The sequence below is a fragment of the Cucumis sativus genome, chromosome 3 (assembly GCF_000004075.3).
Source record: "Cucumis sativus cultivar 9930 chromosome 3, Cucumber_9930_V3, whole genome shotgun sequence".
Taxonomy (NCBI): domain Eukaryota; kingdom Viridiplantae; phylum Streptophyta; class Magnoliopsida; order Cucurbitales; family Cucurbitaceae; genus Cucumis; species Cucumis sativus.
In genome coordinates, this window is record NC_026657.2 from 6,590,015 (window position 1) to 6,726,152 (window position 136,138).

General features: G+C 35.2%; 20 protein-coding genes and 1 long non-coding RNA gene across 33 annotated transcripts in view; 12 read left to right on the forward strand and 9 right to left on the reverse strand.

Moving 5' to 3' along the window:
- The first annotated feature begins 479 nt into the window (after window positions 1–479).
- Window positions 480–1,996, forward strand: LOC101220008 (protein transport protein Sec61 subunit beta). The gene is made up of 2 exons (XM_011652333.2): window positions 480–572; window positions 1,595–1,996. Exon 2 carries the CDS (start codon window positions 1,596–1,598, stop codon window positions 1,842–1,844), a length of 249 nt encoding a protein of 82 aa, XP_011650635.1. The 5' UTR covers window positions 480–572; window position 1,595; the 3' UTR covers window positions 1,845–1,996.
- A 688-nt stretch (window positions 1,997–2,684) lies between these two features.
- On the reverse strand, window positions 2,685–29,199 carry LOC101222446 (CCR4-NOT transcription complex subunit 1). The gene is made up of 51 exons (XM_011652334.2): window positions 28,909–29,199; window positions 27,843–28,140; window positions 26,588–26,816; window positions 26,105–26,444; window positions 25,907–26,020; window positions 25,699–25,827; window positions 25,342–25,533; window positions 24,991–25,185; window positions 24,690–24,827; window positions 24,409–24,531; window positions 24,035–24,288; window positions 23,156–23,259; window positions 22,967–23,061; window positions 22,692–22,886; window positions 21,170–21,358; window positions 20,955–21,030; window positions 20,804–20,871; window positions 16,466–16,611; window positions 16,139–16,247; window positions 15,910–16,056; window positions 15,638–15,685; window positions 15,427–15,555; window positions 15,012–15,251; window positions 13,166–13,306; window positions 13,013–13,098; window positions 12,802–12,907; window positions 12,128–12,223; window positions 11,839–11,991; window positions 11,090–11,272; window positions 10,785–10,999; window positions 10,566–10,698; window positions 10,358–10,483; window positions 9,835–9,879; window positions 9,633–9,710; window positions 9,406–9,522; window positions 7,980–8,106; window positions 7,800–7,900; window positions 7,586–7,723; window positions 7,415–7,492; window positions 6,506–6,652; window positions 6,283–6,414; window positions 6,072–6,101; window positions 5,839–5,985; window positions 5,698–5,759; window positions 5,238–5,391; window positions 4,952–5,143; window positions 4,767–4,871; window positions 3,839–3,973; window positions 3,319–3,555; window positions 3,126–3,227; window positions 2,685–3,036 (listed from the first exon to the last, which is right to left on the reverse strand). Exons 1-51 carry the CDS (start codon window positions 29,005–29,007, stop codon window positions 2,887–2,889), a joined length of 7,173 nt encoding a protein of 2,390 aa, XP_011650636.1. The 5' UTR covers window positions 29,008–29,199; the 3' UTR covers window positions 2,685–2,886.
- Window positions 29,200–30,738: 1,539 nt separating this feature from the next.
- On the forward strand, window positions 30,739–31,602 carry LOC101222685 (hypothetical protein). Its single transcript, XM_004134239.3, has 2 exons — window positions 30,739–31,048; window positions 31,157–31,602. The coding sequence occupies exons 1-2, from the start codon at window positions 30,951–30,953 to the stop codon at window positions 31,371–31,373; spliced, it is 315 nt and encodes a 104-aa protein (XP_004134287.1). The 5' UTR covers window positions 30,739–30,950; the 3' UTR covers window positions 31,374–31,602.
- On the reverse strand, window positions 31,565–32,709 carry LOC101222921 (metalloendoproteinase 4-MMP). The gene has a single exon (XM_011652336.2). It carries the CDS (start codon window positions 32,541–32,543, stop codon window positions 31,737–31,739), a length of 807 nt encoding a protein of 268 aa, XP_011650638.1. The 5' UTR covers window positions 32,544–32,709; the 3' UTR covers window positions 31,565–31,736.
- Window positions 32,710–34,751: 2,042 nt separating this feature from the next.
- Window positions 34,752–40,428, reverse strand: LOC105434806. Of its 2 annotated transcripts, none has more exons than XR_004215648.1 (3): window positions 40,066–40,428; window positions 39,002–39,067; window positions 34,752–34,970 (listed from the first exon to the last, which is right to left on the reverse strand). It is a non-coding gene; the product is annotated as an uncharacterized LOC105434806 (long non-coding RNA). The 2 variants fall into 2 exon arrangements; XR_004215649.1 differs by lacking the exon at window positions 34,752–34,970 and adding an exon at window positions 36,621–37,209.
- Window positions 39,176–41,885, forward strand: LOC105434392 (squamosa promoter-binding-like protein 7). 2 transcript variants are annotated; one of them, XM_011652337.2, is made up of 3 exons: window positions 39,176–39,985; window positions 40,077–40,192; window positions 41,265–41,885. In XM_011652337.2, exons 1-3 carry the CDS (start codon window positions 39,537–39,539, stop codon window positions 41,717–41,719), a joined length of 1,020 nt encoding a protein of 339 aa, XP_011650639.1. In that variant the 5' UTR covers window positions 39,176–39,536; the 3' UTR covers window positions 41,720–41,885. The 2 variants fall into 2 exon arrangements, with proteins under 2 accessions (XP_011650639.1, XP_004133774.1); XM_004133726.3 differs by having other exon boundaries at window positions 39,182–39,985; window positions 41,262–41,885.
- Window positions 41,886–42,223: 338 nt separating this feature from the next.
- LOC101220956 lies at window positions 42,224–44,923 on the reverse strand. 2 transcript variants are annotated; one of them, XM_011652338.2, is made up of 4 exons: window positions 44,689–44,923; window positions 43,839–43,933; window positions 43,374–43,641; window positions 42,224–42,754 (listed from the first exon to the last, which is right to left on the reverse strand). In XM_011652338.2, the coding sequence occupies exons 2-4, from the start codon at window positions 43,920–43,922 to the stop codon at window positions 42,606–42,608; spliced, it is 501 nt and encodes a 166-aa protein (XP_011650640.1). In that variant the 5' UTR covers window positions 43,923–43,933; window positions 44,689–44,923; the 3' UTR covers window positions 42,224–42,605. The 2 variants fall into 2 exon arrangements, with proteins under 2 accessions (XP_011650640.1, XP_004133775.1); XM_004133727.3 differs by having other exon boundaries at window positions 44,739–44,873.
- A 746-nt stretch (window positions 44,924–45,669) lies between these two features.
- LOC101221189 (malate dehydrogenase, cytoplasmic) lies at window positions 45,670–49,280 on the reverse strand. Of its 2 annotated transcripts, none has more exons than XM_011652339.2 (7): window positions 49,021–49,280; window positions 47,814–47,972; window positions 47,557–47,732; window positions 46,953–47,230; window positions 46,619–46,754; window positions 46,407–46,518; window positions 45,670–46,036 (listed from the first exon to the last, which is right to left on the reverse strand). In XM_011652339.2, the coding sequence occupies exons 1-7, from the start codon at window positions 49,061–49,063 to the stop codon at window positions 45,942–45,944; spliced, it is 999 nt and encodes a 332-aa protein (XP_011650641.1). In that variant the 5' UTR covers window positions 49,064–49,280; the 3' UTR covers window positions 45,670–45,941. The 2 variants fall into 2 exon arrangements, with proteins under 2 accessions (XP_011650641.1, XP_004133776.1); XM_004133728.3 differs by lacking the exon at window positions 49,021–49,280 and adding an exon at window positions 48,469–48,747.
- A 1,346-nt stretch (window positions 49,281–50,626) lies between these two features.
- On the forward strand, window positions 50,627–55,416 carry LOC101223156. 2 transcript variants are annotated; one of them, XM_011652340.2, is made up of 8 exons: window positions 50,627–50,977; window positions 52,234–52,354; window positions 52,824–53,103; window positions 53,240–53,368; window positions 53,452–53,501; window positions 53,937–54,034; window positions 54,116–54,403; window positions 54,670–55,416. In XM_011652340.2, the coding sequence occupies exons 1-8, from the start codon at window positions 50,924–50,926 to the stop codon at window positions 55,150–55,152; spliced, it is 1,503 nt and encodes a 500-aa protein (XP_011650642.1). In that variant the 5' UTR covers window positions 50,627–50,923; the 3' UTR covers window positions 55,153–55,416. The 2 variants fall into 2 exon arrangements, with proteins under 2 accessions (XP_011650642.1, XP_011650645.1); XM_011652343.2 differs by lacking the exon at window positions 52,234–52,354 and having other exon boundaries at window positions 50,649–50,977; window positions 52,802–53,103.
- Window positions 55,417–55,870: 454 nt separating this feature from the next.
- On the forward strand, window positions 55,871–67,546 carry LOC101221425 (E3 ubiquitin-protein ligase BRE1-like 1). 2 transcript variants are annotated; one of them, XM_011652344.2, is made up of 19 exons: window positions 55,874–56,537; window positions 58,117–58,278; window positions 58,371–58,455; window positions 59,311–59,538; window positions 59,646–59,807; window positions 60,899–61,092; window positions 61,226–61,309; window positions 61,458–61,577; window positions 61,671–61,857; window positions 61,956–62,116; window positions 62,190–62,261; window positions 62,575–62,651; window positions 64,022–64,216; window positions 64,588–64,660; window positions 64,739–64,825; window positions 65,618–65,755; window positions 65,871–66,073; window positions 66,149–66,314; window positions 66,677–67,546. In XM_011652344.2, the coding sequence occupies exons 1-19, from the start codon at window positions 56,427–56,429 to the stop codon at window positions 66,806–66,808; spliced, it is 2,637 nt and encodes an 878-aa protein (XP_011650646.1). In that variant the 5' UTR covers window positions 55,874–56,426; the 3' UTR covers window positions 66,809–67,546. The 2 variants fall into 2 exon arrangements, with proteins under 2 accessions (XP_011650648.1, XP_011650646.1); XM_011652346.2 differs by lacking the exons at window positions 66,149–66,314; window positions 66,677–67,546 and having other exon boundaries at window positions 55,871–56,537; window positions 65,854–65,946.
- A 1,957-nt stretch (window positions 67,547–69,503) lies between these two features.
- Window positions 69,504–70,507, reverse strand: LOC101202887 (ethylene-responsive transcription factor ERF039). Its single transcript, XM_004134242.3, has one exon. It carries the CDS (start codon window positions 70,327–70,329, stop codon window positions 69,637–69,639), a length of 693 nt encoding a protein of 230 aa, XP_004134290.1. The 5' UTR covers window positions 70,330–70,507; the 3' UTR covers window positions 69,504–69,636.
- Window positions 70,508–79,431: 8,924 nt separating this feature from the next.
- Window positions 79,432–81,955, forward strand: LOC101221665 (hypothetical protein). Of its 2 annotated transcripts, none has more exons than XM_004133730.3 (4): window positions 79,432–79,807; window positions 80,974–81,132; window positions 81,236–81,344; window positions 81,433–81,955. In XM_004133730.3, exons 1-4 carry the CDS (start codon window positions 79,508–79,510, stop codon window positions 81,624–81,626), a joined length of 762 nt encoding a protein of 253 aa, XP_004133778.1. In that variant the 5' UTR covers window positions 79,432–79,507; the 3' UTR covers window positions 81,627–81,955. The 2 variants fall into 2 exon arrangements, with proteins under 2 accessions (XP_004133778.1, XP_031737730.1); XM_031881870.1 differs by lacking the exon at window positions 79,432–79,807 and adding an exon at window positions 80,344–80,365.
- A 1,653-nt stretch (window positions 81,956–83,608) lies between these two features.
- LOC101203122 (putative uncharacterized protein DDB_G0270496) lies at window positions 83,609–89,729 on the forward strand. 3 transcript variants are annotated; one of them, XM_011652347.2, is made up of 15 exons: window positions 83,609–83,946; window positions 84,054–84,114; window positions 85,658–85,829; window positions 85,907–86,097; window positions 86,564–86,636; window positions 86,771–86,845; window positions 86,939–87,049; window positions 87,140–87,182; window positions 87,765–87,855; window positions 88,477–88,579; window positions 88,662–88,757; window positions 88,843–88,872; window positions 88,959–89,061; window positions 89,206–89,290; window positions 89,384–89,729. In XM_011652347.2, exons 3-15 carry the CDS (start codon window positions 85,740–85,742, stop codon window positions 89,514–89,516), a joined length of 1,224 nt encoding a protein of 407 aa, XP_011650649.1. In that variant the 5' UTR covers window positions 83,609–83,946; window positions 84,054–84,114; window positions 85,658–85,739; the 3' UTR covers window positions 89,517–89,729. The 3 variants fall into 3 exon arrangements, with proteins under 3 accessions (XP_011650649.1, XP_011650650.1, XP_031739219.1); XM_011652348.2 differs by having other exon boundaries at window positions 83,611–83,946; window positions 85,686–85,829; XM_031883359.1 differs by lacking the exons at window positions 83,609–83,946; window positions 84,054–84,114 and adding an exon at window positions 84,214–84,290.
- A 332-nt stretch (window positions 89,730–90,061) lies between these two features.
- Window positions 90,062–92,284, reverse strand: LOC101221895 (hypothetical protein). The gene is made up of 2 exons (XM_004133731.3): window positions 92,014–92,284; window positions 90,062–90,510 (listed from the first exon to the last, which is right to left on the reverse strand). Exons 1-2 carry the CDS (start codon window positions 92,230–92,232, stop codon window positions 90,436–90,438), a joined length of 294 nt encoding a protein of 97 aa, XP_004133779.1. The 5' UTR covers window positions 92,233–92,284; the 3' UTR covers window positions 90,062–90,435.
- A 5,002-nt stretch (window positions 92,285–97,286) lies between these two features.
- Window positions 97,287–99,700, forward strand: LOC101222132 (homeobox-leucine zipper protein HAT3). Its single transcript, XM_004133732.3, has 4 exons — window positions 97,287–97,692; window positions 97,919–98,271; window positions 98,564–98,643; window positions 99,131–99,700. The coding sequence occupies exons 1-4, from the start codon at window positions 97,548–97,550 to the stop codon at window positions 99,435–99,437; spliced, it is 885 nt and encodes a 294-aa protein (XP_004133780.2). The 5' UTR covers window positions 97,287–97,547; the 3' UTR covers window positions 99,438–99,700.
- A 1,253-nt stretch (window positions 99,701–100,953) lies between these two features.
- Window positions 100,954–106,419, forward strand: LOC101222368 (peptidyl-prolyl cis-trans isomerase FKBP20-2, chloroplastic). The gene is made up of 7 exons (XM_004133733.3): window positions 100,954–101,213; window positions 102,170–102,266; window positions 102,382–102,596; window positions 102,747–102,856; window positions 103,605–103,713; window positions 103,853–103,929; window positions 105,987–106,419. The coding sequence occupies exons 1-7, from the start codon at window positions 101,159–101,161 to the stop codon at window positions 106,104–106,106; spliced, it is 783 nt and encodes a 260-aa protein (XP_004133781.1). The 5' UTR covers window positions 100,954–101,158; the 3' UTR covers window positions 106,107–106,419.
- Window positions 106,420–107,265: 846 nt separating this feature from the next.
- Window positions 107,266–121,033, forward strand: LOC101222605 (protein ARABIDILLO 1). The gene is made up of 12 exons (XM_004133734.3): window positions 107,266–109,475; window positions 109,684–109,842; window positions 109,940–110,020; window positions 110,196–110,327; window positions 114,726–114,853; window positions 115,658–115,745; window positions 118,259–118,353; window positions 118,930–118,993; window positions 119,135–119,310; window positions 119,408–119,629; window positions 120,032–120,116; window positions 120,221–121,033. Exons 1-12 carry the CDS (start codon window positions 108,126–108,128, stop codon window positions 120,395–120,397), a joined length of 2,757 nt encoding a protein of 918 aa, XP_004133782.1. The 5' UTR covers window positions 107,266–108,125; the 3' UTR covers window positions 120,398–121,033.
- A 588-nt stretch (window positions 121,034–121,621) lies between these two features.
- On the forward strand, window positions 121,622–129,365 carry LOC101222847. Of its 3 annotated transcripts, none has more exons than XM_004133735.3 (6): window positions 121,622–121,842; window positions 122,717–123,158; window positions 124,797–125,107; window positions 125,209–125,265; window positions 128,048–128,457; window positions 128,859–129,365. In XM_004133735.3, exons 2-6 carry the CDS (start codon window positions 122,770–122,772, stop codon window positions 129,138–129,140), a joined length of 1,449 nt encoding a protein of 482 aa, XP_004133783.1. In that variant the 5' UTR covers window positions 121,622–121,842; window positions 122,717–122,769; the 3' UTR covers window positions 129,141–129,365. The 3 variants fall into 3 exon arrangements, with proteins under 3 accessions (XP_004133783.1, XP_031737513.1, XP_011650651.1); XM_011652349.2 differs by lacking the exon at window positions 121,622–121,842 and adding an exon at window positions 121,940–121,962; XM_031881653.1 differs by lacking the exon at window positions 125,209–125,265.
- A 436-nt stretch (window positions 129,366–129,801) lies between these two features.
- Window positions 129,802–131,838, reverse strand: LOC101223084 (UPF0565 protein C2orf69 homolog). Its single transcript, XM_011652351.2, has 3 exons — window positions 131,580–131,838; window positions 131,207–131,497; window positions 129,802–130,675 (listed from the first exon to the last, which is right to left on the reverse strand). Exons 1-3 carry the CDS (start codon window positions 131,685–131,687, stop codon window positions 130,088–130,090), a joined length of 987 nt encoding a protein of 328 aa, XP_011650653.1. The 5' UTR covers window positions 131,688–131,838; the 3' UTR covers window positions 129,802–130,087.
- A 324-nt stretch (window positions 131,839–132,162) lies between these two features.
- LOC101202814 (40S ribosomal protein S6) lies at window positions 132,163–135,131 on the forward strand. Its single transcript, XM_004133737.3, has 6 exons — window positions 132,163–132,313; window positions 132,396–132,460; window positions 133,272–133,329; window positions 133,428–133,536; window positions 133,882–134,154; window positions 134,623–135,131. Exons 1-6 carry the CDS (start codon window positions 132,308–132,310, stop codon window positions 134,862–134,864), a joined length of 753 nt encoding a protein of 250 aa, XP_004133785.1. The 5' UTR covers window positions 132,163–132,307; the 3' UTR covers window positions 134,865–135,131.
- A 333-nt stretch (window positions 135,132–135,464) lies between these two features.
- The window catches only part of LOC101203367 (pentatricopeptide repeat-containing protein At5g15010, mitochondrial), a 3,225-nt gene continuing 2,551 nt past the window's right edge, over window positions 135,465–136,138 (reverse strand). For both annotated transcript variants that reach the window (XM_031881652.1, XM_011652352.2), the window contains exon 2: window positions 135,465–136,138. This exon is cut by the window's right edge. In XM_031881652.1, coding sequence (XP_031737512.1) covers window positions 135,800–136,138 — 339 coding nt within the window. In that variant the 3' untranslated portion in view covers window positions 135,465–135,799.

The window sequence follows — 136,138 nt, forward strand, 5'->3', positions numbered from 1 at the left end:
TAAAAGAGTTTTTAAAAAAATATAAAAGTAAGTTGAACTAAAATTTCCAAGTTTTAAATAATAAAGATGTTTCAAACAAAATAAATGTGAAGGAGACTTGGATTATAAATTTAATTTAGATATTAAAAAATATAACACAAATAGGTTTGATGTATCAAAATTACAATTTTTCCAAAACAAATATTGAATTTATATGAATAATACACATTTTGACCTAATGATAACAAAGTGCAATATTAAATGGATAATTATAATTTTTAAGCCCATTAGATATAATAATATCCAATAGACTAAACCGTGGTTTAATCTGGTTTGGTCTGGTTTGGCTGGGGTTCGGTTTATAAAGGATTTAAAAAAACTGAAAACCAAATATCGGAGAAGGAAAAGTAAGGGGGGCACGTGGTAAGCAGATATTGGTTAGGAATACGTCAAATACAAATAGGCCTAAACTTCAATAGAAATAGAAATAAAGAAAAAGAAAAGTTAGAATAAGCATTTCCCTTCTGAATTCCTTCCATCGTTTGGACTTTGGAGGCTCCCCATTCCAACCAAACAACTCTCTTCCTCCTCAGGCAAGTATCCCTCTTCTGCTTCCATGAATCCATGATGAGCAAACCTGATCTATATTTTTTTTTCTTACGATTTGGTAAATTAGGGTTTCCTAACCATTCTAGTTTTTCTACGATTTCGGTTGCCTCTGGACTTTGGATCCTCGTCAGATCTGGATTTATTTTATTATATTTTTTCCTAATTGATGTTCGAGTTAATTATATTTTTTGCGAATTTTGAGAATGTTCGTTTCTTTGCAGAGATTTATAGAACCAAATTTTCTCTTGTTTTCCATCTCGATTTTGTTTTGTGAAACAGATCTCCCCCTTTCCTCCTCCTTTTTCTTCAGTTTGGCGCTAATCTGTGGTGGCTGTTATAAAAAATTAGGGCTCGAAATTGTTTCTTCCCATGTCCATATGTTTGGCTTCTGTTGTTAACTTATAGGTTAATTATATGTTTTAATTTACAAACTCTAACTTTGAGGGAGGGTTTGAGGCCTTGCGCATTGCCTGGTTCGAGGCCTTGGGGAAGTCAAGGATCTAATAGGTTTTTTTCTTCAATAACAAAATCGTTAAATTAGCTTCTGATTCCATTCATAGTTTGGTACCTTGCCTTCTAATTATTCTTCTAAATTATTGATCTGAATCAGTTCCGAATCTGTCAGTATTAAATCTCAACTCATGCATTATGGCCTACTAATTGGTTTAATTACACAGTACCTAGTTTTAGGGGTTCAAAGTTCATTGTTTCGTATGTTAAATAATCCATATTCATGTTAGTAAACATTTGCACGGACTTTCGGAGTTCTAGCTAGACTAATTATATCCTTCGAGAACAATTGTTTGATGGAGATGGAGGTTGTCTTGTTAGATAATGAAATTTTGATAACCTGATTTGAGAAAGGTCAGGGAAGGTTGGAGATTAACATTCCTTCCTGCATGTTCATATTTGATTCAGAAGTGTTCAACAAGGGATGTCTCCCGTTTACGATGACTCAATTGTCAGCTTGAAAGTTTCTAACTTCTCGTTCTATTTGTCAATACAGAATGGCTTTAGGTGGAGGAGGTCCCCAGAGAGGAAGTGCGGCAGCTACTGCCAGCATGCGCAGGAGAAGAACAACAAGTTCTGGTACATCTGGAGGGGCAGCTGGAACGATGCTGCAGTTTTACACGGATGATGCTCCTGGACTCAAGATATCCCCGAATGTTGTTCTCGTCATGAGCATTGGTTTCATTGCTTTTGTTGCTGTTCTCCATGTTATGGGTAAGCTGTACTTCGTGCGAAGAGAAGCCTAGAGGGTTTGCCCCTGATAAAAGTGTGATGCATATTTAAATTCATGGTGGAAAAATTTTAATTTTGAACTGAACTTTCGTTTGTCATGACAGTTAAAACTAATTTGGATTTTGTTACTAGTTAGAATGAAAGAGTTGTTCTGTCCTTGTCTAAATTTTGCCTTTTGCGTTACTCGAGTGTTGGTTATTCTTATGCACATTAAAGCCTACTACAATTTACAACATGACAACCACCAGAGTGTAGAATCAGATTTGTTGTGGGAACGACGTTGAATTTCAATGTTATGCTTGGGTAACGCAAAAGGCTAGTTACTAGGGGCTCTTATATCGTAAGCAATAGGGGCTCTTATCGTTTTTTTTCTATTCCCATTGTTTATGTTAAGTTCCTTGGAAATAGTGACTGCAAAGTTGCTTAGGCTAGTTACTAGTAAGGCCAAATGTGTGCCAAATTGATTCAATTTTTTAGCTCTAATTCGGATATTCAGTTCTCGTAAATCAATGAATTCTTTGTTTCTGGTGAAAGAACGTAAATAAATTCCAACCAAGACAAGATTTGGAACAAAAGTAATAAAAATGGTATTATATCATCTTGGCTTGAGAGATAATTGAATCTCCATTTATAGGACGTGCAATTATTTTACATGAGTTTTGGAAGATTATATTACAAGGAGTTTATTTGAACCGACTGACGTGCTATAACTTCATAATTGTATTGGCTAAAACATTCTGGCTTCTATTGTCCACATCCATCGTAAATTTGATAAACTAAACATAAAAAATTAGTGTTTAGAAATTAGCAGGGTACAAACATGAAGCGTGGTGGAAGCTTTTTCACAATAAACAAAGAAGAATTGGAACCGTAGATTAATGCACAAAAGACTCGGATATCAATGAAATATGAAGCGTGGTGGAAGCTTTTACACAATCAAGAAATTCGAAATCATATTAACTTTAAATTGAGCAAGAAATAATATATACAGAAGCGTTAAAATGGGGAATTAAACGGTGTGGTACACATGAATGAAAAAGGCAAATATATTACAAATTAGTGGGCGGTGTCGGGAACCCAATTTTGAACCATATTTTCATCTGCAGATTTAGGTCCGCCGCAGGATCTAGACACTGACTCGAATAGTCTTTCGATATCTGGTGCACATCTTATGAAGGAGCGGTTCCAAAAGTTATATCTTGGGTTCTGAAAATATTACACATCCTCTCCCCTTAGTATATTAATGTAACAATGTGAGAAGTTTAAAATGGATACAAGTTGGGATTTTCATTTACCTTAATAAGCTCAATGAAAGTAATCAGCAGACCCCATGGATGAGGTCGATTAACAATGAGGCGTTCCAACAACACCCTTGTTATCTGCTCCTGGATAATTTCCTGCCATTGTTCCAATAACACATTATTTATTATTTACTTTTTTATATAAAAGAATACTAAGGGAAGAAAAAGTGCAAACAGAATAACTGACCTGAGTTGATTCTGCAAATAAGTATAGGAGAACAAAAGAAAAGTAATGAGTGTGGGTATTCGGATATCGAAGTTGGTTAGCAACAGCATTGAGGAAGAGGTAACGCCCTTCAGTATCCAACTCCACAATCAGAGTCTGAAAAATATCGAGAGCAGCTCCCACCAAGAATACTGCTAATGTAACAGTATTAGCACTTGACTGCGCATGAGGACTTCTTGCCTGAAGTTGTTGGATGGCCTGAACAGTTGTATAAACAACATTACCATCTTTTAAGTTCGAAACAGGATAATGGATCGAAAATTGAAGAGAAGTCCTAAAACTGTTACACGCTGACATTAGCATGCAGAATGTATAACTGAAGCAAACCGATTGAGAAAAATATAGCCAACAATTCCCAACTTCCAATCACTAAATGCTCATTTTCCAGACTACAGAAACTAGTGCTAAGCATTATAGCACAGCATCAGCCAGAGATAATCACGAAGTATAAAAACGGTTTGAAAGGTAGAGAACCAAGTACCTGCATCCCAACGTAAAGTACAAGGGAGTTAATCAAAGGCACATTGTAACGGGTCCCAGCAGAAGCAGCTTCACTGGGAGGAAGTAGCAATTTCTGCTTCAGATCAGCCAGAAACGAGGATCCTTGTTGCCTGGTCTGCAGAGGGAGGAAAAAAGGGAAAGAAGAGTAATGCAGATGTAGGTGAGAAAAATATAGTACACGAAAACAAAGGCGATAAAGGATGGACAGCCAAGAGAAAAAAAAATGCCTAAAATAAAGATTCAAAATTTTACTTAAAAATAACAGTAAAATATCAATAGTAGTAGAAAAGAAACTATCAGCAGTTTGTTAGATACCTAGATTAGTATAGGGTAGGGGTAAAAGGGTAATTAGATTTGTTGGTAGTTAGTTGGTTATAAATAGGAAGTTGGGGAGGGAAGAAGGGTATGAAGAATTTGGTGAAGAATTAGGGCTGCAACATTCCTTGAAAAAGTGGAAGCGCAGAGGATTAGGGTAATTTTCTGTTTGAGATATCAGTGTTCTATCACAGTTCTTGCCCTTAACAATCTTGCTTAAACTACAAACAAAAACGATGAAGCTTGTTACTTGTTCACAAATGAGAACCTTTTTTTCAATTGTTGGGGTTTGTTACAAGTTATGCGGTTTTCTTTAATTCTATCTGTAAAATGCATTTATGTTAAGAGTTGGCTGTTTTTAGTAAGGCTTCATAGCCGTTACCTACAGGTTGTCAAGGAATTAGTTATTCACTTCCACACCTTTAAATAGCCGTAGCTAGGCTGAATTAACTCATTCGTTCATTCAATAAGGAAATCTTGGACTTCTCAATTGTTCAACAACAAGAATCTGAGTATTGTGTTGCCGTTTTATTATTTTTTTTTTTATAAGAAACATGCATATTCATATAAATAGTGAATGCCAAAAGAAGTACCTTGAGGTACTCATCCACATCAGCCTTCATCTGTTTCAATTTAAGAGCTCCATCCACCTCAGACAGAATACGTGGAGATTGATTGATTTCCGCAAGCAAGTCAATCTGCATGTGATGGGAACTTGTTTAGTACCTCATAATTTATTTCCATAATCAAAATGCTCGCTAGAATATGAAGACTAGACCTTCAAGTTGGGAGTGGATGGATCTGGAAGTCTCATGTTTCGAGGAAACGCACTAAGGATGATATTTCGCATCTGAATGCAGCTAGGAGGAATCACATCGCAGAAGGTAAAATGATAATCACATAGAAACTCGGGGAAATCGTGAAGCAAGACTAGCAACACCCTAAGTGTGCCTTTATAAAGAAAATGAACCTGCAAAAAGTAGACGATAGACAATAAGTGCCACTACAAAAGAAACACTCAGCCACTAATGAGGTGGATGACAGAACAAAAAAGAAGGGCAAACCGGTGGTCCAAGCTCAGCATTCCGCAAAAAAGGTTCCATGAATTGAAACATGTCTACAAGCAAACGTTGGATGTAAGGCCAACCCTTCTGACTATTCCCAGTAAGCATCTTTGGCATAAAACTTCTATGACTAACCAACTCAAGCCAGGCATAGCTGGGGAAAGTATCAACCGCAGGGAGTAAGTCATTGCAATAATAGAAAATTCAAGAAAAGAACAAAACGTCTATGCAATCTTGAATACACATCCACAGATATAGGCCAAGATCCTTGTTGAATATTTTTTTCCCTCTAAATAAAACTATTGATTCAGAAATGAGAATAATATAAAAAATTTACAAAAAAAATGATAGCCCATTAGAATTGGTACCACTAGAGATCTAATTACAAAATCTAATTCCCTATATACCAATTAGTTCCTCGATCAAAGATCAAATTAGGAGACAAAGAACAGACGCTAACCTGAATGCTGGAATCTTAAGAGGGTGCAAAGCATGAAATGCATTAGCAAAGGCTGTCAATATCTGCAACGTGGTGACGGAAAATTTAGATTATTCATGAAGGAAAGAAAGAAGCAATTATTAAGAACGAGTGATTTCATACCTGAAAGTTAGCACCATCAACAATAGGTTCTAGAGACCCCAGGTCAGGAAGCCAGTTAATAAACAATCTAAAATATGGCCTTGGATTGAATGATCCTTTCTTCTCCTCGGCATCTTTCTGAATAAATCTTACGGTCACTGCCAGAATCTGTAGCAATACAGAATAGAATTACTAAGTCATGAGCAAACATGCATAATATAAGTAAGGCACAAAGTAGATCTATAGCCCATTACCCTAGATAAAAGAGCCGTTTTACCAGATCCCTGGAAATAAAAGAACAGAACATGTCAGAAGCAAATAGCTTGTATTCAAGATGGTGATATAGATACAGTACACACACACACACACACACGGGTATATGAAGAAAAAAAAAATTAATTGAAAAAGGACCAAAAAAGGAGCAGGGCAATATTTTACAACAGCAAGATGCATGTGTGTTCTCACCTTCAAGATTGAAAATACAAGCTTGGCATAAATGTCAATTGCAAGGAAGGAAAGATTCTGTATTTGTTGGGGTGATTGTAATGCACCCGAGTTAATTACTTCAGATGATAAGCAATGTGCCACAGAAATCTCCTACATTGCCAACGATACAGTAAGTTGGAAAAATAAGAATATGATTCAATGCTAAATAGAAATTAGAAAAACAAAACAAATTAAAGCATACCGTGAGTAAACGGAAAAACCGATCAGTCATATCATCCCCTTTCAGAAGTCCATTCTGATGTAATTGCAATATGAAATGATTGAAGGCAGCTTCATTAGCACCAGGAAGCTCACATATTCGGTACCATTCAGCAAATAGAATTGACACCTACAAGATGTAAATTGAAATCTTGAAATCCATCTGTTGGTTATTGTTGGAAGAACAAAACAATTGGGGACATTCTAAGTTCTAATGTTCATTCACATATTTACAAAAAGATCAATAGCTTTTCTGCATTTACTTGGGAGGGTAAGATTGCAAGAGCCAAAGCCCAAACGTGGATCCAAAACAGAGAAGATATGACATGGATACAATTAGTCATCTAAGACAAAGTCATGGCAACGGAACAGTAGTAAATAAATAATTTTTTAAACATATATCACCTAACATTTCAGTGATGTTGGCGTAAGATGTTTACATACTCTCGTAAGAAATTCGTAAAAAAATAATGAACTATGTAACAATGCAAGGGCCTTTTTTCTTTTTCCTTTCCCTTTATTTTTGAAACAACATATCGAGAGGTTCAAATATTAATAATTTATTTCTAATAATAAGATGTTTTCTATCAAAAGATTCAACAAACACCAAAAACTTTATTTTTTTTAAATGGTTCAATATCATGTAATAAATAAGGAAATTTGAAACAGAAATATTTCTGAATTTATATGTTCAATAATGTAAGTTCGATATTACACCTTAAGAGAACTACCTCTAATGGCGTTTAAATCCCTACAGAGTAACTCCGACATTCACACTCCAAAAACTAATTTCTACAATTTCAAACAGTTCTTGTCTCTTATAAAAGCTCTCAGAGCATTAAATGATGATATAAAAATAACATCATAAGATATCAGAGGATAATCAAATTACCTGATCGCGAAAACCGGCTGGATCTTCAGATTCAAGAATACTAGAATCTTCTCTGTTCGTTATGGAAGGTACAGGAGCCTGTTACAGAAAAAGGCAACAAAACTAAGGAATCGAGAAAACACAGACACATCTCTCGTTGTTATAGTAATTATAGCAGTCTTCTTAAGAAACCTTCTTGTCTCTGGCAAGTCTAGCCTTATCGTCCTTCCCAACATTAACCCCAGATATAGCAGCTACACTTGTAGCAGGATTCTTGATTATCTCAACCAGATGCTGCAAAGGCTCAGAAGATCCAGGTTTTGCAGCAACCTACCAATTAAACGACAAAGAGACTTTAGAAAAGTACCAAGGAAGAGTCCTCCAGTAACTCACATACAACACAAACCTTAGCTAATGCATCAACAAGATTGTGAAGTTCTGAAATTACACTCGATTCATCCACAACCAAGGTTTGGAGGAGTGATATAGCAAACTCTGTTGCAGCCTCTGACAAATTGCTTAAATGGTCAGTTCATATTGACACCATAAAAAAAGAAAATATTAAGAAATCAATATGTTCACTTACTATTCCTGCCTCCATCAATTAGTTTCGCCATATGAACATTATACTCTGCAAGATTCAATAATTCACTGCGAATAAGGCCAAGAGTGATGTCCTTGTTGTACTTCCGTTCTTCCTCAGAGTAAATCACCTGTAAAACAATAAAGTTGTAGATGATATGATTTCAAAGGCTGACTTAGAAACTAATCATTTTTTTTAGAGGCAAAGAAACTAAGAGTTAGAGACAAGATAGATTTAGTAAATAAATTTTAGTGCATGAAGAATTTGTTATACAAGTATATATATATATACACACACACACAAGCGTACACACATACATATACGTGTCTGCAAACATATCTATACACATCTGCATCATGTAGAACATCAGTAGGTTGTTCCACATTAATAAGAAAACCCTTGGGCCAGGAAAATTATAAAGTAAGGTAACGAATAAAATAATATAAAACCTATTATATACACATAGTTCATGTCAAAAGATAAAGTTTGATTGCTAGAGGGTTCCTTTTTGAATTTTGAAGTGGTGTGCCATTCTCAAGCTTTGCATTGCCCCAGTTGCTATCATAATTTTCTATGCGTGTTTGTTATCTTAGTCTTTATTTCTGCTCCTTTTTGAGACATACTTATGTATTTTTCTATTTTGTGTTCTTTATTTCACATATTTTGGAGCTGACTCTTTTCATTTTTATCATTTATTCAATAAGAAGTTATGTTTCTTGTTTAAAAAAAAAAGTGAACCCATTTATTTAATTGTCATCTCATTATTTTTCCTATGGGGAGCAATCGCAGATCTTCTCGTCCCGCTAAGGGCAAGCCCATCAAGACCACGCCAACGACCAAGTGCAAGCTTTATCTAAGCAAACTCATACTTCTACCTTTACTCGACATCCCATTCTCCCTCCCTGTCCGACGTAGGGGCAAGGCACTCCGACCTTGTCACTACCCCAAGCATATGTGCCCATGATCGGCACATTGTGCTTTGAATATAGGCATAGCCACATAGAGGTACCCCATGCCCCACCCATGCAGGCAGATCGCTCCCCTATCTCTATTATCTTTCTATAAAACCTCGCATCGATATTACTTAGCACAATTATGAAATGCGTTAGTAATTATAATTACAATATATATTGTATAGCTATCAATATATAACATCTAAAATTAATATAACAATAAATAACAGGAACAACCTTAAAGTTCAGGTACCCATTCTACAACTAATTTTTTCATATACCCTTGTATACTGACATCCCTCTCTACTTCTGTGCCTTAGTGGGAATATATTTATGTCCAAATGAAGAAATTATGTAGGTAAGAAAATTTAAGAGCAAGAAAGAAAATGAAGAAAAAGTAATGAATGTAAAAGGAACAAATGATTCCAGATTGGATCCCCATTTGAAACAATGAACTTTAAATTACTAGACCATACCCAGCTAGTAAGTTCCTTCACAACTAGCTTGCAAACATCGCGAATGGCAATCAGAATAGCGAGATGGGCACCCACATGGAAAGTGTTTGATGCATTGTCATATAAAACTTTAAACACCTACATCACAAATGTAAATCCAAAATGAGGGAGATAAAGCAGCATAGACAAACAAATGGGGTAAGAAAACGAAAATGACAACCATCTCTCAGTTCAACAAAAAATTAAACCTTTTGAGCCACAGCAAGAGCAGCTTCATCCCGACTTATACATCTTAGTATGATCTCAGGAACCTCCGCAATAACACCCTGAACAAAAATAGTTTAATGGAAGCTTTAACTTTCGAATGGCAGACCCATAGTCACTCGTTGAATACATAAAACTAGATTTCAAATGCCCAGGGTGATAGAAGTGAGGAAAAAGACAATATACCTGGAATTCAGCTTCACGAGCCTCACTACTAACCAAAGCCTCCAACTGACACAAAACATTAGGGTAACTTCATAAGCTAAGGTAATACCCAAAAAAGCAAAGCAGCAGTGTTGCAAAAATTAAAGGCCGATTGCTTAATTCTCATGTCATAGGGCTCCAGCCACTCAGTTTCTATTGCATGCAAGCCCCTTTCTTTACACTATTACAGGCTACATATATGATCTAACACTCAACAAAATGCTAAGAGAATTGAGAGGGCAAACAACTCAAATCACCCTTCTCCATATATCTATTATCCCCTAAACAATCCCTTGCATGCCAAAGGTCTACGTTCTAAGAAAAGGGTCCCAATCAAAATGAAAGGTCACAAGCATTTAGCAAAAATAAATGCAAGCCCTTGTATCTCCTGTATTCAAATGAAAATACAATGAGGTATAGACAAGCATTATTCATAGATGATGGAACTATGTTAACTGGAACTGGACGTTTAAGCAGCATAGTTAGGCTTAAGAGTAGTGCCAACCTTTTGTGAAATAACTTGGAATTTATCCAATGCATCTCTGGTTGTAAGTGAGGGTTCAGATATAGTAGTTGCAAGCCGATCAGTAGTGATTGGTGAGGGCAAGGGCTGGGTAGAGGATCCAGGTTCCTAAAACATGAGCACATAAAAAATTAGAAGTATGTCACTGGGGTGCAAACTTATTATTGAAAAATAAAAGTAATTGTCCAACCTTTAGACTGTCAGATGCATCGACTGCATGTAGCTCAGGGGCTGAAGCAGCCGAGGGGAAAGAAGGAACAACCAAATCATTTTCTGGACCTCGTATACCAACACCATCAGCAGCAATATGTCCTGAAGGTGCACTGAGATATTGCACAGAGGGAATGATTAGGGCAACTAAATGCGCTTATAACTGAAACAATAATAGACATGGGCCGATCTAGAAAACCTTAGTTGGGGCACAGAGCTAGGTTCTACAGCATCATCTACCGACCGAGATACTCCTTCAAGCCCAGTAACAAGTCCAGACGTGTATCCCGAGTTAAGTTGTCCCGATGACAAACCAAATTGATTGCTCAAACCAGTACCACTAGCAGTAACTGAAGAACCAGTAGACTGTGCAGCTTGGCTGTTTTGATTTTGCAACGGAAGCCTAACAAAGTCCTGAAGGAACAAAGAATTTTCACTCTTTTACTATCTTATCTGTTTGTTTTTGTAAATATCAAAATTACAAGCAATGAGAAGGGAGCAAACCTCATAGACTCGTTGTTGTGAAACAGACAGATGTCCCGGTTTAGGGCGGAGAGCCTCAGGCACAACACCAAGAGGACCTTGTGCATACATGCCAGTGTCAAAAAAGGTTGTATTAACACCTTCCCGATGCTTCCTTCTTAATGATAGTTGTTGAGCTATTTCTCCATCAATGGTTTGTATTGCCTTAGAAACACACCATTACCAAAAACAAATTGTAAATCACATGGTAGATTACTATATAATACCAGGAACAAAAGTTTAAAAGAGATGATTTCTTCAAAGATAAATTTTTGATGGTCCCCACAGTCAAATTAATAGAAAGTTGGGAATGATTGCAAGCACTTATTTAAAGTGAGGTAAGAACTTGACAAAAAATAATTAAATAACAAAAAAAATCAAGGCTGCAAGTATTACTCAAATGCAAGTCAATTTAGAAACCTTTAAGTAATGCCTAGAGAACAAAATTAAATAAGATTATAATAAATACCAAGGCAAATCGATTTAAAAACTTTAAGCATCATGTAGAGTAATTTATAATAATACGACTGCCGAACATAGAGATGCTAAAGATTCTTTTTCCAGTAACTTTGTAATGCTTGCCTGTTCGGATTGTTAACAACGCCTAACATGCTATACTCACAAGTCACATTCTCGATCAAAACACAACTTTATAACCTTCAGCTACTTTTGAACCGAAAACTAATCCCAAAATATCAAGACCTCGATACACAACTTCAGGATTTACTGACCTTATCTGTAGCAGCCTGTTCTATTATGGCACAACCAAGATCAAGGTTATCATTTGTAACAAGCTGGACAGCTTGCTCAAGCAGATCACTGGCAACGCCCAAATTCTGAAGAGAACTTCTGAGTTGACTTGATATTGAACCTCGTAAGGGTTCCTACAACAAAAAAAATGTACTCCGTTGATTAAAAATGAAATAAAAACGATATGAAATAATCAACCATCAGGTATTATAATAAGCTTGACAAAATAAAAATTGTGTAACATTAAAAATTTATTATAAGATGAAAAACCTTGCAAGTCACATGTGCTAGACATCCAGCCAGACTAGCAACCATCAAATGTGCAGCATTAAATATCCGGGTCTCATCCGATTCCATGGCATAATCCTACAATCGCAGATGATTCAAATAAATGGAAGGAACAAAACTAATGAAAAATGTGGAATAAAACAAAAAAAGTTCAAAAATTCAATGTGGTATCCGTCTAATAAGTAAAAAAACATTTTAGAGATGACATACATACAAGATATAGTTGAGCACTTTAATTAAAAATTAGCAAGTGTGTGGTATGGTTTTTGAACGAGAAATAGAAAAAAATAAAATGAGACAAGTGCTTAAAAGATACGCATACTCCTAAAAAAGTACTTAAAAAAATACAGAATTAGGAAGGAAGAGCAAAGGCATTTCAGTTTTAACAGATATCTTGCAAGACAGCCAGTACTTTCTCATCCAATCAACAATAACTTCATAAGCCAGGCAGTTAAATACCCAAAAGCAAGGAAACAAACCTGATGGATGGAAACAGTATAAAAACTATTCATTCGTGAAAAGAATTTCCTCAGTTCTAAACAAAAACTAGACATAATCCAAAAGGGTGCATAAGCTAAGTAGAAATGTGAAATTGCATAATGAGGTGGGATCATCTCAAAAAAAGCATGTCAATCAAATTAACTTATGGAGAAGACCTTCAAAACCAGCTCCTTTGTTGTTTGGGTAGCTATAGAGACACTACGCTGCACAATACCAGAAACAATCTCTTTCACAGCTCTATCCATTGCAATTGGAACTGCTCTGTAGCATGTGCAAGAAGATATAAGCAAAACTCATTTTACCAAAAATAGCTGTACCATGGATAATTACTTAATCTAAAGGGTTATGGTAGTATAAGCTCCAAACCTCTGAAAATGAATGTGCAAGCCCAAACTATTAAGTTTCTGGTTGATCACAACAAGACTTCCTATATTAGGGATACCTGCAGGAAGCTGCAATAACAAGAAATAGCCAATAAGCAAATTATGTTATCCAAATTAGAATGCAATGCAATTATACCTGATTTGTTGAGAATGGTGAAGGCGATGGTGTAGCTTGTAAAAGTCCCTGGGCAGTAGGAAGCTGATCAGACAAGCCCAGTGCAGAAAGCTTTTCATCTTCCATTAATGTGCCAGAAGAAAGATGAAGTGGGGTAGCATACTACAACCACAAATAAGTTAAAGTATAAAAAAACATCATTAGCAATTCCAACAAAATAAAACAGAAAGTTTGTCCAAACTGGAATAGCATGGGGATTTAATCCGCCTATTTTGGCTCTCTTTCCAACCCAGCACCAAACTAGCAGACCAGGTCTGTGACCAAAAAATGTAACAAAGATACGTGGAGGAAAATACTGAAGAAAATTGAAATTTTCATGTGAAGTAATTTATGGATGACAATATTTGTGAAAGTAAGCAAGGTTCCAAAGGACTTCAGTTTGATTATGAGAAGAAAACAATCTTATGGAGAGAGTAATAGTTAGGCATTAATGAGAAATTGAAGATTATGTTTCCGTATATTAAATAACCTGTTTTTCATTATTGAGAAGAAGAAAAAGAACTTCAGTTGGAATTCAAAAGGTAAGCAGTACAACATGGCACCCTAATAAAACAAAACCTATTGAAGACCCCCCCCCCCCCCCCAAATTTCTTTTTTTTAACATTTATTATATGAAACTTTACAAGACTTCATTCATTAAAAAAAAAAAAAAAAAAACCAAAGGAATGACAAAAAGACCCTCTAGTTTAGGTTGGTCGTGTGAGTGGTGCAATCACAAAAATTGGAAGGCTGCTCTAATCAGAGACCATAAAATGTAAAAGAATCAAACAATTACCCTTATTTCAAAAAATTCTAGCGTTCCATTCCTTATCCAATTACCACAATTATTTTCGAGGCTTTTTAGAATTCTGACTGCTAGGACTCAATGGTCAGCTATTGCTGATCTGACTCTCTCGGTGTTGGGGATTTAAAGTTCAGAAGAAATGTTATTGATGTTGAATATCAGATCAGGCCAAACTTATGACCAAGCTCCAAAGTGTTTAGGCCTAATAATAGACATGATGTTATCCTCTGGATGTTGGAAACTGATGGTTTCTTTTCAGTTTAAGTCCTTTCCTAAAGCTTGTTGAGAAGGAACCTACCTTAAACAGATCAAGTCCTATTCTTATATGGAAAGCCAAATGTCTGGAGAAGGTGAAGGTCAAAGTCTTTGTATGGATTTTCTCTTCTTAAAGGCTGAATACTTGTTGTAGAATCCAAAGAACTCTGCGACATTATCTTCCCCCTGATTTTTTTTTCTTTTTGCCCTTTGCTATGGGTTGTTGGGGAAGGTTGTTTAATTTGTTCAAATTGTGATCGTGTTGGCCCAACGAAGCCTCTGATGCCCTTTTTCACCTTATTGAGGGCCTCGAGTTTCATGCTCAAACGAAAATCATTTGGTCCAATGGGGTCATGGACCTTCTTTGGAGACTTTGGTTTAGTTTTGTAGTCCTGAACTATTGAGTAAATAGGGACGTTTTCTGGGATCTTGTCACTATTTTTCCTTCTACTTGGTCTTCTATCTTTAAATTCTTTTGTAATTATAGCCTAACTCATATTCATTGTTGGGCTTCTTTTTTGTAACATGTGGGAATTTCATCACTCCGTTCTTTTGTAGTCTCCCTTTGATAATGAAGGTTATCTAATCTCCCCCTCCTTTTGTTTTAGTGACACTTACAGGGAAAATTATCTTTTTTATACTCTCATTAAACAATCATGATTAATGATACTCTGTCACTCCAATTTATAAAATGTTTTAATTAAATTTTTCACTTGATCCTTGTCTCTTAGATAAGAAAAACCTCAAGAAAGAAAGGACCTAACGAACCTGAGATAACAGGTGAGTATGATTTCCAGAATTTGATGGTGTTGCAACCTCTAGCGGGAGCTCCACTTGATTTAAAGAAGACATTATACCGGATTTCACTTCAGCTACCATCTGTGTCTGAGATGCTCCAACGTCCTTATTTGAAAAATCAGGATTGCCATCAATTTCTCTCTTCCGGTCTTTGAGAAGAGAAGTTGGTGTTATTTCTTTCATATCCACACTGAGATTCTTGAATAAAACCTGTACAAAATCAACGTCAAATAAATGAATTAAATTAAGTGATAAGAACTATATTTTCCCAAATATTGACTGGCCATTTTTCTTTTAATCAATGAAATTTTCTTATCCCATATCAGCAGTACTTATAGCTAACTGTATCCATAGTCATTTACCATCTTGAAATGTGCATACATACCTCAATGTCAAACTTGAGGTTCATTTTCAAGTTAGGCATTGAATAAATCTCAGCCAGTAGTCCAAGAATGCCCATGGTCCAAGGGTTTGGAGGTTGATATGCTAAACTACTTTGACATGGTTCAAGGATCTACAGCCATAATAATATAAAGGTAAGATCAGGATACTCAAACAAAACTACAAAAAACATTCCTCACACAGTGTGACCCTACCTTGGAAGTAAATGGTATTACTGCAATCATTAGCCCCTTTTCATATGCCTGTCAAAACAAAAAATTAGTACGAAGAAAGAAAAAAAATTATAAGAAACAAGTGTATTCATATAACAAAAAACGAAGATTTTGGAAGAAGTATGGTTTTGTAAAACAGAAACTAAAATTAAGAAGTATGGTTTTCAAGAAAACAAAATTGATGTAAAGTGGAAGAAGTCTCGAACTCCCTCCATGGAATGAATCTAAACCAACATAAGTAGATGCTTTATTACCTCAATTATCAAAGATTTTGGATCTATTTCACGGGCTCGCAGCACTTGGTTCCTGCCAATTGTTAGTTTCCCAAGCCAACTTCCCAAATTCTTAAGTAATGAACGTTCTTCTGAACTTGACTTTATAAGGTCAGATCCTAACAGAACCTGAAGAGAAAAGAAAAAACAGAAGTTTACTACAATGCCAGGCACTGGTTGCACGTCACATTATCCAAGAAGAAACGAACACCTTGCAGTTCTCATAAGTAGCCTGAACGATCTCTTTACTTAAAGCTTTTGAATTAACTCTGTCCAGGAACTTCAAGTACAAATCATGGAAATTCGGCTCGATGCTAGCCCTGTAATACGATGTAGGATGTTAATTTATAACTTGTGTATTAACCAATATTTTCTCTAGGCAAATTTTTCTAGAATATCCTGACAGTTCCCTCCCCATAATAAACTATAGCCCATGGTTTTCAGTTTTCAGCTCAATGGTACCCTCCAATAAATTACCATACACACTGCAATTAGTTCTGTACAAAAATGCATACAAGAATTCAGAGTAACTTCAAACCTCTTCATGACCATATACTGAGCAAACCAGGGATAAAACTGCTCCTTCAAAATTTCAGTAAATTCTTTTGCTTTGGCTTCAAGATTAGCGAGTGAAATATTATTAATCATAAATGAAATCTTATCCTGTACATCCGATCCGGGAGCCTGTACACATAAATGAGATCTATCAAAAGGCTAGATGGGCAAACATAAATTCGAAGTCCCATAACAAAGAAATAAGACTTGCTAAACAGCAATTAAATAAAAATACAATAGAGAGGAATATAACTCTTCAACTCAACACTACTAAGATAAGTCATAAATTAGAAAATGCAGAAGAAGAGGGCATAGTATAGAGTAGGCAACGTGAAACTAGTCTAGAGAAAATTATTCTAAGAATTCCCAGGTTCCTAAGGAAAACTATCAATAACCATCACTAGAAAGGTATACTATAGAGTAGAAATATTTTCATTTGACAGTTTGGCTACAGCCTTCTTGATAAACTGCTGATGAATGAATGAACAAAAGAGAGAGACAGCATCTTCCATTTCGTTTCTACTTCCTTGACTATTTTTCCCTTCAATTCTTCTTCCTTTCTTTTATTTTTCTTTACTTCTACCTTTACAAACTTTGCTACTTCCTCTTAATCAAAATGTTTAGTGTTTCGGGTTTAGGGTGGGGGCCATTATCGCATTGAACGGATGTTCAACACGACCAAAAGGCGCAAAAGGCAAGCGCCTTACTGAAGAGCTAAGAAGCACATACAGTTTACTTTGGCTAGCGTGTCTGTGTCCAACACGTGCTGAACGCTTGGACACTCTGACACTTGGTGAACACCTATCAGACACTTGTAAATGCAATAAATGCATCGGACATCCATAGAACACTCGTTAAATAGACTAAAAAGACACATATATGACAATAATAATAACTTTTAAGTGTAGATTACATCAAGCTAAGTCTTTTAGGGGTTGTTTGGTGCTTAGGTTTGGAATCAAATGTCTGGGAATTAAATGCACGTTGGCTCATCTGATAGGGTTTTGATGCCCCTAGGAATTAGAAATGCATGTGTTTTTTTAAAAAAAAAAAAGGAACCGAGCCTCAATATTATTAATAATGAAAATAGAGAGACAAAGCTCAAAGTACATGAGGGACATATAAAGAGCAAAGGGGGAGGGGGAGGATCAGCAGGCGCACCCAAGCATCTCAACTAGGTTGACTCTCCCTTAGCGCCCTCATCACATCCATATGCGAAAATAAAAACCCACATAGTAGGTTAAATAAAAGCAATACAACAGAACAATAACAAAGTAAAGGCCACAATACAAGGCCAAAAGATGATAAAGCAAGGCAGCAAGCCGAAAACAAAGCAAAATAATAGTCATTCTTGATTGAGCAAAAGCTGATTAGAGCAGAAGGCTTGATCTAGGAGACAAGAAAAACTAGAGCTTCCAGGTGGGGAGGTTATAAAGGCTGGCCAATTTAAAACAATCTCCTGCGAAGAGTAGTTCTGAAAAAATTTGGATAATGAGCACCATGAAGATGCGTTCAGTCAAGCAGAATCATAACGTTCCATCCAAGTCGATGATTTTTCGTGGAAAACTCTTTGGCTTCTTTCAAACCAGATTTCAGCTAAAAGAGCTTTAACGTTCCATCCAAGTCGATGATTTTTCGTGGAAAACTCTTTGGCTTCTTTCAAACCAGATTTCAGCTAAAAGAGCTTTTACTGCATTTGCCCACAAACAATCAGCAGTCCTCTTCTTCAAGTTTGGACCAGCAAGGATTTGAGACACATTATTCTTAAAAACATGATCAAAAACCCAACAAAAATTGAATGCTTGGAGAAGGCGGAACCAACATTTAGAAGCAAAGACACAATCAAATAAAAGGTGGTTGATGCTTTCCATGTTGTGTTATCCATGTTATTAACACAAAGGGGGCAGACATGAGGTGAGAGGCCATGGGAGGGAAGCTTTCTTTGAAGTACCAAGGCACAATTTAAATTTCCGAAGAGCATAATCCATATGGAAATATTTATCCTTCTTGGGCTGTTAGATTTCTAAAGCCTTTTGTACAAAGAGTTTGCCAAAGGAGAAGATGTCGAAATATGCTTAACCAATGATTTTACCGAGAAGGATCCTGAGGTTTCAAGGGACCAAAACCTTTGATCTGGAAAGGAGGCTGGCTGTGAAGAAGAAATCTGACTTAACAATGTCTGGAAATCTAGATTTCTTCATCATTTAGAAATCTTCTGAAAAAGATGGACCAAGAATTGGTTGCAGATTCCCAATGATCTGAAACAAATGCATGTGTTTAGGGTGCAGGATTTAAAAATCTAGGTTTCAGCCTGTGTTTGAGATGTTGGTTTTGCATTCTTGAGTTTAGCTAGTTTGTTCGGTTTTTTTTTATTTTGTGAATTGTACCTCCTAAATTTTATCATTTATCAATTATTGAAGTGAAATGTTTTTTCAAATTTTGTGCCTCTTATTCAATTCTTTACTCTATTGATTTTTCATGACAATAATGTAAGAATGAGAAATTTCAACATTCAATAGCAATAATATCGGTAGCGCCAAAAGAGAGTACCTCTAACCCTTACTTCTTTGAAGGAGAAAAAGAAAGATACGTGGAATAAGTCAAAAAAGAGTTCGACTGTCACCCCGATTTTTGCTTGTTATCCTTCACCCCGACGAAATACCACATGCAAGCAACAAGGGGGAAGGGATGAAGGAGATGAGAAAGATGTGTAAGGGAGGAGAGGAAAAGATTAGGGTTTGCATGGGAAAGTAGATGAATGGATGAAGAGAGATGTGAAAGAATTGATGGAAGAGAGAGAGGATGCACAACCCAAGAAAGAGAAAGTTTTTCCATTCTTTTTTCATGTGTAAAAAGAGAATGGAAAAACGTGAAAACCTTCCATTTACCCCATTTTTAAGCCAATGATTTTACACCATGAGCCAGATATAGGTTTGTCATAACCTAATGTCAAACCAAGGGGCCAAACAACCCCTTAAGCATATAAATGCATCAATTCATTTACTATGACTTTTTTTTGCTATAAAGATGGTATATATTTTTTAATAAATGTGTCCTTGCCATGTCATGTCCAAGATTTTTAAAAAATGGTGTGTCACCATCTCTGACATCCATTTCGTGCTTCTTAGCTAAAGAAGCGGTATGGCATCACCTCTCGCCTCAAGTGAGCATCGGACTGTGCCTCAGCAACGCTAATAGGAACCAAAACATAAAATCAAACTAAGTTGAAATGTAAAGAATGAAAATTCACAAATAAAACAAGTGTCTCAAGGTACTTGGACCCTCCCCTCTTGAGATCTCACCCATGCCCTACTCTAATCGCCAAAATAATGCCTAAGTTCATCTCTTTCTACCCTATTTATAACCACACTCCCTAACTACTTTCCTAGCTAATTACTAACATACCTCTATTACGCTAGTAAAACAACACCCTAATAACATTCCTATCCGTAAGTCTCAAAGAAGTACCACAACTCCAAAGCAGACAGCAGTATATCAGACAGCATCACCTTCTCGCTGAGACACTGTCACAACTTTAATTCTTAGATATAGAAGAAAAATACAATATTTTACTACTTGTACTTGGAATATCCAAGTGAAGGAATTTTCACAAACGTGGCAAAAATAATTATTATAATAGAAGAACTATATTACAATGTAAATAACAAAATACACAACGAAAGCATTAAAATCAAAGAAACTTGATAATTTTATATAATATATTGAATATTCATAATAATTGAGAGCACATAATGACCTTTTACATAGGGAAATAAATAGACCTCAAAGAAACCACAAAAGGATAATGCATAAATGAAAAATACCAAAAAGGAAAATGATAATAGAAAATAATAGGACATAAACCCTAATTTCCTTTTAACAAAGCTTAACAACAATATCGGTTCAAATTGTTCCGTTTTAAAACCTTAAACTGTTTAAAAAAGAATAAAAAGACTGAACTTCTAAACAAGAGGAGGCTGAAGCATTGATGAGCCCAGGCAACCTTATCACATTAACACTGGTTTATATTCAGAAGGTGTCAAGGTTACCTATCCTCATAATCCGCTAGAAGGAAAGGAAGCAAGATAACTCTACATTTTTTATTTAACAGACAAAATTTATTCACATTGAAGTAGACCTTGAGTGAAATAATGTGGAATTGGGAAGGCAATCACAAAAACAACATTCCAATTTTGAACGATCAATAAAAGACTGTAAACTCTGAGAATCTCGGAGAGAAAGAAGAATCTCTATTGCATCCACATGGTCAATCCTCGAAAAATTGTTAAAAATGTTTAGAGATAGAACAATGAATGAGTACCTCAATAGGAGTTTCTCTTTTCTCAGCAGCAGCAACAAGCGTTTCAATATTCAAAGCTGAACCAAACCCTGTCAAAGGATAAAAACATAACCATTGTATTCATTCCACACAAGTAACAAAATTTTCAATGTCTAATCAGTGAAGAACTAACTGGTAGAAGCAGCCCCCCGTGAAGGACGAACAAAACCAGGGGAAGGAGCCAACGCTGCTGGAGTATTGGTTGTATTCTGCACCCACAATTGTAGCAGTTTACAGAGAGAAAGAAGGAGATGTTTTATTGTAAACAATTATGACGATTGAAGGTACAAATAGAATAGAGTCTAATACAAATGGACGAAAAAACTAGGAGAATGGAGAATGAGTTACCTTTTGATTAGCAGAAGCATCGCCGGTTGGTTGAATTGAAGTTTGCCCCATAGGAGGTACATTTGGTTTTACGTCAACAGATGGTGTGGTAAATTTAAGTCGATCATCAATGGCACTTTCATATTTTTGTTGTAACTCCATTGCTGACGAAAGCTGCTGGCCAGGTTGAATGTTGCCAGAACCATTTAACTGCAATCAACCAAAATAAAATAAGGCATCTTATTAATACTTGCCATCAAGAAATTATCCCTCTCAATGGCTAAACAGCATATGAAAAACCCAATTCCACTTTTCCATCTTCAAATAACCCTTGTTTTAAGAAACCAACCCTAAATTTGGATGAAATAATGTACAAGGGCATAAAAAAAACAAGCATGCAAATAGGAACCCACAACTAACCGGGCATAGATACCAGTTCAAATGAAGAAACCTGAGTTGGTATTTACAAAAAGCCCGACAGACCTTCACCCATAAACCCGATAGCTAAATTCAATAAAGAAGGAAATATGCTTAGAGTTCAAATGAGACTGAGACTATGACTATCACTGCAAAAAAGACCGAAAACGTGAATAGCGTAGGGGAAGATAGGAAGGTCCTTGTTCATTTGGCTAGGTACCGCTGCCGGTACCCTATTGGTAGGGAATCGAGTGGAAGCAAGGAAAGCTACTAAGAAAAAAGAAAGAACTACACTTTTTTCCAAGAAAATGGTTAGGAAAAGGTTCTAGATATCAAGCACAGACCTTCTCCCTTTACTCACTTCAGGTAGATCTGTCAATCTTTGGTTCACTGAGAGTCTCGGATGGTTCCCACTGCCTCTGCCTCTTGACTCACTCACACGGGTGAAAGATCTCATTACCTTTTCTCAGAGGCTACTTGAGAAGGCTACTGTTCCTGATCCAAGAGCTCTCCACGAGGAAGCATCAAAACATCCTACCAATATCTCTCTGCCCTTCGAAATTATCTCTCCAACTTCTCTATCTACTCCTAAAGCCTCTTTTAGCCAAAACATCGTCTAGGAAACACTCAACCTTTTCATAGGTTTTTTAATCTTTGAGCTTCAGAAAAACCAAAAACGCTTCCTTTTATTTGCTTTCATTCACCCATCACCCTTGAAGCTACCAAAATAGTGACCAGAATTTGCCTACAAGGTTGCCCTCTTAGAATTGAAGAGTTTCCTAGAGCTAGCTTTATGGATCACAACTTCATCAAACGAACAGATCTTTTGGAAAAAACAAATTTCCATTAGTTGAAAGAAATCATGGACTGAAAAAAATAGCAACCTTTTTTTAAGAAACAGGATTTTCATAAATCACTATCATAAAGATTTTGACAGAACTATAGCTAGTTAACTGCCAATTTGAGCACCCCCTCGTAACTTCACTTCTTTCTGCACCAATTACAATAAACATTTCTGGCATACGTAACAAATGATTTCTTGTGCATATTATGGAATAATTCCAAATTAAGTCAAAGATATAATCTGAACAAGGCAACAAAAAACATATTTGAAAGCAGTTGCAACCTCCACATTTCCTGCACTGACATCCGAATCAGAATGGCCAGCAGATATCCTCAGGAGAGCCTGCTCAATGAAAGCAACAAGTTCTACATGAGTGCTTCGCAAATGTGATATTTGCAGAATATGGTTGCAGTACTGCGGCCACTCAATCAAGCGATCCACAAACTGCTCTAGAGCCTTCGTACCAAACACAAACATCTGCCCAAAGAAAAGGTGTTAACCACAAATAATATAGTAGTAAGCACAATCGAAACCACTCTCTAAAATGCAATACAAACTTTTGAATCTGCAGGCTTGCGAAGTGCATCAAGGACACCACGAAGTGCAATCCCCAGTGTAAGGTGAGTTACAAGCTGATGTTTAATAACAGAGCCTGAAAAAGAATGAAATGAGCAAACTTTTTGAGATACAAAAGGATTAGATGAAATAAACTTATTAAAGAAACTCAATTTCAACAAGAAACTAACCAAAGAGAACTGCAGCAATTTTTAGCTGTCTTTCAGGATATTTAGGGAAGAATCTGTACTCCTCAAAAAGATTTGCAATCATGCATTCGAAAATTAATTGTTCCCTGTAAGAATAACACAGTTCGTCAGCTGCCCATTCGAACCAAGCTAAACCTTCTTTCTTTTTTTTGTTAACAAAGTGATTAATAATAACTGTGATCCTACAATCTGACAATGGCATCAAAGATGGAACAAAGAAAGCTGCAGTTGCCGGAAAGGGAAGAGAAATTAAAAACTCAGATACCAAAGAGAACTGGAAGAGAATACTGACATCCCATAGAAGGAAGCCGGAACATATGACCTTTACAAGCAGATGTGAAGCTACTACACATACAAGATCCAACTAAACGAAAGACAAACATGGATGATGAATCAGGGAGTTCTAAGAACTTAGGCAACAATACTGTTAATGCCCACGGGTTGTCTCGTGGGCCCGTGGGATTAGTCGAAATGTGCATAAGCTGGCCCGGACACTAATGGATAGAAAAAATATACTATTAATGCCCAGAGCAGTGTAGCCACTAAGAAATTAGAAACCTTGGTAAAAGTAATCAAATTAGATGCACTAAAACACCTACAGTTAAGAAAAAAAATTGTAAATGGGAAAAGGTTCAAGTGCACTTGCTTGCTGATGGTTGGAAAAACATGTAAATTACTTATACATGAGTGAAACAGAAAAAGAGTTCCTAAATAAACTATAGCTGACTCTACCCAAGTTGAATCATCTAACATCAAAAGATACGAGAAATTAAGAAAATCGGTCATCAACACTTTCACGCAGTGGTACAATTTTCTAAAAGACCAGATACTCATGTCCAAAAAGTAATAAAGATACATCACCTTTTCACTGAAGATTCCTTGAACCGAGCAAGCATTTGAACCATCGCTTCAATGGTCAACTGACCGGAAAACATTTGTTGGAAGTAGGAATTAGCTTCCGCCTCAATGTCATCTGTATATCCTTCTGTTGCAGGCACATCTGAAGCTTCGCCATTTTGCAGCTTTGGGTTCGACTCCAGAACTGCATCTTGCAACTTCTCCATTTCCTCGGATAGTTTAGCAGATGCAGTAATACCCACATTAGATCTAAGAACCTGATATTCACAACTAGGTTAACCATACTATTCCATTTGGCAAATGTACAACATAACATTTAGACCCCTACATAGAAACAGGAATTTGGTCGTGAAAGTACTGGAGTTGTGCCATAGTACCTTCAAAAAAGTAGAAGCAGTGTCCAAATAAATATTTGAAAACGCATTAGAAGGATAGAAAGGTTTGGTTGAAAAATCTTGAGATCCCCCATAATGAATCCCTTTTAAGAACTTGAGACATTCCTGCAAATAAATATCATAAATGAGCACATTACAATCAATGTTGAAAACCTGAAATCTAACGGTAAATAGACATCAAGAAATATATATTCCTTAAATTATAAACGTGTTGATCTCAAGAACACAGTTCTAAAGATCGGGCAACCAATGAAAAATGATACCTCAAAAAATACATCTTTGTATGTGCTCAAATTGTTACTCAACCACTTCTCAAGGTCTAAACATTCCTGTCGTGAAGCAATAGCTGCCAGTCTGATACTGCAGGAATAAGGAATCATATCCAGTACTGAAAAAAGTATCTGCAAAAAGATATTGGTGGATAAAAATGAAATTTCAGGTTTAAAAACAAAAGAAATGGTTAGAAAATTTAATCAGTACAGCAAGAATCTGGTTCATATCATCTCTGCCACAGAAAGAGAGAGGTAGAGGGGGAGAGAGAATTTAGTATTACTTTATGTTTACCTTTAATTCTTGGCAGATGTCAACTATCCTAAGCATGGAGTCTGGATCACTGTTTTGAGCATCCACAAAGCCCCGTAACACTAAATTAGGGTTAAGATGCCATAGCTGGAAGATTAATTCACTACCAAGAGGATTTCTCAACATCAATGGGAAGACTAAAAAAGAAACTTCGTACTGAAGCAGATTATATGCAGTCTGCAAAAAAATATGTAGAATTTACAACCAGATCAGGATGTGAATGTGTGAGATAGCAGAGAGGACAAGCTTAGCGAATAAATTTATTTATATACAATACATAAAATAAAATAAAAAATGAACCCCTTAGTGTAGAGGTGACAAGAAAAAATGTACATTGGTGTGTGCCATCCCAAGTAGCAATAGCTCAGGCCAGTGTTTAAGAGGAACCTCCAGAATTGATTGCACAGATCTAGCATGACCTCGCTCAGCAAGTTCACATAATATAGCCAAAAGATCAAGACACGTCCATGCTTGATTTGTATGTTCAAGTTGAAGCTTATCCCCGTGCAATCCATCAATATAAGCCTATAAAAATATCTCATCAAATGTAAAATATTAGGAATATGTATTGCCAAATCAGGCTGGACAACGATTAGTTCCTGCAACAAAACTTTCACAGCAGTTGAAGTAGGCTAGATGCAAGCAACCAAAACAGGGAAGAATTAGAAGTGTCATAAATATCGACCATACCAGCTGTCTTCCAGAGTGAGCAAATGTAAATATTTCAGGTGGTGCCAATACCGCATGTTTAAGGAAAGAAATCTGACCCTCCATATTCTTCCAAACGGACCCACAAATAGTATGAAGAGGAAACGCATCCTATAACCTCAAACAAAGACTGGGTTAACGAGGAATAGGTCATTTCATCTCAGGACATCACATGTAAAGCAAATTATACCTGGCATGCACGTCTATATACAGACATGAAAAATGAGAATGCTTCCTCATTGGGAATGTAAAAACCTTCATGATCCAAATTTTCCATTACCCTTATCCAGTCAACTTTAGGTGCCTGTATCAGGAAAGCACAGTGAGGAAAAGAAAAAAAGAAAGAAATTAGTATTCAGAACATGCAGATGAAGAAAACAAGGCTTACAAGTTGCTTCACTGTGTCTAGGAGAACATCCACATCCCACGAGTTCAAGGATGGTAGATCAGACAAACCGCTGAAACCCAAAGCTAGACTAAAAGTTGAATATATATTTCGACTGTCCTCAAGACCAGTGTGATTGCGAGCTATCATGCCAAGTATCTTAGAGATAGTAATCTCCGTCAGCGGTAAAAAGAGGGACAAAATCTCCTTGCATTGTGTAGCATTGACTGTACATCCATAACCCAGTTCCTTCATTATATCTCCCATGCTCATTTCCTTCTCCATTTCAGCTAAGATGGAATCAAAATCATTATCAAGGGACTCATGTGACAGATTTACATCCCTACAGTGGAAAGAAAATTTTCCTAAGTTAATAACAATATTACAAAAAGCTCAGATACCCACCCAAATTCATTGATAACTGACAACCCAAGGTATCATACTTAAATATTGAAGACTAAATTTAAAATAAATATTCTCTGCCACCTTAAAAATTTCTCCTCTCGCAATTCATCTGAAAGAAGTGGTGACAAAACAAACTCGGTAACATCTTTTAACTGCACCAAAGATAGCATTTGCATGAAGGAATCTAAATGCTTCGAGAGCCCTTCTGACCGTTGGAGGAACATGATAATATCCTGAATTTGCTGAGTAGAATCCACAGATACAGCATTAGCACAAAGTTCCTCAATCTGACTAATGCAGAAGTTCTTTCCTGAAAAAGAAAAGCACAACCTGTGAAATCCCCGCAAGGAAAAAAAAACAAAATACAAATACTTTTTAAGTAGCTCGCTAAATGAGTCTAGTTCCGTTTGTGATGTAAAATAAAGTTGATAAGTTGCCGGTCGTAAAAGCAAAATCAACCAGGGTTTTATGCTTATTTTTATCAAAAAAAATAACTACTATGTCCACATTATCTTGTCTAAAAAAAATAGATATTCACTTTTTTTTTTGTTTTTGAAAAGGAAACTATATCTTTTTAGATAAGAAACGTGTATATTCATATAACAAAAAAGAACAACCTAAGGGTAAGGGACAAGAGGGCCCTCCCAAAAAGAAACTAAAATATGATGGTCTTCCAATTGTTGAAAATCATAGAAAGGCTATAATTACAAAATTGTTTGGTGTAATTCGTACTCCATCAATGGAAGCTGTGTGTTGCAACACAGTCCAAAAAGAATTATAGCTATCTTAAAAAAGTCCAAAAAGAATTATAGCTATCTTAAAAAATTCTACTATTCCTTTCTTTCCAAATGCACCACAAAAGGAACCGGGTAGCACATCTCCATAAGATGTTTCCTTTCGGGCTATAACCTCTAATGTTGCGCCCTTCAATCAACCAACTATCAACCTTACCAGGAAGACAAAGCTCCAAAGCAAAAGTTCTAAAACAAAGTGTTCCAAGCTTTCCTAGTAAAGAGATGATGCAAAAATAAGTGGTCCAGGGTCTCCTCTTCTTTGAAACAAAGGCAGCACATCGAGGGACTGAGCGTTGTGTGCTGGAATTTCTTTTGGAGTTTCTCGTGAGTGTTAAGACTTCTATAGGCGAGCAACCATAAGAAGTTGAAAAGGAAACTACATATTCACATTAATAAAAAGAACCATAGGAAAGATGCTAGGCTTAAAGATTAGAGGTGTTCCCTGGGTATAAGAGCAACTATAGCAATGTCGTACAATGGTAGTTGAAAGCAAATTGACTGCCAGAAAACATCAATAATCAATGATAACGTCTAGAACTTACCACACAACCTTGCATCAAGATTTTCAGAATCTGAAACAGCGAGACCAACTCCAATTCGTTCACACATTGACAAGTTTAACAGATTTGAGATGTTCTCGAGAGTAACTTGGTTGATATCTCTACTTTTAAGGGACTCGCACAATATTGTACTAAAATTAGGCCTGTCCAAGAGATGCTTGAAAACCGAAGAAATAACAAGTAGCAACAGCGGGTTTTCCAAATCTGTCCCATGACTGGTGAAATGATCCAAACAAGTTCTGAGCAGTATGAAGCTTCCTTCAATTCCACAGTCAATAAACTGAAGCACATTGAAGATATTGATTCAGTCAAACGCTTAAAATATGTGTGTGTGTGTGAGTGTGTGTCAATGTAAAAGATCAAAGCACTAGTTAAATGAAACCTCGGTTACTATTTGAAAAGAATATCTAGTCAACCTCTATTTCCTAATTCATCTATTTCAGGATTGTAGATGTTAATAGCTTCTATGAAGAAAAATAAAAGAGGGGACGGTACCAAATCAACAGCAGTCGAAAACAGAAAAAGTTTAATAAGTACAGTAAATAAATAACACAAATTGTAGAAGCCCTCAAGGCAGCTATATATAAGCTTTTCAAGCAAACACCCCTCAAGGCAGATATATATATAAACATCCCTAATGCCGATATTCAATTAAAAAGAAAGAACGGTCGCTCTGAAACTCGCGTCAGTAATCGTATTGCCAAAAGGATAACTCGGCAGGGTATACCCCCACTCCCACTTTTCACTGACCAAATCATAAAAGGATACCAAATCCTACAACAACAACAAAAAAACGAACCCCGAAACTGTATTACAAGAATGCCTGGAGATCAAAATGAAAAAAGGTAGCGGGGCATGGAGAGCTGAGCCAAAAAAAGAAGAAGAAAAAAACGTAAAGCAAGTGGGGAAATATAAATCTAAATCTAAACCAGGAGGCAGAAAGCAAGAAAGAAAAGAATTGAACGAGCAGAAGGGAGCTGAAATGAAAGTAAGAGTAAGAAGGAAAGTGAGGAGGGGGAAAGCGATGTAAGAAATGAGATGATAATACCTCAGAAAGCTCTTTGAGAACGGATTCAGCATTAGATTCAGTCAAACTGTGTAGGAGGAAGCGAATCTGAGAGGAGGTAGCAGTCGAAAACATCAGCATGTCGACCGAAGATCGAGATGCTAGGGTTTTGAAGCAGAAAGAGTGAAGGTCAGGTGAGTGAGTGCAAGGGAAGAAGAAGAAGAAGAAGAAGAAGAAGAAGAATGAAAGTTGAAGAAGCGGTTCGAGAGAGATGGATTGCGGGAACAGAGAGAGTCTTTTAGGAAAGGGAGATAGAAAAAGAAAGAAATGAGAGAGAGTATATAATAATGGCGCAAAATTGTATTTATTTAGTTTTCTGGACTTCTTAAGTGTAGTGGGCCTTCGACTTCTTCGTCCAAATCCAACCTATGTATGCTATGGCCTTCTCTTGTAAATTGAGACTCGATTTATCCACCTATATCTTCTTTCTTTTTTCTTATGCATTTTATTACCATTTTAACCCTATTTCTCTTACCTCAAATCTTTTTCTACTTAACATTTTGCTTCTTTTTAGGCTAATTATTTCCCAAAAGAAAATACTGTTTTTTTTTAGTTTGGAAACAAATAGTTTTTGGGATTAAAAGATATCTCTCTTTTTTTTTAAGGGTAGGTTTGATTATAAAAACAAATTATCTTGAATCTTGTATTTTAAGTCGAAATTATCATTAAACTTTTGGAAATTTTTAAAATAGCTTCAATTAGAAAACAAAATAAAAATACATTTAAATTTGGTTGATTTATAGCCAAAAATTAACTAGTAAGGTGTAAAAATTGTTGAGAATTTGTCCCAAAAATAAAAGGAGAATTGATATACATTCTATTGAAAAACCAAGTAAAATAAATTTTGTATTTTTTGTGGTTTTTACGTGAAGGATAAATTGTTTGTTTTCTTTATATTTTTTGTTATAAAATCCCAACATTTTTTTAAAGGAAAGTGGAAAATAAAAAATGTATATCATGCTAAATGAAATTGGGAGTGAAGACACCTACAATAACCACTAGATCAAGATGTCTACTTTCGTAACTTATTTCGATTATGTTTTTATGAAATGTACGTGCATACTTTTAAAAAAACGAGAACACGTTTTCAAAAACGTTATTTTTATTTTATTTATTCGCTATAACGTATTAGACCATATTTGATATATATATATATATAGAACTACTTCGTCTTTTGTTTGATTCTTTAAAATGAAGACACGGGTTTTAAATAACTAACCTATATAAAAAAAGGAAACAATAAATCAATATAAGAATTTATTATTGCATACAACCCATTTAAGAAAACATGAAGATGAACATGGTTGATTGTAAAAAATCAACAATAAAAACCGAAACGATCATCGAGCAAGACTATATTTTTACTTTGTTTTTTATCGTAGTATAAAACTAATTTACAATATTAAATTTGGATGGTTTATATAGTAGGCTATCAATGTTACATTCTATGCACATTCCTTCGGTTGTCCAAAATTTCAACTTGTCCGTTTGGTTGATATTTGTATGTTTTAAAAATAAAATATAGGAAATATAAAAAGTTTTAAAAAAATGTGTTAGGAAATAGAGAGTAATTAATTTTGATGACATTTTCAACAAATATATAAATTCGTAGGAACTCATCATATAATAATAATGATAATATATAAAGAAATAAAAATGTAAAGGAGTACGCGGAAATTGGTATATGGTGTACATCACAAATAAGGCATCCCGCGTGTACCTTACAGTGGTACTCTTTAAATAAAACTATATGTATATAATACAAAGCAAGTCGGCAGAGGAAGACAAGAGGGAAAGCGAAGGAGTTGAGGCTGGCAATACAAAGAAATGAGAGGTCCACCACACTCACACTCCATTCCCTTTCTATTTCCTCTCCGCCCATTCCGCCTCTATGCTCTTCTACGAAAGCGATTGCTCTACTCCAACCATGCACCCACCCCCAACACACTTCTCCCTCTCTCTCTCTCTATATATATAATCTCAATATCAATTCCTCTACTTATATTATCACAAGTCCTAAGTCCATGGATTTGAATCCCCCTCTCTGTTGTCTATGCGGCGACGTCGGTTTTCCAGCCAAGCTCTTCCGCTGCACCAATTGCTCCAACCGATTTCAGCACTCGTAAGACTCTCTCTCTCACACACACATATGCACACACCCTCTTCTTTATATATATTCTTTCGCTTTTGATTTCATCAACAACTCTCTAATAGCCTGTCAATTTTTCAGTTACTGTAGTAACTACTACTGCGGGGAATCGGGTGATGCAACAATTCGAGTATGTGATTGGTGCCGAAGTGAACAAAGAACCTGCCGTCCTGCCTTTGCAAGTACAACATCCCAAAAGAGTAACAAAATTACAGAAAGAAGAAGCTCTGCGGTGGGACTGCCTTCCCCTCGCCCTGCTCCACGCCGATACAAGCTTCTCAAAGATGTCATGTGTTAGATAACTTTACATTAAACCAACCAAAAATACCCTTTTTCATTTTTCATTCTCTTACTTACTTTACACACACACACATATATATCTTAATCTAATCTTGTATGTATGTGTGTGTGGCTCGATAAGATTGATGTGGCTCTCTGTAATTTATAATCTGAACTTTTAAATAACCTCGATCTCAAAAGTCTTGTGTGTATCTGGAAACTATATATATGATTTTATATGTTATTAAGAAGTAGAGTAATTTTACATGAAATCGATGTTTGATGCTTTGAAAACTAAACATGATTCCAAATGGTATAATGGCAATCATGTCCATAAATAAATAGAATGTTGTTTGCAATATATATAGATAAGGTAAATTTGTTAAAAGAAATGGTGAGGGAAAAATAGGAAGAAGAAGGGAAGTGAAAAAGGACATGCTAATGTACACGTGGAAACAGGTGGCTGACTGGCAGAAGTATCAGACTCCAATTCCAAAGACTCAAACTTGAAATTCGGATTCGATCCGTACAGAGCTTGCACGCCTTCCACGTCATCCACTTCCAAGTTCGCCTTCTTTTCCCTCGGCTTCAAACTTGGGTACATCACCGATTCCCTCACCGAGCTGTGACCCAACCCCAACAAATGACCAATCTCATGCGTCGCCACCGATTCTAAATCAACTGCCACCGCCGATTTCTCCTTCTCGAAATCCACCGCCCACGTCTCCGCCGCATCCAAGTGCAGCCTTCCAATCTCAGGGGAAAAAGAATGCGCTAAAACCCCCAACACGCCGTCGAACGCCTGTCCGTCACTATGATCGCCTCTGTAAAACCCAATTTTAATATCGGCGTATCCATAGTCGTCGGTCTCCTCAAAACTCACCGGAATCACATGGGCCCATTTCGAAAACGCCTTACGAAATACGGCTCTTACGTCTTCTAAACTCAAGTTGCTCATCCAATTATCCTTGAAGAATGCGTACGTCAGCACCATCGGCATTCGCCGCGTCCACCGTGGCTTTCCGGGAAAAAACACATAACGCTCCGTTGCATGGGGGTTATGCAGTGAAGAGGAATCTGACCGGAAAATCACCGCGGAAGTTGGGTTTTGAGGGAGTGTTGTTGGGTATGGAAGGCAGGACGGCGTACAGAGGAAGAAGAAGAGGAGCAATAGAAGGGGGAGAAACATGGCGGTGAGAGTGAGACCATCGGCATGCAAACAGTTGGAGAGAAATGGAAATTTATAGTTTGTTATATATATATATATATGAGAGAAAAGTAGAATTTTACAAATGGGTTGGTTTGTTTTATGGGATATTTGAAGTTAATATTAATCTCCTATTGTTGGCGTTGGATGTTCATGTTTCTCCTCTTTACTTAGAATTGAAAATAATTTTGACAAACACTGGTCGTTTGGTGTATCAACCATCACTTTTTCTATTATTTTATAAGTAAATATGTTCATTTTTCACCATCTTTATGCACATTTTTCATCATCCACATCAATAAAATAAAAATATACACATTCAAACTAAACAATTGTTAAGTGACAAATTATGATTAGAAAATAAATGCATAAAGATGAATGATACGATATTAAAAATTTTCATTTAAAGAGTCGGATCGATAAATATTTGGACACCTAATCTTAATTTGAACCCAATTTGTTAGATAACAAGTGCTATTCATTCACGTGAATGAGTATATTAACATTAGGATGTGTGTTTATGAGATGGGTTTTGTAAATATATATATAAAGCAAATGTACATGGGCCATGCTAGAAAGGGAAAAGAGGTGAGGTGTGGTTTGGTGATGGAAGAAATGTCAAAAGAGAAAATGATAAGGATGTGCGTTTGTGTTAGTTCAAGTTGAAGTGTTGGAAGCAAAAGGGACTGGCGGTGGTTGTTAGGATTTATGATGGTTGCTTTGCTTCCTCTTCTTACTGTGTCTTCTTCTTCTTCTTTAACTTCACTACTGCATGCGTGAAGATGACTCCAAGTTTTAAAGTTCAATCTTATTTCTTAGGAAAAATTATATTACTGGAAAGATGCAACCACTTGTCTTTATATATCTCCGTAATGGACGTGTTCATGGTACTCATTTGCAGTATTTTCAAGTGCTTGATATGAAAAATGGGTATGAGCTTTTTATGTATTGTTCATAGTTTGTGAGAGCTTATTATGTTGGAAACTATGTAGACTGTTATCTTTATAACGCATTTTCTTAAGGTGCTGGTTGTGTATATTTTCATTTTGGTTTTGTATGTGTCATGACCTTAGGCTACGAGGTATATCCTTTTAGCAATGTGACATCATTGTAAAAAAAAAAAAAAAAGTATATCAACTACTACTTAGGCCCATCTTCATTTTCATAAACCATGATAATTGTTACAATTCAAAGCACACAATTAGATTGATGACTTTAAATACAATTTGTAATCCCATTTGCACCATTATCCCACCGTCGTTTTTCATGATATAGTTTTGGTAAGTTCCAGTATCTCAAACAAAGTCGAAAATAAATAGAGTTGTGATTCATGCAAATTTTATGTGACAAAATTTGCTTCAAATGACAATCAAAACCTACGGAGTTGATTTATATATTCCTATTAATCAATTGATTTTCTTCTTAACTTCGGTTAAACTTTTTTTTAAAAAATTTAAAATACAACATTTAAAGAACATGTTTAATTATTCGTTTATGCATAAGAGATTTGTGGGTCTTAAGTCTATAACCAACATTTATTTTTATCACAAATACAAAGTGTTTATGGTGTGTTTATCGTTTTGAAAATTGGTTGCCCAATTTCTGTGAAAACGTATTTGATGATACTCATTTTTGTGGTATGACATTGTATTTGTGTAGAAACCGTAATTTTAGGATGGTTATTTTAAACGGTGTGGTTTATAGATTTTTTTAAACCTAATTTAAGTATTATTTTGAAAATATCATGTTTTTCCATAGTTAATATACTTTTAGATAATAAGGGTTTGTAGTATAAGAATTGTTAGTTAGAATTTGAAATTTAGATTATTTTTAATTTGCCACTATTTTAGTAGATTCCCATTTTTAATTACAACGAAATCTAATTAGGATCAGAAGTAGGAATATTTTGGTAAATTACTAATAACTCTAAAAATCACTTTGCTATTTTTTAACTAAATTTTGTTATAGATGTTTTTCAAAATCAAACGTAATTTAGCAATCGAATTCAAATTAATTAAGTATATAACATAATTTTAAAAAATTTATAAATATAACAAAATTTATCAAATTCTATTAATGATATAAGTCTATCGTTGATAAATCATGTTGTAAATATTGGTCTATCACTAATATACCATATGAAGTCTATTAGTGATACAAGTCTATTGGATAGTTTTGCTATATTTACAATTTTTTTAAAATGTTGCTATATCCATAATTATTATTGCTAAAATAGACATCAATTATAATTTGGTTGTTTAGTATTTATGTAGTCCATACAAAAAGTGAAAGTTATACCGAGCCGCTCTATTTGGCCCATTACACTAATTTGGAATTGTGTGCACGTGCATTCTCTCCTGGGCTGAGCCCACTTGGATAGCCTTCAAAACGATGAATGGCTGCAAAGTCCTTTAGGGAAAAAAAAAAAAGAAAAGAAAGATTTAGAGAGGTAGCCTAGTTTTTATTAAAAAAAGATAACGATTTATCATTAATCGATGGAAATCGATATTAATGATATCAAACAAGAGAGACATTTTGAGTGTTTGCATTAATTGTACATTTTCATTCTTAACATATAATCCATAATGTAAATGGACCTATGAATTTAGGCTTTTTAGGCAGAAAGCCCTTCGAAAAAACTAACAAAATCTGAAACCCCAACCAAGGAGGGGAAGAACACATTTGGAAAAACATATCTTCAGTAGCTAAGTTGGGCAACATAATTCACATTGTTTTTCCAACCAAAAGACTATCCTCATAACAACAAAAGTACTCATACCCATGGACCACTCCAAAACTTAATTACTTCAGGAGCATCTGATTCTCAATCCACTTCCCATTGGAGGATTGGAACCTGATCAGGACTCCCCACTTCGATTAGATCACTCGCACAAATTAAAGACCCTTCTTCAGTTGTTTTGAACTAATAGAAACAATGTGACAATACATTGTTATATATATACTAAAACACCCAGTAACTAGATATCATATAAAACACAACACAACCAAAACTCCAGCCTTTTTCACAATATAACAAGATAAGATTGGAATACTTTAAAGTGTAAATTTTGTTTTCATCAGTTCAATGATACGTCTAAGATAAAGAGATGCAGGCCTGTCACATCTTTTAGTTAAAGTTATATATTCCAATCAATTGAAGTAGGTTTAAGATTGACAATAGATGTAACTAACTGCACCATACTTTTAACCCCCGTCTTATTTTTGCTGATTAGAGCATATCTCCTAGTCTTATTCTTCTTCCATTTTACGATAGCAAATTACCTTGTCATCAAGAAAATAAAATACCTTAGTTTGTTTGTAATTTTATGCGCCCTTATACATGTATTCATCCATTCCTTACTCTTCATTTTAACTTACAGCCTCAGCTATAACTTGGAGGCTAAAGTTGTTTTTGGATTGGAAGGGAATGTGAATGGTTATTGGTTGAAAGGTGGAGAAATAAATGGTGGGGAATGAGTAATGATAGAGGAGGGAGAGAGAGAGAGAGAGAGAGAGGGCAATGGCAAATAATTGAGAAGAGAGAGAAGATGGGGGTTGAGGAAGGAAGAAAATGGAAAGCAAAGGGTAAGGCTGAGGCTGAGAGATAAAGAGTAAATAATAGTTTGGCAGAGAATCATGTCCCACCACCTCCTCCTCCTTCTCTACCCTTTTATGACTTTCATTCATCACAAATCAAATACGAAGGGCCCCATATTGACTCAGCTTGATGGAACAACTTCTTTTTCTTTCTCTCTCTCATATTTTCTGCATTTATTCCATTTTTTTTTTATATAAATCACTATATTCATTCTATCCTCATTTTTTTAAAAAAAATCGAGTTCCATACTACCAGCTTAATTAGAGTTGAATTAGGCTCGTTTTTAGCATTTAACACCCACTTTTCTTTCAATGACTAAAAAAACTTAATAATTTATAAGGTTTGTGTGTTTTTTGATTTATCACGAAGCAGTAAGAGACAAAAAAGGGTTGGGAGAGACGATGAAGGGTCCTCTGATTTAATGACTGAGGGGGAAGATATAAAGAATAGTAACAACAATAAAAACAAAAAGAAGGGGTGTGTTTGAGTTGTAGATTTATGATATGAGAGTTTGGCAAATCCAAATGTATGTCATTTGTTTCATTAAAAGAAACAATGCAAATCTCTCATCATACACCAATCTGGGTTTTGGAGTACAAATTGTTTGCAGTTATTTTTATTTTGATTTAAAACTTAAAAGTGTGCCTTTTTTGATAAAGGATAAAGGGAAAAAGGAGTACACGTGTCGAACACCCAGAGAAGAGGATTATCAGAAAAAGAGGAAATTACGAATTTTGGGACTTTACAGAAACAAACATTGACATTTTTTGTTATGGAAAATCAGATTGGAGAGATCTTTATAAGAGATGTACTCCTTAAGATATACTTGTCTTTGCTGCCTTTCCCTCCCGCCGTACACGTGGCAGAATCTTACCAGACTGCTTTGTCTCTTCTTTGGATCCCACCTCATCTCTTCTTCCTCTTCTTCCTCTTCTTCCTCTTCTTCCTAAACAAATCCCCCCATCCATTTTCATTTTGCTTTATTTATCATCTCACTTTTTACTGTTCTTCCTCTTCATTAAAATCAACAGCACTTCTTATTTGGTTGTCCTAGAAATGATTTAACATGAGATGTATTAAAGAGAGAAGTAAGAAGTTAGTAAATAAAAGAGGAAATTTGGGAAAGGAAGGAAGGAAGGGGGGAGGAGGCTTCAAAAAGAATGGAGAGGAGTGGTCACAATCAGGCACAGTGGGTCAATCTTTGCTGTTTTTGGGAAGATCTTAACATGGGCCCCGACTTTTAACACGTGTATGGCCTACTCCTAACTCTCTTCATTTCATCAAACCTCTTCCTATCTAACCACACACTATTACTCTCCTTTTCTTTCCTTTCCTTTCTTCCCCTCTTATTCAACTTTTACAATTGTTTCTTTTTTCTTTTTTTCCTTTGGTGGGTCCGAGAGAGTTTTGAATTATATCGAAACTTTCCTTTCGTGTCATTTCTATGTTACAACAAATCGCTAATGTCAATAGAAATATAATCAAATAACAACTTTTAGTCATACAAAATCAAAGATACACACATTCAATTCACTTCGTCACTGATCAGAATGTGCAATTGTCATATTTTGTGCTTCTAATAAAGAACAAGCACAAGTTCGACTTTTCAAAACTTAACTTAATGCAGTTTAAAATTAGTTAAATATGTACAGTAATAGCAGGTGAGTTTGTATTTAATAGCTTTTTTAGATGTCAATAACAAACTCATAACTCAACTAGACTCATTTGGATCTAATTAATAAGTTAGAATTAAAATTAGGATTACAACCCAATGAAAGCAAATAAACAAAACAAGTTATTGCAAAAGACGACTGGTTTTGTCCATTAGAATTGGACATGCCCTAAGCCACTAGTTACCGAAGTCAAGCTAGGAAATAATGTGAGGATATGAGGTTTATTTTCGTTAAGTGTGTGGTAAAAGAATTTCTTAATAACTTTGAATTTATTTAATGATAATGATGAAATTGGTCAATTTATTAAACCAAGTCATCAAAATGCAAATGTTTCAAAATAATCGATGCACATACTTAATGAATAAAAAAAATATAAATTTTGGAAGTGAATATCAGTTGCTTACTTTGAGTTTCATTGATACTAAAATCCACTGAAATTTTTTCACAAACTTAAGATGGTCGTGGCACCTGATGAATTGTTGGTTTGGTTAAGTTGATCGATTTTTGGTTGTTTGTTTGTGTTTTGAAAGTATGTGTACGTGCAACATTTTCTAGTGGTTGACTAAGGAACATGCAGGATGGCACCATCAATGTGTTAAAACATTAGTTATAGATTTTGATTAATTCAGAGGAAGATATTTGGAATGCCTTTTCTCTCACACACACACTAAAGTCTAAAACTAAGACTAAGACTGAGCAACTTATCAAATTGTGTCAATCTTCCTCTTTCTCCTCTCACTAGCTGCCCTGGGGCTGTTCCAATCCTAACACAAAACCATAGTCCACTATCCCACGTGCGTACCCACACCCTCCACACTCCCCTCACGTGCCACTCTTTGCAACCATGTATCATTTTTTTTTGTTTTCCATTCAATTTCAAAATTTTGTTTTTGAACTAAATTTTTGTCCTTGTTCTTTAAACTTAGTTTCTTTACCCAAAAAAAAATCTATCTTTTAAAAGAAATAACTACCATGAAACGTTTGCTGCAGAGAGTTCCGTGGTCTTAATAAATTGAATTGAATCAAACAAACTTTCACACCTATTTTTACCTGATAGCTTTGAGAGTACTATTTTTGCAAACATTTTTAAAGGACCATGGTTTTAATCCCAATTTCACTACTGGCATGCATTAATCTTATTATAGACTAATAATAAGTTCTTTTGATACCTTTAATTTTTTTCCTGCAAGCAATAGCAATTCCACTGTTGAATGGGTACAGAGCAGCGTGTAAATCTGTATGGAAAAAAAAAAAAAACAAACAGAGTGAGATAATCTTGAACCTTTAAATCATGGAAATAAAGAAGAAGAAGAAGAAGAAGATACTAAAAATGAGGTAGTCGAATTTTATATTATTTGGATTTTTCATAATATTTTAATCCCAGTTTTCCCACTCTACTGGTCTGGCATCTCATCCACTGTTGACTGTGGAATGATGCAGCTTTAACCCCTCCCCTCTCCCCATTGAATTTTTACAATTACAAATTATATCAGAGAGAGAAGACTCTTCACTGCTTTTATTTTCTCTCTCTCCGACTCTGTTTTTCCCGACATCAACCTCTTCTTTCCTTCTTTCGGTATAAATTCCCCAACCCCATCTCCCATCTTTCTTCTGTCACCATTCCCCAACCCCAATTCAACAAACAAAAGACCTTCAACCATTTTCGGCTCCATTCTCTTCTTCTTTTCTTTCTTTTTCTTCCAAATGGAGATGGAGATTTGCGGCAACTTGATGGGACATTCCAATCCCAACGCAGCCACTAATATCTCTTGGCCCAATAATACCATTACCAATAACAACAACAACAACAACATTATTTGGGAGCTTAATTCCCAACACCCCCATTTTCTCTACGCCTCTGGTGAACATAACCCCACCACCCATTTCCACCCTGACCCTCATCTCATGTGCTTGAACCTTGGCAAAAGGCACTACTTCGAGGACTCCAACGCCCCCTCCCTCATCCTTGGCAAGAGAGCCAAGCCCCCCTTCTATGCCACCACCGTTCCCCGCTGCCAAGTCGAGGGCTGCCATGTCGCCCTCGTCAACGCTAAGGACTACCACCGTAGGCACAGGGTTTGTGAGATGCACTCCAAGGCTCCCAAAGTTGTGGTTCTTGGCTTAGACCAGAGGTTCTGCCAGCAGTGTAGCAGGTCCCTCCCTCACCCTCCCCCTTCATTTTTTTTTGTTAGTTTAACTTTATTAATACTAAATAACAACAATTGGCTCGTACTTCATTTCTAGGTTTCATGTGATTTCCGAGTTTGATGATTCCAAGAGGAGCTGTAGGAGGAGACTGGCAGGACACAATGAGAGGAGAAGAAAGAGCTCTCATGAATCAGCAAGGAACTGCACCCAAGGTACCAATCTCCTTTATTTTTCACTTCAATTCAACCATAATTGACACATATACTCTCCATATCATAAAGAAAAACAACAAAGAAATGTCTTCAGAGCCATTCGTTTCTAAGATCTGATTGTTAATCATTTTGTTTTTAGTTTTTAAAAATTGTTCTGGTCTTCCCAATTTTCTTACTCATACTCATAGTTGAATTCTCTATATTCTTGAAAACAAAAACAAATTTTTAAAAACTATTTCTTTTTTAGTTTTCAAGATATCACTTTGATTTTGAAATCTACCCTAAAATAAAGACAAAAAAACAGCAATGTTTGAAGACTCAGTTTTCAAAAACTAAAAAATAATAAAAGGGTCCTAAAAGTTAATGACTTCATTTTGTCTATAATAAGAAAGTTGAGCTCTAAAGTAGTTGGTAATGGAAGTACAAAATGGATTCTGAAAAAGGGAAGTACTGAATATGGAATTTGAACTTGATTTGATCTTAATAATAAAGCACGGTGATGAATAATGATTGAAGAAGAAACGTAATTAATCATGGCTTTAAAGAACAAGGTTTATATCATGGAGTAGCTAGGTGTTTCCCAATTCCCAATTATTATCTTTTGTTGTTTTGTACAACAAGGAATATAAAAGGGAAAGAAAGAAGAAAGATGATTTTTAGTTTCCTTGTTATTCAACATCAAACTTTAAAAGTGAGAAAGGGATAGAAAAGGACTGCCACCCCTTCATATTTTTCATAATCCCTCTCTCCCCTTTTAAACTTATGTTTAAAGTTTCAAAAACTCTTTATCATTAAACTTCTTTTACAAAATAATTCTCTTTGTTTATTTACATGGCTTCTTCTTGTGTCAAAAACAATTTTCAACACAGTCTTAAATTCAGAGTTGAGTTTGTTTTAGACTCCGTATGTAATTTTTTGAAAGCAGTACTTATTTTCTTAGCATTTATTACTCGTAAATCTTGTTTTCTATATGAATATTTGACTTCTTGGATATGAAATTGGAAAGAAAAAAGGAGTTATAGTTGGAAACGAAATTGATTTTGCCCTAAAAATTGGGGTGAAAATGCAGCAGAAAACAAGTCGATGACAAATGGAATTGCATACGTACCATCCCCGACGGGACGTGCTCTCTCTCTTCTGTCATCGAAGAACGAATCATGGGCCAACTCATCGGAGCTCTCACAGAGGTCAAGCGCAGCGCTCCGGGAACTCATTGCGGAGAACCGCGCCGCCATCCTCGCTCGCCAATTGATTCTTGACAGAGACTGGCACCCAAACCATGGAGGGACGGATGATTTCGGAGGAGGCGGCGGCGTTGGATTCCAGCAGCAGGGATTGTACTGCGAGCAGCAACACAGCTGGGAGAGGATGAATGAAAATGGGGGTTCGCATGTGACGTTGGATCTGATGCAGGCGCCGAGCTCGGCGTTTGGGTTACTCTCGGTGAGAGGGAAATCGAAGGAAGAAGATGAGGAATGTTGTGAGTTATGGAACTCCTTCAATGATCACGACCCTCATGTTGTTTAAAACTAATATCATTACAATGTGTATATTGTTTGTGGAATCCATTTACATTTCGAAGCTCTCTATAATTCTTTCTTCACCACTCCCATCAATTCTTTTCTTCTAAACTTCTCATGTTTCTTCTTTAAACTTCAGTTGCTAAGGATTTAATCTCGTGGCTTTATAACCATTTATTAGTACTAAATATAACTAAATTAAGATTTGATGACATTTCTTATCTAATAAACTAAAAATTCTAACACTACCTATCCTTTATAACTTTCGAAATTTTTCTATAATTTTCATTATATTTTCAACCATTTTATCCTTTCTAACAATTTCTCTAAAATAATTAGAAAGACAATAATAGCAATAACGTTTAGGACTAAAAGTAAGTTTTATAACTCTTATGGACAATTTTTAATCAAGAATTGAATTTACAAATTCAGCATGATGAAATGATTTATATCAGGAACTGATCTTTCTTTTCTTAAACGTTGTAATCAATCAAATACAAGATGGAACTGATTTTCTTTTCTTAAACAAGCTTCTCAAAAGCATTTAAAATTAAACAAATATAATCCAAATGTGTTCATAAGACAATCAGAGAAGTCCACAATCCCATCGGCTCGACTAAATTCTTACATGCTGGTAGTACCAAAAAAAGAGGTGGATGTAAAATTACAATACTTGGAGGTATGTATTATTATCTATTCTAAGGCTACCCACCAGCATGGACAACTAAATGAATAGTCGAATACAGTAAGAAGTGTAAAAGAATGTACTTGGGTCAGTTTTCAACACTTGAATGAGAACCTGAACCGGTGCTCCATCCCAAGTCACAGCAACAAAAGGTCCTGGATGAACTCAATTCCCACCTCCTCATTCATATTGGAAAAGATGGGCAAAATCATTTGGGTTTGTCTGTCAATGTCACCATTGCCTTGAGCACCCCTGGACTGATCTTGTCAGCCAGGGCACCTTTTTCTGAAATCAGAAGGGACTGATCTTTTACGTAACTCTGTAATTTCTTTGCCTCAAAATCAAGTTTCGTCTGATCTGCCATGTGAAAGAGATACAAACCACAAACAATAATTCAACTGTCAAAATAAAGTGAAAGCTCTACAAAGTTCGAGTGAATGAAATCACTGTTCCCAGCTAGAAAATGCTTCCGACTATGGTATTCTTTAAGGAAAAAAAAATCAAACAAACCATATGTATGGCACTTAAAAATGGGAAAGGAGCTTCATTATTTCAAAACAAGGCATGCATATATACTTCTCATAACTATTGGGTCCTTCGTTTAAAAAAAAAAATAATACTTTGTTTCCTTTTTATTATTCATATAGAGTCGGGAACAATCCATCTTGTTTTCAAACCCAAGGGAAATCTCCACAAAACCCACAAATAGCATACACACACCGCTCTTGCCCCATCCTCATCCAACTTAAGCGAAGCCGTTTGGCCACTGCAGATTACAATGACAAAGAACTGCCATGAAATTACTCAACCCGAAGCTCTGAGGATTTTACTTTAGCCATTAATAGGTTATGTGAACGAACATGAAACTGCATATGTTTTAACAAATCTTAGCGGATTGTTTCTTAAAGAGCCATGCACGAATAAATGCATAAAATTAACAGCACTAGAAGAAAAAATAATGTGTCCCAACAGTAACCTGTCTCCAGGATTGTATGAGCAGCATGAAATGGTACCCTGGCGAACACATCAGTTCCTGGGAACATCATCCAAGTGCGCTCATTAGAATCATGATTTCCACAGGTAGTGCAAATCTCCTTCACTAGTGGCCTTGATTCAGCACCCTCCACCTCCTTCATTATTGACTCAAAAGGCGATGGAACACTAGACTTTGTCGTCCTCGCTCGCCTTCTCAAAGCAGTCAATGCTTCTCTATTCCCATTCCTCACTCTATCGTTTTCAACCAACTGACATTTTGATGCCAAACAACAACGGTCACTTTACCTTTTTACTTCTCAAACTTACGGAACAATTTCATTTCAATGACAAACAAATTGTGAAACCGCAATCCCAATTTTTTGCCATACAAAACGTATATTGAAAGTAGGAAACAAAAGTAATCTTGTAAGCCAAGTTGCCAAACTTCTAATATTTTAAAGCTTACTTCATCGCGGGCTAGGAGGAGACGCTCAGCTTCAGCCTCTAGCTCTATTAAGCTTTGTTGAAATTGTCTCATAGTCTCGTTCATTTTATTCCAACCTAAAATTCACGTTGAGCCATCATCCATAACATCCAAACATGTAATACAAAGAGATCGTCATCTTTCAGCCTCCCAAAATAAATATGAAAAACATAAACGTTATTACTAAGAGAAAGTGAGATTGTCAAGTTCCAGCAAACAATATTATTTACTATTGAAGGAAGTGCTGAGAAACCTAGAAAGGGTTCAAACAATAATTTTCTGTGATAAAGTTAACCAATTACTGAATGTAAATCAGTTCGGTTTTCTCTTCAATTGTGTATTGAGAAGATCGTTCTTTCTCTATGACTATATTTGTAATCTACATCCATATCTACAACATCTATACTATCAATAAAAATGGCTATAAACGATGAAATTTTAGGCCGTCCCTTTCACCCCTGCCCTTCTAGATATTTTCTAAACTTTCTATATGAAGTCCATGAAGTACAAAGAATAGAATGTTCTTTAACTCCAATAAATTCAAAGTATCAATGGTATTTGAATAATTGTATTGGAGAAGATTTTTACACAAAAAAAAATACTAATTGTCTTCGTTCAACTAAAACCCAAAAATACAAACAAGGTTAAGGTTGTTGGGACAATCAAAAGAATTAGTATAAACTATGCATCAAAGAGAGTTGAGAATAAGGCATAGATTACTGATTGTAAAGAAATAAAGAAGAAGGGAAGAAGGAAAAATTAGAAATTCAGAATCCCTTTCAGGAAGACGAAATAGATATATATGGATAGAGGCTGAGGGAATACAACTAACAATAAAATAAATAGAAAACCAAAATCAGGACAGAGCCGGCAGCACCGAACCGGAGAGATGCAGCAGCGAGGGGACACTGAGCTGCTGAGAGAGGAGGAGACGGCGGAGCTGCTGAGAGACAGGAGGAGGAGACGGCGTGAAGAAGAGAGTTTAAGTCTTTTTCTTTTTCTTTTTCTTTTTCTAAGTGTGTTTGGGGAGAGAGGATTATGGGATAAATGGTTATATAACCATTTACTTGTTTGAGCATAATCCTTCCTCAACCCTTTGTTATTTATATATAATTAACTGATTTAAGTTTAAATATTATTTAATATTTAATTTATTTTTTCTTCTCATTTATAAATTCTACTATTTTGTTAATTTTAATCTGTGAATTTAATAAGAAATTTAAAAAAAGTTATTTTCTTAATTTATTGTAATTATACCCTATTTGATAAATTAAATATATGAATATTTGAGTATTAAATTTATAAAATAAATTTTATAATCCTTCTTCTAAATAAATATTATCATAACATTACTAAAAATATTAATTTTAAATTAATTAAAACAAAATGCGAACTGAATTTTTTAATTATAATTTTTAAGGAAAATTAGAGCAAGTGAGTCCAAAATACAAATACATGAAAATGGCAAATCTCCTTGTTTTCAGTGGTGTAATACTCAGCCCGGGTCCAGGTGCACGGGCCTGAGTATTATATATATATATTTTTTGTATGTAATATTAAAAAAAAAAAAAGAAGGAGAAAGAATAATGGCATCAACTTACCGTCTCAAGAAAGGGGTTTGCGTCCCTCAACGTGTGTGGAATTGAGAGAAACAGAGAAGTAGAGTGATGTGAGCACTGGTCTGGACACAATGGACGGCAAGGACATGGGTGGGTTGAATAATGAAACCCCTAATTTCTAATTGCATTGTTTTGGATAACTGTTTCATGCTTTTTAATTCTAACAAAAGGCAATTAAATTTGATAAATTTTAGTCGTCCCTAATGTTAATTAATTACTTCCATTCAATGTGGTGAGAATGTATGTCACAAACAATTCAACCATAAAAGTAAACTGTAGGAGTAGAAGCATGGGAGAGTTGTACCATTCCAAATACCTACATGGGAATAACATACTACCATAATATAATGGTAGCGATTATTTGTATGCAGGTAAAATAATGAAACTACCCATGATTTCTGTACGATTTCCAGAAATTATTATCGAAGAAAATAACACAAATCACGACTAAAATAGCAACTCCTTATCAACCAAGGCATGAATAAGCCAAAGCTTTCTCCTCAATCAGCTCTTTTGCTGTTGCATCCATCTTGGCTCTTGAAAATTCATCGATCTTCAGCCCTGCAATTGCAATAGAAACCCTTCAATATGCAAGGTTTAAGTAACCAATTTAATCCATAACCAAAATTCCTAATATTATAAAGATTTACATCATACTTTCATTCCTTCTAAATCTTATCCTTCATACTCCATGTTAAATGACTAAACAAATATCGTGTCCGTTTCTAAAGTTCAGAAATGAGCATACACTTATCTATGTAATGTAAAATGTACTGCAAAGTTTAGGCAGCCGAATGAAAAAACCTCTGAAACTATGATGACCAAGAAAAGAGTAGGATGGAAGTTTAGAAACCAAAATATAACACCAATTTATTTAAAAAAATCTCATTTGTGACCCTTGACCTGGTGACCTGGGAGAAAAAAGGCTTACCCTGAACGATTGACCATTCTCCTTTCTCGCATGTGACTGGAAAGGAGTAGATAAGACCGCGTTCTATACCATAAGAACCATCGGAATACACTCCCATGGAAACCCAAGTTCCCTGAATGAAGGATGCAACAAAGCAAATAAATGTCAGCCAAATGATAAATAATAAAAATGCCATTCACGATCAAATGTCATTTGAAGATTTAAGGATGAACCTTGGGGGTCCCCAAAACCCAGTTTCGTATATGATCACAAGCAGCACTGGCAGCAGACAGAGCACTAGATAGCTTTCGAGCCTTTATAATGGCAGCACCACGTTGCTGTACGGTGGCAATAAACTCGGTATTCAACCTTCAAAATTATTTAGAAATCAAATGTTAAAACAGAATACATCTCATCTTTGTGATGTTTTTCTTCCTGGTTTGAATAAACTACTGAGAAAGTATTTTTTTTTTAAGGAAAGAAGAAAAGCATCTTGTATAAGACATATAGAAGCACCAAAGACAGTATCAAACATTTCAAGGATGTGGTCTGAAGTTGTTGTGTTACCATTGATCATCTGCAACCAATTCTCGAACTGGTTTCTCTCCGCTGCTAGTGGTGACTTTTGCATGATTGACGTCTGGATACTGTGTAGAAGAGTGATTGCCCCAGATAATGACATTATTCACATCACTAACATGCACTTTTAGCCTCTCTGAGATTTGGCCTAACGCTCGGTTATGATCCAATCGTGTAAGACATGTGATGTTCTTCTCGGGGATTGAAGGTGCAAACTCTTTCAAGATGAGAGCATTTGTGTTGGCAGGGTTGGCCACCACTAATACCTGTAGTTAATGCACTTCCTTCCATAAAATTGAGTAAATGGAAATAAATATAGCTCTCAAAGCAATGTTCTAGTTCTCAAGGCAATGGGAGAGGGAACGTTGTCAGGTGGTGGATGAGGTGGGCAAATGCTAGGAACTGTATTAGAATGTGGCTTTTTTCACTTTCTTTCCTTTCCTTTCTTTTTTTTTTTTTTTTTTGGGGGGGGGGGGGGGGGGTGTTTCAGGAAATATACTGAAAATTTGTATTAATCAAGTTTAACAAAACATAAAACAGCCACAAGATAACTACCACACGTTCCAAAAAGCTGGAGGGTACTCATGATTACCTTACAATCTGGAGCAGCATGCTGTTCCAAGGCTGAAGCTTGTTTTTTGTAAATGGAGACATTTTTCGTCATCACGTCCTTCCTTTCCATGCCCTCCTTCCGAGGGAAACCACCAACCATAACTGCAATATTGACTTCCTTACAAGCTTCAACAACATCAGTTGTTGCAATCACACCTGTTTGGGCATGGTACACGAAGTTCAAAAGCCACGAAAGATTACTACCCAAAGAAAGACAGTGTATTGCTAAAAGCATACCCTTTAGCAGAGGAAAGGCAGCATCTATTAATTCCATCTTTACACCATTCAAAGCCTCCGCTGCAGGCTCGATATCGAGCATGTGCAGAATTACTGGCTGATCAGGGCCTAGCATGACCCCCCTTGCAATCATTGGAACAATTGCATAACCAATTTGCCCTGTACCATAAAGGGATAGCAGAATTACTGGCCGAATACAATAAGAACTACTTGTTGCTGGCAGATACATCATCTTGTAGTTACATTGTAGCAAATAAAAAATGAAGGAATGTAAACCAATGTTCTACTTTTCTAGCAATAAGATACTTAAATTTCCTTTCATTATTCTAATTCTGTGATACTTAGGGTATGTGTTAAATGAAGAAATAAGACAACGGGTGAAAAAACCGACATCAACATCCACAATTTACTCGCGTAAAAATTTCAGATTGGATGCAGCATTCAGGGAAATCAAATATTTCAAAATAAGTTTGCAAATGAAAATATATTTCATTAAAAATTAAATACTTATCAGAATCAAACGTTTCCCAAAAATTAGAAAAGAAGAAACAAGAAAAGCAAACTTCAATTATAGCAAACATTCCCTAAAAATAACAAACGCAATTGTTATACACAGAAGAAAATAATGAAAAATCCGAAGAAGAACTGATCATGCCTGCGGCTCCAGTGACTAAAACTCTAATTGGTTCCTTCTCCATGCTCACAAAACTCCACATATACCTAATGAGCTTCCAGAAGAACGCGATGGTAAACGAAACAACGAGAAATTTCTGAAAAAGTTCGGTTTGCTCCATTTTTTCTCTCAATCAAAAGAAACGAAAAACAATTTTGGCTGAAAATCAATACAAAACTCAACTACCGCCTCCAGAATTTGAAGGAGAGACGATCATCATTGCAGAGAAAGCAAAGAATCGGCAGACACAACACACCCACGCCATACCAAAACCAGTCAATATGCAAGGCAAGATCATGACGGTGTCCAGATTCCTAATACAAGAATCCGAATCTTCCATTCTTTTGAACAATTAACGAAATCGACAACGAAGAGTGAACAATATTCGATTCAGCGATGTGAAGCAGACAGATAGATACCAACAAAAAAAAAAAAAATCCTACAATATCACGCAACCCAAGCATATACAAAGACTTAACTAGTATGAAAGAAGAATAAGACTGAAAGCAAATGTAATGGAGATTATAATTATACCAGCAGCACCAGTGACGAGGACTCTGAGAGGGTTTTGCGCCATTGTTGTGAAAGTGGATGAGTGAGATCGGGGAAGGAGGTGGATATATATAACAACGGAATGGAAGAAAATGGTGGAGATGGAAGAGGGGGATAAAGAGAAGCATTGCGGCAATCGAGGACGTGGATAACTGTCAAGAGATCATCATGTGTCACCATGCAATGCAATATGTGAAGATGGCCATTTTTATCAACAACAAACAAGACGCTCCCAAGTCCATAATTCCCTAAATACATTCTTTGCTCTTTGCAATATATATACCTTTCTTTTATCCAAAATTTAAATAGTATACATCATTAGTTGTGGAGAATATGTATCACACGTTTTACCACTAGATCAATTCATGATGGTCTATATCACATATCTATTGAGTTTACACGATCTTTTGTTTGTTTTTTAGCTACTGTTTGAAACGAGATCATTTAAACACCTACCTAATTTTTTGCCCTCTTGACATATATTAAGTCATTGCCTCAATTGTTGCCCTATCTAATAAGTTATTGCAAATCACTTTCAAGAATGTTGTATCTTGAAAGACTTGGAAAATGACGGCTTAGTAAATGGAATAGTGAATCCTAACAAGTAAATATAACATCCGGTGAATGTTCTCGGTTATTTTCTTATGCACGCATGTTTGGTTGAATTCTCTCGTATGCTACTATTGTCTAAATAATATTTGCATCCCTTCCTTTGCCAGTTACTTGTTCTAGGATTGATTTGTTAGGTGCAATCATTCGTTTAAATAAGTATTATGATCCACTGTTATGAACAACTTGAAGGTGACATAGTACATAATCGAATCATTTATACTTTGTAGGATAACTATATTTGTTTTTTTTTTCGTGTGAAAAACGTGAAATATTAATGTTTAAGTTGTTTTTTTTACTTGTTTTTAGACATGATAGAATATCGATTTGGTTTGGTTTAACATGCACCAACCCTATAAAACTAACTCAATTTCATACAACATTGATTCGATTGAATCCAACATAACCTAGCTCATATGAGTTTATAATCCAACCGAAATTAGAGAAATTAAGTTGTGTTGTTCAAATTTTATTTGTCGTCAAGTTGTTTAGGAGACACACAAAACTTGATATCACAAATAATATAAGAGTCGTTTCTAAAACATTCAAACATTGTAGCGTGATTGTTTTTTAGGCGAAAACGTAATATAATACCAACATATTAGATTAACATGTACACTGATACAACTTCACCACCCGTTAATATAACAATAAAATGAACTATTTATCGTTATAGTTATTGCTATCGACCCACTCTCAATGGCCAAGAAAAAAAAACAATCAAATGATTTCTATTGAAAGATCCACCAACTCAATCAATTGAAATCGTAAACGAGCGTTTTGTAAATTCCATATAATTATCGAACTTTGAATTTGATCATCATTGATTTGGTTGGTTGATTACAAAACTGGATGGAAACACATGTAAACAACACAAAATGATGAAATGATTATGGTAGGAAATGATGAAATGGTACGAATGTGCCAACAAACATGGACAGATGTCGAGAGTTACATTAACGACTTAATTTACTTTACTTTTAATATAGTTTCTTTAGAGGATGGTACGATTTCCGATATTTCTCCAAACTCCACAACCTTTGGCCTTTCTAATTCCAATCCATGACTTTCTTCCCACGTAAATCATTAACCTCACGGCAGTCTTGAATCTTGTTCCTTCGCCTGTTTGCGGGTTCCATTGCGTCACAGACTCACAATTCCTGTATACTCCAACGGATTTCCATTTCCTTCTTCCCAATTAATTTTGGATTTCTTCATTTCTCCCACTTCTTCGGCCGAAATCAACGGTTAATTGACGAAGCCGCGCTTTTCAAGGATGAGGGAAAGCGGGATTACGAAGCGAGGTGAATCAGGCAATAATCCAGCTCTGGTACGTTATGCATTATTTGAATCTTCCTACTTCTTCTTCCTCCTGCCATTTGCCTCATCTTTATTCCTTTAATTCCCACAACATGTTTTTGATTTTGTGAATTGGTAAGTACTGTCATCTGCACCAGATCGTTTAGTTTACAGGAGTTTATTGTTTTCATGTTCGCCGGTTGGAAAATAATCAGTTGATATGGCGGTTTAGTGTCGGTAGATTTAGGAATGCTTTCAGTGCTTATTTTTTGAACTGATTTAGAACTTTTCAAGGGTTTTGGAACTTCGAATTGAAGAACCCAACAATTGTTTGAAATGGTACTTATTGGAACTGCATTTTAAGTATATCTATTTGTTGGTTGATTTCCATAAGTTTGTGACAATGCATAAACAATGTTTTACATTCCATATAAATACCATTATCAATAGTCTTTCAAAAGTTCCTTAGATAGCAGCAATCCTCATTGGAAACTACAACTCAAAGTTTCCTGTATGTCATGTCATACTATATTCTTCAAAGCTTTAACTATTTTGAAAACTCATACAACAAGAGACTCTTATTTTATCAGTTTCCCCTCTTGAAAGGTATAAAACAAGAGACTCTTGAAGGAAAGAAAGGAAAATTGGTGCTGATGCTACTTCACAGTTCTTCAGGGAAGTTGGTTTCCCGTAAAAATTGATATAACGTAGTGGCAGAGCAAAAAATGAAGATAACTATTCAGGGTAAAGAAATGAGGAATTTCTATTGATCGATGAGTTAGTAACTTGGAATCAAGTTGTCGAGCATTGGCATCATAATATCTTCTCAAAATGAATGCCACGAGAAATTAATAATTGAACAATTAACTTCTTATCTCATTTACGAAATGTCACCATTGGTTTGCACAACATATGATTCATCCCCAAGAAGTGTAATAGCAATGGGATAATTGTTGGCATCTTCTTTTATGCCTCTGTCACGCCTGAAATATCTTGCTTCTACTCGATTTTTTTTTTCTCCTTGTGAAATAATGCTCCACAAATACGATTGTAGAACAGGGAATGCTTATTTTGTGGGTATGATTTTTGTTCGTTCAAAACATGATAAAAAGCTCATCCTCATGATGACATCTTTGGCTGACAGTAGGTATGGTCCTTTTTTGTGTCACTTGATGCCGACTTTTAATGGTTGATGTATTATCCTCCATTGGAACTTACTATCTTCAAGTAACCATCAACTATGTGTTCTTTTATATATATAGCCTCTGAACGATTCCTCTTTCTCAGGAAGAGCATGATGGTTTGATTGAGGGCCTTATTCCTCAGCTATTTACATCTGTACCCGTTCTCAACGGGGCTGCTTCTTATGTAGCACAAACAACTTCATACTTTACTAGCTGTTTTTCTGGTACCTATCTTTCGATTCTTTCGTGTTTATTTAACTGTCTTCATCTCTTCATAACCGTTATATTACCTGCTCATACTTGTGTCTTCTATGACAAATCATTTTATTGATTCAAAACTTTTACAACCTTTTCAAATTTTGTTCAATTGATTCATGATTTGATGACTTGAGAACTGTTTACAACCTGCTTTCACATGCATGCCTTTTTTAAAATTTTATTTTTTATTTAAAATAATTCTCCATCTCCTGTTTCATTCTTTTCTTCATGTTATTACTTGTATGGTTATTTTTATAGTTTCTTCTTTTCATTTACTTTTTTTTTTAATTAATGGTTATTACGATGCTTGCAATTTAACCAAGCCTGGCTCTAGAAGTGCTAATGTTTTTGTCTTTCTTTCTTTTATTAACCACTGTTATACATTCCATGCATTCTAACTAATTTGGTGACAGTTTTATGGTGATTTGGTCTCAGTTGACCCTGACCTTAGAGAACCCAGGAATTCTTCTTTACATGAAGAGGAATTAGTGACGTTTCCTTCCAGAGAACCTGCAGAAACGCCATTCATAATCAGTGCAGATCAAAGCTCTAGTTCTACACAATCAATAATTTCCGAACCAGCTGAAGCTGCGATCAAAGTTCCACCTGTGCATACTGAAGTTTCAAGGACTGCCGTTGAAGAGTCATCCGGCCTTAGTGGCAGTCTTCAATTGTCAAATAATACTGGTCGGAACGGCATGTCAATGTTTCAAGGGTATTGTTTCATATTAAACTGAAATAAATGTACCAGATGGGATTTTTAGGTGTAGGCTACTTTTTATCTAGTTTGGTACATGCATCTTATTTCCTTTGTTTTGTTTGTTTCATTTGTAACGCTCAATCTCATTCAGCCTTATCGATCGCGCTCTGAGGACAGTACGTGGATCTGCTGATGATATAGGATGGCTTCAAAGTGCATCTGGAATGCCCTCGGTTGAAGATGGAACTGAGAGGTTTGTGGAAATCTTGGAAGACATCAGGTAATATAAGTGATAGCTACTATTGCTTTTCTACTAGTTAACTGGATTGATTTACATCGTGGCCGCACTTCTCTTTCTGTCAGGCATGGTATTCACAGATTACCTAATTCAGTGGTTTACTTGCTTGTTCCAGGTACAATTTTCTGTCTACATAATTTTGTTAGTTGATATTTCACAGTGCATGTGAATTGGGCATCTGCTAATCATTTGGAAAATCTAAGTTGCAACTGCAACCTTGTCTTAAGCTGTTATGAACTTTGATTCTTTGTAATAGCCCAAGGACAGTATTGCAGACTTAATTGTTCATGATGTTGAATTAAAAGCTAGAAGATTGGATCTTAAATAAAGTTGAGGTTCTGGAACGAAGTTTGGTTATAGAAGTGTTAAAATGGAATTGTGATTGGACATGCCAGATGTAGTTTTAAATCCTAGGTTTCCTTGTTGTAATTGGATTTTAATATGCATAAGGGAACGCTTTTTTAGATATTTAATTTTCTTTAGATCCTTTTGTGGTTTGTTTGAGAACATACTTACCTGGTTTGGCCGCTGTAATTCATGTAAATGGTAGGACTTTTCAGCAATCATGGACCATTGTATTTTGTTGATACAAAAACAAAATTCTCTAAGATGGGTCTGGCTTGTCATATTGCAAAGATTCATAGCGAGGTATTCTTATTTGCTTTAAAGTTCTTACAGCTCTGTTATCTCTCTTCCTATCATGTTAAACAATGAAAAATCTATAATCAGGCTTCAGTGGAGAAAAATGCAAGGGAGATCAAAGACTATGTGGAAGAAATATATTGGGGTTCCGGAAAACGTGTATTAATTCTTGGGCACAGCAAAGGGGGAGTAGATGCAGCAGCTGCCTTATCATTGTATTGGTCTGATTTGAGAGAAAAGGTTGCGGGCTTGGCATTAACTCAAAGTCCATATGGCGGCAGTCCAATAGCATCTGATATCTTGCGGGAAGGACAGCTTGGTGATTATGTAAACGTACGAAAGCTTATGGAGATTTTGATTTGTAAAGTGATCAAGGTATGTGTAGGCCAATTATTTAAGTTTTTTTTGTTTACAGAAAATATACAATTGTTGACTGGCTGCTTCTCTATTGTCAAAATTCCTAAATTTATGGCAAATTGAAGTTACGGATTTCTTTACAAGTATTGATGTTTTTTTATGAAAAATTTCCTCCCTGTCAAGTTGCATATTCTAGCTATCTTGCTTGTATGTCATGGACTATATATATTATCACATTTGTTTGAACCAAAAAAATCTAGAGAATTTGTTTGCTTTCTATCTAGGGAGACATGCAAGCTCTAGAAGATTTGACGTACGAGAGGAGGAAGAAATTTTTAATGCAGCACCACTTGCCAGCCGAACTCCCCGTGGTATCATTCCACACCGAAGCCAGCATTTCACCTGCTGTTTTGGCCACCTTGTCTCGTGTTGCCCATGCGGAACTACCAGCCCCACTCTCCACTGCTCAACCTGCAAAACTCCCTGTAGTGATTCCCCTAGGAGCTGCAATGGCAGCCTGCGCCCAGCTACTGCAGATCCGTTACCGTGAGAAGAGTGATGGACTTGTAACATGCCGTGATGCTGAAGTCCCCGGGTCCACCGTGGTGCGTCCGAAACGTAAGCTAGACCATGCCTGGATGGTTTATTCGTCTCTCAATGATGACACGTCTGAAGCAGATGCATCTCAGGTGTGTGAGGCACTTTTGACATTGCTTGTTGAAGTTGGGCAAAAGAAAAGACACCAGTTGACGAATAAAGATGAATAATTGCATTGGCATCATATCTGTACTTTCAATTTTCATTGCAATGGAATTTGATGTGTATATAATTTTGGCTTGTGAGATCACTACTTTTGATGGGTCGTGGTAAATTATATAATTCATAGTATCAAAAACGGCACCAGTACATAGATAGCAAATTATATAGGCGATGTTTAAAAAGCGATAAACAGTGGGTGAAGCAGGTTGTTCATTTACGCCATTCATTAAGGGCAGGCCGACTGCGTTTTAAATTTATTTATTTTTGGCCTATTTTGCTATTATTAACTTTCTACTATCATGTTCAATTTATAAAGTTTAGATGCTAAATAAACAATTAGTAAGATAATTTAACCACAATTAGAGGTTAATGAGTGTTCATTAACTATTTTATTTTTAGTCTCTCGAGAAATACAACTTTGATCACGAATATAAAAATATTTTATACAACAATTTCCGATTAAAAAGTCTAATTTGATTCAAACGAAACAGCAAAATATTGTAATTAGAAGAATGAGGGAATCTTGATTTATTTCAAGTTTGCATAAATGGTTGAACAAATCAAATCGTAACGAACGACGTACTCATATTTGTAGAAGAGAGAGTGAAGGGCAACATAATTAAATTAACTCTTCCAATAAGAAAACATATATATATATATTAATCGAAAGCGCGGATTTGTATAAAATAATGAGAAGTATAAATATAACGGCGATGACAAATTGGAAGGGATGATTTGCACTTGCAGTTGCTGATAGAATTTCCACTTTCCGGAAGTGCCCCCATATTTTTCAAAGAATTTCGACGCCATCGGAATTTTGGCACTGCCTCAGCAGTAGACCCACACGACTCCCCATTTTCTCCCTCCATTTGAGAAAAACCATAACAAAGTGGGAACCAGGCCGCATCATACTCATGTTACGCCCCACAAATCCAGCCCTTCCTCCCAGCTGAGGTTTTCTTTTTTGGATTTTTCATTCTTTTTACACTTTTCCTCCTTAATTAGGGTTTCAGCGCCTGAATCGACCATATTTCTTTATTGGTTTCTGTTGCTTCAAGTCTGAATATATTAGCTAAGATTCGTGTGAATGCCTTTTTAGCTCTAGGATTTTCTTGAGGAATATACTGTCTTGTAGAGGGTTTGGGATTGGAGTAGTGAACGGCAATCAATCTTCCAGAAGGGTGATCCTCTGAACTAGGGTTTTCAGGTGCGTATTCAATCTTTGGAGAGGTGTTATGTGAGTATACCTGGTTGCTGGCTCTTGTGGCCTGTGTCAGGGGAAATGGGGAGTACCGTCGAATCAGATAGAAAGCGGCGTCACTTTAGCACCATATCCCCAACGGCTGCTACTGCTAAGAAAGCGCCCTTCTTGCCCGTTTCTGAGGACAAAAAGGTAAGGTCATTTAGTTATTTAGTTTCTAGCTTTTTCGAACTTATTGTGCTTCCATACTTGGTTTTGTAGGTTTATCCTGCCCAGCGTTTGCGTTTAGATTATTTCGTTTTTTGAACGACTTTGCATGTGCTATTATTCTTCGTAAACTCATATTGACTAGAGGGATTAAATTGTTCTTTTTTTTTTTTAAAATTTGAGGCCATCTTTTTTTTTTACGAATCCCAGGGTAAAGACTTTATATGCCTAGTCTAATGCAATCAATGTAAATTTCTGTGGGTTTTTGTTATAAGTTGGATGAAAGTCATCTTCTGAGAGAAAAGATCACGAATTTCTGATTCATGACTTATCAATTGTGCTTATCTTGAGTGGCGTGCGAAGTTCAAGAAAGTCGAAATTGAGTTTGATTATATTCTCTCTGATGTGGCTTGAGATTTGGAAAAGAGACCTAGTATTTGTATTGAATTATGGAAGAATTAAAAATTTTGGTTTCTTTCTCCCAACTGAATCACGTGCTGCAACATATAAAATGATTTTGAAGGATGTTAATTCTTGGAACTGACAGATTGAATTTTGAAAATATGAAATTTTCACTGTCATTGAATTTGGTTTGAAGACTACCAGAAGTCCGTTGTACTAAAAAAAAAACGAAAGAAATGTAAAGAAGAAAACCAGTATGCCATAGTGTCTGTATACCCATATATGTAGAAATATGCATTTCTGAATGCCCCTGACATGTGCATGAGATAAATGCTCTTGGACAATCAATTATTAACATATTCTTTATTGGGCATCCGTGTGCAATTTAGGAAAAAGGGAGGAAGAGGTTTGTGAGTTCTGTTTATTTGTGGAACTTTGTCGAAGTTTTATTTTTCCAACTTTGTCGGATTTAGGATTCTTAACATTGGATATATCTTTTGAGTATTTAATGGAGGCTTGAGTTTTTATTCATTCTAACAAAAAATGTGCTAACCTTTTTACAAGTTCATCTTGTTACGTGTTTGGAGTTTTGAACTGTGAGAGTTGTTTTTCAGTAATTTCATGTTTTCTTTATTCATATTGTATTAACTCTTTTAAGCTGGGTTTCATCGGTGGTGGTGGTTTGTGGCATTCTTTGGTTTTCATTTGAAGTATTTACGGTTATTACTTATTAGTGGTGTTATTTGGATTCTCATCTCATATGCAAAGTCTTATTTTCTCTACAAAACGTTCTCCTGCAAAACTTTGTTATGTTTTAATTATCCATGGCATTTGTTCTCTCAATGATTTCATTTTTCGTTAAAGTACTATGTCTTCATCAAATTTCATTAGTAGATGGGAAAAGGTGTAACAAAGATACCATTAGTTTTTGTTAGTTCGACCAGCTTATTTTGTCTTCAGTAGAGAGGAGCAAAAAAGCAATAGCAACACAACATGCTATTGTTTTATGAATTAAGGAAAGACCCTTTCGACATAATGTGCATCATCTAATTAGTGAACTGATAACGCCAAATGCTATGGTCGTTTTTTTCATGTTCTGGGTGCTATTGCTATTTAAGAAATTGAGAACTAGGTCCTAATATTTCCTCTATTTCCTTTGCAGCTGGATGTTGCTGTTCTTCAATACCAAAATCAGAAGCTCATACAGAAGTTAGAGGTTCAGAAGGTAGAATACAAATCTCTTCAGAATAAATATGCTCAGTTAAAAGAGAAACAAGAGCCATATGATACGACAGTGGCCGTGGTTAAAAACTGTTGGGAAGAGGTATTTGTATAGCTTTCACTGGTCATCTTCTAGACATACTATGTAATCTTTCTTACATTGCTTGAAAATGTAGTTTATCCATTTTGCAACAGCTTGTTAATGGATTGGAAACATCTTCTGTCCGTATGAGGAGATGGAGGAGCAAGCGGGATGGTGAGCATACAATAGCCGGTGTAGGTGAGAATTTTTATCCTTTATTTGGACTGGTTGTGTTATCTTTTTCCCTCTAGTGGGATAAAGTGCTTCCATTTATTGTTAATTTTTTTGTTTGGTTATTATATTGAAGTCTTGAAACGTAATATTAAACAATTGGAGCTTCACTATATGATGTGTTCCTGTTCCTTTTGGGTGTATTTTTCCGTTTGTGGTATCTTTAGAACGCGAAATTAGCAGTGTTATGGATCGTTGATAAAATTATTTTGGTTGTCATGAGATGTACATATTCTGAGCGAGTTCGCCTAGATTCTTGACCAAATGCCTCTTAAGACAACTAGTGAACTGGACAACATTTCTTTAAGGAAACATGAGGGTATATTAAAAGACAAAAGAAATACAGTCTACATGCAGATGAGAAGGCCCCCCCTGTCAACAAAACTAACAAATAACAGCCTGCCAGTCTTGAAGCATGAAGACGAGCTGTAAATGTAAAAAAAATGTTGCGATAGAATGAAACAAGAAATAATAGGCTCTTTCTTAGGCCAATTGGAGACTTTTTATAACCCTCTTTGGTAGTTGTACATCGTCGTGTGTAGAGTGTCCTACTTTTTCCTGATACTTTAAATCATCATTGATATATTGTATCGTTACACACACACACACAAAATCCAAGAGGCTCTCTTGTAATTATACTTCTGTTGTTCAACTTGTAGCTCTTAAAATTGTTATAATATGTTCGAGTAGTAAAGAAAGTCTGCATGATCTGTTGGTTTCTTCTCTCTAACTGAAAGGATCTCTGCTTGTTTTCATATGTTGGTCCCATTCTTTTGCTAGTTATAATTTATGAACATTGAACCTTTTTTAATTGCATTGTAGATGGATCTTCGTCTAGCTTTGAAGATGCTGTTCTTAGCCGGCTTGCAGAAACAGGTGCTACTCAAAGTTCCTCAACATATAGTTCCTCTAAGCACATGGAAGAAGAAACAGAATCACCATGTGAGAAGACCAAAACCATTGAGCGAAGTATAGAAACATCTATTGAAAATCTCTGGTATCTGAAGGATGGTTTACATGCCACATTGTTGAATGAGCTCCCAAAAGATGGTATGTACAAAACATCGTGGATGCTTATGTTATATCTGATCTGCTGTCATTCTTTGTTACATTTGGTTTCTTGCTTAGTTCTCTATACATATTGGTTGTTTTGTTAGATTCATTCAGGAAGAGGACATCTGGCGACCTGGTTAAAGAAGTACGGAATATGAGGTTGAGGGTAAAGGATTTTTTGTTTAAGCAGAAGGTATTGGCTCAAGAATTGGAAAAGCACCGGGACTTGGATGCAAAAACTAAAGCTGAGCTAAAAGTTCTAAAAGGTAACTTCTGGACATTTTCTATGTTTTATCATTTGCTGTTGTAAATGAAAACCACAGAGTAGACACGTGTAATTAAATCTACATCTTTTGTGTTAAAAAGACATCACATGGATTTTTTTGGTACAGGTGCCCCTAGCATTTTAAGCCATTTAGTTGGATCACTTTTGGTGCTTATGCATTATCAAACTATTTTGGTATAATTATTGAACATGTAATGAGAAGTGAATCCGAAGTTATTTCAGTATTTATCCATTCATAAGACAACTTTACTGAAAATCATGGAATATAAATACCAGAGGTTAGAATAACATGCTCTGAAACCAAGCAAACCAAGCAAACTGAGATTAGATAACAGCTTTTCAGTTGCTATTACAGAAATGAACCTCCCTATTTGGTCTTAATATAAAATGAAGTAAGATAGGGAAGGGAAGTTAAGAGACGGCTGTGAAAAGAATCAACTACCATTTCTTGTCAAAATTTCTTGAAAGATTATTTTATTTCTTTCCTTCAATAGTCTAAAACATATTTATCTTGTAGACCTTTATAACCTCAATTGACTTTCAAGCATGAGTCTACTAATCAATTGCTAAAATAGGATTTACCTCATGGTGGTTTAGTTTTATGAGATCTATCTTGAAAACTTATTTTTCTTTTTGTGAGAATATTCCCCCACAAACAAGGGAAGGGTGACTCGTGAATATATAGGTACTTGTAGCCTGTAGGAGTGTTTTATGTAAGAATACAATGGCATGCAAAAAATCAATTCCACAAGAACCCCACTAGAGAAAGGAGGACCGTCTAAGTAAGGGGTGCTTGTAGGAGCGTTAGAGGTACGATAGTCATCTTGGAAGTACAAATACTTCAATTGGGGTTATATTTCCGTGTTTGTCACTTTTTGTCTGTTGAACATATGTATCTCACTTGTTAGCTCAACAGACATATGTCAAATGCTAGTTGTATACAGTTAATACTAGTCAAACAGTGATATGAAGGAAACAATTAACTTTAAGTGCAAAATTCGTGGAACTCAGTCTTTTTAAGCTTCTAGACTGAATGTTCTGTGTTTTCATTTTTCTCTCTCTGTTATGAAGTGGAATTGGGGAGTGCTGTGGCTGAACTGGAAGAGAGCAATTCCAAGCTAACAAAGCTTAGAGCTGAACATGATGCGGCAAAAAAGGCTGGATTTCCTGTTTTGAATCTCACAGGTAAACATTCCGCCAGTGGTAAGGTTAGAGATAAACAAAAAGATCTGCGAGATATGGAGTCTTCTCTCAAAGAGTTGAAGGTAATTTCCCTTCCCCTCCCCCCGCTCTTCCATGTTTTCATTTCATATTTAAACTTTAGGTTTTCCCCTCCTGTTCTTTGTTTGAGAAATAATAAGGCATTAGTTACTAATGTGATTTAATGCTGCTCTACAGGACCAAGCAGTTGATAGACTGGCAGAATTAAACAGTCTACATGAAGGACGGCTAAAAATGCTTCGACGGTTATCTGATATCCAGGTTGGAACTTATTTAAATGCAGTCTTTTTTCAGTCACCTTTTTCCTAATTGTAGTTATAAATGTTTATCGATATAGTCTTGAAACTCTTATCGCAAGGGTATACACCCCACATGTAGGATCTGATTTACCTATTTGCCTCTTTGACAGAATACTATGAAGAGTGTGAAGACCATTTCATCTTCAAAACCATATCTTTTATTGAGAGATCGAATAGAAAAATTAAAATTGGAAGTAAACGAGCAGCAGGCTTTATTTGAGAAACTACAGGTTGTAAACTGGTCGGTAGTTGCATTAATGCCTGAATCTGTCCTTTATTATGTGCTTCGTTTCTTTGATGCTAACATGTGCTGCCAACATCAGGTTGAGAAGGATAACATTATGTGGAAGGAGAAGGAGCTGAATATTAAAAATAACATACTTGATGTCTTGAGAAGATCATCTACTGTCTCCGATACTAGGATTAATGATCTGGAAATACTGATTCAGAAACAGAAGGATGGAAAACAGTCAATTGAGAACAAGCTGGTTGAAGTATTGAAAGAACCAGGTTGGATGGGGTTCAATGCTTTTCTCAGATTAGTATGGATTGCTCTCCACATTGGCTTTTAGTGCCTTTTCCATTCTGATGGATTGCTTTTTCTTCAGGAAGGAAAAAAATTGTCTCGGAATTTAGAGCATTGGTTTCTTCGTTTCCGGAAGCAATGGGCTCTATGCAAAGTCAGTTACACAAATACAAAGAAGCTGCTTCAGATGTTCATTCTGTGCGGGCTGACCTGCAATCTCTTTCTAGTATTATCGATAGAATGGTAGGCAGAGTTTGATTATGCTTGACTGGAAAAGGGGCTGAATGCTGACATCTTTTCTTTTGGACTGATGCAGGAGAAAGAGTGTGAAAATTTGTCATCTCGATCCAAGGATCAACAGGCAGAGATACAGAAGTTGCAAGCCACGGTATAACTAACTTTTCTGATAGAAATCTTATTAACAAGTGATAGAGCGATGTTTTTTTTGATAGTGGGCTTGAGGGGTTTTTTTTAATCCGTCCCTCTCCAACCCAATATTTGACAGTAGCAGATATTTAATTTGCCAATGAAAATGACTTCCGTCCCAAAACAACCTCCTCACTGCCTGTGAACTAAACTTAGAACCTTGGAAGAATGTTCAGTGATCCCTCCTCTCCCCCCACCCAATGCACACACCACACTGCTTGTAATTTAGAATAAGATTTGGTATTTGTAACATCTATTTCTAAATGTTAATGCAGGTTCAAGATTTAACAGAAGTTAATCGGGAGTTGAAACTCATAATTGATATGTATAGTCGTGAATCAACTGAATCGAGGTAGGGTGGCCTAAATTCACTCTATTTGGTTTATGATATTTTGTTACATCTACAAAAATGAATTATTGTCATAAGAAATGGTTCCTTGATTGTCTAAATGGCTTGACAATTGATCACCTATCTTGTAGTCTAAAGTGAAGAATTACTGCCAAATCCAGTTTGTTAGCCAAAACTTCACTGATGAAAGTTCTTCTAGTAGTGCAGACAAAATTTTGTTAAAATTAGATTTTCTTTTTATTTCAATTATGCAATAGAGCGCCAAAGATCTATGTTTTGTGGTACCAATCAATCAATCCTAAAAGTTCGAAGCAACTTACTCCAAAAAACAGGAACAAAGGATTGATTTCCAATTGACAAAAAAAAACAATATTGCATCATCAGAGGCTAACAGAAGAATGATTTCAAGAAGGGTGCAGGGGATGGCTTCTATAAAGCACAGGACATAGATTTATTTATTTTATTTTATTAAAAAATAATTTACAATTAAAATAAGAAACAAACTTCAATTTCAATTAGTGCAAAAAAGTACGAAAAGAACGGGAAGAGAATACCCTTGCTCTTCCAAGCATTGGAGCTGTTCTTAAAAAATAGTTTTATATTAAGTAAAATTTGTATAGCTTTTGTTTTCAGTTTGCTCTTTATTTGGTGGTGGTCCTTTTTTGGTTTTCTTTAGTAGTTTAGTTTTGCTGTAGCTAAAGGAGGTTTGTTGGTCGAAGTTGTTTGAAACTTTTTCTTCTTGGTTTTTTTTGTTGTTCATACCTTTTCCTTCCCTCCTTTTCTTAGTTTGTATCTAAAAAAGAAAACTAGTGTAACCTACAACTTTAAAAAGTAGTTTTAGGATCTCTGTGAGTAAAACTATGGAGAAGCGGAGATTAAATGAATTACAAAAGTTTACTTATAGGGAATTTACGTGCTTGTAACAAAGCGGTTTTGGCTACCAGTCTTTGACATTTCCATCACAAGTGCTTGATTGGATTTTTGGTGTTAAAGGCACTTCTAAATACCCTTGGGAAGGTATTTGAAGGAGTATTGTCTTTTTAGCCGATAAGTGGATTGAGGGATACACCTCTATGATTTTTCTTTTTCTTTTTTCTTTTAAGTTAAAATTTTTATGTTTGCATTCCTTTCTTTTGACACGGATGACTTCTTTTTGGAACTGTTCATATTCCTTTATCATGGTAGAAAGTTCCTTTTTGCCCATTTATTTGATTTTTTGAAGGGGGCACGCATGGAGGACAACAATATTTGAGGGGTGGAGTGTAAACTTTTTCTTCCTAAAATTTTTTGTTTCTCTCATTTGTGTTGACAATGAGTCCTAAAAGTACCAATATTTATTCTAGTTAAGTGTGCTTAAGAATTTACTTATGCAGGGAAGTGTTGGAAGCTAGGGATTTGGAATATAAGGCATGGGCTCGTGTGCAATCTCTGAAGTCCTCTTTGGACGAACGCAACCTGGAATCACGTGTTAAGACTGCAAATGAAGCCGAGGCTATATCTCAGCAAAGGCTAGCTGCTGCCGAAGCGGAGATTGCACGCCTAAGACAGAAATTAGAAGCATCTAAAAGGTTGGACTTTAATCTGACTATTTAGGGAGCTTGTTCTTCCTCTTCTGCCCACGTAAACCATATTCTTGGATTCATTTTTCCCAAGTTGTGTGCACTATATGCTGGTTCTGTGATTTTTCATTGTTTTTTTATTATTATTTTTTTGAAAAAAGAAACTGTCAATAAGAATTTCATTGATTGAATGAAATTTCAAAAGGGCAAGTTGTCATGTGGGATTACATAATACTATTCTATTGATTCTGTGGATGATTTTCAGTCACGTTGTTTGATTGTTACCCCTGGGATAAGTTGCCAGGTTTTACGTTTTTTTTCCTTCTAACATTATAGTCATATAGGTTTCAAACGATGAGCTCATCTTCTTTGTTTTTCAGGGATTTAACTCGATTATCAGATGTTTTAAAATCTAAAGGTGACGAAAATGTGGCATACTTGTCTGAAATTGAGGTAACTTGTATTCTGAACTTTGACCGTCTGATGAGCTTCTGAGCATTGTGAGGTAATCTAACTGTTGGTCTTTGACAGACAATTGGGCAGGCATATGACGATATGCAAACTCAAAATCAGCATCTGCTGCAGCAAATAACTGAGAGAGATGACTATAACATTAAGGTGATTATATCTTTTGAGGCTAAAAGATTGATGAGGATATATTTTCTTTGCCTTTTTTTTTTCACTTCTGAATGAGGCAAGCTTCACTGTCATTGTATTCTTTACTTCCTTATAATCTTCAAAATATAAGGGTTTAGACTGAACTAATAAAAGGAATTCAATCTTTTGACCTAATTTCCTTGGTGTGTGGGCTGTGAGAATGCTAGTGTAGCTACAGTCAACAGATATCTTTTTTCTGCATGATGGAACATTTTTCTTCCAAAAGATCCTGACTATGCAAAAGAAATGGCTCGAGTGCAAAATGAGCAGGTATAGTAGGGAATTTGATTCCTAATCATAAGCATTAAACTTAGTAATTGGCCAAACCTCATTCCACGATTTCACAATATCCAAAAAAACAAAGAAAAAAAAGGTAACACTTTTCTCAAGCTAAAGGGTGCAAAGGAATTTGTATAAAGTACAGGTGGCACGAGATCCGAACCTCACCATGAACAGTAGATGCACAATGATCTCCACCACCATAGATCCAATCGGTTGGTTGGAGTTCACAGAATAGACAGTTATGGGATGTCAGTCTGTAGTGATGGATTCTGAGGGAGGGATATGTCCTCTCAAAAGGCTATTAATATTGTAGTTACTTTTCTGTCATTTTGACTGTTGATGATATCAATTTTTCTTAAAAGAAGTAACATAACTTTTCATTGATTGAATGAAAAGAGACTGGGGACGTTGTAGATATCAATCTCAAATTTTTATTTGGCGTTCATATGCTCTCCATGTCTGTTTTTGCAGCTTGTTTTAGAAGGTGTGAGAGCAAGGCAATTGCAGGAGATTATGCTCATAGAGAAGCAGGCGTTGGAAAACGAGGTTCAGCAAGCCAATGCATCTCTTGTACTTTACGAGATGAAAGCTGCTAGAATTGAAGACCAGGTAATATGAAAATATTGTTGAAACATTAACTGTGGGGATGAAGAATGGTAACTTACTTTCTGAATAATCGTGTTATATTTGCTTATTTATCATTGTAGTATGATTAATATTACAGTTGAGGGGGTGCTCGGATCATATCCAGAAAATTGAAGAAGACAAATTACGTGACACAGATACTCTTGAAAATACTCGAAAAAGATTGTTGGAGATTAGAATAGCATCTCAGCAAACAAGGGAGTCACTTGATGAATGTCAATCTAAAGTTGAAAGAAGTCGGACAACTCAAGCAGAGCTGCAGATAGAATTAGAAAAAGAAAGGTGTGGATATTTTCTGTTTCTTTCCATTTATTTTGTTCTCGCAGAACTTGCTAGTGATGTTTAGCTCTTTCTTAGGTTTGAGAAGAAAAGAATAGAAGAAGAACTAGAAGTTATTGGCAGAAAAGCTTCACGGCTTGAAGCACAGATGGAAAGCTCATCAGTAATTGAAAAGCTTCATGAGGAACTTGGAGAATATGAAAAGATAGTGAATTGCAAAATTTGTGTCAACAGTAGAAAGCAGGTAACTTTTCCCCCCTATCATATTGATTATTATGCATATTTAGATTTAGCTTAGAAATTGGAGAATTTGGTATCGTTCTTGCACTTGATTGCTTTCAAGAAAATATTACAAACGAAGAAATCCTAGTTGGCTAGTAACTGGGAGATGAATACATTTAAGGTATAAGCTTATTATAGATGGTAAAATCGCATCTTTTGGGGACTAAAATTGCTATGCTCGATCCAACGTGATACTGTATTGGGTGTTGATGCCTAAACTTTGAATTTTTTGTACTTGTTCTTGCTCTACAAATTTCGTTGTCTTTTCTTTTTCATCTGTATGCTTCATTTCGTTTAAAATTTCCTTTTCTTTTGGCTCTTCAGGTTGTCATTACAAAGTGCTTCCATCTGTTCTGTAATCCCTGTGTACAAGATATCTTGAAGAGTCAGCATCGCAAATGTCCAAGATGTAGTGCAAGTTTTGGGCCCAATGATGTGAAGCAAGTTTTCTTCTGACTTGAAAGTTTGAAACTGCTCATACGTACCTCTCGACATGACTTCTCAGCTACCTTTGGTGCACATTTCATGGCCATTTGGTTGAGGCACGAGTTGACATGGGGATATAAACAGGTTTACATGTATGACTATGTAGAATGTAGGGCAAAGTGCAAACAGTGCGTGAGACGAGAGCAAGGAATGTGGAATTCCTGCTGCATAGCAATTTTAAGCTAATCATTTAGATTGTTGGCTTGGTTGTAGTTTGTGATTTTATTGAAAATTTATTATGATGCATATTTGTTTTAGCTTCCCTTATGATGTGCTTGGAGCAACTGGAAGCCTTCAATTCAATATTTGCAGATTATTCCGAATTGCTTCACACTGCTATACAGCCATGGATGGACATAAACAAGGCTTAGTTTGCTCAACCAAATAGTTGCGCTCCCACCCCAACACTTGAAGCTACAGTTGATGTGTGGTGTTCTTAATGCAACAGGGTTTGCCTGCCCTCTCAAAACAGCTGGTGGGGACAACCTCATCGCTCCTGCCGGCAGAAATTTTTTGTACATGACTTGGTTAGGCCCTAGAAGCTGTTATTTTCATTCGATATATCTTATACATTCTTTCCTCTCCTTTTTTCCCCTTCTGTATTTGAGCTTCCATGTTTGATGTTTAGTGATTCTGTCAATGCACATGAGGTGCAGAATTTGTTTGAAGATGCTTTCTTAGTATAAGATTGCTTGTTTATTTGGCTACCTTTTAATTGCATTTATTTATTTATTCGTTTTCGTTTTCGTTTTGGTCCTTGATTCTCTAGCAGCTTGCTCCAGTGGCAAGAAATGAAGGCAGGAGATTTCTCATGTTTATCTGTCTTTTCATTTTCTACTTTTTTTCAATTATTTTTCCATAAGACATTTTAATTAGATTGATGATCAAGTTGTGGTACCTTAAACATAGCATGTGAAATCTTTTGAGTGTAATGATTGTTACTGGTTTAGAAGGTCATATTGTTGTACGGAGGTTGAAATTTGGTGAGTCAGGAAGGACTTTGTTGTCTTGTTATGGACGTGTGGTTCAATCTGGTGAGAGCTTTTCTTCATTGTATGATTCTTTTTGTGAGGTCCTTGTGACTATATACTGATAAGAGCAAGTACTATAAGATTCTCACTTTTTTTTATAAGCATTACTGTAATTCAACTTACAAAAAGGCTTTGCCCCTTCAAAGACAGACCCATTCAAGAGGAAAATCAACAAGGAACAAAATTGGGACAGCGCACATCAAAAGCATACAAGTGTCACATGATTTCTCCTCTAAAGCATTTTGCCCCTCTTTTACACAAAGCAACAAATTTGAAGGAAACTTACTACATGGGGTACGATATCTTTTTTTTTTTTTTTTTTTCCCTTTTCAGATGGGGCAGTGCCCATAATTCCTTTTGGCGAAATCATCATATTATTGATAATTCTTCTTTTTTTTCTCTTCTCCATTTTATTACTTTCCTTTTTCATTTTGAAAAACTATCCAAGATTGCAGTTGTGTCGATATGATGCCGACTCAAACACAGGGGCAATAATGTGATGAATGGCGATCATGGTTTTTGGTTGTGATGTAGATTCAATAAAGACAATATTGATGTCAACTAGCTCTTGAATTAACCCCATTTACAAGGTATTCAATAATTGTATTATTCAAAATCTACTTTTCTTCTTGTCTTTACTTTTGTCATATTCCAATTATTATTAAATCAGAAAAAACATTGGTGGTGCAGTTCAGCAATGGAATACCGTTAATTAAATCTTTCTTCTTTAAAAAGGGGAAGAACTGCCCAATAATTTAGTGGATCATTTCCTCTATCGCAATATTTTAGTTGGGGCCAAGGGGATCTCATATCATCCTTTAAATTTAGGCCAAAAATGATGGAAAATTGGAATATTATAAAGAAGACATAATGATTGTGAGACAAAGATGAATGAGGTCACTTGTGAATTGAAATATGTCTCATGTATGAACAGGATAAGTTCTTGTCTTGTTAAAAAAGTGATGCTTCTCTCTGTTTGCTAGTTGTTGGAAAATTGTTATTCAACTACTCTCTCTCCCATTTTTATAGCAGCCAGCTGCCCTTGATGTCATGAACTTGTGTTTTTATTTGTTCCTCTTGCAAAACTTGTTGGAGAAAACACCATATCGTTAATCAACTAGTCAATATTCACATGTACTGTTGAAAGTAAGTTAAAAACTTCCAACTTACATTTTTAGTTGGCAGCTTCATTCTTTAGGTTCTTTCTCAGTACAAACCTCTGATTTCTAGAAAGGAAAGTCTTGCTAATCTTTTCATTTGAACACTATAGATTCTAAATTTATTAAATCAAGCCTAAGTTATATACTCCATTTATTTCCTAAATTTAGATATAAATTATACGAACTCAAAAACATTATCATTTTAGAACAATCCAAATCATTGTACAGTGATTATATTTTGAGGTCTATTACATTTGCCAAATGGTGATTGAAAAATGTTGGTTATTTTAGAAATTTGTCAAAGTTTGAGTCTTTATAAATATAATAAATATCATAAAATAATAATAACATTTTTATCCAACAATAGATAATATGATAGAGAATGTACTTAAAATATTTCTTAAAAACAAATGTTAATGAGATTAAATCTCAGACGAATACTAAATTTAAATATAGAAGTTTGAATGGATATTGTTGACTAAAGTAATTCCAAAAACGTTTTTACTTTGTTATTGATTTTATGTTTATTACAGCAGAACAATAAAAATACATCACCTCTGAAACAGAATTTTGATGGAGTGAAGAAAAATGAACACAAATATTGAACTTAAATGAGTTCCCAGAACGAAGGCTCTTCCAGCCGATAACCATTATGATCGGCCGCCGCACAAAACTGCCACAACGAAGAATGATAAACAAACCCATCTTTTAAATCAGAACTACCCATGACCAAATCAGGCAAATCGAACAATGTCTCATCACCGGCCACCGTCGACGTTGAGTTTGTGGAATCCTCTGTTCTCTCCCCCCCATCGCTTCCAGGAAACAGAGCCTCCCTGCTCTCCTCCACCGCTTCCTCTCCTCCACTTTCAGCGTTGATTCCGGCAGAAAATGTGGCAGCCGCTGCCTGTGCCGCGGCAGCCTGAATGTCCTTATGGGACCTGGAAAGCGGGCGAGGAAGGAATTGGGCCAGTTCGGGGAAGTTTAGAAAAGCAGAGCGACCTTTAATGGCGAGGGCTGCGGCGTCATGGGCTCGAGCTGCCATTTCGGGTGTTGGGTATGTTCCAAGCCAAATTCTTGTCTTCTTCCTTGGCTCGCGAATCTCAGAGACCCATTTTCCCCAATTTCGTTTACGAACTCCTCTGAACATAGGGTGGTGTCTGTTTTGTTGAATAGTCGTGGTCTGTTTTGTGTTGTGAGAAACTTGTTGGTATTCATGATGGGTTGTGATAGAGGGAGAGTGAGAAAAGGAGTTTGCTTTAGCATCAGATGCTTCAATATAATTGAAAATTGGTTCCATTTGATGGAGAGAGTGGCAAAGCTATAATGTGGTTTTTAAGTATAATTTGGCACTACAAATGAGAAGCTTTTCATTTTATTAACACATATTTTCATGTTTACTTTGATAGAGAGCAGCCACACTTTTTTTCTTTTGTTTTTTCTTTTTGTTTATAATTTTTTTCTTTGCTTTGAAATTGGAATGGGCTGATTTGGTTGTGTGAAGGTAAAGAAAGAACAAGAGTACAAAAGAAGGACTTGGGTCCTCTTGTTTTTTCGAAATTAAAGCAGAAAATACAGCTCAATCCCTATTTTGATTTCCATGTGACTCTTTTTCATATCCATGTTCTCATTTTACACACACATATATTCAAATCTTTAGTTTTTTCCCTTCTTTTTTTGAACTTTTATGGCCGTTTCTTTACGGGTGGAGATGAGTTGAACTTTCGATCTCAAACAAAGAAACCAATTACTTAAATATCAAGTTACGTTTGTGTAGTCTTGACTATGTATCATTTCTAATCTAACAATGTCATTCTTATTCTTGAGTTAGCTTTATGAGGGAAAAGTCTACACTCATGAATCTAACATAGATTCTTTTTGCATATGTTTTGTCTATACTCATAAGCTTCCTAAGAAATGAAGATCAACTTTCTTAGTTTGTACTATATATTTTTATACGATCTTTCTCATTTGAACGTGACATCTTGGATTATTTATGTATCCATTTCGAATTAGAACGTTACATGTATAAACACTCAAATATGTCATTTTATTATTATTTTTTGACACGACGACTCAATACAAGTTAGAGTAACGAAAATTAAACCTTCAACCTTAAAAAGAATTATCATGTCAATTGTCATATAGCTAAATTCACTTTGGCAACTTACAAATTAAAGTGTGATAGTTAGTATAGGAGAGATATACGGATGAAAATTAAATAGTTTATAAAATGAATCTCTTTAGTAATTCTTTGGTGGGAGTTTCACATTTAAACAAAATTAGCCATAATTTTAAGTGAGGGCGATTCTTCGAGACTATATATATATAACAATACTTAAGTGAATTCTAAAATGCATCTATCTCTATGCTTTTCTTTCGTGCACACTCACACAAACAAAAAATTACAATTTTCTTAAAACAATTAAGTATAGTTTTGTCACATGTTATATTATATATATTATAATAGGATGCTTTCACTAATTATTTTGTGTATAACGTCAAAGGAATTAGGATGAAAGATGGTATAAAAAATATTTGTAAAGTGACGTTTAGAAGCATTGTTTTTTTTATGATAGGTCAACCTTCGTGGCCTCAACAACTCAATATATTTATTATTAGTAGTAGTTTCATGTGGAGCATTTCCTACACAATTTCATATGCTTACCCTTTGGCCTTTTCCTTAATTTTACTTCTTCTATTCATTCTTTGACACTTTACCCTATACTTCAAACAAACCATTAATTAATTCCAATTTTTCATCCACACCCAAAGAAAAGGAATAGAAAACTTTTTACAATGAGATAATAATCCAAAAACTTTGCAAAAATAGAAAAAAAAAAAATATATATATATATATATATATATATATATATATATATTATAATAAATTAAAAAAGTAATACTTGTTATATTTGGAATAGAGGGAATTCATTTTTTCTATAATTAATATAGAAAGAAGCATAATTTTTGTATAATAATAATCCAAAATCCACCAAGTGGGCTGCCCAAGTGGACTTTAAATAACCTTACTTCCTCTATATCCTAATTTCTCAAGATGCTTTCTCATTTCAATTCTTTTTTCTCTCACATTCTTTTCCTCTTTTTCTGCATATTAATAATTCTTTTTGTCACATTTGCTAACATTTTTTTCCTTTACATTTTCTATTTTATATATTATTTTTCAAAACTAAACATATCTCAACAAAACATGATTTCTTTTCATAGAAAAAAAAAAAAAAAAAGTTTCCAACTCCATCTTTTTGTCTTTTTTTTTTTTGTAAAAATAATTAATTAAACATTTTATTATATTTGTAGGCGATATTGTTAGTAACAAACAACCAAAACAAAAGAATAATGATGAAAAGACAAATTTTAAAATTTTTAAAAATGTGTTCTATGAATATTAAAAATTAATATCAATAGACTGGAAGGAACAAAATGTTTTAAAAAATTAAATTGGGCAAATTTTTGGTCTAACTTGGTGTGTATTTACAACACAAATAGTAAAATTACTTATAGATGAATGCACATCTTTTCAATATGAAGAAAAAAGAGGTAGTTGATTGTTAAAGTTGACTACAAATAGACCTCATCCTCCTAAGTTTCTAACAAAAAAATGTGTCATTGTCATTTTATTTTATTTTTCTTGTGATAAAAGAAACTATGTATGGTTCTTCAATTTGGGTTGCTTCTTCCTTTTTATATATTTGTTCTATTCAACAACAAAGTAAACTAAATATTGGGTAAGAAGCCAGAAAAGACATTTAAATTTCCAAATGAAAGAATAACTTTTGAGAAAGAAATATGATGAGCAATGATAGGATGATGGTAAAGTGAATATTATTCAATAAAATTATCAAACTTATAGACAATAGTAATAATATTAATATAGTCATATATATGGTATCTTAACTAGCTCTCATCAACTTACTATTTTCTATACATATTGGAGGATATGGAGCAAGTTTTTCTTGTTACTATCCATACTTGTAACTCTCAATATATATATATAATCTTTATCATTTTCTAGAATTAATAGCCTCCTATATTTATTCTTTGTAATTAATAAGAAATAATACCAATACATACTCAAAATCGATTACATTTTTCTTAGTACAAATTGTGGGGATTAGTAATTGAGCTAAGCTCTTGTTAGCATTCAATCATTTTACGCATTCATGTGATCTTATTGTATAATTTATAAGATTTTTACGGTAGGGAGGGTGATAGCAATAATAAATATATTTAAAGGATAAGATGTAATTATAATTTGATTTTTAATTAGTCACAGAACTGCTAGCTAATTACTTACTTTGTATGCATATATATGTGTGTGGATTTTAAACAAAATTAATGAGATTTTGTCTCGGCCCTAAACCCTACCATTCTCTCTCTAAAATTTCAATACTTTTTTTGCATGGTAACAAAGCAATTTGTTGTCTATTATCCTAATTAACTTGGTAGGATATAATATATTTCAATTTTGAGGAATGACATCAAAATCTTAAAACTTGAATAAATGTGTTTCAACTATATGCATGCATGTTAGAAAGGTTTTCATGACATCCCCAAAACCACTTCTCAAAAGTGGGACTACCCCACAAGCACGAAAACAAACAAACAAACTCTTGTGTCTTCATCTCGCCTTCTACGGCAAGTGTGAAAGAAGATCATTCAAGTGGCGACAACCATGTGGTGTGCTTTCGCTGATGGCTTCGATGGTAAGGAGTTTTTCACTACTGAATTATCAACTAAAATGCAGGCAAGAAAAGGAGAACAACACTAACAGTACAGTATACACAACCATGAAAACAATACATTGAACTAATCCTGCTCAACCTTCTTCAGTTCGTCCTGCATACTGTCTAACAAAGGATGAGGGGAATTAGAGACTCCAACCATAGGGAGTCAAATTAATGAAATGAAAGGAAAATGGAGCACTCCATTGACAACAAAAAATAAAATAAAATGATGAGAGTAAGTTTTGAAATGGAAACTTAATCAATGTTATATAAATTGATACACTAATTTGTGTCTAAGGTTTGTATCGATGGAAATTTGAATTTTAGGGGGTGAAATTAGGGAATGAAATTGAATATTTAAGGACTTAATACTCATATTAATTAACATTCCCTCTAATATTATTTTTTTTTTATTTTTTACTGACCAATATTACTCTCTTGTTAACATATAGTTTTCCACCATTAACTTTTCTCTCCCTCTCTATTTTGTTGTTTTCTAACATTTCTCTTTACCTCTCCAGTACTGTTTTTAAAGGGAAACACAACAATCAATATTATTCAAATTAAATCAGGAAAAATATGTCAAATATCATATTGTTTTTGTTTATTAAACAAAAATAATTAAACTGAAATAAAACCCAAATAATGTTGGAATGATTTCGTGTATGACAGTAGGAATATGTTTAAAACATGTAAGAAATGATTCGTAATACAACAAAGTAAACTATAAATATGGTTATAATTTGTATAATAATGATTCGTTAGAAAGCGTACAACACTAACAAAATAACACACGAGATATATTTATAAAAATTCAATGTCAGTCAATAACACGTATGCATTATACATTTAAGTATTTTTTATATATATAATTATGTACTATTACGTCGAATGTAGGTAATTAGTAGATAATTTGTGTTGATTATCATCGTAAAAGTGAAGGATGATGAAATTACGAAAGTATGAAAAAGAAAGGAATTGGGAAAAGGAAATAAAAGATAAAGTGTAATTTAAGGAGGGGTTTGGTTTCATTTATTTATTTATTAATTGGTGTATATATATATATAAATAATAAACGGAGAAACAATAATTGGTGAGAGCCAAAGACATTGCATGCAGGGAAAACACAGAATCAAACATGGACACGAATTAAGACGACAGACATGCATTTAACTTTATTACAATTAACCATAAACCTTCAAATTAAACTCCTAATTATAATAATAATTCTTATTATTAGTATTAGTATTGTTATTATTATTATTGTGTGTGTGTGTGTGTTTCAAAGTTTCAAACTGTTACATTGAGACCGTTTGTTCTTTCCATTTCAGCATTGGCACCATTCTTCCAACAGTCGTAATGTTTCATTTCCCAATATTCCTTTTCATTATTTAATAATTCCCTTCTATAAATTCTTCTAAATTTCTCTCTTTTTCTCTTCAAAATACACAGTTTTTTTTTTCTTCTTCTTAATTTTATTTCTTTCTTCAGTCCACAGTCAAACACACACAGTCTTTCTCTTTTCTTTTCTTTTCTTTTCTTTTTGTTTTTTTTTTTTTTTCTCTCCACACAGACAAATCACACAGAAGACTGATATGGGCACAGTTGAGGTCTTTAATGGTGCTGATTTAAATCCTAATGCAAAAGAATGGAACCCTATTTACGATTGCGCTCCGGAGGAAGACCGATGCCTCTTTCTCACCTTCTCAAATGGCTTCCCCCTCACAGAGAACCAAATCGTCACCTTCTTCACCCGGTACGTGTACGTCTACCTATCTTTCTTTTTACTAACAATATACGTTAAATCAAGCAAATAGTATATGTATGAGGTTTATGCAGGTTAAGAACCAGACCATGTTTTAAGTGGTATATATATATAAATATATAATACACACACACACATAAATATATATATATATATATATATATATGTTGTTTTAGGTTCGCTCTCGATTTGTTAATGTTATAGAACTTATCCAATTTTAAGTAATGTAGAAAATTCGGAGCGTGCATCGAAAGGGTGTACGTGCATTATCCGGAGGGAGGGAAACAACTGCCATTGTTTGGGAAGGTGGTGTTTGTTGCATCTTCAATTCCAGCAATCGTTCTTGGAGGAAAAGAAGAAGCTAAGTTTTCTATTGATACCAAGACGATGTGGTGTAAGAAATTCGAGTCTCGAAAAGCTCGGTCTAGGGCTTCAGCCCCAGCTTCTCGACGACGATAAAGAGAAAACGCATGAGAAGGGGGATGTAAGGAGTAGTAGTACTGGTGGGTTTGGTTTGATTTTGTGTGGAAGTACTGTTTGGATAAGCCCCAAGTTTATTCATGTATGTGTTCTCAAAGGAAAGCCCATGAAACCATTGTCAGTTTCTTCGCTGAAATTAATAAATAGGAACTTAATTAATGAGAGATTTTCTTCTCCTTCTGCCCTATGAATTTATACTTTTTCTTCTTTTGTTGAGAATTATAGACCCTCTTCAATTGGAACTTTGCATTTACAGAAACATCCAGCCCAGAATGAATTAACCATCCTTACTTTCCTTTATAAAATTAACCATTCAATCAAAATGAGAGAGAAACTAAATTCTTGATCACAATGTTCAAGCCCTAAACTTCAACATAATTAAGAGCTGATTCATCATTCACTTTCCAGTTAAGGTCAGTTTATTAAGCATATTATTAGATTTATAATATGTATTCATTATTGTTGCTGTTGTTTTTAAAAATAATTAACAACATAATTGAGAGATTAATTAAGTTGAATAAAATGTATAAATTTGATTTTGTTTTTTTCATGAAAGGTTAAATGGATTATACACGTGTACCTTAATTTGATTTAGTTTATACGAACATGTTGCATTCCATTTGATACTTTTGTCGACAAGTCTATAAATTTGGATCGATATAAATAAATAAATAAAAAGTCGTATCTTGATTATGTACGCGGTCAAATAAAGTCATTAATTCATTATCTTAAGCATGAAAATGAACCTATCTAAGTATTATTATTTTTAGAATAGTTGATTTCGTATGAGTTAAGATTCTCATGTGATGAATATCAATTTATCCCGTTTTAATTTGATTTATACGAAACGATATCTACTTAGTAACATTTCAAAGATATTTTAGCATCCTTGGAACCAATTTTAGATATCATTTTCAATTAGTTATTCCAAAGAATTCTTATGTTCAAGTTCTTCCTCCAATAATGTAATTTTTTTCCTACACTAATTTTCATTTTGAACAATAATGATGTATGTGTATACTTTCAAATCTATCTAATTTTTATTACCTATATTTTTAATAAATACTAAACGTAATTTTCTGAAATTAATGATAATTTTATGAAAGAATAAAATGCATAATCAACATATTTCTAAAATTTATAGTAAAAATGTTAATACATAATTTTAAAAAAAAAATGAATATAAATGAAAAGTAAAGTAGTAGTATGGACCAAATTGATATTTAACCTTTTATTTTAATTTAAAAATAATTAATGTATACATGTACTAAAATACCATCAACTATTCAATGATCTTTGAAAGAAAGAAAAAACAAATAAGTTAAAATTGAATTAATACTAATATTTTCTTTTATCAACTTACATAAGAACTTCAACCTAATATATAAAAAAATTATATTTTGCAAATTAATGCATGAAAGATAGTTAAACTAAAATTGATATATACATGTATATATACACACATACATATAAGTATATAACATTAACTTGGCAAAGACCAAAATGGATTTGAATTAAATATGAAATTGTTTTATTATTCCATATATGTGAATTATACCAAATTAAACAAACATAGTTGTTTGAATATTCTCATAAATAATTAAAATCTTTCAAAATATACATAATTAATCATCTAAAATTTCCAATATTTATGTTTCTCATTAATTTTTCCCCTTTTTTTAAATGAATCAAGGACTTTAACTTAATAATGAAATAAATAAGTTGAAAGACTTTACATGTGGTTCATGTTTTCTTGTTTTTCGAATTAAAGTATAGTGGGAAAGCTACAATTATTCAATTAATGCATTCTTTTTTCTTGACTTTGGTTTTTCTTCCTTAGCTTTCTCTATCTCATCGAAGACTTATTTAAGTTTTGGTGAGACAATTTTAAATATATATATATCAATCCTGGTAAATAAATTCATTGTTTAATTAATTCAATTTCTCACTCTATATTATTTATCTTCCCTATTTTTGTTTGATTAATACGGTAAATATTTTGTTCACTAATCTCACTCGTTTTTTACCTTAAAAAAGTATTAATTATTTTTAACTAAAGTTCATAGCTAGTTGATATATCCATTTATTTTCTTATAGAAACAATTGTTTTTCTCTTCTTATAAGTTTAAAACGTAAAACTACCTAAATATAATTATAAATTTAAATAAATAACATACATCTAGAAAGAGTAAAAGAAAAAAAAAATTGTAGTAATATATATATATATATAAAAGATGAAATTACGAGGAGAATACATTGGCGTGACAAAGTGTAAAGACATATGAACAGGTCATTGAGTTGTGTTGCAAGTCTTACTAAACTATACTAACCCCAATGACATACATTTCATTACATGACCATCCCTACGTCATTTTATTATAACTAAACAAACTTTACTATTATCAATTATTATTATTATTTTGTATGACTTTTTTTTCTCTCTCACCATCTTCCATTAATTCCCACCCATATTGTAACTATAAAATAAAATTAATAGAAAAAATACAAATATTTGAATGGTCTCAAATTGGGATGTATTTTTTCTTCTAAATTTGTTAGCTATTTGAGTGAAGACATCCAATCTACACTATCGTAGAGTAGTCGTAAATTAGACTCTAATACTATTATACTATTATGAACGTCTTTAGTTTCTTAACTCACTCCTTTTTAATTTTAACTTTCTTAATCTTTTAAAACGACAAGTATATTCAATTTTTTCATAAAGGAATAATATGTATGCATGTTTAGTCCATGATTTAGATATATTTATCTTTAATTTGTTTGATTAGTCTCAAAACATACTCCTCGGGATAAAATTATTCTTTGATATATGTTTTAACTAATCCATCCTTTAGACTTTTAAACTGAAATTAAAAAAGGAATACAGTCCATTATTGATGAAATATAATAATTGATTTGTTCAAATTTGGTGGGAGAAAGAGAGACGACATGTCGAAATGCTTCTCGATTGTGGGAGGAAGAGAGCTGAGATTTCTTCAACATATAAAATTCACAAGACTTTGGCGAACCTACTTCTTGTTGTTATTGTTATTTTAAAAAAAAAAACCATACTGATTTTAGAACAATTAAAAGAAGAAGAAGAACAAATAATAGTTTATTCATGTATTAGTTGAACTCCTTTTTTTTTTTCTTTGGTAAAATTAGTGAAAATTAAATAGTAGGTAAAAATGTAATGGACAAATGGTTATAGGATTTAATGTGATTGAATTGAAAGTTTAAAGTCCAAAATTTTGGAAATACAGGTTACGTAACGTAATAAGTTTATTTATGATCAATGTTGTCCAAAAAAAGAAATGAAATGGTCAATGGGTTTTTTTTTTCTTTTTGCTCTTTGAGACTTTGAGTTCACATAGATTGTTTATATAAAGCGGCGTTTGCAAAGTACGAAGATTCATAAATAATAACTTTTACGTAGTAACGCTATCTGTCTTTTTCCACATTTTACAATAGAAAAAGCAATTTCCGATATGGAAGCCGTACCCAACGGCAGCCCCCACCCGGATTTTTACCAACACCTCGTCGTTATGCGTCACGGCGACCGGTTTGATAACTTCGATCGGTCATGGTCGGCCACCGCCCCCCGCCCTTTTGACCCGCCTCTTCACAACGATGGCTTGGCTCGGGCCTTCGATACGGGTCGGACTTTTCTCAACCTTCTCCCCTTCTCTTTTCACCGCCTCTTCGTTTCCCCTTTCCTCCGCTGTGTCCAGACCGCCGCCCAAGTCCTCCTAGCCCTCTCCGCCGCCAATCCCTCCACCACTCTCAAGGTCTGCCAATTTTCATTATATATCCGTAGTTGACTATTGCTTCTCCTCTGTTCTCAATCTTCTGAAGTTTACATTAATTTCTTAGATTTTTGTTTCAGGAATTTTGATGGGTGGATTTTAGTTTGAAATTTTTTTGTACATTCAGGTATAGATAGGAATTGGTTGATAATGATGTTTCTTCAAAATGCAAATATCCAAACCGAAATATGTAAATAAAACGTGGATATCAATAATTATTTCTACAAGTCATGAATTTATTTAGATTAACGTAGATATTTATATTCGTATTGGACTAAATAGATGGCAATTTTTATGTTTATTGAACCATACGATTTACAGATATATTTGTGCCGTCTTTTTGTTCATTGGTGTACTAATAATCATGTCTTTGAAATTTCTTTGTCTTAATTTCTTCTTGTCCTTTTTTGAGTTTGCTGCCATTGCCCCTCACCATTGGATTTTTGGGTTTAGGGTTGAAATTATCTTTTTGTTTGGTTTGGTTTGATTTAGGTGAAAAGCCAAAACCAACAAAATAATCCTTGACACTGACAGATGAAGGTGACATGAAATCTACTTTCTTAATATAGTTTTAGTAGCCTGCAGTGTTGTTTGAAAAAGGCTCGTTGAAAAATTCTTCTCAACTTTTTCAAACAAAGATTTGTCCATTGGTACTAAAAAAATTCGCTTTCAATAATTGCTGCTTCAGATGATTGTCTAAATCGTTTTGCTTTTGAATGGTAACAGAAGTTCAAGGAATATATTTAAAATCCAAATTTGTTTGTTAATAGAGATTATATATATACATTTTTTTAAAAAAAAATGAGATTAGTCTCACTTTTATCTCCAAAATTTAGGACTGAAGTGAGAAATAATTGAAAAGTTCACTTGCTTTGATTATCTTGTAATTAATCTTTACATTATGAGATCAGATGACTAAGTCTTCAGCTGAGAAGTAGGACTCCAAGAAGCTTCATTATTTGAAAAAACTACTCCTTTTGACTTGTATGATTGTTTTGAAATTTCCTTCAGATTTTTGTAAATCGTGAAGTTTGAAGGAGGATTTACCCTTCCCCTTCAACTTCATTGCACTCAAGTCTCTTTTTGTACAGTTATTTCTTTTTCCAGCAAATGCTGAAATTTGACACCTTGAAATCATATTACTGTAGGTTTCTGTAGAGTATGGACTGTGCGAGATGCTAACCAGTGAAGCAATCAGACCAAAAGTTGCTCCAAAGGATTTGAATTGGGGTTTTGATATTCCACAGCTCGAAGCTATTTTGCCTAGTGGCACTGTTGACCATTCCGTAGAGCGGGTACATAAAGAGGTAAGCAGTGGCAAATGAAATTGTTATCAAATGAAGTTTCAGTTTATATGCCTAATTTGTTTTTAGCTCTGTTTAACTAAAGGCTGTTTCGTGAAAACTTCAGATGCTTCCTTGGGAAGGGACAGCGGTGGTTACTCATCGTCGGTATGTTCATTTGTTCCAGACACTTGCTGATAAATACCCATCAGAGAATTTGCTACTTGTCACACATGGTAAGTAGTATTTTTGGTAGCTGCCATACCTCGTCCTCGTCCTCATGGTTGTTCTTAAGAAGTCGTTTGCTCTTCGTGGTGTTTTCAGGCGAAGGAGTTGGAGTTGCGGTTTCAACATTTATGGAAGATACAATCGTGTATGGAGTTGAGTATTGTGCATTTGTTGAACTACGGAGGCCTGTTTTTCAGAAAGGCGATTCGTTTGCGTTTGGAAAGTTTGAGGTGATACTTAGAGAAGGGCAAGATGGGATCAAGCACGTGCCAAATCCAGAAAAAGAATGAGACCATATTTTTCCTTGGGAATAAACTGCCAGAATCTCTATTGTTTCCATCTCCCTTGATTCTATAACACATTGGATTGTCAATGTCTCTCTCTATTTTTGGGTTTTCTTTGAATAAATGAGTCTAAAATTCGTGATCTTATTTTAGAAAGTGATAATATGATACTGATAATTGTTAAGGAGAGAGAAAAAATGAAAGTGATGTGAACTCTAACCGATGTGACCCCCTCCCCTTCGCACTACTGTTGTTATTTTGTTTTCTATCAGTTTGGTAATGCTGAAGATTGGCTTTCAGAAATCAATATATAATTATAAGTCGCCATGGTGTTCCATTTTAGTATTAACAATTGACTTTGGCAGTCAATAACAGGCTCTTGTATAGCTAAAGAGAAGATCGCATGCTATGATAAACTTCGCAAAAGATCTTCAATAAATTAAAGCTCTGAATTCTGATATAGAGTTTTCCATCACACACTAAATTGCAAACTTCTTGCTATGGCCTTTGGTGCAAGTACAACAAAACCAAGTAGTGTTTCAATGGTTATAATCACGGAAAAGGCATATGAGCTCCAAACTTTATTGTCTTTAGTGGAGCATACGATTATAGCTCACTTCATGTTTTGACATTTTATTACAACACTCTCCATAACTATAATCCACACCTAACTACAATCAAATTATTTGAATATTGTCATTATCTACCGTATTTACTATTTTGTAACCATCAACCTAGACTTTAGACCATTTCATATATATGTTATTATTAACTCAAACTAAAAGTCGTCAACACTTTACACATAAACTATAATAACCAATTTAGCGCTCCAAACAGTTTCTAAAGAATAGTGAGGATCGAGTAGAACATACATCGATTCAACTAGCTATGAACTAAAATGGAAAATTTAATGCCAGCAGTGTCGTCAAGCGAACACAACTCGAAGTTTCCAGCAACAAATGAATCATCATTGAGAAAAATGGGTCTTCTCGAGATAGCATATCCACATGAACAACCCTTGTGTTTTTCAAAACTGTAGAAACAACTCCAACTCCTATGCCTTAAAACAGCAAGCAGCCATATTTAAACATAACAGAGAAAAAGAAACTTCAAAAAACAGAAATCATTGCTATATCTACATCAATCTATAGCTGCCCACGAGTGATAAGCATGATGTTCAGGGAATGTATTTATCAGCCAGAGTCTTGAAAACCTGTTAAAATCTCGATCGTATAGTCGTAGGGACCTCTCCAAATTGGGGCATCTGAGATGAGATATTGAAACAGGAAAGAAACGAGATGATTCAGAAGTAGAAGAGGAAACAGAACATAGAAGTGTTATGGAACGAGCTGTAACGGCTAGTTATGTTTGAACCTCTTTCATATATAGGTTCTATAGAATGGTCTGTAGAAGCGGTAGGTAATATTGTTTGAAGATCTAAGATGTTGAAACCCCATTTCCAATCCTTTGGAGCCACTTCAGGTGGTATTGCTTTGTGGTTTAGCTTCTCACAGAACCCATATTCTATAGACACCTTACACCTATATGGAGCAAACTCTTACATTTTAACTTAATTAGTTAATTTCAAAGGTCCAATATTTCAGTTCAAATAAACACTTCCATGATGAATGTTTTTTAAAAAAACATGTCAAGCACCCCTTAAAATTGTCAACTATTTTCATTTATAATTTTAAAGCATATGGACTAAAATTATTAAAAGCCAGTAATTAATATGACTTTAATTAAAATCATAAGCATATCCTTTTTTTTCATTTTCTCTTAGAAAGAATTATCAAGAAAAATGAACTTTCAATTAGAAAAATAGCTCTAACCCAAACACAATCACCAAACCAAACCAAACCCGATGAGAAAGGCCATAGAGTTCGGTTTAAAAAGTCCTTGAAAACCAATCTCTTCGGTTCGAACCTCGAACCTTGCTTTTATTCAAACCGGACCGTACCAAACCCATGTCCACAATTTATGGCCCTCTTAACCGCGAAGCTCTCGCACCCGCCACTCTCTTTACTTTCGTTTTCCAGCCGCACAAGACCCGTTCACCCAACCTCTCCCCACTCTCCGGCAAATGTTCTTGGTCTTACTCCCCGATAGCGCGTAATCCATCACCCATGAACCACAGTAAATCGACGTTTTGCTTCCTTTAGACACTTTCGGAACAACAAGCATTTGAGCGGCTTGTTCCTCTCCCTCCCTCGACTGTGCGGTTTTCACCTCAAAGTGGCGGCGCGACTTCTCCCTTCCCGGCGACGTATCAGAGACGCGTTTTCTGACATCTTTGAAGATCTTCTGCGGCACACAGGCGTTTTAGGCAAGTATATCTACGTTTTACTTCCTTTCGACAATCTTTGACATATGCCCAACCTCAATCGACTTTAGTTTTGCGTTACTCGCTCCCTTATGATTTTAAATATGCAGGATCAAGCTTATTCCGACTCCAAATAGCAAGCATTTGACGCTGTTTGGCAGCTTTCAGTAGGTAATAGTTCGTCCTAAACTATTTCGAATTCAATTTTAGGTGTTTACAATTGTCCCCAACACTAGGAAGCTCTTGTTTATAGATTTGGAGTGGCTTCGGACAAATATAAACAGTTTCTAGTAAAGTTTTGAACCCATTTCGTGAGTTTCGGTGGCTAAAGAAACCTTTTCGTTTTTGTAAGTTGAACTCTCTCTTGTAGTTTAAAACCGATTTGGTGTATTTGAAACTGAGGTTTAAGGTTTTTTTGGGTGAGAGTATTCATTCTAAACATTATTTGGATTTTGAATAAAGGTTTCAAACTGAGTTCTAACTTTGGAACCTTGTTTTAATTGTTTTAGATCAGTTATTTTTGTTGGGTTTACTGGTTTTGTGTATCTGTTTTTCCTTCTATCGTTGAATTTGGTGTCGTGAATTTCTTGTTATACTTCTTTAAATTCAGATTAGAAATTTAGTGGAGTGTTATTTTCGTTTTGAACTAAGCTGTCCTTAGCAATTTAATTTAGTTGAATCTATCCTTTAAGTTAAGTTTGGATCATATCGATTATTTCAGGTAGTTTGTGTAATGTTTTGAAGTTTTGAAATTTCTGACCTTGTTTAGGTTCTGTGAGCAAAGATTAGAATGGTAGTTTTTGTAATTGTCTTGATGTTGAACGTAGGGTTAATTAGGGGCTAAATTTGGTATGAGAGTTTAGTTCAGCGTAAAATTTGGAGGTGGTACAGTTGCTATCAAAGCAGAGTTGTGCTTGTAGTTTGACCTAGAATCTAGGTTGTTAAGTTAGTTAGTGTTAATGGTCTCAGCTTCTCTCTATCACTCGGTATGTGAACTTCAAATTTCATATAATATTTGATTGGATTGGATTGGTTGCCTCGTATGATTATGCTTGACTTGCTTGTTTGCTAGTAGGCATAGGATTTGCATACGGTGGTTGTTGTTGGTTAGCAGGGAGACAGTGCTACCATAGTTGACTAGATAGCATGTGTTTTGTCTTGTGCTTGTTGCGTGTTAGTAGAATTTGGATGTGATATAAAATCCATAGGATTTGAAAATTAGGAACTCAATTGGTGAACCCCTAATATCAAATTCTAATACGTCCAAATCAATTTGACAACAACATAAGGGAATGGATTAGATTTGGATTACCCTTTGATCGAAAACCAAGAGATTAGGAGAACTAGTTCTTCACTTCAAGTTCGAATACTCCACAAGCAGCGTGATCAAACTCGACTGAATATTCTTGGCATGCAACCCTAAATCAAGAATTGCAAAAGGAGGTGATGAGGCTATGTCATCTACTAGAGAATTTCTATTGATACAAAATATCATAAACTTGCTTTAAACAACCCAAAGGCAAGACTTAATAGCATCCCAAAAAAACCCTAATGCATTGTGAAATACTAAATTAACCCTATTTAAATGTTTAAAAAGGATAAAACTGGAAAATATTAAAATTACATCACAATTGGTAAATAAAATGTAATTAATAATTTGATACTTGGTCGGTTCATATCAGAATGTCCTTGAACATGTGCCCTCTTCTTTCAGCTTCCTGTTGACAGGCCTGTTTGTTTAGGTTTAACAAACTAATAAATTGGTCCAACAAGTCCTCTGGACTTCATCGCATAAGATGGGGTCAGCATCAAAAAAGGAAAGAAAATTACAAGCCATTGATAGTGGGTCTGAAGATTTTGAAGACATAGATGATTTTGAACTTCCTGTAAGTCAGTATTTTTTCATATAGAATAATTTATTTTCTTTAACTATTTAGTTTGTCTAATTGAGCTTTATAACTAGGTTGAGGAAGAGGAATACTCAAGTGACGAAGATGACAATTCAGAGAATGAGGAAGAAGAAGTCGAAGACGAAGAGGATGAGGATGAGGATGAAGAGCAATTAGAAGAGGAAGATGGAGGGGAGGAGGACCGTAAAGATGCCGAGATGGAGGAACTTGAAAAAGAATATATGGATCTTCGTCACCAGGAGCAGTAAGAAATTATTAAACTATTTTCATTGCTGCCTTTTACACCTAATAAATCAACTGCGTTTTTTCAGGAGTTATTAATACAGAATAGATAAGTTATGAATGGATGTGCGAATTGTTGTCCTTCTAGTTATTTTTCTCTCTTCTCATTTAGACTTCAAAATTTCTTAGATGTTGGTTTTGTAATTCCCACACTTGAAGTTTCTTGTATAAACCATCCTTTTCACCTAAATTAATTATAACAGGAACAATTATATAAAGATTTGCCCGTGTTCATTGTAAAGTTCTAATTTATTTTATTTTCAGAATCTACATGTAATTTTTTTTTATATTTTCAAATTTTGATGTGTTCCATATAATTTTATCGTTGTATTCATTATGGCGCTTCTCAACTATTTTAAATATATTTTTTTCATTCTTTTCAATGAATGCTTGGTTTCTTACTCAAAAAAAAAAAATGATTGATTCAGAGACATTTTGAAGAATTTGAAGCAACATAAGGATGAGGATTTTCTTAAAGGTCAAGCAGTGAAGAATCAAAGGGTATGCCATGTTTTTCAATGCTTCTATTTCATGTTCTACCAAATAGGTTAAAGTTTATGCTCATTGGAAAATAATTGGCTTGCTGTTTGTTGGAATATCTAAAATTCTCATAATGTTTCCTCCTATGGTTTTAGGCTTTGTGGGACAAAAGTCTTGAGCTTAGATTTTTGCTTCAAAAGGCGTTCTCCAACTCAAATAGATTGCCAAAGGTCTCTTGGTAGCAAACTATCATTTCCTGAAATCTGTTTTTCATATTTTCAAGTGAAAATATTTTATTCTAAATAGTATATGTTTGTCTGCAGGAACCAATTAAGTCCTCATTTTGTGAATTAGACAACGGTGTTGAGGTGGCATATTCAGATTTGGTTACATCATCAAAGAATACTTTGAATTCTTTATTGGAACTGCAAGAGGTTTGATTTTTCTTCGAACATTGTTCCTTCTATTCATGATCCCCATGGGCTGTTACCTCTTCTGTTGACTCTAGTACTATGTTGTGGCAGGCTTTACTTGAAAATAATAAGCATATCGTTCAAGCCACCGATGGTATGGAAATTTTCATCTCTGTGTCTTTGTAGACTTTTTCTTTTAAAAAAAAGATATATTGAACTTTTGTTGAGAAGAATTGAAAGAATATAAGGGTAGTAAGTAGATTTCCTCATGCACATTATAGTTATTACCCGTTGAGATGGAGGAGTGAGCGTGAACTTTGATGGGATGGTTGGGTTCACTTATCGTGTCTTCCTTTCCGGAACAAGAGTTTAGTTTATTTTTGTGGCAGTGGACTTGTTAGGTCAGTTAGGCACAACAAATATTATTTTGGAAGTAATGTTGGGCATGATCACTCTCGATTCATAATTTTAGGATTTACGTATTGCTAATTCCACCATGGACCTGTGAGATACTTCTTGAAATTATGCACTTAAGACGATTGTTTTCCTCATTGACCTGTGAGATACCTCAAGAGCTTTTTCTTCTTGTACTATTGATGATACAGAACGTGCTTGTTGCATGTGTGTACCGTTAGTTATAATTGGTGCATTCATTAACACTGACTGAGCTTTTCTTTTCTTTTTTTTCTTTTTTTTCTTTTTTGGACACTTCGACCTTTTATTGGCCATCATGGAGGAACTACAAAGCTTTTGGAGTCTTTCAGAACCTCAAATGCTCATAATGAAGGTGATGAAGATTGGTCCCGAGTTGCTCAGATGCATCAGAGGTGAGCCCCTTTTTCTTGACGAAGCACCATTATGCTTGACTCTCATTTGCCATTTTTTTTCTTCTGAAAATTAGTATAGTTTGAATTTTCTTTGCCAGTTTAGACTAATCAAATAACTAATTTCGTTGAAGAAAGGATTAGGCTGCATGGGGTCTTAGTTTTCTACAGATAGATAGCCATAGTATTCATAAGTTAAAGAAAATGGAGGTCTAAACCAAGAGTGCACAAGTAGAGCGTTACATGTTGATATATGCGTTTATGCAGCATAGAAGCAACTTCTGATTTGCTGTCTTTTCCATTGCTGACTTAATGTTAAACATGAGCTTTAAAAAGATTGGTTCTCCCCAGCTTTGTCACTGAAGCACACCCTCTCCCCAACAATTGTAGACGAACACAGAAATAGGACTAAAGTAATGATGAAACTATGAATAGATAGATGTACAATTGATATTAATAATGGAGATGAGGATCTATATAATGATTGTCGTGAATTCTCTTTATCTCTCTTTACGAGTCTATATGAAGATGTTAAATGATAGTTATAAATGAATATTTCCTGAGGATTTGTGTAGCTTCTAGGAAATGGATGTTGAGGAATCTGTATGTGTTGGTGTGTTGCAGGATAGGTGCTTTCAGAGACAAGTCAATTGACAAATGGCATAGGAAAACACAGGTTACAACAGGTGCTGCAGCTATTAAAAGCAAATTGCAGGCCTTTAATCAGGTTAGCTCCCGTTTACTATATATCCGATTTCTTGCTTTCTGTGAGAAATAGCAGCGGTGGCTTATTGTCTCGATGGTAACAGAATATTAGCGAACAAGTAGCTGCATATATGAGAGATCCAAGTAGGATGCTTAATCAAATGCAGCTTGGGAGATCAGCCATACACGTATTTGGAACGGTAACAACAAGCAAATCCTTGTCCTACAATATTCCATTCCCTCATAATGGTACTCTGTTAATTCTATTATGCATGGCAATTACAGGTTCTTGACGAAAGCGAGAGTAAAGAGCAGGTGACTAGTGTCTTTTATCTTTATTTCTTTCGTCATGATTCCTCAAAAGTTTTAATGTTATCTCATTAACAACTTATTATGGTCAGGAAACACAAGTTGAAGGAGGTGACCCTGAACTTTTTGACGACTCTGAATTCTATCAGCAATTATTGAAGGAGTTCTTTGAGACGATTGATCCAAATTCATCTGGTATGGATTTTCTCTCATCATAAAATACTAGATCAAAACTTTTAAGAAGCCAAAAAAGAATTACTATGAAAGAGAATTATAATGTTGCATTAGAGAATGATGGCGGTAGTTAAAGATGTTTGTGTGAATGTGCAAAAAAAACAGAGACGGCGTTCTATGCATTGAAGAAGTTGCAAACAAAGAAGAGAAAGATAGTCGATCGGCGAGCCTCAAAGAGTCGGAAGATAAGGTGTGATTTAGATCATTTGTAATGGTTCGTTTTTACAGATTTCAGTGTTGTGTGTTGGTATGAAGGTTGATTTGATCTGATCACTTGTTGTAGATACACTGTCCACGAAAAGATTGTGAACTTCATGACTCCTATGCCTGTGGATCTTCACCAAGCCACTCCCAAACTAGTCAACAACATTTTTGGCTTGAAATCCCACACGTCAACTACAACCACCGCCGTTTAGTGCATCTATTCCGCCACCCCTCCACTCTTTTGGACTTTCGTCATTTACTTATTTATCAATCGAGCTCATTCGGTCTTTACACCACAATTACAAGTTTCTTGAGACATGTTTTAATACTTTCATCTTGATGATGTGTTTCTTGAATTGAACAATTTTGTTTACATTTTGGAATATCAATTATATACCTCTTTAGCCTATTTGCCTACTTGTTTATATTAGGTTTGCCAATTCAACAGGTTGTATTCAATGAAGTATCTTTTTTTCTAAAAGAATTTATTTTCTCCAATTGAGCCTTTAAAAGTCATATCTCAGTGACATTGCGTAATTCTTTATTATTATCAGATATTTTTCAAAGCACAACAATTTTCTAAACGATTTTTGTCTATATAAATAAATTAATAACACAAGTTAATCAATGACTAATAGAAGATAGTCTTTTTTTATATAAAAAAAAAGTTTGTTTATGGATATCTAGGTCGATTTTTTCCATAATTTAGAATGATTTTGTTTGCATGACCAAGAAAGAAAAGAAAGTATAACAAAGATGGATAAATCGGCAGAGGATTTTACTTAAATGAAGAAAGAAATCGCTGCTTTAGGAAGGTTGGACATCTAAAGTAAATTAAGGGCAATTTAGAAGAACTTTCTAAGCCCTTAATCAGTTATCTGATATCATTGCTACACAGCAAAATAATTATAGGAGACCTCTCTATAAGAGGAAGTACCAAATTAAGGGTTGATAAAGAAAAATGGAATCTGACCCTTCGTGACTCTTTCACCATCGAAGAAAGTGCTCAGTCTGCTATGGAATGACTTTAGTTGACTCATGTGGGTGAGAATATGCACTCCTCAAAGTGAAAGTGAAGATGTTCCCAGTTACCCACAGAATAGAATAACAAAGGCTGCCATATTCATTTATTCATTTATCTTGTGCCCTTGAACGAATCCCCAATCCACTTCTGATTCTGGCCCCTACTTCCATCACGTCTTCCACCTGTTCCAGTACACCCCAAAACCAAACATTAGTAATCGTACCATTCACTTCATCACCCATTTCTAGATCTAGTAAATTTCTTTTTCAGACGTGTTCTCCTTTTCTTTCGTCCAGATCAAAACACTTCTTAAGAAATTCTGCATCCATTGAAATCGTTTCGCCAACCCATGATTTTGTAAGAACTGATAACAATGGCTTCGTTTGTTCACCCATTAGAACAACAAGGGAAAAGGAAAACCATTTCTGGTCGTCAAAGTTCTTCTAAGTTCATAACAGTGTCATCGATATCCTATTTCTATATCACAAGCCTCTCATAACCATGAATGCTACCTACCACCTTGTTGATCATGGAGGCTTTCACCTATGTGAAAAAGCATCGCTCTTAATATGTTCAAATTACCTCTGCCTATCACATACCAATTACAGTGAAGCTATGATATTAAAAACAAACAAATAAACCATTCATACTCCTAAACAAACAACAGATACTCTACAGTTATTCTTATTAACCGAAAAAAGCATCTGTTACTTGTGCATTGAACTGACAGAAGGCTTCAGAATTGAGTTCAACACCGCTTTCTACGGAAAGACAATGAAAGGTTAAATTCCCACCCAAAGCATCAAACCTTTACCATAAGGATTGCCACTTGAAGGAGGCAAAGCCTCAACTTGTATGCGGTTTCCAAGTGTACCAGAATTTAGACTATATTTTATTTTATTTGAAAAAAACACTCTTGAACTTTGTCCTTTATTAAAAAATGCTCCATAAAGGTTTCAAAATTATCTTGAAGTAGAAAAAACATTAGAATTTTGGACAAAAGGTTTGTGCTTGAATGTCATTCTTTTAGACTTAACTCCATCATTACACTTTCTGTTCAACATTCTAAAATATTATATTCTATGAGTAGTTTTGAAATGAGGTTTATGAAAGTTAGAACTTTTAGTTTTATCCCACACCCTAAACCTCTAAATTTAAAGAAGCGGATAATACCAACAGAAAAAAACGACATGAAAAATAGGCATGAATCAACCACTCAAAATCAAAACACCTAAATTCAACTAAGAAGATTCTCGAATTTAAGCACAACATCAAGCCAAGCGAACAAACTGCCCAAGATAAACAGCATGACTAAAATCAGGCATCAGCAACAAATAATCTAATGCGACCAAAGAAACTGACACCCACTGAAGTATTTTTTCATCCCCTGATCAATTTCACTGTTCACTTCAACAAGGTTGATAGTTCGAATCAAACATTAACAAATTAAGCTAACTAAGCTGCCAAAAACTCAAAATCCCATTCCTCCTGGAAATTAGCTAAATTCACGGCATACTGACGAATCAAAACTAATCTGTTCAGTTAATTCACCAAAGTCCGATACGAGTACAAAACCAGACTGATCAAAGTCGTCCAATTAACCTCTAACCTAATCCAGGATGAGGGGGAGGGAAGAAGAAAAAATGCGACTGATAAATACACAGTAGAAAAGCAGTGAGGTGAACCTTGTGGATGCCAGAGGCCTTGAGGGAAGCAATTGTAGACGAGGCGGCAGCGCCGACGAAAAGCGAAGCGACGGCGAAGGCCTTGAGGGGCATGTTGCTGGAATCACCGATAAATCCTCGCCGGAAAGAGGCGATACCCCAACCTAACTGCGCTGCACCGGCGAAAGCCCACCACCAATGGGCGTTGCTACCAGCGTCGCTTCCTCCGTTCTCCTCCATCTCTCTTCTCCGCTTTTGCCTGACTTTCTCTCTAATTCAGTCGCCGTCGCCGTCGACAATATAGAGCCCATAGGAGGTAGGCCGTCCCTTACTTCTAATGGTCCTGGGCCTGAATGTCTCTATGTGGGCTTAAACTTCTAATGGAGCCCAATTTCTCCACTTACTTCTCTCTCTTTGTCTTCTCCCAAATATGCGTATATAGAAGATTGTTTATTTTCATTTATTGGCTTGATATTCATCTTCGACTGCAACACTCGTGATTGTGTTAGTTAATGGTGTTCTAATGTCCCTGCAGATTATGTTGTGTGTGTGTGTCTAAGAATCATTTTATTTAATCTTACATATAATATTGTATTGGAACGTGAAACTCACTCGAATTCACAATTTTATCGATGAAAAACCAGCTAAACTATATAGTTTGAAGAGTTGATTAGTGTGTGCCGTTGATCTTTGTTGTGCATGACATAAACATAATAGGTGTGTCTCATGGTATCACTTCATGCACTCCTAGTATAGCAATATTTAATTTGACATTCCTATACGTTGTTCTAATTGGTTAGGATCTCCCCCTACGAAAAATTATAGGTACTTTTCTATTGGGACCTTTGTACATAACTTGTTAGATGTCCCTTAATTAGTTACCCGTGGACTTTAAACCTTGTTTAAAAAAAAATATATCAAAATTTCTTTAATATTTGAGAAATAGTTTTAAAATTAGTATTTAGATGCTCTTTCAAACTTTTCTTCAATTTTTTTTTTTTTCCTTTTTGGCGTGGTTCGTAAAATAGAAATGAAAAAGAATGTAATAAAAGGCAGTTTAATATCTTTCAGGTGCAACTTTTTTGAAACATGGAGATGGGCAATTTAAAAAAAGAGTAAAAGAGATTTTGGTATATTTTCCTTTTTTAGGTTCCTTTTCTCTTTTTTTATATGTGACATTATGTTAAAGGCATTGGATGCTTCAGAATCTCAACCTCTTCAAATTTCACAATATGTATTTATTTTTCCCTTTTTATTTCATCTAAAATAAAAAATAAAAAATAAAAAATAAAAAAAGTCATATATACTTTAAGATTGCATGGTTTTTCTTTTTCTTTTTCTTTTTCTCGGATGTTGATATTAGAATAGAAGTCGAAGATGGAATCTTCCGTGGTTTCTATACCATCATATATGTCCTACTCATTCTTTTGAACTCCTTTGTAAAATATCTAAAACACACAACAATCATTTTAATCCTTTACCTTTCTTTTCAAAAATATATATATTTATATGTATAGTTGTGAAAGTAAATAGATGGATTTAATTATAAGCTAAAAAAGAAATAAGAAGAAAAAGTTAATTAAAAACGAAATTAGTGGATGAAATGTTTAGTTTTATTTTTTTGTGGTGAGTAGGAGAAGATGAAAGGGATTAAATGAATAATAAAAAGAAAAGATTGAAGATGAAATTGAATGTTATTAAAGGATGATATTTGAGAAGAAAAAGAATAATAATAATAATGTGTTGATGATGGGGGGCGCGTGAGAAGAAGAGGAGGGGGAAAGAGTATCCAATGATTGTGAACAAGTGGGATTGTCTGAAGAAGGAGAGACAATGCCCAAACACACACGAGTGCAATGATGGGACCACGTGCTGTCCCCCTTCCCTCCATGTGAACTCCTCCATGTTCCCCACGTGACCCCCTCCTCTCTTCCTCCCCACTCCCTCTTTCTTCCTCACGCGCCCACTCTTTCACCCTTCTCTTTCTCTCTCTCTCTATATATATTTTAACTTATAATACTTCCAAATTTACTCGTGAACGTTTTATAAAATTATAAATATACCAAAATTTGTCAATTTCTATCAATCATAGAAGTTTATCATTGACAAATCACACAAATATATCAGTGATAGTTTTGCTATATTTATAATTTTTTTTTTAAAATGTTGTTATATCTTTAATTATTATTCCTAAAATGAAAATAGTTGCAAATTTAATAATTAGATTCAAAATAATTAAGTATATACCGACATTTTAAAAAATTTACAAATATAGCAAAATTTGTTAAATTATATCAATGATATAAGTCTATCACCAATAGTTTTGTTATATTTGTACTTTTTTTAAAAAAAAAGTTGCTATATTCTTAATCATTATTTCTAAAATGGTCATCAATTACAATTTTCCTTCTAAAATTGGAGGAGTTCTTAAAATATGATCAATACTCATCTAACTAACACTTCTAACTACTACTACGATTAAAAAGATTTGTTGTTCATATTTCACCGTTGATTGGAAACATATTTAGGGTTTTATATGTTAATGAGGTAATAGATGAATCCATTTTAAAGTTGGTAATGTAGTGATTAAAATGGTATATAATGAAAAAAGAGATAGAATAAACGAGAAAAGGATGTGGATATATCGTAAATTTGATGGATATATACAAGTTGTGATAATTATACAATTTTATAATTCATGATCGTTGAAAGTGACACTTGACAGATCATAATTACGTGAAAATGATGATAGAGGATGCAAACTTTTAAAATCGCTAGCTGAATAATTAGTGTTAGTGTAGAGAAAGTTAAAATTGTTTTAATGTTGTAAAGCTTGTAATTGAAGTGAGATGAGTAGGAGTTTATTAGAAGTTTGTTTAGAGTATTGATTAAAATAAAATTATTAGATGGAAAGATTAATATTTGTAGAATTATTTTAGATTATTATAGAAGAAAAAAGAGAAAGAGAAAAGTGAGGGTAAAAGAATAAAATTGTTGAGATTTGATTGATGGGAAAGAGTAGGGTTCCATTATCAAATAGATTCTAGAAGCATTCCTTCAAAATGGTCCACATATTTACATTATCTTCTCAAATACCCAAACATCTTTTTTTTTTCTTTCTTTCTTTTTCTTTTATTTATATCTATCCATAATCTCAACTCTCATTATTTATCAATCATCCATTATCTATTTTTCTTCTTTTTTTTTTTTTATGTTTAATAACAAAGTTTGAAACATCAATTATTTACTACATAATGACTAAATATGTTTACATATTTGTATTTTTCTCAAGGGTTTGAAATCAATTGATTAAGAAACAATCATTTTAATTTCACCATTAAATATGAATGCGAGATAATTAGTGGTACTTGCTAAATTAATACTGTCATTTAAATTACACTTATTTCTTTTCTAAATGTATATCATTTTCATCATTTAACTAATGGGCTGGAATTCCTATCCACTTCAATGAGTTGAAATTTTGGACATAGTAATAACTCGTTTAAATGTTAATAAATAATTATTAAAATACTTTAATAATAAACATATAAAAATGAAAATAACTTGCACCCTCATTTTAAAATTTAAAATGTTATATAATTATTTAAAATAAAAATATAAATTTCTAAATCTATAAACTAACCGTACATTTTAAGAATTTATGGACAAAACTTAAGAACTACAATTGTAATTTTAAAGAGAAGCTGACGTAAGATGCAACAAATGCAATGAATATGAAATTTTTTGATAGCATGTAAACACTTTTTTCATACTTTGCACATAATGTATGAATTTTTGTTAGTATTATTGGCAAAGAAAATGTTTTATGGAGCCCGTGATGGGTAAAAGTCAGCTCATAGTAGAGATTGAAAAGAAGGTGAAAATGATAATGCAATGCCCTTTTGATAGATACCAAATAGGGCATAGGCATTTTGCAGGGATCCGTCACACCAACAAACCCTCCAAACGTTTTCATTGCAAAATGTGCCAAAATCAATGTGTTGTGTTTCATCATTGCATTTATTATTCTATCTAGGGACTCAATTATAATTTACAAACCTTTTATACCTCACTCTTTTTTCCCTAAATTATCTATAAATTTTGTTACTTTTGTATAGAGACTATTTATATATAGACACTACGTGTTGAAAATAAAAACCCCACGTTAAAAACCATACAAACTTTATTTAAGATGTCTGGGTTATTACACATTCAATTTCGCTGTCAACCTTAAATTTTTAAAAAAATTGACAGTACAATAAAATTTTGACTAATTATTTTTTCAAAATGTGTCCTCTTGCTGGCAGAGTTTTAGCTCACCCTATGTTTGTTTTAGAGATAGGGCTATTATACTATTTTTCTTATTTTTACTCTACTTTTACTAAAATAAGTTATACCAAAATATAAATTATAATAACTTATTTCACGTGAGAAAAGGATGGTTAAAGAATAAAAAAAGAAGAACGAAGCATATGATGGTTATTGGTGAATTAAAGAATGTTTGACTTGAAGGTCACAAACAATATGATTACTTAGAAAGAAAGGAAAAAAAAGGAAGGGGGGTGAGGGTAAAGAGAGAAATGAATGAGTTACTGAAAATAGAATTAAAAATATTTATTAAGGGAGAAGTGAAATGAGATGTTTTTTAATAATAATAATAATAAATAATAATAATGAGAATAGAGTATTGGAATAGTGGAGTTAGGGAGTAGTAGGGAATTTGCATGTGATAGGGTTATGGGTAACCAAGGCGTCCCTCGGTTGGCTCCTTGGGTGCTGCTTTCACGCGCTCATAGCTCCCATCACGTGGACCCTCCGACATCTGAATAAACCTATGGGTGGGGGGGGATATAACCAATTTGCCTCGTGATGTGGAGCTGTCAAAGGACCAACACCACTGGCCCCCTCTTTTCACCCTTTCCTTGGTCCCACTGCACGTGATTTCGACTACTATAATCATCAACTGATTATTTATTGCGCGTGACTTTCACATTAAGCGCGTCCACATTTACTCAGTCAACCAGCGGGAATGCCGCTTTTTCTCTTATTACTATTTACATTTTATATTATATTTATTTTGAACTGCTTTTCAGGTTAACCATGGTAAAAAAGTTTTTTTTTTTATTACGCAACCATGGTTAAAAAAGTTAAAACCCTACGAAGAAAAGCCATTTTATCATGATTGAGCCAATACCCTCTCTGACATTAGTGATGATTAAATCTACACCCCTCGTGTCTCTCTTTCTCTATCTCTCTCTCTCTCTCTTTTTTTTTTTTTTTAAATTTTATTTGAATTTTCTCTGTAGTTGTATGTATATATAGTCCCATCCATGCTTTTACTCTTCTGCTGCAAATTACCAGCAAAAGCTATGACATCTCTCTGCTGCAGCGTCTGCTCAATTTTCCCACCATTTTCTTTCCATCTGCTTTCCCACAATCCAAACACCAATTAATTACTCCCACTTCTTTCTCTCCTTGTGTGTGTGTGTGTATATATATTTGTTTTCCTTCTTGCATTTCTCTACTTCTTTGATTCTTGGACGTTCCAACACAGAATGGGCGGGAGAGATGATGACGTGGGACTCACTTTGAGTTTAGGTTTTGGTGTTACGACTCAGTCCACTCACATGCAAAGGCCGTCGTCGATGCATAATCACCACCTCCGCAAGACTCATTGGAACGAGCTTTTTCAATTTTCTGGTAATTTGTGGATTTTTTGGGTTGTTTTGTTTTTGTTGGAGTTTTTTATTTTTTGTGTGGGTTGGATCTGGGATTATTTAAAATGGTCATGCGAAGATTCTTCTCTGATTTTGCGACTATCGTTAGTTTCTGAGGGTTTTTAATTTGATGATTAATGAGCATTTATCTATTCCATTGCGTTTCTGAATCGTGTCGTCACTGTTTTTTCGGTTTACTTTTTGTTAAGATCGAAACGCCGATTCGAGGTCGTTTCTTAGAGGAATCGACGTGAATCGGTTGCCGACGGGCGTGGACGGCGAGGAAGAGAACGGCGTTTCATCTCCGAACAGTACGATTTCTAGCATTAGTGGAAAGAGAAGCGAGAGAGAAGCGGCTGGAGACGAGGCGGAGGCGGAGGCTGAGGCGGAGGCTGAAGCGGAAGCGGAAGCGGAAGCCGAAAGAGCCTCGTGCTCGCGAGGGAGTGATGATGAAGACGGCGGAGGCGGGGACGGTGACGCGTCGAGAAAGAAGCTGAGGCTATCGAAGGAACAGTCAATGGTTCTTGAAGAGACGTTCAAAGAGCACAATACGCTGAATCCTGTAAGTGGCAATTTGGTCATTTTTGTACGATTCTTCTCTGGCTGGTGGGGGGAGGAGGGAAGGCATCGATTCCCATTTACCTTCTTCAGCTTCATCATGTACTATTATTAATAATTGGTGGCAATTTGGGTAATTATTGCGTCTTAGGAGGGCGTTTTAGTGAATAATCCGGTTCAGTTGTAATCAAAAGTGCTCTAATTGCAAGTTAAATTGGATTTACTTAGAAAACTCTTACGTTTAATTTGAACTTTTAAAAATTAATCTGTTGGATTATTTTTATGAAAAATGTCAGAAGCAAAAGCTGGCACTTGCAAAGCAGCTGAATCTGACACCAAGACAAGTGGAGGTGTGGTTTCAAAACAGAAGGGCAAGGTGAGTAAATTCCACTTACAAACTGGGGGTAGTATGGACATTTTGTTGACGCTGTATAGTTAGAGAACTTACTTAGAGAAGGTCAATTCATTGGACATCCAGGGGTAGAATCGTAATCTCCTTTAAAGCGGAGGTGTTGTTGCTTTCGTAATTAATAAATGCTCTGCCTCTGCATTTAAGTAGGAAGGTCAACTTTGTCATGTCAACATTGTTGCCTCCATCAATGATATTCTTTCTCCTTACAGATTTTTTTTTTCTTTTTAAGAAAATATATCCCAAATTCCCATTCGTCCAATTGCACGTGACCAATTTTTGAACTTTTTAAACTCCCTAATCTTTATTTACAATTAATCTAAAACGCTGTTCGGTTCCTTGTTATTGTTATTTGTAGTTCAAGTACTGAAGTGGTAGAAATGTTGGTTTATTTTCTTTATTTCAAGGGAAATGGTTGAGTGGGATTAACTGGTGTGGGAATTTGATGGGGCAGGACCAAATTGAAGCAAACAGAAGTGGATTGTGAGTACTTGAAGAGGTGCTGTGAGAATCTAACAGAGGAAAACAGGAGGCTACAGAAGGAGGTGCAAGAGTTGAGAGCACTCAAGCTTTCTCCACAGCTTTATATGCACATGAATCCTCCTACCACCCTCACCATGTGCCCTCAATGTGAGCGTGTGGCGGTTTCTTCATCTTCTTCGACCTCAGCTGCTACCACCACTCGCCATCAAGCAGCAGCTGGTGTGCAGCGTCCCTCTATGGCCATCAACCCGTGGGCAGTGTTGCCGATTCAACGTTGATTTGTTCTTTCTTGTGTTTCCTTGTGGGGGGTTGTGAGTTTAATTAATGTGTGTTGGAGGAGGACGGACAATTTTGTTTTGGAGATGCTGGTGGTGATTGAGTTGCATAGCTCTGCCCAATTATCTCCTGAATGAAACCAAATTAGATTTTGGTAGTGAGAGAGGAATGGACAATGGAATCATATGGTCAAAAATTAAGATCAACGGAAACCCTTTTCTTTGTCATAAGCAATACAATTGCCTAACACAAGTAAATAAGTTAAGTTATTGATGTTGAATAACAGGAACAACAAATACATCAATTATCAAAAAGAGATTGTTTAATATACGCTCATGCATGTTAAAATGATGTATGGCATTCTACGTGGCAAATTGAACTCTTAAAAACAAAAAGAAAAAAAAAGGAAAGAAAAGAAAAAAAGTATTCATTGTTCATTTTGAAAAGAATGGGCAGATAAGATTTCTGATACCGTTTTCCAAAGAAGCTTTATTTCGTTGGAAGTTTCGAAAGATGGTTCTAAGATCTGTAACTATGGAGAATAAATCATTTCATGTGCAGCTAATAATACAAATAAAATTGAACACCAATATGGTGTTCAGGACACCTAACACTAGTATTGACTGCTTTTTGACACTTGATTCTTAATGCCTTCCATAGAATTTAGTGAACATGGAGGTGGAGGTTGGTAACGAAACCTCATTAGTTCAACTCTTTTGTGGTTTGCTTGTTATGACGACTTTGTACTGCTATTATTGGGCTTCCACCACGTTTTCTAAGAGTCATTTAAGCTCACTTCAGACATTCCTTCCATGCGTCTTAACTCGGCTACTTCAATAGGCTCTATGACCTCTTTATAACTCTCTCACATGTCCTCTACGCTAACTCTAGATTCCCTCACATGCCCATCAATTTTTGTATGTTAATTGGGGCTTATACTTCTGTTTATAGTCCTCCAATCTATCTAACACTATCTACATATATCCCCACCCTACTTGGCTATCTTGAACCCTTAAAAAGAAACAAGAAAAAACTTAAATTTTACACTTTAGAAAGCATGGCAAGAGGTGATTTCTGATATTGTTATCCAAAAAAGCTTGTTTCATTGGAAGTTCATCCGACTCACTTTTATTTTCAAGAGTTTTAAATTATTGTTTTTGTTGTCTTCTCACTCTATTTCGAAAAAGAAAAAAAGGGAACCCATATTGAAATAAGATGAAGAGAACAAATTCTATGGGCCAACACAAGCATGGGCTCTGAGAAATCAAATGTACTGTGGGCCTCCATGTGCTTGGAAATGTCTCCTTTGCGAAGAGGAATGTGGAGTGTACATTTACATTCACATTGCTTGAAAATACACTTTCAAGGGTTTTTTCTTTTTTTTTCCTTCTTGTTTTCTAAAAGCAACATTTCAAAGATTATCCCTCGTGAATCTTTCTATGGTCAATTTCAAAATTATTAGAATATTATAATTATGAAGATGTTTAATGTATTAGGTTGTATAAGAGTGTTATTGTTACCATTTATGTGATAATGTTAGCCGTGGAAGGGTCCGTTGCGAGGATTGGGGGATAAATGGCGTATAAGGGCGCCATAAGAAATGAGATAACATTACATTACAAATGAGATGTTATTATAGTTTACGAAGTTGAAGATAATGTGTTCGGAATAACGGGAAAACAGCCATGCCATAGCGTTTTCCGCCATTTTCTTTGCAGAAGATATGCTTATTACTTGCTCGACGCCCTCTCTTACATCCTCCGCCCATTCTCTTTCTTGTAAGACCCATTCCTCCACTTCCTATCTTCTTCTTCTTCTCCTTTCATCTCTTCAATTTTCCCACTATTTTGGATTTTTGCGATGAAAATGTACAGAGATTTCGTACTTGCATTTTGGGTACTTTCTATTTTTCTATATTCACAATGAATTTTGCTCTAGATTGAGTTTGCTCTTAATACAACTCCATGTTTTTGGGCATCTGCTTCCTATCGTCTTGTTTGCCTTGCTTGCCTTGTTGCTTGTAGAAGAGGAGTGCGATTTATCGCCTTTAGTGATCTCTCCCTTCTCATCTCCTCAGTATTTCCCCGTCTGCAAGTTCGTTTTTTCGTAGTTGAGCCTCTCTAAGCTGTTCATTTGCAGAAATTATATATATATTTTTTATCTGTTAAAACAGTGATATAATTAAATTTTATTGTAACCTCTTAATTTAAGCCTTTAGTTTCAGTGGTGAGTTAACGTTGTATAGTGTAAGAATTCTTATGTTCAAACCTCTGAAATTTTATTTCATTCCCAAATATATTGACTTTCACCTATATATTTCCTAAATTTTCAAGATCACAAATAAGGGAGTGAAAGTGATTCCAAAATTGTTGTTGTCATTTTTAAAGTTACCTGTAAAATGCTTTTAAATTTTCAAAACCAATTTTATTGGTATGAGAAATGTGTTTTAAAAGTATAAAATTAAACTTTGAGTGGTTTAAACTGTGTTTCAAAGTCATTTTAAATATGAAGAAAGTGATTTTAATAACTTCAAAATCACTCTCAAACACATACTTACAATATTAGTATAGTTCATTTATTTACTTAAGCTTTTGGGTTGGATAGTTAGTCAACAAGATAGAGTGGTAATTTGACTGTTTTTCAATGCATGCCTCATTGAGTTGGGTTGAATATTGTATTGGTTCATCTCTACCTGTTCCTTTGGTTTTATAAGTCTATTGATGCCCACTGGCAGACAGGGCATTTTCAGGATGTGCAACATCAAGAGCTTTCATAACTCAAACCAAGCAAGTACAGCGCTACTGCTCATGTCAGAGTTTCAATCACAGCAGGTTAGACTTTGAATATTTGTTGATGGCTGTGATTACTGATTTGTATTTCATAGTGAAGAAGGTATCTTGTGATCAGATAAGTGCTGACCAGGAATTTTTTTTCGTGCATGATCAGCGAAGAGAATTCTTATATATCACTATCCAATGAGAATTCCAGGCGAAAGATTCTCCTTTTTTTCTTATCAACTACAGCTTTATTTCCCACTCGGCATTCTTCTGCCAAGACAAAGAATAAGAATCCATACGATGAAAGACGCTTACTAGAGCAAAACAAACGGAGACAAAAAGAAAACAATGCTCCTGTCGACTTTCCAAGCTTTGTCAGGGAAGGTATGTATCAGGCTGCTATTCCATGGTTCTAATGAGGTACCTTCAACTTCAAGGCTTCTAAATGCAACTCTGATGTCTTTCCTGTAAATAAAAGAGAGTCAAATAAAGTCAAATGTATAAACATTACAGATTTTCTAATGTGTGGCTCAGGTTTCGAGGTTAAGGTAATAGCACCAGAGTCCTATGTCAAACGTGACTCTGGGCTCATATATTGGGATATTGAAGTTGGTAATGGTGATTGCCCCAAGGATGGTCAGCAGGTTTGATTTTCTTTTCAAAACTACAAAATTATTTCTTCAATTTTCTTGCAGAATCAATATCTATCTTTTAGTGGTGTAGTATTCAGATTAGAAAACCATATATTCAGTTGAAGTGTGTTTGACTTGCTGATTCGTTTGTCACATTTTATGGTGTCAGTATGAATTGAGAGTTCACTTTTATTTGAGAGAAAGAGAGAGAGAAAGGAAATGATGTGTCCACATTGTGATTTCCCGGAAATGAATTCCAATCTCTGATGTCAGCCAACAAGAATGGCATTAAGATTGTTCATGTAAGAAATCCTAGAAGGCTGAATGATACTTCGTGAACGTTCACTTGCAATTCTCAAAAGATTGTTGGTCCATTGATGACTACTTTGTATCAGAATCTCAGAAGCTTAAAGAAAATGATATATGCACGTGCACCTTTTGCAGTAATAGCCGGACTTAGAATTGGTTAACATAAGATTATTTTAATTCGTATACATAGTTTAGTGATTAGGTCTCTATTTGAAAGACAAAACTGAGTTTGAGGGGTGGAATTTCCAGGAACTTCAGAAGATATCTGGAAATGTATGAAAAGTGTTTCTTGGTTTCATCTAAATAATTGTAAGAACAATTTGAATGTTGTTGGTAAAAATAATTCACCAACCTCAATATGAACAGCTGATTTTGTAATAAGTGATCGTTGCATGTTTTTGACATTAGTGAAGTTTCCTGGTGTACATTGTGAATGTGAAGTTCCTTTCAGGTGATCTTTCACTATGTTGGCTATAATGAATCTGGTCGTCGAATTGATAGCACATACTTACAGGGTTCTCCTGCCAGAATCCGTGTGGGCACAAATGCATTGGTCCCAGGTAGTTAAATCATGCCCCTTTATCACCAAACACACCCACAAGAGGAAAAAAGAACACTCACCACCAATTTTGTAAAAGCAAGAGGAAATTTATATGCAGTTGAAAATATCAAATAGCATCTGAAAGAAAAATATTGCAGGATTTGAGGAAGGAATTCGAGGCATGAGACCAGGGGGAAAAAGGAGAATGATAATCCCACCAGAACTTGGACCTCCTGTGAGTTCTCAAGCATGTGATTATTGTTTCAGTTTTATATAAACATCTTAAATATCTTGTAACTGATTGTTATATATGCAGCAATTTTTATTCATGCAAGCAAAGACCACACCCATAATTTGACCTCCCATTTGCTGCAGTTGTATTTACACGTGATAGAATTCAACTCCAGCTAGACAAGCCTCTATCTTTTACCATGAGATTGTTTATATAGCTAACTAAATGATGTTTTCTTGCTTAGCAGAATACTAGAATCTCAATAGGAGAGAGGACACTAATATTGGAGAACATACTAGGTTGGGGTAGATTAGAAAGTTGCCTACTCAAAGTAAAGGAACCCCAGCAGGCATTAGCAAATAAGTTGAACTGAATAAGAGGATAATAATAGCAAATGTACAACAGGTGAAAGAAAATCAACCCAAGAAGACAATATGATTACAAAAGTTTCCTCAAAACAATAGTTGCAAAAAGTTATTTTTTGATTAAAAAAAATCCATAAAAACATAGGAGTGACTGATTGTGAAAACTGAAAAACCTTTGAAATACACCCTGAATAACCCTCAAAGCTCGAACTCTCTAAAATTCCCCTCCTTGTGTACAATAAAGGTTTTGCGCTTTCTTATGGAGTGAATTTCCATTTTCCAGATAATGGAGCTTACTAATCTAAGAAATCTTAGTTCTATATATCAACCAGTGACCACAAACTTGATGTTTTAAAAATCTTGAAACTTGTTGGAGAAGTGCTACAATGGATGTAATTCCTTTTGGAGTTTATTTGCAGATTTCTTCATGCTACATTGGAAAAATAGGCCCTCTGGATCTTCATTCTCAGTAGAAACACTAACGTAGAGAAAGGCCAAAGCAGGAAATGACTTTTTGCACCGAATCAGTTCTGTTGACTCCTCATGCTAAGGGCTGGATGAAGAATTCGATATCTTTAGAATTTCTTTCTAAGTAGTAAATAATTTGGGATGGTTGAGAAGACCGAGGTTGCCATTCTTGATTGTCAATTTTCAAGACTGAATATCTGAACCACTTTTGTTCGCCTTCCAGCTATTTTTGTTTGACAAAACTATGTGAATGGCAATGCCATTGCCAACTAACGAATCTGGAGGGGTGGGGGGTGGGGGAGACAATGAGTTATCCAGAGATCCACTCATCTTCCCAAGAAGAAATATTGTCACTCTTATGGTTTCACAAAGATGTTATATTCGACAAGAATCTCCTAGGACTTCTTTACTTAAGACCTCTTCTTTTGGCACAACCAATCTCCCTTAAGAACCTCATAAGTCATACTTGCAACCTTATATTTGCACACTAGAGTTCTTTGCTGCAGTCACTTGTGAAAAAATTTCTACCATGTAGATGCAACAACCACTTTTTTCTGTATCAAATTATCTTGAACCTAAACCTCCAACGATCAAATGAATAATTGAACTCCATTGAATCAAGTGATTTCCTCCTTCAGTTCATAGCTTCCTTTGCATGGTCGTTCGTACTTTTCTCTCGTCTTCCCATGGTACATCCTTTTTGAAATGAATGAAATTTCTTCTTAAATATATATAAGTCGACGCTCATTCTTCTTGCACGTATGAATGGGAAGCTTGTGATTAAATTTAAAAGAAACTGCAGATGCGTGTGGTACGAGAGCATATTGCCTTGTCATAGGGCCACACACTCCCTCTTTGTCCATTCTTATACGAGTCTCTGAGACTGGATTTTGGTAGTTTTCTGCTCAACTTATTTTATGCATTTTTTTTTTCTATGCAAGTAAGACAAAGGAAGAATTCTGGATCTCAGTTATCAAATCAGATATGCAGATAAACTCCATTCTTTGTCCTAGGAGTAAATTTTTTTTTCACTGTTCCCATGTCTAGAAAAACTAATGAATGGGGATACACATGTCTTACCTCTTTAAATTGAAAAGGCAGAATGCTTGCACTGATGTTTACTTGTTTGCTTACCTTGATGCCTGATGGGGTCACCATTTTTTACGTTTCTGTGACTAATGTGATGACGATGATCTAATTCAATTGATTTGACTTTTTGATTATCAGGTGGGGCCTTCCACATTTTTCAGCTCAAAACAGTTTGAAGTCTTTGATGTGGAACTGTTAAGCGTCCAAGATTGTCAGAGGAGGACAATAGGCTTTTACTCTGACATTGTTTGCAACTAGGAGTTGAACGTTGCCATTTTGAGGTACACATGGATCTTTGAGATGAAACAACCTAAAGAAGTCCATACTGCACTATGTATAACAGTTCCACGTGAGATGTTTTACAGAGATTGATCAATCAGATTAAATATCATATTACCAAGTCGCTTGTTTTTCTTCCCCTCTCTCTCACCTTCTGGATAATATCTCCTAAGCCGATCTTGGAGCACGATCGTAACTTTGCTTATCTATCATTTACAAAGAGTTTGTAGTTAGTGTTAATGAATAAGACATCTATTAGTATAATAAAACTTACTGGTAAAATCTTCAATTACACAACTATGCCACGTTTGAGTTAAAAAATAAAAGTGTTTGAAACTATTTTTAATAACACAATTACTAGTGATCGAAATTTATCATTCATCAATGAATGCTAAGTACAAATTCAAGATTGATTTATCAGCTCCATTTGAGAAATTACTATATTTTGAATGCAAGTTCATTTGTATCATTGGTAAATTACACCACGGTAGTGATAGATGGGACATGCCTACAACGCAAACAATGGTTTAAAGTACTCATACAATATTGCGGCTTTGACGAGAACAACCAATGATCATTGTAATTTAAAGTTGAGTTTTATAATGTAATTAAAATCGTTATTCTCATTGCATTGTAGATTTTGGCAAATGCATACATCACATTATAGATTGGTAAATGCAAAAGGAAAATATGTTAATGAACCAAACTTTTTACCATTTTTCTAACACATCAATGGTTAAAATAGAGCCAATTGAACAGCACAAACTAACCAGGCAATATATTAATTTCAAAAGTTACAATTTTGGTTAATATATTTCAACGAATGAATTCCAATAATCACTACCATTAATATGTTTATTAATATTGTTTATTAGCATTATAATTAACATATTAATGTACATGGTATTGAATTATATTAATGACCAGAAATGAACAATAGGGTTTTTAAAAGTTGGAGAAAAAAAGAATGAAAAACAGAGAGATAAAAGATTGTGTAACCTAAAATTTAATTGTTAGGGGCAGGTTGTGGCCTGCCCAAAGAGAGAAGGAACTCAAAATCTGGAACCCATGTGGTAGAAATACAATAGAAATTGACAGCATCAAGCACATGATATTTTTATATATATATATACAAGAGAACGGTAAGTGCTCTTCCTTTCCGGATTAGTTGTGGAGTTGATATTCTTCTTCTTCTTCTTCTTCTCAACAACACCATTTTTCTCTGACCTTCTTTCTCATCTTAATGCTGTAATTCATCTCCAACCATTTCCCCTTTCTTCTTCTTCTTATTTTTCTTCTTCTTCCCAAACCACATTAGTTCTCTCTCTTTCATTATCTCTCTATGTATATGCCTGTGGTTAATTGGTGCACAACAGTAGAAAGTTAAATAGGGGAGAGAGGTGGACACATGCTTTGAGGGTTTGGGCTTCCTCTTTGTCAAAACATTGCCTGAATTCTCTCCAACCCTTTCTCAGCTTTGTCCTTCCTCTCTCTCCCTTCCTCTCTCTCCCATCTACGCTCCCCTTTTCATCTATTGTGTGCTCAATTGGGATTTTTTTCAATCAATCATATTGAACGTGTCGTGATTTGTCCTAAAAGGTTGAAAATTTCAGGGTTTACCAGCGCACCCAGATAGCAAGAACTATCAGGTTTAGGGAGGCGCGACTTTCTTTCATATAACCAATCCACCAGGCAGATTAATTTTGTTCTTTGTTCCTTTTTCCTCAACCCATTGTCGAGAAACTTGGTTTTTTTTGGTTCACATTAAGAGTTTTCAATCAATTGTCACGCAATCATAACTGCCTTCTTTGGAGGACTAGGGTTTTGAAGTCATAGCATAGTGTTCGCGTCGGTTTGTAAAGGCTCATTCAGGTCCTTAAGGAATTCGGAATTTGGGTTGAAAAATAATGGTTTTGTGTATGCCTGTGTTTCTTTTGTGTTCGAAATTTTTCTGAAGTTTGGGGTGGCGGTATCTGGATTTCCGGGATTGGCTGGAACATGAATCGGAGGGTGAGGAGGAAGGTGACAAGAAAAGGGAAGGAGAAGCTGATTTTGCCAAGCTACCCTGAAATTGACAGTGAGATTGCTGATTTGGACAATAAACAGACTGTAGATTGGACTAGTTTGCCTGATGATACAGTCATCCAGCTTTTCTCTTGTCTGAATTATCGTGACCGGGCAAACTTTTCATCAACTTGTAGAACATGGAGACTTCTTGGTTTATCTTCATGCTTGTGGACTTCATTTGATCTTCGAGCACACAAAATTGATGCTACAATGGCTGGTTCTCTTGCTTTGAGGTGCGAGAATCTTCAGAAGCTCAGGTTTCGTGGGGCAGAGTCTGCTGATGCAATAATTCTTCTTCTTGCAAAGAATTTGCGTGAAATAAGTGGTGATTACTGCAGAAAAATTACTGATGCTACACTTTCTGCCATTGCAGCTCGACACCAGGCACTTGAAAGCCTCCAGCTTGGGCCAGATTTCTGTGAAAGGATCAGCAGCGATGCTATAAAAGCAATAGCTATTTGTTGTCATAAGTTGAAAAAACTTAGGCTTTCTGGAATTAAGGATGTCAGTGCAGAGGCTCTCAATGCTTTATCAAAGCATTGCCCCAATTTGCTTGATATTGGGTTTATTGATTGTTTTAATATAGATGAGATGGCCCTTGGAAATGTATCATCGGTTCGTTTTCTCTCAGTTGCAGGGACCTCAAATATGAAGTGGGGTGCTGTTTCACATCAATGGCATAAGCTGCCTAACTTGATTGGTTTAGATGTGTCACGAACGGATATTGGTCCTGTTGCTGTATCGAGACTAATGTCATCATCACAAAGCTTAAAAGTCTTGTGTGCCTTCAATTGTTCAGTTTTAGAAGACGATGCTGGCTTCACAGTTAGCAAATATAAAGGCAAATTATTGCTTGCCCTTTTCACCGACGTTGTGAAGGAAATAGCTTCTTTATTTGTCGATACTACAACAAAAGGGGAAAACATGTTGTTAGATTGGAGGAATTTGAAGATTAAAAATAAGAGTTTGGATGAGATAATGATGTGGCTTGAATGGATATTATCTCATAATCTTCTGCGTATTGCTGAAAGCAATCAACATGGTCTGGATAATTTTTGGCTCAATCAAGGGGCAGCATTGTTACTTAGTTTGATGCAGAGCTCACAAGAGGATGTTCAAGAAAGGGCAGCAACAGGTCTTGCAACTTTTGTTGTCATTGATGATGAAAATGCTAGTATCGACTCTGGAAGGGCAGAAGAAGTTATGCGGCGTGGTGGAATACGTCTCCTTCTAAACTTGGCAAAGTCTTGGAGAGAAGGACTTCAGTCTGAGGCCGCAAAGGTAAATTTCTTGTGGATATACTATACTAACCGGTAAATAAGTATACAACAAACTTTTGGTTGGTTTATTTGATTTTGATGATAATTGAAATATCTATTCTATTTGTACCCGTTACTCATACATATTAGAATGCTAATATTAATTGCAATCTGCAGTGTACGGGTTTGATCCAAATAAACTTTAACTTGCCTTTCCTTTGATTGTGTAGGCCATAGCAAACTTGTCGGTGAATGCTAATGTTGCAAAGGCAGTAGCCGAAGAAGGTGGAATTGATATTCTTGCAGGTCTTGCAAGATCCATGAACAGGCTAGTTGCAGAAGAGGCTGCTGGAGGATTGTGGAATCTCTCTGTTGGCGAGGAACACAAAGTCTGATGTCTACTTATCGTATTTTTTCTTCTCAAAAGTAGCATTATTGGAGACTCTTAACCTCTAGTTCTGATGATGGATTTTTAAATTAAAATAGGGTGCAATTGCTGAGGCTGGTGGAGTTAGAGCTTTAGTTGATTTGATATTTAAATGGTCTTCTGGTGGCGATGGAGTTCTTGTAAGTTTCACCATTTCATTAATTTTTTTTTTTCGATTTCCATGAGTGTGTATGGCTTGCCTATTTCTGTCTTATCTTTATTCCCTTATTCTCCATTTGCATTACCCTTTTGGAAGTGATGAATTAAATTCCTCAGAAATCATGGATTTTAATTTTGTTTTACTTGTATTTTCAGGAACGTGCAGCTGGTGCACTAGCAAATTTGGCGGCTGATGATAGGTGCAGTACTGAAGTTGCTTTAGCAGGTGGTGTGCATGCTTTGGTGATGCTTGCTCGGAATTGCAAATTTGAAGGAGTGCAAGAACAGGTGACCACCATGTTGAATAACAAGGATTTTTATTTGTCTAGAAAGATTTTGCATACTTAAAGCTGCGTAGTTTGATCATTCAGATGAGATTGAGGGTCACATTTCTTTTGTATTGAAGTAACTTTAATTTTGGTTCCTTTCCTTATGAAATATGCATGTTCCTAAGTTATTCTTGACATGATATTATACTCCCTACGATGAATGCTATGTAGACCTTTTGAACCATCATGGGTTGGCCTAGTAGGAAAAAGGGAGACATAGTTTCAATATCTAACTAAGAGGTAATGAGTTCAATCATTGGTGGTCATCTATCTAGGAATTAATTTCTTACAAGTTTTCTTGACACTCAAATGTTGTAGGGTCAGACGGGTTGTCTTGTCGAGGTGCACGTAAGTTGGCCCAAACACTCACAAATATAAAAAAAAAACCCTCTAGTTACCATTGTGTTAAACGTTAGTCTATGACTTTATATTTAAATTTCAAATTCTAGCTCTTGTGCCCCTCTAGAATGCAGCCAAGGATGTGTGAGTGAAGAGATGGAAGATGTTCTCACATTCTATCTTGCACATTGTGTGGACTCCATTGATTGATTTGCTTTTAGGGCATTTCATCATTGTCTTCTCTTTTGAAGGCCAGTAGGTTTGACTAGAAGATTTATTTGATGGATGCTGGTGAGGTGATTTCTAGTGCCTTTTCCTCCGCGATTCAATAATTTTTGGCAGATGGAGGGTTTTCGGCTCTGATATTTATGATTTGTTACCTTACCTTAGAAACATTTTTAAGGGAGAGTCGAAGGATTTGGGTGATGAATTGGTTTTTAGGAGGCAACTTGTGTTTTCAAGATGTGGTGTTTAACAAATTGATCATTGGAATGTAATTGAATAAAAACCCTCTTGGAAATTATGTATTAACCTGGTCCATGTGTAACTTAAGGATCAATCTCTTCCTTACTTTATAAATTTCTAGTTCTGAGCAACTAGAAGAGGAAGAACCATTATTTTGCACATCGTTTCATGAGGTCCTTACCTCCTTTGTGGGAGATGTTCGCCCTTGGAGTCCTTGTCCGTGCACAGGTTGTTCCTACAAATCTTTCTTCTTGTGTGTTGTCCATCTCCCTGTCGAGTGGTTCTATTTTCTCCTCTTTGTGGTAGAAAATAGAGTTTCAATAACCTTTCCCAGAGAGTTTCAATTTTTGTGTGGCAGGTTATGCACAAAAGAGTTACACCTTGGATTAGATTTTGACAGGGAGGCCTATTTTGGATGGGCCACCTTCTAATAGTCTCTACAAAAGGGTGGTGGAGGACAGTCAATCATATTCTCTGTTGATGTGATTTTGCTGGTGCTGTTTGGCGTTTATTCTTGGAGGCATTTAACTTTTGCTTTTTCAGCTCGTAGGGAGACAATGGAGGAACTCTTTCTTCATTCACCTTTATGTGAGAAATGATCATTTTTGTGAGAGGATGAGGCTTGTGCTATCATGTAGTGTCTTTAGAGCAAGAAATAATAGTCTTTAGAGGCAAAAGGGATCTTTTATCGATGTTCGTTCTCTTGTCAGATTTTATGTTTCTCTTTGACCTTCGGTGATGACATTTTTAATAGTCTTTAGAGGCAGAAGAGATCTCTTATCAATGTTTGATCCCTTGTCAGATTTTATGTTTCTCTTTGACCTTTGGAGACAAGACATTTTTATACCGACCTTTAAGACCATAGATCCTACATCACACTTAAGGGCGACTGCCATATTTGCTCATAATAGTCCTATTTCTCAAAGCATTAGGTACAAAAAGAATTCCAGGACCATTTTGCTCGAAAAGCCACATTAGGGAGTATCAAATTCTCGATACCTAACCCTCCCAAGGGTTATGGTTTTGAAACCACATCTCACCTAATAGATGGAGCCCTTCTCCCCATCGACCCTACCAACAAAAAATACCTTGTCATTTTCTCAATGGCCTTGCTCGCCAAAACAACATCCTAAACAAAAACAAGAAATAACTAGGGATGCTACCAAAATCGATTGGACAAGAGTTAATCTACTCTCGTTGGAAAAGAAGGATCTTCCTAAAGAAATGAACACTTTTGCACCTTTTACACCTCATAATTCCAAAAAGACCTATACTTTGAGTTACCACCCAAGGAGAACCTAAAACTGGCATCCTTAAAAGGAAAAGAGGTAAGGGATGCAAGTTCTCGACTGGATAAGATTTAATCAACCCCTTTGGAAAAGAAGGCTCTTCATCGAGAACCCAAACACTTTTGCAGCTTTTCCACAACTTGGTTTTAGAAAAAGACAGATACTTTTGAATTACCGGTATCACCCAAGGAGGGCCCCAGATAAGAAGGCAGTCAGTTTACCTTATAGTCAACCATGGAGACTCACACACTTTTTCCAAGGCACCAGTTTGACCCTATGGTGGAGCTTTTACACGTTAATCTCGAGGATCAAAATTATTGAAGGTTTTAAGAACTCCTTTAATGTAAAGAAAAAGTACTTGGGCAACATTTTTTTTTGTGATTATTCCTACACAGTATCTTACTTAGTTGGAAACCCTTTCTCTAGGGGTTTCTTCTATGGGTTGGTTTTTTTGTATGCTCTTGTAATTTTTTTTTCTCTCTCGATGAAAGAAGTTGTTTCTATTTAAAAATAACTCTTTGAGCCACCAAACAAGGAGTAGAGTTAATAACTCCACTCCCCCACCCCCACAAACCTTACCGGCAAGGTTAAGTTACAAGCACTTAACCTAGAGTAAAGATAAGTTAATGATGTGGTAGGATTAGAGTCAATTAGGGTATCTTGGTTAAATCCTTGATTGATTGGAATTAGGATTAGCTTTCTTGATTGATTGGAATTAGGATTAGCTTTCTTGATTGATTAGGATTGTAATTAGTTTCCTTAGTTTATTAGGACTAGGATTAGTTTATTTGATTAATTAGGATTAGGATTAGGATTAGGATTAGGATTAGGATTAGTTTACCTTACAATTCTCTATAAACAGAGGAATTGTCTTCTGGTATTCATAACTTTTGATTCATAATGAAGACTTTGATTTTATTATTTGAGAATCACTTTAGTATTAGAGAATCGTTTGAGACAATGTTGACTGCTGCTAGTGGAAGATTGAGAAACTCTTGGTGATGTCGATTGCAAGAGGGAGCTTCGTGAGTTGGGCTCTCTGTTGAACAACACGCATCTAATTAGGGGGAACCCATTAAATTCAAGAAAAGAAAGAAGAAAGAGGAGACTTTTTCAAGATTTTGCATGAATGAACTAATATTAATCAAGGAAGACAACCAAGAAAAAATACAGTAGTTGGTATAGGCAAGAAAGTCAAATTTACTCCAACAAAACAGTGCTGGAATTCTGGCTCAAGTAATTCAGAAGAAGAATTCCCCACAATAATTTCTTCCATTTTTCTTTTAACCATGCCTGATTTTCTTAAATAATCTATCATTAACCTGATTTATTATTTGATTCTCGTGATTTTAATGATGGAGAAAAGCTTGTTAAAAACACAGAGTAGAATTGATGAACTGAAAACTAAGATAAAATCAGCTTTTGCCAAGTCAGAGAAAGCATTGGCATTGTTGAAAACATGTTTGGATGTTTGCGATAGTTGTGGGAAGGTTAGTTGAAGAAGCTTCTTCTAAGCACATGCTTGTAGAAGAGATTCAGCCCTTTGTTGAATATTTGAAGGCAATAAAATTATCCCTCACAAATAAGGAGAAAATGGTGGAAAAAATGAAGCAAAAACTAGAGACTGAACAAGTAGAGGAATGGAAGAAGAAGAGCTTCTTCACCATAGTGACGGTAGCAGCAACAATTTTAGCAGCTCTTTCTGCTGTTTATATTAGCAAAGAGCGCTGGGGCTGAGACAATAGTTTGTTTGTTAACATTTTTTTGTTAGCTTCAATGACAGCATTGTTTCCTATAGATTTGAGATTACAGTCTTTGAGTAGCTTTATGACTAGCCATGGTTGAAGTAGAATCATGGCATCACGGAGATGAAGAGTGGGATTGCGTTATGCGGCACTAAGCTTGCTCCTTTTTTCCTTATTCAATGGCCACCAATACTTATTGAATAACTATGGACATTCTTGACCTTAACAGCTCGTACAACTCAATCGCCACTCATAAATATGGTAATCAACGACCTAGATATCAAATGCTTGTGGAAACTCCTTTTTTTTTCCTTTGAGATAAGACTGAAGGCTTTCTTGTGCTCAAGTATTGGTGTTTAAGTGCATTATTTGTCACTATGTATTATTACAATATTAAATTGGCTCATATATTTATTGCTACTTTACTTGTCATGGAATCCTTTCAGCTGTCAGGAATGCATTGCTTAAAAAATCTAAATCTGCACAAGTTTCAAGTTAAAATTTGTACAATTTGTGCAGGCTGCTCGGGCATTGGCTAATCTAGCTGCCCACGGGGATAGCAACACAAACAACTCTGCTGTTGGACAAGAGGCGGGTGCACTTGAAGCACTTGTCCAACTTACACATTCTCCTCATGAAGGTGTCAGGTAGTTTTACAACGATCCAATATATATATTTTTTAATTGTTGGTATTACTGTTTATGCTTAAAATATCATCCAATCCTGTTCAAACCTGTCTTCATTTAGTCTTTTTAGGCCATCTGATGCTAAAAATGTTGAAAAATCGATTATAGCATAACTTTCTAGGGAATGAAATGACATCTAAAATATCATCCAATTCTGTTCAAACTTGAATGTTTCACATGTTGGTGCCAATCTCAAGTCTCATTCTTTCTGGATTTTTTTTTATAATTTTTTTTTTTTAATTGTTAGGTCCAATTTGTACCATTATTGGGCAATCTTTAGGATCTGTGGATTCAGTTTTAGTTTTAAGGCTCATTGTATTTGATTCTTGAGAGATCTTTGTTTCTAAATGTTTTTTAGTTGGTTGTTAGATGCAACCTGCCTCGCTGGTAAAATCCCTATTTTTAGCTGCCTGTAAACACTTTTGGAGGTTAGTGAATAATATTCTTTGGAGTCTTGTTTGAGTTTATATAACATGCACTAAGGGGATAAATCCAGGTCATCTGGTAAGTTTATGTATTGATCTCGCTGAGAGTAAAGGATTAGTGAAAGAACTTTAGTTAAACGTATATTCGTGGGGATAATTCTCCAAAGTTGTTGATATTTAATTTTAACACAATTGGGACAAAAACCTTTTAACATTGCAACTGAATAAAATGCTCATAAGGTGGGTATTCAGTATCTTCCAGTTGTATGGATGCTCTTTGTGCGAGAAACCATTGAAACTTGGGTAAAGTACATAATGAGATTTTTGTTTCATGGAACAGGCAAGAGGCTGCTGGTGCCCTATGGAATTTATCATTTGATGACAGAAATAGAGAAGCAATTGCAGCTGCAGGTGGTGTTGAGGCGTTGGTAAGATCTTTATCTCTTTAATTTGAATTATTCATTACTGTGAAAGCTGGTCGGACCCTTGTGCAACGTCTGAATCAATAAGGAATGAAAAAAATTAATTTGGATTGTTAAATAATAATCCAACCCTACTTGCTGTTGAATCACCCAGACTCATTATTGTAGAGTTTGACTGGATGTATCTCACACTGTTGAACTTTTGCCTGTATTAGATCTTAAAAGGGCCATTCTTCATGTGGTGTAGGCTTTGATGATTAGATGTAAGTACATTTAGTTTATAGAAAACTTCACACGAAGAAAAAGGTCTGGAATTGGTACTTTGTTGAACTCAATTGGAGAAATCTTTCTTCTGCATTGAAATACATATCTTCTTTTATCATGTATGCGTTAGCTTTTATTTTTCTTTTAGAAGACAATAATTTCACTATCAACAAGGGAAGATATGAAAAGAAGTCAAGGGGGTTACGAAAAGCTTTCCAATTGGCATAAATTTGTAGAAAAGGAGAAATTACAAGTGTCACTTGAGACAAACTCCAGCTGGAAGCAGAAATTCTAACACATCCCAAAATGACTCAACGCTACTCTCTTCTCTGTGGATTGCCCTATTGTTTCTTTCAATCAAATTGTCCACAACAGAGCTGCCTCTCGTGTGGCAACAAAGTCTTTGCTTTGCCCCTCAGATCCACCCCACAAATCGTCTGAAACTTGGCCTATGGGCAATAAAATGGAAGCACAAACCTTGAACTTTGCAAAGATTTTCTGCAAGCTTCAGCAAAGGGGCACAACAATAATATGTGCCATACCTCCTCTATGCTAGGGTTCTGTGAATCAAAATCCACAAGAACACTTTTGACCTCTTTTATTTATTTATTTTTTTGGCACTCCAAATGACATTGGTATAAAGTTGAGAGTTGGGTGACCAGAGATTTGGCAGTAAAGAGACCACTCCCTTCCTGCTTTCATACTCTTTGGTCCTCTTGGTTTTTGACCGAGAAGTTATCCCAAATATCAGAAAGCTGAGTGTGTTCCTCCACCTCTTGCTCTTCAAATTCCTTCTAAACCGAAGATCTCACACTATCTTACTTGCACGAGGAATGGATAAGCCCATAGAGTTGGCTGGTACAATCTTGGGAATAGAAGCAGAATGAAGAGTTTGAAATGGAATATTGTTATTGTCTATTTCTAGCCGTAATTACGTGCATTCGATATCAAATGATTCTTTTTCTTTTTACAATTGAAAAGGAGACCACCATTGGGAGGAATGGAAGTCCAAAACTAAAAGCTAGATGAGACAGCGAGATATGCTTTCTGTGTAATGATCAAGTGTTTGTAATCCAGTCAGGTAGGATCTTACTAAACTTGTGATGGGAAGTGCTTTCTGTTAAGAAAAAGGTACAAGGAAAAACAGTTAAATGTACAAAACTCTAAATCTTTATCGATAATTTATTTTCTTTTTGATAAAAGACCAACTTTCATGTAAAAAAAATTAAACAATATACAGTGCATACAGTAAATAAGCCACAAAAGGAGGAAAGAAAGAGACTCCAATCGAGTAAAATAGAACCTAGGATTACAAATGAACTTTTCATAATGCCCAAAGAGTCGCTAGGTCTCCCAAGGGACCACACATCGACAACTTCTTGCTTAGTCCCTCTAATATTGTACTATTTCTCCAATATCCCACAACAATGTGCACATCCTGGCTTTCCATAAATCTCTTTCTTTTGGAACCGCTATTGGAGGAGAACTCCTTGATCATCTTACTATTATAGAAGGAACGAGCGTAATATGCTCCAACTACAGGATCTAAGAAGTGGCAGAAAATCATTTTTGCCATAAAATCTTTTTTACTGTTGAAGGAGCTTTGTTTTCCGCCTTTAAAGGAAAATGCCTCCTCATCTTTGATGTCAGAGTTCAATAGGTGAGGTAATAGAAACTATTCTAGATACCATGAGAAGAAAGCAGTGATGGACATACAGAGGTTGGCAACGGTCCTCCAAATTATTTTTTGCTGAGGATGTATTGTTTTGGTGGAGGTGTAAGAACACATTCCCAATATTAATGTATTGGGGCTTTGCTCACACTTACTGTTCTCCGAAGAACCTGCCCCCTCTAAAGTCAATTCTGGCATACAGAGTTGGAAGAGTTAATGCTTATGGTAGCCACTAACATTGTAGTAGCTACTCACCAGCAGCTCAGCAGACACCAAAGATGGGCATGAATTATATAGTCCAAAGTCGAGGGACCACCCTATTATCAGATATGTTAATATGGATATTAGGATTGCGATAAACTTGAAAATATCTCATCGTTATGCTCTGTTGAAGTCAATGTAGATTACAGCGTATTGCTTTTCCAACTGTCTATGCTGGTCAATACTATTTTTCCAATCTGAAATATGGAACATTACAGAACATCCGAAAAGTAGGATTATATACTTGATTGGAATATGTTATATGATAATAAGCTCACCCATCGTTTGCATGTACATTTTATTTATTTATTTTTAATTTTAGGTTGCTCTAGCACAATCTTGTTCAAATGCATCCCCGGGTCTTCAGGAAAGGGCTGCTGGTGCTCTGTGGGGATTGTCCGTTTCCGAAGCCAACAGGTATGGAAATTGAGGTTTGGAGATGGTATCAACTAGTATATTGCACAGGTAGCAAGACAATAAGATTTGTTAATCTTGCTTCAAAGGAGGTTCTTATATTTTGAAAGAATAACTGTGGGCATGTATGCGTTAGTCCTATCCTATATGAAGAGTCCCAGTGATGTAGATGATCTCTATAGGATATGGCTTGTATGTTTGTAAAATTCCCATGGACAACAAGAATATATGGGAAATTGGCTTGAAGACTTTCTCCATTATAACTGCCTAGCTTGTTTAAAACCAGATGGGAAATTGTTTTTTGTTCTTTACAAGAATCTTTGTTTGTTAGTTTAAAAGACAATGATAGGAGTTGATTAATTACTTAATGTAGGGGATCATGACCGTTTAAGAAATTGCCTTTTTCCTTTAGAAAAATTTGCGTCCGTAGTTTTGCTTCTAAGGTTTTAATTTAAAGTAATACTATCCCCACTCAGTTACTTTTTCTTTTTTGACAGTACTTTTATTGATGAGTAACCATTATTTTTCTACATGAAGGTCAGGTTCAACTAACCTTTTTCCTTTTGGGGATTTTTTTAGCATTGCTATTGGTCAGCAAGGGGGCGTTGCACCGTTAATTGCGTTGGCACGTTCAGATGCTGAAGTAAGAATTCCAAATTATTCTTGAGTTTTTTCTTTTATGAGGAGCACACAAGTTTGGTTGTGAAATATGTGTGCATGTTCAACTAAACTGCGTATTTAACATTTATACACTGAACTATTTTACATTATTTATTTTCTACAGGATGTTCACGAGACTGCTGCTGGAGCTCTTTGGAATCTTGCATTTAACCCTGGTAATGCCCTTCGTATAGTGGAGGAAGGGGGTGTTCCAGCCCTAGTTCATCTTTGTTATGCATCGGTATCAAAAATGGCACGCTTCATGGCTGCTTTGGCATTGGCTTACATGTTTGATGGGAGGTACATGGAACGACTTTAGACCCACTGTCATGATGCCTTATTTTTCTTAACAAAAAAACAACTTTCGTTGATTCTTTGAGTCTTCAATCTTTTGCAGAATGGATGAGTGTGCCTTGCCAGGAAGCTCATCAGAAGGCATCTCCAAGAGTGTGAGCTTAGATGGGGCTAGAAGGATGGCATTAAAGAACATTGAAGCATTCGTCCAGACATTTTCAGATCCACAAGCATTTGCCTCTGCTGCTGCTTCCTCGGCGCCTGCAGCATTGGTGCAAGTAACAGAACGAGCTCGTATTCAAGAAGCGGGCCATCTGCGATGCAGGTTCACTCAAACCTCTTGTATTCTCATGCTCATTTAATTTAGCATGCTCGTGCTTTTAAGCCTATGCATTTCCTTTCTTTCATTTTTTTCAATGGAAGTTGTTTCCATCATACAAAAAAAAATGCATTCCCTGTTATATCCCTTCAGCATATGATGGATGTCTATTTTAGTTATGCTTATATATCTTTTGTAAATTGATTAAAAATTTCCTCTAAATTCTTTTACAAAATATTCAATATATTGTGTTTTAAAAGGTTTTCCTTTTGGTTGGCTGTTTGCATTTTGTATCCAAGAATGCTTTAGTTAGGAAAGAATGTTGGTTGTGGGTAAGGAAAGTTTTTCTTAAAGTTGTATTAATCTTACTTTTTTTTTCTTAATGTCTTAATTTTTCATAACTGTTAGTGGAGCTGAAATAGGAAGATTTGTTGCAATGCTTCGAAATCCATCACCCACACTAAAAGCATGTGCGGCGTTTGCTCTTCTACAGGCAAGTGAATGGATTCAAGTTCGTAGTATTTTTTCCTGATTTTGTAAGACACCTTTGAGTTCTGGTACAAAGTTTTTTCAATGCATGTATTCTTCCATATGCAGTTTACTATCCCAGGGGGTCGGCACGCCTTGCACCATGCAAGCCTTATGCAGAATGCTGGAGCATCAAGAGCCCTTCGTACTGCAGCGGCAGCAGCAACTGCCCCATTACAAGCGAAAATATTCGCTCGAATTGTTCTTAGAAATTTAGAGCACCACAGCGTTGAATCTTCCCTTTAAGACAAATTCAACATATTTCTGCAATAGAAGGTGAGTTCTTGTTCAACTCAACTCATGGAGCTTAAATGAGCTGCATGGCATGTCCGAACCAGGCGGTCTTGTAAATGCCCCCATTAATCATATACCGAGTCTCTGATGCCTAGTAGTACACAGAACAATATGGTTCGACTTCTCAGCTTCACCGTTACTTCCCGGTCTATTACCTCCATCCGAAGCTTCAAAAGGTCGTTTTTCGAAGCATTTTCTTCCTGTACACTCGCAGTCTGCATTCTATCAGAAGTCATACTGATGGTACTTTATGGAGGGAGTTGATAAGAAGCACATTACCTTGAAACCTTTTCTTTCCTCATCTTTTGGGTTAGCCATTTCTTTTTTTGGTTGTTAATATTGATCCTGATGATATTTTCCCTGTAATGATAGAAGTTCTAAATATGCTAAAGATTGTACAATGTTTAGCTCTCATTTTTGCAGTTGGACCGGTTGAAGACGAATTAAGGTTGTTTAGCTGTCAAAACTTCATTTAATTTAATGTTTATCCAGTTAAGGGTGGAGTTGTTTAATAAATGGTGATGATTTGAATGAACTGAGATGTTAAATCTGGAATATGTACACATTGTTATAGGTATTAACTGAAAACATTACTTGCAAAAACATATTTTGAAGATTTTGATTATGATCTTTCATTACATGAATGTAATTGTGGTCCATTAGTACCTTATTGGATTCTCACTTAGGTTTGTGTAAGTTTTGCGCCACTATAATCCTTCCTGTTGATGGTTTTTTTTTCTTTCAAAAGTTGTTTTTAATAAAACATTTTTGCGGAAGAGGTTAGAAACCTTATTAACTTATTATATGCTTAACGTTTTGAATGTAGTAGTGGTGCGACGAATAAAAGGTAATACCATCAGAATTGGAATAAATTTTGTTGAGGATTCTGGATAGGTTTAATATGGAAATTGGAACCAAACAGATTAAACATGGTTTGAATTTTTTTTTTTTTTAAAAATGTATTTTTTTTAAAGAATAATTCTTAAAACAAAAAACTATTTAAGCATAAATAATATATATACACACATACACACTGATATATAGATTGATCACTCTACTAAATTTGAATAATTTGCAATAAAACGATGACAATCATATGAAAATAGCGGACGGTGGAGCCCATGATTAATACATGATGGGGTCCATTTTATTCATCATAAAACTATATAATGAAAGCAAAATTGGCGGTGTTTCTGTTTTGTTCTGGCGTAAAACGTTCTCACGTTCTGACTCATACTGTTTTCCCTCAATTCCGTTCACTTTCCTCCTCTTTCGCTTCTTTTTCCGTTCACTTTACTGGATCTGACTTCCCTCACTCATCGCCTCACTATCCTCCTTCGATTCCCTTGCTGATCCACGACAAGAATCGCGCATAACGAATCGACCCTCTATCCCAGGTTGGTTCTTCTCAATTCTGATGAAACCCAGATGGGGTTTTTCATAACTCGTTTACGTTTGTGAACTGGGAGGAAAAGGGGTTTTATTTGGGCCTTGAAAGTGTTCGATTGTCGTAACAAGTTAAGTTTTTGTAGTGCTGTTCTGCTTTCCCCGAATTTGGTAGTTTTAATGCTCCAGAAATTTGTATTGAGGTTTAGTTTTGGCGATAGATTCTTTTTAAGTTCTCTCTTTGACCTTATTTGCTATGTTTTTTATTGGAGTGTAATGGAAGTTGTCCTTTCTTACTTCCCTCTTTCTTGTTAGTTAAATGCTTTCCTTTGCCCATTATTTTTCTTTTCGATTTTTTTCCTGGAGGCTTTTTGAGTCTTGTGCTACAGTTCACTAATGGGGCTCTTTAATTTTTGGCGATAGAATCCGTGCGTTTATTGTGTTTTCAATCTATTTCCCTTTGCTTTCCGAGAAGGAAGATTGACTGTGAGGTCAAGACTACTTTCCTTCGTCGTCTTTTTTTAATGGAAGTGGTGAGGTTACTCTTTTCTTTCTGTTGCTCTCATGGATTTCAAACAAGTAATAACGAATTCTTACAGAAGAAGAAAGGAATTCTAACTATTTTGGTCAACAAATGAATTCTTTAGTGAACTTTTTCTTTCTTATTTTCAACATACATATACACAACGTGTTCGCGTGGAACAGGAAACATATATAGGCTATTGAGAATGAATTCTTGGACCTCCAATTTAAGTTCTCTTTTATGCTATTCTCATTTGGAAAGCTTGAAATATTCTTGGACCTCAAATATTTTGGTTACTTGTGATAAGCTCTGAATAAATGTTGGGTACGCGTATTGGATACTGACGTTGTTCACTTGTTCAGATGCTTTTGCCTTGTTGCATTCAAGAGTGCCTAAATTTGGGCCTAATACTACCATGGAACTAGAAAATGGATCAAAAGCGAAGGAGGAAGTGTTGATGGAGGTTTCTAGGTGTGTGGAGGACGAAAATGCTACTCAAGATAAGCAGAATGCAAGTAGTGGTCAGGAAAACATTCATGACATAGAAGCTTCATCCTTTGAACGAAGTATGATGTTAAATAGAAGTGAGGATATGGAGGTTGATGTTATTGGGTGTTCAGAAAATTGTGAGGGAGGTCCTAGTAATGAATGCAATGTTTCAACTGAAAATTCAAGCTCGTTTGGAGATACTGTATCTGGGACAGATTATGGTTTGTTATTGGATGATGAAGAAGTTGAATCCCAATTATATGGCGATAATAATTTGCAGTCTAATTCTAATGGATATGGCGAAGTATTTCCCAGGTAGTACATGTATTTTTTCTTTTTCTTTTTCTTTTCTCTTCTGCTGCTTTTGTTTGTTCTATTCTTCCCCACTTTTCTTTATACTTAATTGTGTGCTATTGGTGGGTTAACAATTTGATTTTTTTTTTCCAAAAAAAGGCATAGAATTGTAAGATGAAAATGGAACTGATTTGGTTACTGTTTTGGAGCCTTCATTAAACAAAGCATAGAGTTTTTTATCTAATACAAATATCCCTGCTAACCATCAAAACATTGCCTCATAGTTGTAGGTTCACAAGGAATAATAGGATTTCTAGGGAGATTGAGAGATCGGGCGAGGATGTTTAGGATGGAGTCCACTGTAATGCCTTCTTGCTGGTGCTGGTTTATAGACTCTTTTGTAACTATGATCTTGGCGTGGTCTTTTTAAATTGAAGCTCTTTTTGTAGTTGTTTTGGGCTTCCAATGCTTTTCTTTTTTTGGGATAGTTACAAATTTAGCAATTAGATTCAAAATAATTAAGTATATAACAACATTTTAAAATTTTTGCAAATATATCAAAATTTGTCAAATGATAGTTTTGCTATATTTGCAATTTTTTTAAAAATGTTGCTATATCCTTAATTATTATTCCTAAAATGGTCCTCAATTGCAATTTTTTTTTTTTTGTGGGCTGTCTTTCTTGTATGTTCTTTTTCTTTCATTATTTCTTATTGAAATCTCAGTTGCTTACCAAAAACAAAAAAGTAATAAATGAGTAAAGTTTTGCAACCATCATATAATGAACAACCAGGATCTTTAGGGGGTGGGGAGTTTTATTTGAAGATGTTTGATTCTTAGCAAGATTTAACCCCTAACTTTGGGGCCTGTGTTTATTTGTAATTTTTTTTATGTTTGTGAGTGTTTTGGTTCAACTTACACGTACCTCGACTAATCTCAAGGATACACATGACCTTTTATTGCATATATTTATTTACTTTTGTGATTATTCATTAGGTCTTATTCTCTTTGATTGGATCCTTTCTTGTTCATTGGTTCCTGTTTGGCTGGTTGCTTTTGTAGGCCATTTTTGTTTTTTGTCCATTGTTGTTTTCTGTCCATTGTTGATCCTCTTGGCTCTTGTATTCTTTCATAACGTCCATTTTTCTAATTTAAATAAAATGTAATGCACAAGTCAATAATGTCAAAATGAAACTGTAATTAACACTAAGAAAATTGTAAAAATCATATCTTGAGTTTCCTTGCTCTAAAAATATATATATTCTATCTTATATACTGGTCGGGTTGTTATTGACTTGGTTGATGATCAAATACTAATCCATGTTAAACTAAATCAAGCTGAGTTGAATTTTGCCTTTCTAAATTTTGTAAATTCTTGAAATATGTATCGTTGGACTAGGACAGTTACAACTGAACAAGCCTTTTTTATTTTTAATCTTGGTTAAGTTTTGAATCATGGGTTGGGGCACACTTGCCCATTTCTAAAAATGTTAAGACTTCATCTGCCTTCACTTTGCAAGTTTACATGGCCGACATTGTGAGAACAAGGCAAACTTTTTACTGACTTATACAATCAAGTTTGCATATTCTTCAATTTTGATATTCTCTACCTCACTCTCTATGATATTCAAGTGTTTATACATGTATCCTACTTTCTAGGAAGAAAAAGTTGACAGCTCACTGGAGGAAGTTTATAAGTCCTATTATGTGGCGGTGTAGATGGTTAGAAGTGCAAATTAAGAAACTTCAGGCTCAATCGTTAAAATATGATAGAGAACTTGCATTATATGATCAAAGAAAGCAGTCTTTCTACAAAGACTTCTCAGCGGATGGTTTTTCTGTGAAGTCAACAGGATTCTCAAATCACACTCAAAGACACAGATTTATGAAAAGAAAGGGAAGGAAGATGGTTGAAGAAACTACTGACGCAGCTTCATATATGGCACATCACAATGTGTTCTCCTATTATGGTATCAAGTCCTCAACTATTTCTATGCAGTGCTTTTTTTCCTAGTGTCTCTGTCTTCCTCTATGACATTGCAGTTATGTTTTGTTTTGTTTCTTATTCTAGAGAAGAAGAGGTCTCTTGCTGATGACATGTCTTTGGAAGATACTTTTCTTAAATTAGGTAAGTGGAGTGGATAGTAATATTTATTTTGGTTGATTTCGATAAATTGTACATATGTCATGGGTAAATAGGAATTTGCTGCAGAGTAATAATAGCCACCAAAGTGAAAGCTATTAAAAGCGGTAAAAGAAAATAGACACCGAGTTATGTGGAAACCCGAGTACTGGGGAAAAAACTATGACTTAACATTTTTATTATTATCTCTTATTCACGAAAGATACAAAGGGGGAAATTAAATAGACAACAAGCTAATGATAAAAAAGGGAAGATAATTAGGGTAAATCTTTCCTTTGCCCAAGCCCACTAATTCTAACAAAAGCTATTTTAAATCTTTGGCTGTTGAATGAATCAGTTCTATATTTGATATTTTACGATTAAAAGCTAACAATTTTGCTTTTTTTAGTGTTGTGATCATGTTATTCCTTTGTTTTTCCTCCATGTGGGTTTGACATTGTTGATCCTCATCATGAATAGATCAACAGCCCTTATGGAGATTCTTCCAGGAGAATATAACAAAAACTGTGCCTCCCAATTATTTCCACAATATCTCTTGACCCTTAAAAAGTTCATGCATTTCACTGAGATGATAGTTTTAACAGTATTGTGCCATAAAATCATCATCTTCTTCTTCCTTTCTTTTCCTTCTGGGATGGCCGCGAAGAATCTTCTCAATACATAAATTTTTTGGAGTTCTAAGAGTGTTAGGAAGGACAAGGTTAAATTTGAGGCAGAGTAGTGGTAAGAATATTGGTAGGGAAATATTTAGAATATCAATAGGATACTTCTAAATCACCATAGAAAGATCTATGAAGCAAAAATTCACAGTTCCCATGAAAGAGAGATTACTGATCAATTGTTTTTTAATCATTAGGATTTCGACGAAGTTGCTAGTCGTAAGCCTTTGTTACATCAATCGTCATATCAACCACAAAGCATTAGGAACTGAAGTAAGACGATAAAGCCTCGGGAATGCAAACCTAATAGGGCCACAACTAAGCCTTGAGTCAATTCAGAAAGAAGTATAGGACATATGACCAACTACCAAGAGAATATTGCACTCTAGAAATCAATTTAATGGTTTGGCTAATAAATTGCCAAGGAAACTTAAAAGGTCTAGAATGATAGGCATTAGCAAACCTCTGCCAGTTCTATCTGTGTAATTCTAGACGATAACAAGTTTCTGCCATACAGCAGACTCTTCATGAAGAAAATGCCAAATCCATTTGGCCAGTAATGCCATATTACAATGTCGCAAATTGTCAATAGCAAGGTCACTCATCAATTTTGGAAGCCAAATTAACATTATAAACATCACTTCACCATGAGAACCTTCCCTTAAAAAATCTCAAATCAACTTATCGCAAATCTTTACAACTTTAGTTGGAACAGGAAACGAGGATCAAGTAATATGTTGGTGAGCTGGCAAGAGAATCCTTGATAAGAGTATAGTAACCACCATTTCAGGTGATAGCATACCAACTTTGCAGCTTGTGTTGAATTCATTCAATCCTAGGTTGCCAGAAGGAAACGGTCCCAAAACTACCACTGAAAGGAAGACCAAGGTAAGTAGACAACCAGTGACCGTGATTACAACCAAAATTGGGTAACATCCAATCCATAGTAGAGCCAGCAATATGAATTCCAAGCCGTTCACTTTTTGGAAAGGTCGATCTTCAAACCAAAGGCCTGTTAAAAATGTGAGCGAAAGGGTGTCATCATCAAATTGAGGATTCAGAATAAAAAGAGGATGCACGAGCAGGGTGAGTTGCAACATTACCAAGAACAGCACTGTGGGCCAGTAGATGATTAAGGCAATTAGCAACTACAATAAATAAAAATGTGAAGCCCTTTCTAAACACCTTTAATTGCTTTTTTGGAATCAAATCCACAGAATAGTCAAGGTCATCCTTTGGTCCCTACTTTTGAGGGTGATAAACATTATGGGCATGGTGCAATTAAAACAGTCTGACGTACAATAACTCCCTAATCCCTGGCAGGTATTATCTCCAACAGCAGAAATTTTGGAGACTTAAGCCATCTTGTTGCTTCCAACTACTGGTTTTCTGGCATATAGAATGTATGTAGTCTATCCTGATGCTTTACCCAAGAATGTTAATGATTTTGTTCAAAACTTGGATTAATGAGAATGTCAAACCATCTCAAACTGTGAGCTATGATTCCCGCCCAACACCCCCACCACCACCACCATTCCTTTTGTGACTCCTCATGATCTATTCAGAAGTTGCTTGGTCCCTATTAGGAGTAGTTCAGATGCATTTTTCCCAATCATCTGCTGTTGGTGGAAATATAGTTCAGGTGCTGCACTTGCCTCGTGTCATTTTTTGAGATTTATCTAAACTTCATTCTTCTACTTTGTGTTTTCTCCATGGGGAGTTCATGGAGATATGTAACTATGTTTGACTCATATTTCTGCCCATTGAGAGTCTTCATTAAAATCCTCTTGGCTTTTTAGAAGCATCTCATCTTCTTTTTGGACATGCCAACATGGGCAATAATACCGTTTTGTTTCCTATAAAAAATAAAGAGAAGAAAAAAGAAGAAAATAGATCTAGTGTTTGTAACAACCTTAAGGATCCTATTCAACTTTTTTGTGCTTCACACTATACACTTTTGAACTCTTCGGTAATGATGCGTTCTTTATTTATGTTAAATAGGGTTAAGATTCATGAGTCAATGTCTATTACATTTTCTCCAACTCTTTTTTTGAAGTAGTCACTAGCTAGTGTACTAGGTTATTGATTCTCTTCCCTGATATCTACAGACAAAACAAGGAATATAAAACGTGATGACATCAATGACTTTGGAACAATCGCAACTGATGGATGGGCATCCTCTATGTTGGGAAATAATGACAATAATTTGGAAGACATTTTTCTTAAAATTGAAGCTGCACAGTCAAAAGTTCATGAGTTGAAGAACAGAATTGACAAGGTGGTGAATGAAAATCCCATGAAGTTCTCTGTAATCAACCAGCTATACTCTCTTGCATCATCAAGTGATGATCCTGCTTCACCTGGAGATGGAAATGATGAGTTAGTAAGGTCTTTGCATGAAGCATCACAACACATGTCTGAGCATGCATTAGATGTACTAATGCCTGAAACTGCAATCAAAACTCATGGAGAGGTCATGCTACTTCCTGATATGATGCGGAGCACGGATTGTGGAACGGTAAGTTTTGTCTAATGCTATTTGCAACTTTTTTTTTTTCTTGACAAGAAAAGATAAGATCTTTGAATTAATGAAATGGAAAAACAGCAGCCAACTCCTATGGGAGTGAAAAGGAATAGAAACCATAAAGCACTATATTTCTGGCAAAGACCTCCCAATTCATTATATTTCTTGCAAAGAAAAGCTTAGAAAAGTTCAGAAAGAGAACCACCATTGAGAATTTTTCCATCTAGCTGCCTCAGACTGATCAAACCATTTAGTTTCCGTGTTCTCAAAAACCCCTTGATTTTGTTCCAACAAAACTTATGTAATAACATCTTGGTTATCGTGTGGCTGTGGCAACTTGCATCATAGTAAAAGATGGAAGTTCTGAACATTGAAACTCACTTGTATGTTTACAGACTCAGAAGGTTCTGATGCAAGATTCGGCAGTCAAGGAAGAGTTGCAACTTTCCAAAGAGGTTAAAGGTCAGTTGGTTGAGCTTCAAAATTCAGAGGAGCAGAAAAGTATTTCTCTAGCTGCAATTTCGCAAGCTGACTTAACCTCAAAGGACAAGGAGCCCGACATGCTGCACAAAACAAAATCCCCTTCTGCTATGAAACCTAATTCATCTAAGAAAACAAGAAAGCGGGGAAGGCGAAAAATTGGTTCAAGTAAGAAGAATAGGAAAGCAACAAGTTAGCTGGATAAATGGGACTAAAAGAAGATGGCTATTTATCTTCTCATTATGTGATTGATGGAGGTTAGAATTTTGTTAATGGTTCTTTGTTCTACTTCTACTTGTATATTTTACATGCCTTTACTCCCATCTGCATATATCAACTCAGATTATTTGTACATGATGCAAATATCCATTAATTATGTTAATATGAAGATAGCATTAAACCACAGTGGTTGGCTACAGTCACAGACATTTCTAGTAGTACAGGTACAGGAATATATATTCCTTCTATTTATTGCTTATTATTGTGTGAACAAAGGAAGCATGATATTCCAGGTGGATGAGAATTTAGTAACGGCAGGTTTACATACTCAAAATTTCAGTTTTTGTGGTAAACTTAGTTCTAAATCCTAATCAGACGAAGTCAAGATTTTTGGAAGTTCATATTTCTAACCTTTTATCTTATTTCTTTTCTAAAAAAATTAATAATATTGAGAAGTTTAAGCAACTTCAAATGTGAAAGGAAAAAAATTTACGAAGTGGAGTTGAGTAATTTATGTCTGAACTATAAAAATTAGTTCAAAAAATTTGGGTTGAAAGCTTTTAATTTATTCTCCATCGTATATTTTCATAATATTTAATAAAGCCTTTTTCTTTATACTTGCGTAAAGCAACTAGTCTATTGAAGCAAATTTGACATTTACTTTGTCAAAAAGATTGTTTGTTACAAATTTAAAAGTATGATAGCAACTAAATTGTTTTGACCTGACAATATTTACACAATTCGACTTACTATTATCACTAAGCATCTGCTGTAAAAATATTACAAGTGAGCTTAATTGTAAAAGTAAAACACTCTTGTACATTGATTGTATGAATAAATATTCTCGCATCTATTGTTCATTTTGTACAACGAACAACATAGTATCCAGAACTCTTGAAATTCCAGCGACCCGACAACAGGGCTATCAACAAACATCCAACTTTTCAATTATTTCAAAATGCATCTGCATGTCCGCAGGTCTATCAGCAAAATAAAATTTCTCATTAACCTTCAAGTTTCCTCCACTTCTCAGAGCTTCAGATTCAAGAAAACTCCTCATTTTTTCCTTCTCATCTCGTATCCAAACTCTTCTGCGATCACACCATTGTCTTGGAGTACCATGAAGAACAAAACGGATTCCTCTTGACTCCTGAATAAGACTGCTGGAGATTCTTTTGATTACCTCAGGGTCTGTAAGGTATGCACCATGGGAGTTCAACCCAACATCCACATAATGAATCTCTGTTATGCTTTTCAAAAAGCTTTGTCCTGTAGTTGGTACGAACTGAATCTCATCAAGTTTAGAACATTCAACACCCGATTCTTGCTTAGAAAGAGGTAGATTTTCATCAGCAGCCATCAAGTCCTTGGAGCCAAGTTCAGTAACTAGCTGGTTAACCACAGTACCACCCTTGCTAAATCCAAGAATGATTGTTTCGGGGGTGCAGCAGCTCAGTGTAGATATGGCGGTTTCCTGTGATCTTGGTTTTCCCCTAGAAACTATCTTCTTTACCTGCCAAATCCACAACTAAGTGCATGAGTTCACCTCAAAATCGCAAGCAATCAGTCAACATAAGCATAGCTTAATTAGTTTAGACATACAGACTTTCAACCAAAGCTAATAGATTTGAATCTCTCAACCATAGTACAACAGGTTTTGGCATCCATAGCTTAGCTAATCTAGACATACACACCCTCGATCAAAGGTGGGAGATTCAAATATCTAAATCATAGCTCAGCAGGTGTAGGCATACATAGCTTAGTTAGTTTAGCCTTACACACACCCTCGACCAAGTGGTTAAATATTTGAATCTTTCAACCATGTAGCTCAACAGGTTTAGGCATACATCACCGCTAAGAGGTCATGGAGTCGAATCTTTTCTGGTTTAGCCATACGCCATTAATCAAGAAGTGAGGATTCGAATCTTCGTTGAGCGTAACGGAACCAGTTTCGGCATACCATTCCACTAATAAACCAAATAGTTATATATTCAAATAAACCACACCCTATGTTGTTGACTCAAAAGACACATTTAGACAATACCTCATTGTAGCAACTTCCCAAAAGTGAAACGGTTGACAGTGAAGCAGGGAACCCATTTGGAGTATATGATTTTGGTTCACCCCACCGATTGAGAGAAGGTATAAAATCCTGATATATAGCAAAAGCTCCATTGAAATCAGAAGCCTCGACAACCCATGCATTGGTGGAATCTCCAAATTTCGAAACTAAAATTTCAGCTATGTTCTGTAGATTAGACAACCTCTCAATCACTGGATTTCCCGTCCCTTCAACCCGATCCCCATTAAAGAAGATGGCGTTTCCACGAGGAACCTAACAAAACAGTATACAGTATTTCCCTCAATCTGAAAGGACGGTGTGTAGTTCAGGGGAATTAGAATATTTCAAAACTTACCGTCAATGTTTTGGAGGTTGGGGAAAGGCAGAGTGACACCGCAACTCTATAAAACTTGCGGCTGTTTGAATTCAATGGAACCTTCAAAATTCCATTCCAACGATCCATCGTTATCGTCAACAAGATGCTTCAATTGAATCGGCTACAGAAACATTACAATTTCTGCTTTCCCCCCTATTTTAGATTAAATTGAAGTCCGTAGAATGTTCGTATTGTGTCATCCAATTTTGGGAATGATGTACTCCACATTGAATCATAGACTAAAATTTGTATAATATGATATTAGACTTCCAATGAATTTGTATTATAGAGAGATTTTTTAGCTTTTACAAAATAAAAAATTAACCCAAATGATAGGTTAATTATATATTCAACATTTTAACTCATCAATTCTATTAGTCATAAAATCAAAGTTTGTATACACTCAACTACCAAAATTTCAGATTTTTATCAATAAAATTTTGATATATATAGTAATAGAAATCTAATTGTTTCTATTTTTCTTTTACCATTTTTTAAGAATACACTTCTAAAATTTTAGGGGTTATTTGTCAAAAACAATTGAGAGACCAAAATTGTAATTTAAGTAAAGAAAGTGTTTGAGGGCAAAAATGGTATTTCAAGAAAATATAAGGGATTATGGGGAGATTTAAAAGCCCAAAGCTAAAGCCGGAATTCACCCCTTCATTTGTTTGATATCTGCGGCCGCCACTGCTACACTCTTGAACATGAAGGTTCGGCCCTTAAATTTCTCTTCTTCTCCACTCTTTTCTCTACTTCTACTTCTTTACTAACTTTGACTTTTCGTGTTTCCAGTTTAATATCGCCAATCCGACTACTGGTTGCCAGAAGAAGCTCGAAATCGACGATGATCAGAAACTGTTAGATTTCAAATTCTCTTATTCTTTAATTTGTTGTCAAAGTGACGAACGGTGGTGCATTAATTGTGGATGAGCTTTTTGTCCATCTTTAGTCGAATGTTCATATTGTTACAATAACATAATTATATGGACATGGGGTTGGTCTAATTGAATATTGAAAAGCATATTTTTAATTCAAACACTGTGATTCGAGTTGCATAATACTACAGTAGATAAATGGACCCATCTTGATCAGTAGAGTAGTGTTGAAATCGTTTATTCGATATGTTTGCCGTTTAAATTTTGTAGTTACCGTTCAGCCTTGCTTTGTGGGATTTCACTAAGGCCATGTTTGGTATGGATGTTTTATATGAATTAGATTCCCCCTGCTTGAACTGAATTGTTTTTTTAAAAATGTTTTTGGGCTGAACAGTCCGATTCGTGTAAATTCTGGAAACATTTTCCAGTAAATTCAAAATTTAAATTTTAAATGCATATTAATATTAAAAAAAAACAATCGTAGTATTTCATATTATAAACTCAATTCATTTATGTTAAATTAAAATTTGTATTATAAATGATAGATATTACAAGGTTTTCAAAATCTACATCAAATTTTGGACATTGTAAAGTTTTAGTATTTAAAAAAAATGGAATTTGGCTAAGAATTCAAATCTTTACCACAATTTAGGAAAATGGATAACTAAATATCAAATGATTATATGAAATGTTGCTTAGCTGTCTCTTCTTGTTTGTTTTGTATGTTTTCCATCATTTTAAACCTGGTATAAATTTCATCATGTACTAAAACTATCCTTTTGTCATTGTTCAGCCGTGCTTTTTTTGACAAGAGGATCTCCCAGGAGGTCGCTGGAGATTCCCTTGGAGAGGTATGTGTGTGGTCTTCTGTCGCCCTATCCAATAAATGAGATCTTTGTTTCTAGTTGCTGTCTCCGAGTTTACTGATTTAGGATTTTCTCTTACACAGGAATTCAAGGGCTATGTTTTTAAGATTATGGGAGGTTGTGACAAGCAGGGTTTCCCAATGAAACAGGGAGTTTTGACCCCTGGTCGTGTCCGTCTCTTGCTACACAGAGGTTTGTGGGGCTGTTTATACTAGTGAATGAATAGTTAGCCCATTTGATCATGTTTGCGGCTTTTATTTATATCATCATTTTCTTTCATTTATTTCAATAATGTTTAGTTTCTTACCAAAAACATATTTGTGGCTTTTGTTATTTGTTTTCATTAGATTATTGCACTGTCCAAGATTACAATGCAACCCTCTAGTATATTATTACTTTCTTGTCTCTTATTTGGTGTAAATTGATCTCCTAGGTGTTTTTTTTTTTAATCCATTGGGCAGAATCTTTTGTAATTTCATCCAAGTTTATTGCACTATTATAATTAATGCAAACATGTATGCTGATTTCTGTGGCCAGGTACTCCTTGTTTCCGCGGTTATGGTAGGCGCAATGGAGAACGCAGAAGGAAGTCTGTGCGTGGATGCATTGTGAGCCAGGACCTTTCTGTTCTGAATCTGGTTATAGTGAAGAAGGGAGATAATGATCTTCCTGGCTTGACAGACACTGAGAAACCAAGAATGAGGGGTCCCAAGAGGGCTTCCAAGATTCGCAAACTTTTCAATTTGTCAAAGGAGGATGATGTTCGAAAGTATGTTAACACATACCGTAGATCATTCACCACAAAATCTGGTATGGTTTGTGATTCCTTTGTGGTTGAACTTGTGATAAAAAAATAAGGGATTATTTTGATTGACATTCTAAATGCTATTCAAAGACACTCAAAAACATTTTTGCCAGTGCTTGGAAAATCAATCCGAAAACACTTTTTTTTTTTCACTTTGAAATACTTTTTTCAACTGTGCCTTATAGATGGTGCAAGTACTAGTTGAGGTCTAATACTTTTCTCAAGGATTATTGGATGGATGTATTCCTGCTTTGTATTGTCCTAACGTCTCTAGGTGAATGAACCTTCATTTGACATTGGATTACATTGTTGTTCAATATTGCTCCTGGTCGAACATCTAAGTGGATCGTGCTTTGTAACTGAACTAATCTCCTAGTTTAATTTTAGCTACCATAGAATTTTATTTTATGCAAATTGTTTTTTCAGTTCCATATATTATGATTCGTTTATGATGATTTTTATCTGATTGGCAGGCAAAAAGGTTAGCAAAGCTCCCAAGATTCAGAGGTTGGTTACCCCACTGACCCTGCAGAGGAAGCGAGGAAGAATTGCTGAGAAAAAGAAGAGAATTGCGAAGGCCAAGTCTGAGGCTGCTGAGTATCAGAAGCTCCTGGCCTCTAGGTTGAAGGAGCAAAGAGAACGTCGTAGTGAGAGTTTAGCAAAGAAGAGATCCAGACTCTCTGCTGCTTCAAAGCCGTCTATCGCTGCTGCTTAGTTTTGTTCCCATTGTTGGTGTCAGTGTTCTATTATCTTTATATTTGCCATATTGTTTTTCTTTCAAGAGTGTACTTTTCGCGGCCGCTTAATATGAGATCTGGAACGTTTCGGTAGTTTTGATGTCTGTTAGTCCACATTTTCTTCTTCCCTTTGTTTATGGATTCATGCAAATTGTAAATTGTTGTTTCTCACCAAAGTAGAGATTAGAATCTCCATTTCACTTGTATTCACTTATTGACAGTTATTTATACATATACTTGATTGAGGGATATGAGTCCTTAACAACTAAATGAAAGCCATATTTGAGATAAAAAAAGACCTTATAACTACCAAAGGTGGCAGTTTCTGCTTGGTGGCAGGAAATGAAGAAAGTGAATTCAAACCTAAACCCCAGTAGGATATTTTTGCTTACAAGAACACTGTACCCCGGAAAAAAAATCAAATTAATTTGTTGTTTCTTAGTGCCCTCCACACCAAAGAATAGTATTGCGGCCTAGGACTCTTGTTAAGGCATAACAACTCATATTCTAACTACTCATTTAGAATATGTTTGGAATGACTTCAAATGGTTAAAAAGTTATTTTAACCGAACTCTTGATTTGACTTTGAGCTAGCAGAAGAAATTGATACCAAATAAGATGAGATGCAACAGAAGGTTGCATCATTTACCATTGACAGTCAGTTTTCTTTTCTTAATTCAATAACATGATAACATTTTTTACCATCAATAGTCCTCAACAACTCTCTTTTCCAATTTCAATAGCACATGAAGTTGTGGATTAGAATTTCCGACCTCTTAGATCGAGGGTAGTGTGTAAAATAGTTTAAAAGATGGAAGAACCAGTGTGAGATGCCAAAACAAAAGTCATCACTCGAAGAACCTAACAAGCCATTTGAACCTCTAGATTGATGGGCTAAGATAGACTCAAAATTCTACTGCTTCCAAAATGAGAAACCACGATGTCTTGAAACCTTTCTAATCTCAGGTTGTCGGTGAAAATCATTTTTGTTGGGGAACAAGCTGGAGTTCTTGCCTTCCCCAGAACAATCTGATGGGTTCTCTTGAAACACTGACTTACCAGCAAGCCAAGTTTGTAGTACCTCATCTATCTTTGGTTCAGGAAGTAAGTCTTTTTCTTTCATTTCCAAATAGTATTTATGTGCATCTTCTAATTTTCCATTCAAGAAGAGACCATGTATTAAGACAATATAAGAGCTTCGATCAGGACTAATTCCATTTTCACTCATTTCATGCCATATTCTGGAAACGTT

Excerpts from the sequence above, each read along its gene's own strand:
- LOC101222132 (XM_004133732.3), top strand. The coding sequence starts at position 97,548 with ATGGGCGGGAGAGATGATGACGTGGGACTCACTTTGAGTTTAGGTTTT. Across the intron at positions 97,693-97,918 it reads CGAGCTTTTTCAATTTTCTG|ATCGAAACGCCGATTCGAGG; the intron begins GTAATTTGTGGA and ends CTTTTTGTTAAG. Across the intron at positions 98,272-98,563 it reads AGCACAATACGCTGAATCCT|AAGCAAAAGCTGGCACTTGC; the intron begins GTAAGTGGCAAT and ends GAAAAATGTCAG.
- LOC101202887 (XM_004134242.3), bottom strand. The coding sequence starts at position 70,329 with ATGGAACCAATTTTCAATTATATTGAAGCATCTGATGCTAAAGCAAAC.
- LOC101203122 (XM_011652347.2), top strand. The coding sequence starts at position 85,740 with ATGGGGTCAGCATCAAAAAAGGAAAGAAAATTACAAGCCATTGATAGT. Across the intron at positions 88,580-88,661 it reads AATTGCAGGCCTTTAATCAG|AATATTAGCGAACAAGTAGC; the intron begins GTTAGCTCCCGT and ends CGATGGTAACAG. Across the intron at positions 88,873-88,958 it reads AAAGCGAGAGTAAAGAGCAG|GAAACACAAGTTGAAGGAGG; the intron begins GTGACTAGTGTC and ends TATTATGGTCAG.
- LOC101223156 (XM_011652340.2), top strand. The coding sequence starts at position 50,924 with ATGAGGGAAAGCGGGATTACGAAGCGAGGTGAATCAGGCAATAATCCA. Across the intron at positions 52,355-52,823 it reads CTTTACTAGCTGTTTTTCTG|TTGACCCTGACCTTAGAGAA; the intron begins GTACCTATCTTT and ends ATTTGGTCTCAG. Across the intron at positions 53,104-53,239 it reads GGCATGTCAATGTTTCAAGG|CCTTATCGATCGCGCTCTGA; the intron begins GTATTGTTTCAT and ends AATCTCATTCAG.
- LOC101220008 (XM_011652333.2), top strand. The coding sequence starts at position 1,596 with ATGGCTTTAGGTGGAGGAGGTCCCCAGAGAGGAAGTGCGGCAGCTACT.
- LOC105434392 (XM_004133726.3), top strand. The coding sequence starts at position 39,537 with ATGGAGATGGAGATTTGCGGCAACTTGATGGGACATTCCAATCCCAAC. Across the intron at positions 39,986-40,076 it reads TTCTGCCAGCAGTGTAGCAG|GTTTCATGTGATTTCCGAGT; the intron begins GTCCCTCCCTCA and ends CTTCATTTCTAG. Across the intron at positions 40,193-41,261 it reads AGCAAGGAACTGCACCCAAG|CAGAAAACAAGTCGATGACA; the intron begins GTACCAATCTCC and ends GTGAAAATGCAG.
- LOC101221425 (XM_011652344.2), top strand. The coding sequence starts at position 56,427 with ATGGGGAGTACCGTCGAATCAGATAGAAAGCGGCGTCACTTTAGCACC. Across the intron at positions 58,279-58,370 it reads TTAAAAACTGTTGGGAAGAG|CTTGTTAATGGATTGGAAAC; the intron begins GTATTTGTATAG and ends ATTTTGCAACAG. Across the intron at positions 61,858-61,955 it reads TGAAGTATTGAAAGAACCAG|GAAGGAAAAAAATTGTCTCG; the intron begins GTTGGATGGGGT and ends CTTTTTCTTCAG.
- LOC101220956 (XM_011652338.2), bottom strand. The coding sequence starts at position 43,922 with ATGAACGAGACTATGAGACAATTTCAACAAAGCTTAATAGAGCTAGAG. Across the intron at positions 43,642-43,838 it reads TCCTCCTAGCCCGCGATGAA|TTGGTTGAAAACGATAGAGT; the intron begins GTAAGCTTTAAA and ends TCAAAATGTCAG. Across the intron at positions 42,755-43,373 it reads TCATACAATCCTGGAGACAG|ATCAGACGAAACTTGATTTT; the intron begins GTTACTGTTGGG and ends TTCACATGGCAG.
- LOC101221189 (XM_004133728.3), bottom strand. The coding sequence starts at position 48,607 with ATGGAGCAAACCGAACTTTTTCAGAAATTTCTCGTTGTTTCGTTTACC. Across the intron at positions 47,733-47,813 it reads TGCCTTTCCTCTGCTAAAGG|GTGTGATTGCAACAACTGAT; the intron begins GTATGCTTTTAG and ends ATGCCCAAACAG. Across the intron at positions 46,519-46,618 it reads GGGTTTTGGGGACCCCCAAG|GGAACTTGGGTTTCCATGGG; the intron begins GTTCATCCTTAA and ends TCCTTCATTCAG.
- LOC101221665 (XM_004133730.3), top strand. The coding sequence starts at position 79,508 with ATGGAAGCCGTACCCAACGGCAGCCCCCACCCGGATTTTTACCAACAC. Across the intron at positions 79,808-80,973 it reads ATCCCTCCACCACTCTCAAG|GTTTCTGTAGAGTATGGACT; the intron begins GTCTGCCAATTT and ends ATATTACTGTAG. Across the intron at positions 81,345-81,432 it reads TTTGCTACTTGTCACACATG|GCGAAGGAGTTGGAGTTGCG; the intron begins GTAAGTAGTATT and ends TGGTGTTTTCAG.
- LOC101223084 (XM_011652351.2), bottom strand. The coding sequence starts at position 131,687 with ATGGATCGTTGGAATGGAATTTTGAAGGTTCCATTGAATTCAAACAGC. Across the intron at positions 131,498-131,579 it reads CAACCTCCAAAACATTGACG|GTTCCTCGTGGAAACGCCAT; the intron begins GTAAGTTTTGAA and ends CTGTTTTGTTAG. Across the intron at positions 130,676-131,206 it reads TGGGAAGTTGCTACAATGAG|GTAAAGAAGATAGTTTCTAG; the intron begins GTATTGTCTAAA and ends TGGATTTGGCAG.
- LOC101222605 (XM_004133734.3), top strand. The coding sequence starts at position 108,126 with ATGAATCGGAGGGTGAGGAGGAAGGTGACAAGAAAAGGGAAGGAGAAG. Across the intron at positions 110,328-114,725 it reads TTGAAGGAGTGCAAGAACAG|GCTGCTCGGGCATTGGCTAA; the intron begins GTGACCACCATG and ends CAATTTGTGCAG. Across the intron at positions 119,311-119,407 it reads GCTTACATGTTTGATGGGAG|AATGGATGAGTGTGCCTTGC; the intron begins GTACATGGAACG and ends AATCTTTTGCAG.
- LOC101222446 (XM_011652334.2), bottom strand. The coding sequence starts at position 29,007 with ATGCTGATGTTTTCGACTGCTACCTCCTCTCAGATTCGCTTCCTCCTA. Across the intron at positions 15,252-15,426 it reads ACCTCAAGTTTGACATTGAG|GTTTTATTCAAGAATCTCAG; the intron begins GTATGTATGCAC and ends GATTTTGTACAG. Across the intron at positions 9,711-9,834 it reads CTCGTGAAGCTGAATTCCAG|GGTGTTATTGCGGAGGTTCC; the intron begins GTATATTGTCTT and ends ATTTTTGTTCAG.
- LOC101222847 (XM_004133735.3), top strand. The coding sequence starts at position 122,770 with ATGGAACTAGAAAATGGATCAAAAGCGAAGGAGGAAGTGTTGATGGAG. Across the intron at positions 123,159-124,796 it reads TATGGCGAAGTATTTCCCAG|GAAGAAAAAGTTGACAGCTC; the intron begins GTAGTACATGTA and ends CCTACTTTCTAG. Across the intron at positions 125,108-125,208 it reads CAATGTGTTCTCCTATTATG|AGAAGAAGAGGTCTCTTGCT; the intron begins GTATCAAGTCCT and ends TTCTTATTCTAG.
- LOC101222368 (XM_004133733.3), top strand. The coding sequence starts at position 101,159 with ATGCTTATTACTTGCTCGACGCCCTCTCTTACATCCTCCGCCCATTCT. Across the intron at positions 101,214-102,169 it reads CTCCGCCCATTCTCTTTCTT|ACAGGGCATTTTCAGGATGT; the intron begins GTAAGACCCATT and ends GCCCACTGGCAG. Across the intron at positions 102,597-102,746 it reads TCCAAGCTTTGTCAGGGAAG|GTTTCGAGGTTAAGGTAATA; the intron begins GTATGTATCAGG and ends TGTGTGGCTCAG.
- LOC101202814 (XM_004133737.3), top strand. Across the intron at positions 132,461-133,271 it reads ATCGACGATGATCAGAAACT|CCGTGCTTTTTTTGACAAGA; the intron begins GTTAGATTTCAA and ends GTCATTGTTCAG. Across the intron at positions 133,537-133,881 it reads CCGTCTCTTGCTACACAGAG|GTACTCCTTGTTTCCGCGGT; the intron begins GTTTGTGGGGCT and ends TTCTGTGGCCAG.
- LOC101222685 (XM_004134239.3), top strand. The coding sequence starts at position 30,951 with ATGGATTTGAATCCCCCTCTCTGTTGTCTATGCGGCGACGTCGGTTTT. Across the intron at positions 31,049-31,156 it reads TCCAACCGATTTCAGCACTC|TTACTGTAGTAACTACTACT; the intron begins GTAAGACTCTCT and ends TCAATTTTTCAG.
- LOC101221895 (XM_004133731.3), bottom strand. The coding sequence starts at position 92,232 with ATGGAGGAGAACGGAGGAAGCGACGCTGGTAGCAACGCCCATTGGTGG. Across the intron at positions 90,511-92,013 it reads AGGCCTCTGGCATCCACAAG|GTGGAAGACGTGATGGAAGT; the intron begins GTTCACCTCACT and ends GTACTGGAACAG.
- LOC101222921 (XM_011652336.2), bottom strand. The coding sequence starts at position 32,543 with ATGTTTCTCCCCCTTCTATTGCTCCTCTTCTTCTTCCTCTGTACGCCG.